This window comes from Neovison vison, chromosome 1 (genome assembly GCF_020171115.1).
Source record: "Neovison vison isolate M4711 chromosome 1, ASM_NN_V1, whole genome shotgun sequence".
Taxonomy (NCBI): Eukaryota; Metazoa; Chordata; class Mammalia; order Carnivora; family Mustelidae; genus Neogale; species Neogale vison.
The window spans coordinates 1-113,830 of NC_058091.1; the positions used below are offsets into that span (position 1 = coordinate 1).

At 50.1% G+C, this 113,830-nt stretch overlaps 4 protein-coding genes and 1 pseudogene across 4 annotated transcripts; 2 read left to right on the plus strand and 3 right to left on the minus strand.

The window, feature by feature from the left end:
• Window positions 1–12,324: 12,324 nt before the first annotated feature.
• On the minus strand, window positions 12,325–14,993 carry LOC122896627 (annotated as a pseudogene).
• On the plus strand, window positions 14,956–20,744 carry PDCD2 (programmed cell death 2). The gene is made up of 6 exons (XM_044241911.1): window positions 14,956–15,268; window positions 15,706–15,948; window positions 16,303–16,434; window positions 17,573–17,676; window positions 19,296–19,409; window positions 20,151–20,744. Exons 1-6 carry the CDS (start codon window positions 14,992–14,994, stop codon window positions 20,307–20,309), a joined length of 1,029 nt encoding a protein of 342 aa, XP_044097846.1. The 5' UTR covers window positions 14,956–14,991; the 3' UTR covers window positions 20,310–20,744.
• A 3,510-nt stretch (window positions 20,745–24,254) lies between these two features.
• LOC122902454 (TATA-box binding protein) lies at window positions 24,255–46,121 on the minus strand. The gene is made up of 8 exons (XM_044241925.1): window positions 46,023–46,121; window positions 43,271–43,473; window positions 39,463–39,848; window positions 34,348–34,435; window positions 28,389–28,480; window positions 26,754–26,921; window positions 25,714–25,808; window positions 24,255–25,015 (listed from the first exon to the last, which is right to left on the minus strand). The coding sequence occupies exons 2-8, from the start codon at window positions 43,322–43,324 to the stop codon at window positions 24,936–24,938; spliced, it is 963 nt and encodes a 320-aa protein (XP_044097860.1). The 5' UTR covers window positions 43,325–43,473; window positions 46,023–46,121; the 3' UTR covers window positions 24,255–24,935.
• Window positions 46,122–52,521: 6,400 nt separating this feature from the next.
• On the minus strand, window positions 52,522–54,775 carry LOC122896638 (translation initiation factor IF-2-like). The gene is made up of 4 exons (XM_044234731.1): window positions 54,588–54,775; window positions 53,966–54,367; window positions 53,024–53,709; window positions 52,522–52,836 (listed from the first exon to the last, which is right to left on the minus strand). Exons 1-4 carry the CDS (start codon window positions 54,773–54,775, stop codon window positions 52,796–52,798), a joined length of 1,317 nt encoding a protein of 438 aa, XP_044090666.1. The 3' UTR covers window positions 52,522–52,795.
• Window positions 54,755–71,486, plus strand: PSMB1 (proteasome 20S subunit beta 1). Its single transcript, XM_044241941.1, has 6 exons — window positions 54,755–54,970; window positions 57,427–57,534; window positions 61,096–61,177; window positions 63,829–63,958; window positions 69,221–69,327; window positions 71,200–71,486. Exons 1-6 carry the CDS (start codon window positions 54,858–54,860, stop codon window positions 71,383–71,385), a joined length of 726 nt encoding a protein of 241 aa, XP_044097876.1. The 5' UTR covers window positions 54,755–54,857; the 3' UTR covers window positions 71,386–71,486.
• Window positions 71,487–113,830: the final 42,344 nt, after the last annotated feature.

Below are 113,830 nucleotides of genomic sequence, written 5' to 3' on the forward strand. Positions count from 1 at the left end.
ACCTCTGGCACTTCCTTAGCACGTTGTCCGTGTTCATGTGTAGCTAGTGATTGACCCACTGGTGCACTTCCAGAGTCAGACTGGAAAACTTCCAGTGCCTGCTCATGGGTCAGAGGACCCCACGCCCAGAGAAGCAGAGGATGTCCCTCTTTCTCCAGACCTGGAGAAGGCAGCCACCACCCTGGGGCAGGACCTGGTCCAGGCATATGTTCTTCCTGAAACCCCCACTTTCAGGGGGCATTGCTGCACCTGAGAAAGGCCCCCTCAGCCCCAGAGTCAGGAGCAGTAAGGGGCTGTCTCCCATTCTGGCCCAGGATCATGACGAGAAACAATCCTGTCTTTGAGATGACGGGTCTCTTTCAGGAGCCAGAGAGAGGACTGGTCCCTCCCCCTTCCCAAGTCCAGGACGCCCAGGACCCTGCGAGAGCTCTTCATTCAAGGAGGAGTCATGGAGAGCGTCTGTGCCTTGTCAGCCCAGCAAGTGAAAGAACCAAACCCCAGTTCTCAGGTTCTAACAGAAGCAAATTTTCAATGTCCTGCTTGGGGGCAGCCACCTCCCCTCTTACATGTCCTTGGGGGACCCCAGGGGAAGTCTTCCTTGCTCTCCTGCCCTAAGAGTGAGGAGATGACCCCGTGTTCCAGGGTCCCACCCTGTCCCACTGCTGAAGAAGAGTCATGCATAGGGACCTGGTGTCAGGAGTGTGGTCTCCCAGGGGCCTGGCAGCTGCGTGGAAGGGCTGAATGGCTTGGGGAGGAGGGGTGCTCACTGGCAACACTGAGCACCATCCCCCACAGCACTCTGCAATCCAAACTCTGTGCCCACAATAGGTCAATCACCAGCATCCCATATGTTCCTGCCACAGGAGTGATCATCACTCAGGATCACTGCATTGCACAGAGGCAGAGAGTGACGCCCAGAGAGGGGAGGCAAATGACTCCAGTCACAGGGCTGCTCAGCAGAGGGGGTGGAAGGCCAGCCCTCCCGAGCCACCACTAGCCCAGCCAGGGATTCCCTGAGCCCAGGGTGAGCTCGCCCCTGCCTGCCCAGCCACACACTGGCCCCTGAGCTGGATGATGGGCTGTTCTTGGCTCTGAGGGTGTTGCTGACCAACTGGGAGAGGGAGTCCCGCTGGCAGGACAGGCTATAGTTAAAGGACAGAGTGACAGTCTGAGCTAGCACAAGCCACACTCTGGTTTCCCTCCCGGAGCCTGCCTGGGAGCTGGAGTATGGGTGCCCTAGGGGCCAGCACACAACAGGGTCTGTGCAGACCAGGGAGCCACGGCCCCCAGGGAGAGTCCATTCTGTCCTCTCCCTGCTCCTGTGCCACATAACCTCTCCTCACTGTGGGACTCCAGGACCTAAAATCAGGCCCCATAGGGCTGGCGCGGCTCCAACTTGTAATGAGTTTAAAGCCTCCTGGAGCAGCAGAATTTCCTGGGGCTGGAGGGAGGACTGGCTGCAGACAAGGACTGTGCTGGGGGAAATGCGGGACCTCATGGAGGGTGAAGGATGGGGCAGGGGCCGAGTCCTGGGACCACTGCTCATGGCTAAAAAGGGCTGAAATCCATGAGTGTCCACAGGGTCCCTCATTACGGTAACAACACCCTCACACTTGGGCATCCTGGTGGTGACCCCCTCCTTCCTGCCCTCCTTCCCACCCCTCTGACACTAGCCAGGGCTGAATCCAGGGACAGGCTAGAACTCTGTCCCAGGGCACAGCCAGGAAGACAAGCAGAAGGAGGGGAGGAGAACTGGAAGGGGTAGACTGATCTTCGCCCTGCCCTGACTAGGCCTCCACTGATGTCGCCAAGTCCTCTGGCTCAACCCCGCATTTAGCTGGGCCCTGTAATGGAGTCTGAATTCCAGACCAGCTAGGTGGGGGGAAATCAGTGACTTTTGCATCCCCAGATATCCAACCGACCTGGCCTTGCACCCTGAGCCTTGCTTCTCAGGGTAGGCACGGTTCTGATGCTCAGCAGACTTTGAAGTCACAGAGCACTTGGCAGTGATGAGGGCACATGAGGGACCACTCAGGTACAGAGCCATGGGTCGCGTACACGTCCACTGCAAGGCTGGGTCATGGTACAAGTGATGCGTGCAGGTCTCCTGGGCACACCTGGCCCTCTCAGAATGGAGGTCTGTGTACCTGGTGCACCTTTCCTCCACCTCCGCCTACCCCTGGAGCAACGGCCAAGTTCAAGCATTTCCATGACCAATCCTCAGAGACAGTCGGGAACCTGGGCTCAAGAGAGGCAGGGACTGCCCCAGGACAAAAGACGGGTACAGAGTCCAAGGAGCAGAGCTTCCCTCCAGTCCTAGGCAAGCCCTGACCCTCTCATGAGGTTTGCTTTGAGGGTGAGAGCTCCTCAGATCCTTGGGGAGAGCTACCCACCCCATCCCATGTGGGGACATGACCTCGGGCATCTCCAGACAGCTAGAGGCATATGTGTTTGAGCGCGCCCACGAGCGCACGCGCACGCACACACACACCACACTGCCCAGCTAAGGGTCAGAGGGGGAGACACCCTGGGAAAATGGTGGGTAACAAGGGGGAAAGAAGAAAGAGGTTGGAAACAGCTGGGCCATGGGGTCAGGGGCTTCAGGACTCCTGGCAAAAACCGAGATCCATAGCATGGAGAGGGGAGACAGGAAGGGTTGATGGTCAAGAGGCCCAAGGGGCCCAGGGGCTTTGCCAGTACACTGGGTGGGGACAGGGTCTGGGGCCTGGTGTCCATCACCACCCTGGACTACTGGAAGTAGGAAGAGGTACCCCCTCCCCGTGTGGACAGAGCTACAACACCGAAGGCCTCCCCTTACTCTTCTATCAATGGGGCCATAGAGACAGGGTGTCCCTAGTCTCCCACAGGCTTATAGAAGAGCCTGTTGTCCTTGAATCTCTATCCCTGACCCACTGTGCTCCCAGTCTTGGGAAAATGCTTTGGACTCCCTCGAGGTCCTTCTGAGCAGAAGACAGCCTGGAGGCTCGGGGGGCTGACCTTGTGGGCTTGCAGAATGTAGCAGAACACTAGCCCCCTGGTCTGGGGACCAAGGGCAGGACCCTCCTTGTTGCAGCCTCAGGGTCCCCACTGGGAAGAGGTTCCAGAGTCAGTGCCCTGCTCAGGGTGAGAAGGCCTTACTTAGCAAGGAACCAACACCAGCCCAGGAGAGGGAACAGGGACAAGGAAGACTTCGGAGGTTTCTCCCATCACCCCTGGAGCCCACAGATCCTGCTCCTGGGAGACACACACGAACAGAGACAGACGCAGGCACAGAGACAAAGACAAAGACAGAGACAGACACTGAACACAGGAGAGAGGGAACCAGAAGTCCCAGACTTTCCTCCATCGGCTGGGAAATGACAGCCAAACATTTTGTCCCCTTCTCAGTCCCACAGGCCATCCACCCTGGGAGGACAGATTCAGGAATGCCCGGGGTCCCCTGTGGGGGCTGGCCAGCACATGGGCGCAGTCGAGGCCCTTGGACCTCAACCTAATGGGAGCCCCGGGAAGTCTGTGTCACCAAGGTCAGAAGCCATGCTCTGCAACCTTGCCACGGGGGATGGGACACAGGCAAGAGGAGGGTGGCTTTGCCTGGATCCCAGAGCAGATCCAGGCCCCTCTGGGCTGTGTTCCATGCCCCCGCCCAGCCCCTGGCTCACCCGTGCCTAGCCAAGTGTGTGCACCAGCCTCCTGGGAGAGCGGGGATGGAACGAATGGAAAGGTCCTACCCCTGAAGGCATCCCTAGAAGGAGAAGCCAGAACAACCCCAGTGTGCAGACGTGGAGACTGGGGAGGCCCTGAGAGCCGCAGGGTGTGTGCGGGCTCACGGTCCTGGGCAGGAGCAGGAGCCCGGTCTGAACCCAGCTCTGTGCCCCCCCAGCGGGGACAACAGCTGCACCCAGGCCTCCCAGGGGCTGTGGGAAGGCTGTGTGGGGGGTCACTGGATGGACAGGGCATGGGGTGGACGGGGAGCCTTGAGCAGCTGGGGGAGGGGCGCCCTCAGGGAGCGCTGGTGGGAGCAGGAAGTCGGGTAAGGAGCCCCCAGGCAGTGGTGACCTCACTTCCTCGACAACAGAGCCCAACGGAATTGGAACCCACGTATCCAGGCACCCACATTCCAGAGCAAAGCCCCCTGCCCAGCTCATTTCTGGGCAGATCCTGAAGGAAGCGACATGTTCTGCTGCTGCCTACTGAAGCCCAGAGGATGCAGGCAGAGGAGAGCTCGCCCGCCCGACACATCCCCTCACTGGGCAGGTCGTGTCAGGCTTCCCCGACGCCTCTGGCCCTTTGGCAAAAAGAATCAAAAGGTGACCCCGGGAGGCTCAGAGTCAGACAGCCCCACACCTTCTGACCGACCCGTGTAGGCCTAGGTCTCCTCCCCGTGTGTGTGCGTGTGTGTGTGTGTGTGTGTCAAGAGAGCTCATCGGGGGTGGAGACGTCCCGAGCAGGAGCAGGCTGATGAGGGGTCAGATGCCTGGTGGGCAGGTCATGTTCACACCCCAGGTTACGGCTGGCGAGGTGGGACGGGGTGTGGGGGCTGCACCCTTCTGCCCAGGGTTGATCCTGAGACCCTGCAGGGACGGGTCACCGACCCAGGTGCGGGGCTGTGCACACACAGGTCTGCTGCGTGGGATCTGGGAGAAGCAGGGGCACTGGGCAGGGGGACGGTGGGTATGGCCGGGCAGGGCTCTGACGCCTCTTGCACACTCCCCGTCTCTGCCTTGGCAGGCCACGGATGAACGAGGAAGGAGGCGGGAAGACACGCCCTCCTCCCCGACCCCGGAGTCCCCGGTCCTGGGAAGGCCCCCGCTACCTCCCAGACCACTGCCCGCGGGACTCCACTGGACTGCGGTCCTGGACACGGAGCGCACGGAGGCCAAGTCCGAGGGTGAGAAGGCTGGGATGGGGTGCCTGTGGCTGTGTGGGGAGGGGTCGCCGCTGGGCCCCACAGGGAGAAGCCCCCACAGGCTGGTGTGGGGCCAGGAGCCCCGACTTGGCTCGGAGCACCCAGGGGGTGGACTGCAGTCGGGGAGACGTCCCCGGGAGGGTTCCTTCGTGGCTGCGGCTTCTCCGGGAGACCCCGGGCTGTGCTCGGTCTCTGCAAAGCCACAGGGAGAGGCAGGCCCGCGGGTGACCTTCTCTCCTCTCCCAGCTTCTCCAGCGGAGGAGCGAGACCCACTCCCAACTTCAGCCACTCCGGAGGGGCAGATGGTGTCTGGAGTCACTTCGGCGGGAGACCGGGAGCCCACAGGTGCCCGGGCGCCTGCCCACGGAGATGCTGATGCTGTCCAGGGAGAGCTGGCTCCTGCTCCTGCCCCCACCCCTGCTCCTGCCGCTCCCCCTTCCCCTGCCCCTGCCAGAGCGACTCCCACTTCCCCTGCCCCTGCCTGTGCTCCTGTTCTGGCCCTTGACCCAGATCCTCCCTTGGTCCCACCCCTACCCCGACCCCTCCCTGAGCCCCTGTTCCTGCCCCAGACCCAGCTCCTGCCCTTGACCTCGCACAGGCCATCACCCCTGCCCTTGCCCAAGCTCCTGCCCCTGCCCCTTCCCCTGCCCCTATCCCTTCTCCTTTCCCTGCCAGGGCCACTGCCCCGGCACCTGCTCCTGCCCCTGCCCCTGCACCTGCCCCAGACCCAAGTCCTAACCGTGTTCCTGCCCTTTCCCTTGCCCCTTCCCGTGCCCCTGCCAGGACGGCCTCCCTTTCCCCTGCCTGTGCCCCTGTTCCTGCCCCAGACCCAGCTCCTGCCCTTGACCCTGCACCGGCCATCACCCCTGCACTTGCCCCAGCTCCTGCCCGTGCCCGTTCCCCTGCTCCTATCCCTTCTCCTTTCCCTGACAGGGCCAAGGCCCCTGCACCTGCCCCGGCATGTGCCCCAGACCCAGGTCGTGCCCCTGCACCCGCCCCAGACACAGGTCCTTCACCTGTTCCTGCCCCTTGCCTTGCCCCTTCCCTCGTCCCTGCCAGGACAGCCTCCCCTTCCCCTGCCTCTGCCCCTGTTCCTGCCCCAGGCTGAAATCCTGCCCTTGACCCTGCACCGGCCATCACCTCTGCCCTTGCCCCAGCTCCTGTCCGTGCCCCTTCCCCTGTCCCTATCCCTTCACCTCTCCCTGCCAGGGCCACTGCCCCGGCACCTGCCCCTGCACCTGCCCCAGACCCAGGTCCTAACCCTGTTCCTGCCCTTTCCCTTGCCCCTTCCTGTGCCCCTGCCAGGACGGCCTCCCTTTCCCCTGCCTGTGCCCCTGTTCCTGCCCCAGACCCAGCTCCTGCCCTTGACCCTGCACCGACCATCACCCCTGCACTTGCCCCAGCTCCTGCCCCTGCCTCTTCCCCTGCTCCTATCCCTTCTCCTTTCCCTGACAGGGCCACGGCCCCTGCACCTGCCCCGGCTCATGCCCCAGACCCAGGTCCTGCCCCTGCACTTGCCCCTACACCTGACCCAGACCCGAGTCCTAACCCTGTTCTTACCCCTGACCCTGCCCCTGACCCTGCCTCTGCCCCTGCCAGGGAGGCCTCCACTATCCCTGCCGGTGCCCATGTTCCTGCCCCAGACCCAGCTCCTGCCCTTGACCCTGTACCAGTCATCACCAATGCACTTGCCTCAGTTCCTGCTCCTGCCCCTTCCCCTGCCCTTGCGTCTGCCCCTGCCCCTGTACTTTCTCTTTTCCCTGCCTGGGCCACTGCCCATGCACCTGCCCCAGACCCAGGTCCTACCCCTGTTCTTGCTCCTGGCCCTGTCCCTGCCCCTGCATCTGCCCCTGCCCCTGCCAGGAAGGCCTCCACTTTCCCTGCCTGTGCCCCTGTTCCTGCCCCAGACCCAGGCCCTTGCCCTGCGTCTTCCCCTTCAACTGCCACCATCCCTTCCCCTGGCTCTGCCAGGAACACTGCCCCTTCCCCTGGCCCTGCCTAGGCCCCTGTTCCCGCCCCAGACCCAGCTCCTGCCCTTGACCCTGAACCAGTCATCCCCAATGCACTTGCCCCAGTTCCTGCTCCTGCCCCTTCCACTGCCCCTGTGTCTGCCCCTGCCCCTGCCCCTGTCCTTTCTCCTTTCCCTGCCAGGGCCACTGCCCCTGCACCTGCCCCAGACCCAGGTCCTACCCCTGGTCTTGCCCCTGCCCCTGCCAGGAAGGCCCCCACTTTCCCTGCCTGCGCCCCTGTTCCTGCCCCAGACCCAGCCCCTGCCCCTGCGTCTTCCCCTTCAACTGCCGCCATCCCTTCCCCTGGCCCTGCCAGGACCACTGCCCCTTCCCCTACCCCTGCCTAGGCCCCTGTTCCTGCCCCAGACCCAGTCCCTCTCATTTGCTCCTGCTCCTTTCCCTGCCCTTGCCTGTGCTCCTGTTCCTGTCTCTGACCCAGCTCCTGCTCTGGATCCTGCACTGGCCTCTACTGCTGACCCTGTCCCCGCCCCTAGCCCAACCCCTGCCCCTACACCTTCTCCTGCGGGACTCCCAGACCCGCATCCAGAGCCCACAACTCTGCGGGGAGATCTCCCCATAAAAATGCCGGCAGTTCCATCCCCTGACCCCGACATCCCCCCAGAATCTCTCATGCCCTCCCCTTGTGTCCTTCCTCTCCTGTATGGAGTCACCGTTCTCGTCGCCGTCCATCTCCTGTATGCCGTGTATTATTTATTTTAAATAAAAGTTCTTGTTTTCCCTTGAACACGTCATGAGCATGAAGTGCATTCCCAACGCTGGGCCACCACGCCACGGAACATCGTTGCAGGCTATCTCCTTCCCCAAACGAGACCCTGAGCCCAAGCCCTCCTGCCCATTGTTCCCCCAGCCTGGCCCCTCGCAACCCTAAGCTGCTTTCTCTTTCTGTTCCTGCACGTGTTCTGGAGGTTTCCGGAAGTGGAATCCCTCAATAGGTGCCTTTGTGTCTGCACCTATTTTCAAAGGGCCCTTGTTTGGGGTTGGGTTGGGTTGGGCTGGGTTTGCTTTGCTTTTTGTTTCTTCTGTCTGTTTGACATAGAATTTCCCTTATTGGTTGTTGAGATGCCCAATGGGTTACAGAGGAGATGTCCTCCTAGGGACCCCTTTAGGAATTCTGGGCACAATCTCGGGGCCAAGGCCCCTGTTCCTGCTGGGACACCACAGTCGGTCCCCAGACAGGACAAGACTGTTTCCTCCTGTGGCCCACACAGAAACCAGGGAAATACAGAAAGCTGGAAGACACACCACAGAGGGCAAAAGCATCGCTCACAACCCTAGGCCAGAGAAAGGTCTCCCATGGGTCTGCTCCAATCTATGCTCCAAGTCACTGGGTCCCACAGGGACAGAGACAGGGACAGAGACCAAACACGTGCAAGTTCAAGGGGGAGGAGAGGCACACAGGCACCATGTGTCAGGAGATGCGGGAGCTCCCAGGGAAGGACTCAGGCCAAGGAAACCCTGGGGGAGGCAGTGCTGGTCACCCTCAGACTGGCAGGTGTCTGGTCTGGGGACCAGCAGCCCTGGGGAGAACGTGAGGAAGCAGAGGTCCGATGCAGGGACCCTGGAGAGAAGGCGGACAGGCACCCCTGTCTGGGACAACAGTGAGCGGCGCCCATCCCAGGCCACAGGTCCACCTATCACCTAGCAGGGCTCCGCCTGGGACTCACCCCCAGAAACTCTGGCTCGGTGGGTCACAGATGTGTTTTCAGTAGTATTGGGCACAGCAGTGGTGGAGACAGCAGGGAATGGAACAGTGTTCATGCCCAAGGAGGTGGAGGGGATCCTCATCCCAGTCCTCATGACACAATGTCCTGGGGCTACTTTCTCAGTGTTGTCTGGGGCACAGGATTGCGGCAGCCCCTCTGAGACCCCACTCCTGCCACCCTGCTCCTGGGGACATTCGTAATAGTTGAAGGAGGAGGTGGAGAGGATCCAGGATGACAGCGGGCCAAGGAGAAGGAAGGTCAGCACTGGGCGGACAGATGGACGTGCCCCAAGCTACCATCCAAGGCCTAGGCTGTGATTCCCTCAGATCTCACCCAAAATAATGGCTCCTGATGTTTGGACCAGCTTCTGGGATTTCACTCCCTCCCTCCCTACCTCATTTCTTCACTCCATCATTCATTCCCCCTTCCTTCCCCTCTACCCCTCCCTTCCCTCCCTGACTCCATCTCTCCCCTCATCCTCCCTCCCCCCCATCCTCCCCTTCCTCCTCCCTCTCTCCCCTCCCTCTATCCCTCCCTCTCTCTTTCCCTCCCTCCCATCCTCCCTCATGCCCTCCCTCATTTGGCGGAGGACCTGGGGTCCCTGCTCTGTACTGAGCACTGGGGCTTCATCAGTGAGGTCCCCTCACCCATGTGGTCACATCCACTGTGGGAGGTGACAGGGGACAGTCCTCAGGGCTCGCAGCGGTGATGAGCACCAGGAATCTGCTCCTGAAAACAGAGGCCCATTTCACTAAAAATTGTTGGAAAGACACATGCTTAGCATTTCCTTAAGAAAAATCTAGTCCTGAAAAATGATGAAAAGTAAATATATCCTACACTTCATGCACTGTGAGTTCTACTGGCCCATCCACACTGATTCCTAGAAGCAACAAAAGTAAACCATTCAATGTTGACTGGGGTTTGTGACACAACTTTTCTGACCAAATGACAGCATTTTAGCCAAAATCTGCAGGGCCTCTGAGTTTACCCAAAGGTTTCTGTGACCCTCTGACTCTTCCATCTACTTCCTGGGAAAGCTCAGTCCTGTTGCCTTCCTTGTCCTCTGCCCCTTCTAGGACACTTCCATGGACTCCCACCCCCTACCAGGGTCTCCCCGACCAGGACTCCCCATGCCCTGTGGCCTGGGGCCCAGATCCTATGCTGGGTCCCTTGAGCCTGGTGCTTTGTGCAAGGCCTGGGTGCTCCCTCTGGGGTCACTTGGCACCTCCCATGTAGTGGCCTGCACTGGGTCTCCTCTGACGAGTCTGTGAGGCCAGCCTGTGCCCATGTCGTGGGCATGGAAGCACAAGTCCAGAAGGTCCAGACGACCTGCTCCCAGTCCCAGCGTGTGGAGCCTGGGCCAAGAATGGTCCCTGAGCAGGGGATGGCTTGGGCCTAAGGAGCCTAAGGAAGGACGTAGTCCACTGAGCCCACGGGAGAGAGAGCACAGTGGGGGCCTGGTGCTCAAGCCAGCTGGAAGACCACACCCCACCCACACTGGCTCTGTCCCCAGGGCTGGAGGTCATCGGGGTATCTACCCTCCCATGCTGCAGGCTGGCAGTGACTGGCAGGGGAGGAGGCACCACTGGAGCAGGAGAGAGCCCTCTGCAGAGAGGAGGGGGCAGGGGCTCTCCCAGCAGCAGATGCACTGGGGTGGGCTGAGGGGGCATCAGGAGACAGCAGTTTCTGCAGCCGGGGTCTCCACACAGACCCCCTCCTCAGGCTCGGCACAAGCTTGTCGGGATGGCCTTTGTGCCCCAAACAAAGTCTGACTCAGGACTTCCCCTCAAGCTCCTACTCCCAATCCTTTGTATTCAGCTCAAGTGACAAGAAAGGGCCAATAATTTAGGTGGTGATGGGCGTGATTTTCTGGCCCACACTATAACACTGCTGGCATTTTAAAGATCTCAGGGCTTTAATACAAAAACAGTAGGATGCCTGGGACCATGGCAAGCTTTCTGAAACACGCCTCTGTGCCCCGCAGCCCTCCCACCCCACCAGCTCTGCTTAGATCCCTCCAGGCCACAGACCCACAGTCTTGGGTCCTCGGACAGCCCCGACAATGTGCCTTCAAAAAGGTGGGGCACCAGGACACACTGTGGACTCCAGCAAATCTACCTCCCAGAAAGTGCAGGTACCGCTGGGCGAACTGTCTGAGAACAGCCAGGTCAGGGTTCCAGGAAGACACCAGAGGCACAGGAGTAACTGAGGAGCATCTGAAGGCAGCCACCTCACTCCTGGGAGAGTTGGTGGCAAGCGAGAAGTCACAGAGGACTCCAAAGGTCTGGACTTGGTGTTTCCCTCTCCTGAGATGGGGACACCTATGGGAGGAGCAGGTGGCCAGCTGGTGGGGGGTGCAGGTGCCTCACATGGGCAGATGGGGTAGGTGAGGCCTGAGACCCCTGGGGGATGTTCCTGGCATCTGGACTGAACATGTCTTCAAAGCTGCAGATTGGTTGGGATCATTTTCAGGCTGAGAAGGAAGACGAGGGGGACAGAGGGGACTGAGGAGGCTCGGCGTAGACAGGAAGGGACTGAGCCACGCCTTTGGGGGAAAAGTGGGTCAGCTCCAGGCTCATGGAGACAGACCTTGAGGCCATTATGCTACAGGAGATAAGCCAGTCCCCAAAGGACTGATACTGAAGGACCCCACTTGTGAGGGACGGAGAGCACCGATTCATAGAGGTGCAGTGAGCTAGTGGGTGCCAGGGCAGGGGAGGGGAGATGGAGGGTTAGGGTGAGGGTGAGTAGAGATCAGTTTGGGGTGAGGACAAAGTTATGGCAGTGGATGGCGGTGGCCGGTCCAGAAGAGCGAACATACTTATTGCCACTGAACTGACCCTGAAACATGCTTAACAGAGTCGGTTACATGTCTGTTACACCACAGTAGGAAAGAAGTGAGTCAGGAGGACTGGGTCATCGGGAGTCCCAGGAGGGCCCTGGAGCAGGGATCCTGTATCTTAGTTCTCACTCTCACACTCTGCCCCTCCTTGGTGACTGAGCTCACAGTAGGCACTCAGTGAATGCTTTCGAAGACACAGTGCAGGCAGATGGGGGCACAAGTGCAAACCCACCAGTGGGCACTGAGGAGTCCCAACAGGATGCACATCCCGGCGGAGCCATTACAAATACCAGCACAGAAATAGCCGCTTAAAACCAAGGCAGGAACCACGTATAACCCAGAGGGTTCCATTCTCCTGGAGGCTGAGCTAGCGGCCACAGCCAAGGCCTCTGGCAGTCAGGGGACTGGGGGTCTAACAGGTGGCTGGGCACACCCTTGACCCTGAAGCCCCATGGGACTGGGAGGGAAGACCCAGCCAGGGCCCGTTCTGACTCCACGGTGGCTGCAGGGCCACTCCCAGCCCCACCAAGATGTGTCTGTTTAGAACCAGGGAGGAAACCTTTTCTCTCGACTGTTCTTTTTAAAGATGATTGCTCAGCATTGACACAGAAAAACATCTGATATAAAACTGGAGCTGTTCACAGTTGCCAATGACCCAGAAGCTATCAAAATGTAGTGACCACAAAGAGAGGAACTTGTGTCCCCAGGCAGGCCTTCCATATTCAGGTGTGGCTGGGGGCCCTGGACATCTGGGCCTCACAGTCTCCCTCAAAGGGACGGAAGAAGAAACCTGCTCTGATGGCTCCACTGGCAGCATCCCTGGATGGAAACGGGGGCAGCCCCTCACATGTTCCTGGTGTCCTGGTGATTCTTGGGCACAGCCATGTCTCTCAGCTTCTTCATGATGGGGGAGGGGGTGGTGGGTAGCCCAGCAGCTGCGGATCCCACAGATCCTCCAGGGACAGCCCAGCATCTGCAGGTCCCACAGGCCCTCCAGAGGACAGCACAGCAGCCACAGGTCCCACAGGTTCTCCAAGGGACAGTCCAGCAGCTGTGGGTCCCACAGGTCCTCCAGGGACAGCCCAGCCACTGCAGGTCCCACAGGTCTTCCGGGGATAGCATCTTGGTGAGTTTGTGATCCAGCAGGTACCTGCTCAGGTGGCTCCTGTCATGCCACATGGCCTCCATCCCACTGGCCAGGTCGCCCTGCATCTCATGGTGACGGGCCAAGGTCAGTCAGTGAACTTCCACCACCAATACCCTAAAAAAAGGCCCCCAGGTAGTAAATGTTTCCCTGATCCCTGGGGGTGTGGGCCTGGGACTACGGCTGGCACTCATAGCTGAAGTCCTTGCAGGCTACCCAGTAGGAACTAGGGTACAGGGTGCCAAAGAGGGGGGACAGGATCTCCACACCCATGTCATCACAGAACTTCAGGTCTACGCCTGCACACCAAGTCGTCCACCTCACGGAGGAAGTCCTGCTCGCAGAAGCAGCTGACCATCACCATGTGCTCCACGGACACAACCTGCCAGTGTGGGGAGGTGGACTACCACCCTCCAGCCCTCCTGGTGAGGACACAAGGGCCCGGCAGACAGCTGGTCAGTGAAGATGTAGCAGGTGACCCTGTGTCTCACCATGAAGACCACTATCTTTCAGCCCTCCCGGACAGGAACACGGGCCTGGCAGCCGGCTGGTCGATGAAGACATAGTAGGTAACCCTGTGGTTACCATGAGGACCACCAACATCTGCCTCTCCCAGAGGGGCACATGGGCCCAGCAGCCAGCTGGTCAGTGAAGATGTAGTAGGTGACCCTGTGTCCCACCATGGAGGGTTTCTCCACTGTCTGCAAGAACAGATCCAGGGAGCTATAGGGACAGGGGACAGGGCATGAGGAGGTTCACTGCCAGAAGCTGGAAGCAGGACCCCAGAGCTGGGGGCCTTAAACATGTATACCTTCTTCAAGGGGGCAGGCTCTGGGCTTCTTTAGCCAGAAAGGTCACATTGGAGAACATCCACTTGGAGACTTTGGGAGAGGAGTGGAGATGGTATCGATTTCTGAAATGAAAGCTGATGTTTTCAGATCCATTGTAATGAAGACAGAAACTAAAGCCGAGCCATAGGCTACAGCTGATCTGACAGTAAATTAGGGAAAAGAAGGGCAGACAGATCTGAACATTTGCCCACTAAACATATGCTACAATTCGTGACACACTGATTCCAAGTAACAAATGTTCAGTCATTAAAGATAAAAAGCAGAGGGATCTACAGTAGGAACTGAAACAGATCTCCCAAGTGGGGTTGTTTTGAAGGAGTGTCTCTGGTATTATCTCATCTTCATATGATTGAATTATGTGTATCAGAAGAGAGGAGAGTATGTCACAAACGGGAGGTGTGAAAAGTCACTGGATTTTCTAAGCAATCTGGGGCTGCACTGCTGGAAGGACAAGTTTGATGGGTAAAACTGGGTCGGAGCAGGCAGTCCTCCCTGGAGTGAAGCAGAACATTCTTCAACGATCTGCTTTTACGCACGGTTCCCGGACCTCGACCGACAGAGAAGAACCTGGTTTTTCTCCCTCAGAACGCAGTTCACATCTACAAATACCCTACTTGGAAGGGAGGGGGCTTCCTCCATTTCAAGAACCTAGTTGCTAAAAATAGACATTCTCAGGCTCCCGGGGGCCTCGGGTCAAGGTCCCAGGCTGCTGGGATCCCTGCTCAGCGTGTTCTCGCTCACTCCGCGCTCTCTCCCGCAAGTCAGTCAATAAAATCTTTTAAAAACTTGTAAAAGATAAACATTCTCGTGTTGTTTCTCCTTCAGCAAAACAGAACTGAATCTCGTTGCTCCAGACTCTACGAGGGACCCACACGCCCTCCGGGCAGCCAAGCCCGGCCCAGCGCGACCCCGAGACGGAAGACCGTCCCCGCGTCTTCACGCTCCAGTTTGGGGAGGATCAGACACGCGCTCTCGGAAGGGAGGAAACGCAGACGCAACTCTGCTACAAAGTGACCCCTGGAAACAGAAGCGGCGGGGCCGAGGCTCCACTCGCTCGCGGCGCGGCCGGCCCGGCCCTCCCCGCGGGTCACCGGCGCGGCGGGGGGGCCGCCCTCGAAGGAGCAGGGACGGGCTCCGCGGCAGGCTGCCAAGCGCCAGACTTGCTGCATTTGGAACTGGAATCTTATTGTCCATTTTTACTTAAAAAAATAAAAGCCCGTGTCCGACGTGGCAAAGGGCCCCACGTCCAAAGGCGGAGAAGGGGCACAAGCGACACTCGAGACACCGTCGAACTCCTCGGCGAACTCGCACACGCCTCTTCCGGGATCATTCAACTCCTCGCCCCGCCCCCAGATCACGGGGCCGGAAGTCAGTTCCTTAGTCCCGCCCCCTCTCCCGGGCAGCTTCCGCTCCCGCTCCCCCCCCCCCACCCCCGCTCCGGATATCCGGTTCTGCGATGACTTCCGCCTTCCGGCCGCGGAGGGCGTCCCTGCGCACGCCGGCCCCGCTCGCCGCATGGCGGCCGCCGGTGCGATTGAACTGGGCTTCGTGGAGGCGGCGCCGGCGTGGCGGCTGCGCAGCGAGCAGTTCCCAAGCAAGGTGGGCGGGCGGCCGGCGTGGCTGGGGGCGGCCGGGCTGCCGGGGCCGGAGGAGCTGGCCTGCGCGCTGTGCGGCCGCCCGCTGGTCTTCCTGCTGCAGCTGTACGCGCCGCTGCCCGGCCGCGCCGACGCCTTCCACCGCGGCCTCTTCCTCTTCTGCTGCCGGGCGCCGCCGTGCTGCGCGGGCCTGCGCGGTGAGCGGCGGCGGCGGCCGGGGCCGGGGGCGGGGGCGGGGGAGTCCCGCGCGGCGGCCGGGGGCGGGGAGTGTCGGGGTCCCGCGCGCCCCCCCGCCGCCTCCCCTGGGCGCGTCGGTGCGGGCCGGGGCAGGCGCCTCGCTTCCCCCGACAGCAAGGACCGTCGTCCGCACAGCTGGGCCCGCACGGCGCCCCCGCCCTTCTGCCGTCGCGTGACGGAACCCGGAGTCGGAACCCGGAGCCCGACGGAGACCGGCTCCGACTGCTGCGGTGCCGAACTGGCTTCGTGCCCCGACAGAAGATCCGATCCCTGAAGTCAAAAAGCTCCCGTTTCTCTGTTTCAGGAATTCGCGTCCGTTCAGTCCCGGGGGCCGGAGGCTCCGACATGCGGGGTTGTCCTATCGGTGACACTGACATTCCTCCTCCTCCTCTCTCAGTTTTTAGGAATCAGCTGCCCAGGAAAAACGACTTTTACTCGTACGAGCCGCCCTCCGAGGACCCTCCTGCAGAGACGGGAGACCGCGTGCGCCTCCAGCTCCCGTCCGGGGCTCATCTCTGCAGGGTTTGTGGCTGTTTAGGCCCCAAAACGTGCTCCAGATGCCACAAGGCACATTACTGCAGCAGGGAGCACCAGACTCTGGACTGGAGATCCGGCCACAAGCAGGCTTGCACACAGTCCGGTGAGCGGCTCATCGGAAGTCCTAGCTCAGTTTCGTGGCCTCGGTCAGCCCAAGGTTTTTGTTTTGAGATTAAAAGTTAAGATTAGAGAAGGCATTCTGCTTTTCAGAACCCTAGTAAGGGATACCGTGGACACCTTTGTGATGAGGAGCCCTGAGGTCCTGCCTGCTCAGTTACGTCCCAAACTTGCTTTAATACAGGCGTTTAATTCACGACCTAAATTGCAGGGACTGTGTGGGTTGATTTATTAGGGAAAACGGCTGCTGCATGCAATATACTTTAGAAACGGGAGACGACTGGATCCTCTTTAAAACTGTATGATTAATAATGATATTAGTTATGTTTTCTTGTTTCAGATTATTTGGACAGAACAATTCCAGACCACAACTTCCTTTTTCCAGAATTTGAAATTGTAATAGAAACAGAAGATGAGATTACCCCTGAAGTTGTTGAAAAAGAAAATGAATCAGAAATCTTGGGGAGCATGGGTGAGGAACCAGATTTAGAACTTGATTCACTAAGTGATTAAGTAAAAGGCTGGAAAGAAAAGGCTCAGTACGTCAGAAAGAGAGGTCGGTACTGACAGGAAGTGAACTCACTTTGGAGTCCTGTAGCCTGTGATTCTCAAACACTGTCACGTGACTGTACCCTTCCTATCCCTCTCCTCCTTGGCATATGTGTCAGGTGGATTCTGGTTCTGATGAAGTTATGTCAGGGTAAGTATCCAGGTGGTCATTTGGGTAGGGCTCCTCCACAAGATGCTGTAAACCTGGCAAGCTCCTCTGGATCCCAGATCTATTTCTCAAGTCAAGGTCAAACATGGGAGACACTTGGCGTAGTGTTTGGCGAGCAGGTGCCCTTTAAATGTTTCTCTCATCTACCCAATTTTCTAGGTTACCTAGAGGTGATGATGGTATGGTAAATGTAGTATCTAGGTCGACCAGATACCTAAGAGAAGGGTTAGTAGCCAGCATTTGTCCAGGTCTTACTCTGCATCAAGGGCTTTTTGTGCACGATCTCATTACAAATCCTGGGAGCAGTACAGGGAGTTAGAAACTGTACCTCATTTTGCAGTGAGAATTTGAGGTTTTCTGGGTAACATGGTCATGTAACCAAAGTTGCTAAAGATTCAGAACTGCAGTTTGAGCTCCCGTGTTGTTGACTCCAGAATGTGAGCTCTTAACTACCACAAAATTGGGTTTTAGAGTCTGAAGTCTTTAGAATATCACCTTACTGGTTTATAGTTCCTATTCTGATGATAACAAAAATAGACTTTGGTCCATGGAACACAGATTAAATCCTGTTGAGGACAACAGTGGTTCAGAGAGCTGGGATTCCAGGAGAGGAGTGGGCAGAGAGAACACAGAGTGCGCGATGGCGGACTGAGTAGACCCGCTGGGAGAAGACATGAGGGGACGGGCCAGGCAGCTTAAGGGCAGTAGTGAAAACAAAAGGTATTAAAATAGGAAATAGCCTGTGGGGAACATGGAGCATTTGCGATCTCATTTAACACTAATTCGGTTGTTCGGGATTTCCTGCCCTCAGCATGTGGGAAGTACCAGGTCATAGGCACTAGTTCTGTTGCCGTAACAGTTGTGCCCTAACAGTTGTGCCGGTATTTTTCAGGTGAAGCACTTGAGGAGGAATTGGATTCCATGGCAAAACACGAATCCAAGGAAGATAAAATTTTCCAGAAGTTTAAAACTAAAATAGCCCATGAGCCAGAACAGGTAAACTCTTTTTTGTGTTCTTCTCAGGCGGTGGTTTCAGGGTACAGTCCCTGAGAAGTAACTACGATAAAGGTAGTCTCTTATAGTGGGAATTCTTCACCCAGATGGTCTGCTGATCCTGTCAGTAATTACTGAAAAACTACAGATTATGCTCTTTGTCATGTGGGGTCCGTATTTTAAAGACGGCACTGGACACAGATGAGTAAGATGTTGCTTGTAATACAGGCAGTTTGCGCCAGTGGCAGCAAGAAAGGAACAGGTATTTTTGCCCATTTATCCAACAGGAACCTTTTGCTTGTAAAACCAACATGATACGTAAACACAGACACTGGTTTTGTGAGAAGAAAAATGGCTTTGGGGTTGGTTAGAATCCTCGATTCTAGAGTTACATGAAGAGCTCTGATGTAACTGCATCTACAGTGTGAAAAAATTAGAGGTTAGTTGTGAGGATGAAAGGGGAATTGGAGGCACATAGTAAGTGCTCAGCAAATGTCTCCCTTCTTCACCTCTGTTCTTCCATTAATACCATTCCCCTTAAAGACATTTGTCCTAAACCTAATCACTGAAGAAAGTTCAGCTAAATGCCTAAAAAGCAGTCGCCGAATTAAATAAATACCCAGGGGAAGAACATCATGAGAACAGACCTAGGTCCTAAACACTGCGAAGGTAGTTTTTAGTAATGCATATGCCTTTTTGTTTAAGACTTTTTTTTTTAATTTGACAGGCAGAGATCACAGGTAGGTAGAGGCAGGCAGGGAGCGGGGGAAGCAGGCTCCCCACTGAGCAAAGAGCCGGATGCAGGGCTCCATTCCAGGACCCTGAGATCATGACCTGACCTCCAGGCAGAGGCTTAACCCAATGAGCCACCCAGGTGCCCTGATAATGCACATGCTTTTAAAAAAACCTAGGAAAGCCACTCAGTTACAATGCAGTTTATCTCTAATATTTATCTAAACAACTGTGTTATTATTTAACATTTGTCCCTTTAAATTTCTTTAGAAACACATATGTATATATTTTGAGAGCAGTACAAGCAGGGACGGGGGGGGGGGCAGAGCAAGGGAGAATTTTTCATTTCAGCATTTTGTTTATCATTGGCGAGAGCATGCTGAAAGAGCACACACACAAGGGGAGGGGAGAGGGACGAGCAGACACTGCTGAGCCTGGAGGCTCCATCCCACAGCCCTGAGACCATGACGTGAGCTGAAACCAAGATTCAGGTGCATAACCAACTGAGCCACCCAGACACCCCTGGTCCCTTTTAAAATTTTTAACTGAGGTTCCTTTTACTGTGAAAATAAGCAGACTCTGGGCTACATTTTGGATTCAGAAGCTGGTAATGGAGAAACAGGATTATGGTGGGACCCTCACAGAACATTCCTAGGATTCAGATTCTAACCGTATTATCTACGAAATAGGATTTTAGTATCCTGAGTCAGATAAGCTAAAATGCCTGCTTTGATAACACTGAAAAAGCATTAGTGGTGCCAGGTCTGAGGTGGGGGAACAGTAAAACGGTTTCGGGGGAGTGTTCATCACAGTCCCCCAGGTTATTACCAGTCGTGCTGGCAGCTCAGAGGAGATGGTGGAGATCTGCTCACGATGCTGGCTGATTGCAGGTTCTCAGATACGGCAGAGGGATTGCACCCGTCTGGATCTCTGGTGAAAATATCCCTCAAGAAAAGGATATTCCAAATTGCCCCTGTGGTGCCAAGAGAATATTTGAATTCCAGGTATGACCTTAAATGACTACTTTAATATATAATCACCGTAAGTGATCTTACTAAATGCCTCAAAACTTCACTGAAGTAATACACGCACACGGGTCCTGTCGTTACCACGGAAGGTGCGTCCCACCCACGGGTTTATTCTCTGGAGGAAATTGTCTTACAGTTTCGTCCAGTAGTGCGCTAAATTAAATGCTTTTTCTGATGACTTGTCAGTCTGCTCGTCTCTGGACATCATCTGCTGACCGGCACGTAGTTCCTTCTTCCCTCTGGACTCCCAGTGTGGTGACATCGTGATTTTTAGTGTCTGCCTTTTGTTCCCTTGTAATTGTAAATATTCCTTCTTTTCTCGTTTCGGCAGTTAAGGTCTTTGTACTTGGTGACAGGAGCGTTTGAGAGGCCTTAGTAAGGTTTGGTCTTAGTTTGTGGATTTGTTAGGAAAACAGGTGGATATAGTCATTAAGACAAATGGTTTTTCAAAAGGAATTTTTAGGGTCACAATCCATTTGGGTTAGGTAGAAATGCTCTTGTCCTGTGGATCTGCTAACCGTACAGAGGGGTAGGTAACACTTGTTGCTTGAGGAAAAAAAGGAATTGTGAAGACTGTACCCAATAGTAATTGGTTCTCAGTGTCAAAGCCAGCGAGCAAAAAGACCAGGGGCCCTGCAGTCTCTGGCGAGGAAGGTCCATTGAAAGCAGTGTTCCTTGCCGCAGCGCAGGGCTCTCATCGTGTCATCCTCTTCTCAGGTCATGCCCCAGCTGCTCAACCACCTGAAGGCTGACAGACTGGGCAGGAGTGTCGACTGGGGTGTCCTGGCTGTCTTCACCTGTGCTGAAAACTGCAGACGGGGGACTGGCTACACAGAGGAATTTGTTTGGAAGCAAGATGTAACAAATACACCCTAAAGAGAATGCAAAGCCTTAAAAATGCTCATAGTCTCTTAAGCCTTGCAAGTCCATTTATCCTAAGAAATAACTGCAGCAGAGACAAAGGCACAAAGATGTTGCTTTAGATGAGTTTACGGTATGTAAATGCTCGTGCAACAAAAATGTCTGGTGACAGGTAATTAAGTTCTGGTGAATCCCTACAGAAGAAGGTAATGCAGTCTTAAGGATACGCACCTATACGCACAAGATAAAGGTTTCAGCGGACACCAAGATACTCACAGTATGTTTGTATTTTTAGGAAAGTATTTATACGTGTATGTCTCCAGAAATCTGGAAAGATACATACTTAGCGTGAGCAAGTTAACCAAGGATGGTGGGAATACGTGAAGTAATCGTTTGCCTATGTGTGTTTCTTTCTACAATAAAAATGGGTTAATTGCCTAATTAAGATCATCATCATGCAGAGCATTTTCCCCACTAAGATTTGCAGTGTTAAAAAACTATGTGGGTAAACCCTGAGGAGACCTGACTGGTAATCAGGTCGGCGTCACCAGCTCTAGCATTTGTGGAAGCCCAGCAGGCTAGTGAGTATGGGGCACACCTGACACCAGGAGAGCAGCCCTCCTTTAAAACTGACCTTGATCAGCCAGCAGCGCTGCGCACAGACAGGAGATGCGAGGCCAGAACGACTGCCTTTCTCCCCTCCTCCCGCCCCTCATGCCAATGTACACACGGGGAATAAACCTAAGGAAGGAGGCAGGAATTGGCCACTGGAATTCCCTAGGGAAATCTGGCCCGGAGGTCGGCTAAATCTGTTGACTGTGCTAAGGCTCCTTCCAGCCCTAGCGTTTCACGGTTATGCTGTGACCGTCCAGTTCTTTCAGCACCAATGATGCCTGCCCAGCACGAAAGCAAGCCTGAAGGGACACTGCTGCTGATCAGCACTGGAAAACCAATAGCTAATCTAGCCATAAGTGCGTCATTTTGTTAATGTCACCGTTAGCTGATGTCACTACACTTTAGTACGAGAAGTCCTGGTCGATTAGCCCCCGCTGTACGTGTACCTATGTACATACAGTTCATCAGCGTGTGTGTGAAATAGCGCCACATGAGAAACCAAAGTATCGCCTTACGACGGGGAGATCTGTTACTGGGCTGTAAAGAGGGAGGATGGCGTCACAGTTTTCAAGCTGGGAGAGCAAAGTCTAAGAATCCCATATACAGTGACAGAGCCGGTGGCTAGTGGAGGGACACATCACGAGTTGTCATCAACTGGTGGCAAGAATCAACACTTGGTGGGAAGCTCGGTGGCTTCTGGAAAACTGGGCTAGTGGTGGGGGGTCTTCCCACTGCGAACTATCCTACGTTTCCCAAAGCAGAATAGTGCCCTGACTGCTAACGACTTGAACAAAATCCATTAGGGCTGTCTGGAGACCTCACTAGAGGATAGAGGACATTCTCACAGGCATGTTGGCAACAACCAGCCAAGCTGTTCTTGAGGTGTGTACCCCTACCAAGTTCTGGCAATTAGGGTGAGGGTTCATAGGGTCTTTCTGCTTACGGACTAGTCCAAATCAACAGAAAGAAAGTCCCAGTGCCAGCTAGCATCCATGTTAAAAGATGGATCACACGCAAAATAACACAAAATAGAAATAACCTAAAACCAAAAATTTACACAAAACACTGAGCAATTCAGTTTAGAAATGTCAAGATGCATTGAAAGACACTCTAAAACGATCACATCTCACCCAGCAAGTTCCTGTGAAGGACGTCATTCACTATCGCTGATCCACAGAGTCCACTGTCCCCCAAAACTTCTGTTTGGCTCAGAAGCTGCCTGACCCAACTGCTTACCCCTGCCAAGAGAGCAACACACTGACCTGTCCTTTCAGGTCAGATACTGAATGCTGGCCTCGTCATCCCTGGACAATTCAGAGATCACCGCAACATAAGTGTGTGTAAGTGCCTTTGATCATCACCTTGCTGGTTGTATGATCGGAGACGGCTGCGTGTAAAATGTAAGGTGAAGTAAGTGACCGTGGGATTCCCTAACTCTCCAGTCCATGGTCTTTAGAACGTTAAGGATTCTCAGTGTAAAAAACATGTGATTAAATGAAACTTCTGTAGTCCGGAATTTGAATTGGACACATAAGAACTCGGGTATTTTACCTCAAAAACTTTCAAAGGGAAAGAAGCAATCTTTATCCTGCTATATGAAATGCATCACTTTATAAAAAGTATTCTATGAACAACTGGAAAATAAGTAGAATTTCATCATTTGCAACCCACTAACAAATTCACAGATTAACGAGAAGACAGACAACCGGGCACTGGATTCCTAACAACAGAGCACGCCACTTGCATAGTCTTTACAGAGGGACCAAGCCTCTGGAGGTAGCCGCTCATCTGCAGGAAATCGAACACAGGAACATGCTGAACTAACTACACCACGTGTTTGAAAATAGCACAACACATACTGTAAGAAACTACCAGCTGTAAATTTGGCTGTACATATTAAGGAAAAGATCGGGAAGGGCACCTGGGTGGCTCAGTGGGTTAATAGGCCTCTGCCTTCAGCTCAGGTCATTATCTCAGGGTCCTGGGATCGAACCCCGCATCAGGCTCTCTGCTCCGCGGGAGAGCTCTCTGCCTACTTGTCATCTCTCTCTGTCAAATAAATAAATAAAATCTTAAAAAAAAAAAACAAAATAAATGAAAAGATAGGGAACGGGACTGTAAGAACTAAAACAAACGCATTTTTTTTTAAATGGAAGACTACCCCATGTTAGTAATTTAGGTAATAACTATAAAATTCAAGATTAATGGTTATTGGTGGGCGGGGGGGGGTTTGTTGTGGCTGGACTGGAACAGGAGGGGCCCCTGGACACGGGCAAGGTTCTGAGTGGTGGCTGTAGGGATGTCTACTGAGTGATAGGCTATGCTAAATGCTTGTTCTGTTAGGTCTGTGTGTGCTGTTTCACAGGGAAAAGCTTCAGAATTCAGTAAAGTGATTGGGAATAAGAAATATGTCAACAAGAATCGAAATGTAATAAAAAATTAACATAACAGGGCCAGAGAATACTTAGGAATTAACTTATGAAATACAGAAGCCCTCTATGAAAAAATTACAAAACTTGACTAAAGACCCGAGAGAAGACCTATTATGTGGAAAAATACTTCTTTCTTGCATGGAAGGAGAGGATACTGGATTGAGAGGATATTGGATTGATAGACGGCAGCGGCTCCCCTCTAGGCATGTTCACTACAGAAATGTCTGCTCTGAACCACAAACAGGCATGCAAGGGTGCTTCCTACCGCACTGTTTATGATGCTCAAACACTGCCGATAACGAAGGAAACAGGTAAATACGTAAAGGTACGTAGGCGAGGGTGTTGTACATCTGTGATGTTATCAGACTCCACGACATACTGACTGAAAAACAGCAAAGCTATAAAACAACAAGTGCTTTAGTATGTTCTAAACACGGGACCGAAAGGAAAGAATCTGCACAGAAGGGGGCTTGGGAGATACCTGGGGAACTAAGCGAAAGGGAGAGAAGGAAAAAACTCTTCCTTTCTGACTGCCTGCCTCTGAACTTTGACAAATTAACCCAAACAATAAAACCCAAGAACTTACACATTTCCAGGTAATATTCATGAGAAAAACAAACCCCTCACCAAGCTGTACACACAGCCCAGCTTTCATACTGAAGGACTCTGGCCGAGGGGCAAATACCACAGCTGAGGCCAGCGTTTGCTCACCTGAGAAAGAGGACAAAACCAAATTACAGGTTTTGTGAGAATTACAGGCAATGAATGTCTCTGGGAAACAGGAGGGATCGATATATGGAACATAAGAAACCCATGTTTCGTGAGCAATCTTAAATTTTCAGGTAGCTCATCCCTGATCACTGGACAGACAATGAAATGTTGACTGAAACAAACAAGCAAGCACACACTGAAATGGTTTCAGGCAATTATATCTAAAATACAACTTTAACAGTATGATCACACGAATCTTACAAGGTATCATTTATGACATCGATCTAACACTTTTATAAACAGCGTTTATTGTACAGAGGACTCTGAAGGAAGAAAAACGCGCACAGCCGTCCGTGCTTGTTACCACGGCTCCTCTGGCCTGCAATACTGAGAAGGCGGAATGTGTCTGGCACAAAAATAACCCCTAGGAGTCACGAATTAGAAAAACAACACTTTTAAAAAAGATTTTTACTTTTCTGGTAGAAATATAAAAACTGTGGTTTATGGGGAGGAAATTAAACAAAAGAAAAAGTCCAATCAATTGTAGAAGTGGTGGCTTTAACACTTGAAGTTCTGTACCTCAAACCAACTTGCTGACAGCAGTATGTGTTTAAAATCTAAATATAAATAAACGGGCAGCGCTGCCCAAACAGCAGCACAGTACGAGCAACTTACATAACGCTGCGGCGTTCTCTCTGCAGAAGTGAGACTGCTTCTCGGCAACCCCGCCGGGAACGCGTGCTGGAGAGCTTCACGGGGTGCTGCAACCCACAGAACATCAACCTGCCAAGTCGGGGCCGTCCGCAACACCACCATTTACATGTACCCAAACTGATTTGTTTTAAAAACAAGTGGGTGCAGAGGCAGGAGTACAGAACAGCCATTATGTCGTCTTCCTGAAACCCTTTAAAATAGGGTAGATATTTTCAAATGCTTCATAAATTTCCGCTCTGACTTTAGCACCTATGAAGACAAGTTGGAGTCAGAAAAAGCTTTTCTTAACACGTTAACGAGGTAAACTGACTTTAAAACCGCAAGCACAATTCTCTCCATTAGCAGTTAAGACACCAACATTAAAACATTAATGAGGGAATCCCTTGTCACAAAGCTGTTTTTGTTTTTAAAGTATTGTTTTCCTAAAATGGATTTTTAAAACTGTTAAGAACTGTGCCCTGGATGGCTGCAGTTCCCTCAGCAGCTCACATGTGACCAGGGTCAGTCCCTGCATCGGCACGTGACCTGAGCAGCTCGTGACCCAAGCGCGCAGAAGGAGTAACCAAACCACCTTCTCCCACTCACTGCCTTCAAGCAAATTCTTCTGAACCTTCGCCCGTTGTCTCCAAATGGCACTGCTGATGAATCTCAAAGTTCTACTGGAGGGTTTCCAACTTAAAATGTCATCTCTTAACGGAGGTAATGGCCACCTTCCCTGCCCTCCCCACTACAGGTCTTGCTGTGGTCTCCTTTCCCTGCTCTCCCTTGCCTTGGTGGATACGTTTCTCATCAGACTGTCCGGGTGGAGGAGAACAAAGGGGCAAAGGCATCTGTCTATACCACTTGCTAGCCACCTGTCCCCAATCTGTGAAACTACTCAGCACTGAGAAAATGCTGTTCTTGAAATTCTTTCAAACCTTCAGACACTACTTTCTGTTGCAACTTACCTGTTAATACAACTTTTCCAGAAACAAAAATAAGAAGAACAATTCTGGGTTTGATCATTCTGTAGATTAAACCAGGAAATAATTCTGGCTCGTAACTAGGAGGAAAATGGCAAAAAACAGTTTAGAAATTAAAAGCTGTTCATGCTTTAGGGCAAAATGAGGACCAGCACAGGGAAAATACTGACTAAGCCACAGACTCACTGGGAGGTGAACTTAAGGGCAGTAAGGGCCATCTGTCGTCAGCACTTGAAGATCTATCTCTAATGAGTCTGGATCTTCTGATGTAAGTGAACATGAGACCTTCAGGTTTATGCTCTGCAGTGTCTTACCTTATCAAGGGTCATGAGTGGCATGTCTGATTCGAACCCAGCAGCCTCATTTTCCCAGTTCAGACAGACTGAACCAGTTATAATATGTGTGATTAACCTAGTGGGAAATGCAGAACAGGCTTCCCTGAGGAAGGTACACTTGGGCGGACATCTGAGAAGTTTCCTAGGTGAAAAGTGCAACAGGAGGGTGCCAGGTATAAAACTGAAAAACAAAAGCCTTTGTCCAAGAGGGGCAGGGCAAGTCCGAGGGGCGCAGGGAGCAAGAGGCTGGAAAGGTGGGCAGTGGCCTTGTAAGTGGCAGGGAAAATAAGAGCAAAGAATATTCATTTCAGTCAAGTTTATACTTTGCTGGTAGAGCTCATATACTGTTCAGCAGAAGAAATTAAAAAAAAAACTGGGGATAAAAATTGACAGAAGAGGTTATAGATTTAATTAATGCATTTAAAATGCACTGATTGAGCAATAAAATAACAGGGAATCAATTTCATCCCAGTCAAGGAGAATAATCGATGTTAATAAGTGAAACGGGAAGCAGGAGAATGGTAAGAATAATACGTTTTCCAAGACATAAGGAAGAAACCTCAACATTAAGTACATTTGTCACTACATCATCTGCGCTTACATACTGTCTGTTTTGCATGTTTTATCATGAACAGTGTTTACACAGATTACAAACCAACTGTTGCCACAGGCAGTCCATTTCAGACTCACCTGCTAAACTGCTGGTGGGTCAGCACAAGGCCTTCTAACCTTATAGGGAACTTCACATCACAGCTCCCCACCATGTTCTGAATCTTGAAGTCCAAGAACTTGGCTGGAAAACCTAACTTCTGTACGACTCTGGCATATTTCCTCGCTGCCAGTCTAGACTGTTCTTCACTAGGGAAAGGAAAAAGTGAGATAGTCATAGTCAAAGCCACAAACATGAATAACTTATGAAAAGGCCAAACTAGAAAAGCTTATTTTTTAAAAAACTGAAAAACGGCACCCTCCGTTAAGAGGAAGAGAAAATAACAGAAGACATTAACTATTTTATTATAAAGTACTCCTGTGTCCTTGACAGAAAATTGCAGACTTACTCCATATGACTGATACGCCCAAAAGTAGCGCATCATATCTCCACCACTATCATGAGTATTCCTGTATTATACCCCACAACCCTGAGATGAAAATTAACAACTTCATTTTGACAGGAAATCCTCATCTCTGATGCGATTTGTACGTGACGAATGCATACACTAATTCTATCCTCTTTTATGTCAAATCTCTCACTATCCATTCTTATTACTCATCAGTTGGATAAAACTATGGCTTAGCAGTGCAGAGCCTACGTAAGAAAAGCAAAATAAAAGCAGTAACACCATCGTGAGCAAAAGACCCTCAAGTGCAGGGTCACAGGAATGACAAAAATTCAGCACACATATATGCAATGCTTTTTTTTTTTTTCTGGAGTAAAATAAATTTATTTGCAGTTTCCTATTTCACTAAAAGAAACTAGACACACACTATTCAGCATGTAGCAAAGGGATAAAGAGGGCTGAACGGTGCACATGAAAAGCATGTCTGGGAAAGAAAAACTGCCTAGAATTGACTGATACACCAAAAGTTTTCAATTCTCCATCCAGGGGAAACAAGTCTCCTAACTGAAGACTTCTGTGAAAGCCAGGGATGGACCCGCATCTTGCCTTCTGAAAAAACTCAGAGACCAGGAACCACAACGTCCGCAACAACGGCTTCCCTTCATCAAATAAGCAAAGGCATCCACTGTCCCCTCTGTGTGTGGACAACTCCAAGGCATAGGAATTATCTTTTATTTCAGAAGTTTAGTTTCCTTCATTTGTTCAAGCTTTACGACGCTGATGTATCTACTCCTCCCTCAAACACCGCCTTCTACCAGTTACACGGCGTCTGCTCCGCAAGCCTTAGAGTCAAGGCCCGAAGCGTTAACCTTCACAGACAGGATCACTCTGAACAGGTGCAGAGCACAGGCAACACCCCTTGTCTGGAAAGGAGACACTCGTTAAGACCTGCACAACCCCACCCTCCTGGGTAGAGGCAGACGGCCTATAACAAGGGGCAGCAGGGCTCTGTGGCCAACGCACATGGGGCTGCCCTGCTGCCAGGACCCAGCCCATCTGGACCCCCTCACACCGTCAGCTCTGAGATTTTGTGGTTCCTGACCAATTTTTTTTTTCACTTGGGGATGAATCTGTGCTATATATAAAATTTTTCACATACAGGAATCCTTAGTCATAGCTTGGATGTTACATTTTATCAAATATACATAAAATGCAACTGGATAATCATGGTAACATATGATCAGGAGAATGAACTCCTTAACCCTACCTCTTGGCTCCTGTGCACACCATCTTCCCAGAACTGAATATCAGTGCAGTGGTTCGGGGCTCTCTTATTCTCATGATTACAGCAGCAAATCGCTAAAAGGGTCAGAGACAACCGTCAATAAGGCCAACTGCTGATTTCCTTTAGAAGAACAATGACAAACACACATACAGAGTCACATACGGAGTTCTCGTAAGGTGCGACACGTGTTCGCACACAGGCTTCCATCACAGCATCACGCAGGCTTTTTGCACAGGGAGCAGAATGAACGGTGGCTACTAAGTAAGCCGAGCCAAGGTCTGCACACTCTCTCACAGACATCGCAACAAGTAGCAGCATTTGTGGGGTGCCTGTGACACAGGCAGTAAGGCAACCAGCTCTTAGTTTCAGCTCAGGCAGTAATCTCAGGGGGGTTGTGGGATGGGGCCCCAAGTCGGGCTTCGGGCTGGGCGTGGAGCCTGCCTGGGAACTGTTCTCTCCCTCCCTCTGCACCCCCAATTAAAGGAAAGAAGTAATATTTGCAAAACGTTTTACTTATTACATCCTTAATAAATACCAGTACCTCTTCCTACCTTGTATTTGCCAGCTTGTAGAATTGTAACTTCTGTTTTATTAATGATTTTTTGGGCAGGTAGACTGATACACCTTCTCTACCTCCAGCGTGGGAGTAAATCAGATTACAAACATACCAAGATGTACTGAAATGACCTTGTGTTTCCAACTGGCTTTTAGAAACAGTATTAAAGAATCAACACTTACAAAATTCCAAATTAAGAAAAAAATCAAAGTTTTTATCTTTAATTTCTACTTTTTAAGCTTTAACAATGTTTTTATTGCTAACATTATAACTCAAGGGGAACACGTTTCATCCATGGATTGAATTAATTGCCTCCAATACTAGCTTAATTGATAAAAAGCAAAAAATAGCTTTCAAATAACTAAAAATTTTAATATCTGGTAAAGAAAAATTCATTTCTAATCAAGATGACTCTTCAACAAATTAGACGGCTTTAGCAATTTTAGTTTAAAACTGTGGTCCCCTGGGGTGTCTGGGTGGCTCAGTGGGTTAAGCCTCTGCCTTTGGCTCAGGTCATCTCAGGGTCCTGGGATGGAGTCCTGCTCTCTGCTCAGCAGGGAGCCTGCTTCCTCCCCCGCCCCCGCCTGCCTCTCTGCCAACTTGTGATCTCTCTCTGCCAAATAAATAAATAAAATCTTCAAACAACAACAACAACAACAAACTGTAGTCCCCCCTCAGATTTCACCATCATGCAAAAATACTAGCACTTATTCTAATTTATACAAGTCCCAGGAAAGGCCTCATCATTTAGCACTTCTTAAATTCCCTCTACTGGTTTTTTCGATCAAACAGTATCAATTCACTGGAGACTATAAAACTGTAAAATTACATATTCAAAGTAAATAAAATGATAAATGATTAATTGCCCTAATGCTACCCATGCTACAGGCTGGGCACGATGGATAAACAGTTACTTCCAGACGTTAGTTACCCTGGGCTCTCGGACAAATCCTTATAAAAATTTTAATATTTAGATAATCTCTTAAGATAAAGATAAAAACACTGGTCAACAAAGTTTTTATTTGGTATTTACTTTTTTTAATATTCGATATAATAACGATTCAATTTCTTGGTGGAAGGACAATGCTGATACACTTGTTTACCATTTTAAACAATTAGAGAACAAGTATTTATCGTGCTCTGATGGAGAGACAGCAAGACATTTCTTGGTCATCTACCTTCTAATTTTCCTTGCATCTGTTAGTAACAACACTTGATTACTTTGGCTAAAAGTAGTAACTAATATGAATGGTAAAGACTATACCAGACACAACAGGCAACAAATATATACTGTACCTTCTTATTAAGGAAACTGTTACAGTTTTTTAATACCACAAATTCAACATATGTATTTTACTTAATATGCTGATATTACATTTCAAAGTGAAAGGTAAAATGGTTTAAATGATGAAAAAAGTTAAACAGTTCTGACTTTCCCTTTTTCTCCTTAGATTCTTACTCTAAATATTAAAAAAAAGAAGAAGAACTTTTTCTTCTTCTTCTTAGATACAAGTATCTTTGTGGTTTCCTAAATGGCCATTAGGTAACCATAAAGGTTTACTCTCATACCATAAAAAGGGGCTCTGAAACAACTAGCCATATTTGATATTCTCCATATTTTAATTAGCTCAACCAAGCTGACCAAAAAGTCTCAACAGTTAAATGAGCCATTTCTGTTCTTAGCCAGTTATGACAGCGATTTTTATTTTGGACCTTTCTACCTAGGCTACCTCTTTCTCACTTGTATATAAAAGACAAGGTTATATTTTAGAGATTTAGACACTTGCTCCAAGATCATTACTTAACATTTTTCTCAACACACAGCTCATCCAACTTAGCTATCTGCTATCACTGACAAACATACCCCTACACTTCTGTACTGCTTCGTCTGCTTCCTATATAACTGCGAAACAATGTTTGAATCTAAACCCAGCTACTTTACTTCCCTTCCCTTAAAAAAGAAAAATAAACTATTTTAATAAACTACCAAAATATACCTAAACCTGCCTCATTCTGACCGTTTTGCTCTGGTGATACACCCTAGAATGAGCCATTCAATAATGATTCAGATATTTAACATAATCAAGGTATACTTTATACTGATATAGTTGAACTTCTAAATATTATTATAAAATACAGTTACAATAGCTCATTCTACTAAAATAATTGTCTTACCAGAGGTTCATGAGTAAATATTAATAGTTAATAAGATCTAGGTTTATGTCATGAGCAAAATATTGAGTTTTCTATCTTCTCTGGCTATCTCCAATTAAAACATTAAACATAAATTAGTGACTTATTAGAAAAATCAGACTTCAGAAGGAAATACTGATTATAAGATTACACGGTACTCTAGGGAAAGAGGCGTCGCTAACTTATCAAACAGCAGCTGTTACTAGGGTTAGCCACCACTGACAACACAATAATATATAGATTTTCAAGTTGAGGAGGGAGGCAGAAATTTAGTCATTTTATTTCTCTGTTTTATTTAAATATCTCAAAATGGCTTGGTTCCACTCAAAATCATCTTCAAATTTTGATACATGTAGCACAGACATGTATGCATACAAACAAAAAGCCACCAAGAAGACAGAGACAAATATGTACATTGATTCAAACTTTACAAAAATATTAGCGAGGATACTTAACTTGAGAAGTTCAAAAGGATACTTCAGAAGCCAAGAAAAACTGTTATAGAGGGCAAAAGTCTGAACTCTCACTTAGATGTGATCTAGTAGCCAAACCAAAAACTTTAGATACGCTTAATCATAGTGTGTACATAGTTCTCCCATTGACTGAAGCTTTCCTTCGTTAAAAGGCCAATGCTAAGAACAGTCCACATTTGCAAAAAGTTTTATTTTTTTTGGTCTAAAGTCTCAGCCCTAATGACCAGGTGAGTTACACCTCAAAATCCCCCCAAGTTCTCACCCTATGACGCTGTTCCTGAAAGACCTAGGAAAACTGGCCTGGCCCCCACTAACGGTCCACTAATTTTCTCTATGTTGGTCTTGTCGAGCACAGGTCTCCTCTGCTACTGGAAAGTGGAGTATTCCTGTGAAACCTTTTGTAAGCTGAAATGGAGTAAAGTGAGGAAACAATGACCATTCTGTAAAAACAAAAATTCTCCTCAGATGTCTTTCTGTTAGCAAAAACAGGTACTAAGGTCCATCTTTCATAAAAGCAAAGTGACTTAATGCAAACTTCTGGATAGCACGGGAAACTTCTACTGGTCAAACCAATGTCATATACAGAGTCACATACCCGCCTATGGGTTAGCCACACTTCCAGAGGAAACATCACCACACACATCTCTACATGACATACAGGGAGCAGACGGAGACACGAAAGAGACATCAGGGAAGTCGGCTCCAAGCTGCCTAGATGAAAGCGTTTCAGGCTCTCCTCCCTGAAACACTATTCACAAGCATCAGGATCAGAAGCATGGATTCCTGCCCCAGTTTGCGTGTACTGAGAATCCAAATGGCTGTGGGTTCTGCCTGAACACTAACCCACATCTACTAAAAGGCCTCCAGAAAGTGATGACTCCCGAAAATACAGCTTCCTCCCAAGACTTCTCTGAATCAAGGACAGCACAACAGACTTTGTATATTTACTGCCTTTCCTTTCTCTCACTTCTTCCCCTTGGTTTTCATCATTCTGTGCTGTGTCCAAAACGGTATGAGAACAGGATTTCACTTTGTGTATGAGATTTCTACCCTGACTGCGGAGTTCCCGGATTGTGGCTCAGACAACAAACGAAACCCCTCTGCCAACGATCACAAATTCATGGGCTAAAACAGAGCTGGCTCATGACACTGTCCTCAACTATTTACCGGCCAGCCAAGCGGTACTGGTACAATTGCTAGTAAGTGGATAAATACTGGGGGTGGGCAGGGGGGACGCAGAACAGAACAATCAATCACTTGAGATAAAAAGACTTCATTCCTAAAACTGACCCAACTGATTCCTGGGAGTTAATTCTTCAGTTAGGCATCAGAAAACTAAAACAAAACAAAACAAAACCTGGATATATGAAGTGAATTCCATTTATTTCTTAGGACACTTAAGATGCTTCTTACTCTTCGCTACTCTTCCACTGTCAAGTACCCAGATGCTAAAAGGCTGCCACTTGGCCCCTCTTTTCAAGGTGACATTCAAATAATGCCACATGAGACAAAGAGTAAAACCCTCCAAAGCGGGAACATGGGAGACATCAGGAAAGGAAACGGTGCCGACCTGGCAAAAATGAGAGGCACAAACCACACAATGACACATGTTACCCAGCCGGCCGGTCACAGATAATTCAGTTCAATTCTGAAGTTTTTCTTTCTGCCTACTTTTCTTTTTCTTATATAAAACCTTATTCTTTGTTTGACAAAATAAATTTAGTATCAGCTCCCCAGGTAAGAAAGTAAATAGCATGCTAATAATAAATGTTCTCAACTTTAGGGGAACGGTCTTCTGCTGGGCCCTGTCCCGGAAGCCCTCCATCGGATCATCTTCTACATTCAAACACCTCACCTGTCTGCTCTGGTCCTCAAAGAATGTCCACTCGTCTGTGAATGCAAAGATGCACTATTTTTTTTTTTAGATTTTATTTATTTATTTATTTGACAGGCAGAGATCACAAGTAGTCAGAGAGGCAGGCAGAGAGAGAGGAAGAAGCAGGCTCCCCACTGAGCAGAGAGCCTGATGCGGGGCTTGATCCCAGGACCCTGAGATCATGACCTGAGCCGAAGGCAGAGGCTTTAACCCACTGAGCCACCAGACGCCCCTGTACTATTAAAAAACAAAACAACAACAGCAAAAACACCAGCTTATCCACTAGTGCAGAGTCTTACCATGTACTCAGGCTGCTACCTTAACAACAAAAATCCTACAGGTATGTTATCCCACAATCTTTTTACTACAAAAAGTTTAAAAGTTATACTAATTTTAGAAAAATATAATAAACTCCCTTGTACTTACCATCCAATTCTGAAAATTATTAACTTCTGGCCAACCCTGTTTCATCCAAATGCCCTTCCCCAATTCTCCAACTCGCTTATTTTGAAGTAGATTCCAGAAAGCCTATCATTCCATTCTACACAGATTTCAAAACATAAATGCAATCACACTACATATTTTGTTCTTTAATGTCACAGGATCCCCATCATAACGCATAAGTAAATTTTAGTAGTTTAACATGTAGACTGCTATTACTCTAGGGTCTCTCACATGGGGACTCTTCAATAAAAAAATTTAAAAAATATATGCATTTTGCTGTAATTCCTCATTTTGTTGGTACCAACAAATGTAGGCATGACACAAACATTTTGGTTTAGGGACCTTTAACAGTAAATTCCGGTATTATTACAGTTTAAAATACATAAAAATCGCTCTGACCTTGGGATTATACTCAGCATTTCGGGCACGAAGTGCAATGGTCTTTAGGTCAAGCTTACAGCCAAGATTCACGGTGGATACAATATTTCTGCAAGAAATTTGAAAAGAAAACATGACCATTTATTTAACTTTTATAGGTTGAGATGTTAGATAATTATCTAGAAATTTGATTCTTTTACTAGAACAAATTTAATTATATTAAATGTATTTCTTTAAACTGTTGACATTTATTGAGTGTTTGCCACACACCGTGGCCAGCATCTTACACAGTTAGCCACTTAATACTTACACTGCACTATGAAGTAGTAACTGTTAATATTCACATTTTCAGGGGAAGATGCAGAGGCTTAAATGGGGCTACCTTGTGCCAGGTAAGTCAGGATTTGCGCTCACCCATCCCTAGAGCCATGCCTTAGCCTTCTGAACGAGGACCTGATGAGCCCTTGGAATGAAACTAATTGCCCTTAAACCGTCTTGCGCTGAGGAGGAACATCACCATCCTGTGAAGACTGATTCCAGACGGCAAATACACCTCCAGTTGTTTCTAGCTCATTGCTGCTTTTGATTCTTTTCCTGACCTGTCAAAATGCAATACTCTGAAAACCTGATGGCTCACCATTTGGTTGGATAAGAGGATAGCTGGGTACCTTAATACACAATTGTTAAGAGCCATTAGAATGATCAATCCAATGAATGTTTTCATTTCTACATCACCTGCTTCCTTCCAATCAACTTTATATACACACCTACCTTTGGCATTTCTCTCCTTACAAACGGAATCAGGTAGTCATACGATTGCTACATGTATTTTTTTTTAACCAACAGCAGTGCATAAGGGTCAAACTTCTCCGTATGCCCAACACTTGCTATACTGTTCTTGACAGCAGCCATCCTAATGGGTATGAGGTGGTAACTCACTGCAGTTTTGATCTGCATTTACATAAACAATGTTTAGCGACCTCGAGCGCCCTTTTATGTGCTTATTGGCCATTCACGAATTTTCTTTGTAGAAATGTCTATTCCAGCCCTTTGCCCATTTTGCAGTCAGACTCTTTGTTTTTTTGTTGTTCAGTTTTTAGTTCTCTAAATATCTGGATAATCATCATTTATCAGATACACAATTTGCAAGCATTTTCTCCCACTTTGTGGTTTGCATTTTTACTCTGTGAACAGTATCTTTTGATACACAAGTGTTCAAAATTTTCATGCAGTCCCATTTATCTATTTTTTTCTGTTGTTATCTGTGCCTTTGGAGTCACATCAAAGAAAATACTGCCAAATCCAAAGTCATGAAGCCTTTGTCCTACGTTTTGTGCAGAGTTTTATTGTTCTGAGTCTTACACTGAAGTCTTTGATCTACTTTTAATTTTTTTGTTTTTTATATCCAAAATCCTGTCATCTTGATTCATGGTGCTTTTAGAGCTGCCTCTGCCTAAAAGGAAGGCTTTTCCTCCTGTGGACTGACAGAGGACAGTGGAGCAGTTGACACAAAGCTACCATTTATGGGTGACTAAAGACAGTGGTGATTTTGTAGCATCCCAGGTACTTCATAGCCATGAAGTAGGAGCTGGGGCTCTGCACCAGGAGCTTCTTCTTGTACTTCCTCTTCTCTTCTGGGGTTGGGTAAAGGAGGTCCTTCATGACAGGCATGTTCTTATGGGGAGGCTGCCGCCATAGTTTCTGAATGTGGTGTTAGTTAAGGGCCCAACTTCATTCTTGTGCATGTGGATATCCAGTTGTCCCAGCACCATTTGTTGCAAAGACTATCTCCTCTATTGAACAGTCTTGGTACTCTTGACAAAAATCATTTGACCATATATGCAAGGGTTACTTCTGGGTTCTCTGTTCTACCGCATTGGTCTAAATGTCTGTGTCTATGCCAATACCATGCTGTTTTGATCACTGTAACTTTGTAGTAAGTTCTGAAATTAGGAAGTATCAGTGTCCCAGGCTGTTCGTTTTCAGCATTGTTTTGGTTATTCAGGGTCCCTTGGGATTCCATATGAATTTCAGCCTGAGTTTTTCTATTTTGCAAAAAATATCACTGGGATTTTGATAGGGATAGCACTGAATACATAGATTCTTTTGGGTAATATTAAGCGTTTGACAATATAAAATCTTCCAATCTATGAACATGAGATGTCTTCCCACTTATGCAGGTCTTCTTAATTCAGCAATGTTTTATAGTTCTCATCATAGGTCTTCACATCCTTGGTTAATCTAATCCTTGAGTATTTCCTTCTTTTTGATCATGTTGTTCATGGAATTGCTTAATTTCCTTTTTATATTGTTCACTGTGTACAGAAATGCAACTGACTCTTGAGTGTTAACTTTGTAGCTTGCCACTTTTCTCAATAAATTCACTTTTTGTTTTTTAAAGATTTTATTTATTTATTTGAGAGAGAGACAGTGAGAGAGAACATGAGCGAGGAGAAGGTCAGAGAGAAGCAGACTCCCCGTGGAGCTGGGAGCCCGATGCGGGACTCGATCCCAGGACTCCAGGATCATGACCTGAGCCGAAGGCAGTCGTCCAACCAACTGAGCCACCCAGGCGTCCCAATAAATTCACTTATTAAATCGAATACTTTTTTGTGGAATCTTTACGATTTTCTATGTGTAAGATCATAACATCTGCAAAGAGATAACTTTACTCCTTCCTTTCTACTCAGGATGCCTTGCATTTCTTAGGACTCCTCCAACTAGAACTTCCAGTAATCTGCTAAATGTAAGTGCCTTATTCCTGATCTTATAAGAAAAGCATTTCTCCAAAAACAATTAAATCTGAATATAGGCTTGACTCTAAAAAAAAAAAAAAAAAAAGAAAAGAAAAGAAAAAAAAAAGAAAAGAAAAGCATTAAGTCTTTCAACATTGAGTATTAGGCTTGCTGTGACGTTTTACATATGGATTTTATTAAGTTAAGATATTTTCCATCTTTTCCTATTTTGTTGACTGTTCTTATCATGAAAGGTGTTGAATTTTGTCCGTTCTTTTTCTGCATCAACTGAGACGATCACTTTTCTTCATTTCATTGTTCTGGCGTATTACACTGGTTGATTTTTGTATGCTGACCCACCCTTGCATTCTAAAAATAAAAATCCCACTTGCTCACGGTGTATAATACATTGCTTAATGATGTTTCCTAGCGGGACACCTGGGTGGCTCAGTTGGTTAAGCAGCTGCCTTCGGCTCAGGTCATGATCCCAGCGTCCTGGGATCGAGTCCCACATCGGGCTCCTTGCTCGGCAGGGAGTCTGCTTCTCCCTCTGCCTCTGCCTGCCTCTCTGTCTGCCTGTGCTCGCTCTCTCTCCCTCTCGCTCTCTGACAAATAAATAAATAAATAAATCTTTAAAAAAAAAAAAAAAAGATGTTTCCTAGCATTTTGTTGAGGACTTCTCCATCAATGATCACGGAGATACAGGTCTGTAGATTTTTTTTTTTTTTTTACAGTGTCTTTGGCTTTGGTGTCAGCACAGTGCTGGATTCACTGAATGTGTTAGGAAGCATTCCCTCGTCAGTTTTTTTGGAAAAGTTTGAGAAGGATTGGTGTTAGTTCTTCTTTAAGTGTCTGCAAGAATCCTCCAAAGCGGGCGCCTGGGTGGCTCAGTGGGTTGAGCCGCTGCCTTCGGCTCAGGTCATGATCTCAGGGTCCTGGGATCGGGTCCCGCATTGGGCTCTCTGCTCTGCAGGGAGCCTGCTTCCTCCTCTCTCTCTCTCTGCCTGCCTCTCTGCCTACTTGTGATCTCTCTCTGTCAAATAAATAAATAAAATCTTTAAAAAAAAAAAGAATCCTCCAAAGCCATGTGGTCCGAGGCTTTTCTCCTGCTTTACCATCCCCCCAGAATCCTTTCTTTCCTTTTCTAAGTTTATTTATTTCAATCATCTCTATACCCAACACGGGCTCAAACTCACAACCCTGAGATCAAGAGTCATATGTTCTTTCAACTGAGCCAGCCAGGCTCCCCTTAAAAACATATTCTTATATATTAATTATTTATCCCAATTCTTCATAAGCCTCTAAGATTTAGAGGCCATTGGATTCCCACCCAGAAGAGCTCTTAGTTGATATGGAAACTCAGGAATGTGGCTGACTAGATGCTCTGTAGAGTATCAGAAAGTTTAAGGTGCCGGCAAGAAACAAATACCCCATCACAACTAGTCATAATTTGATTTAAACAAGAGGTGCAAAGTTAAATGCCCACAAGACCCAAACAAGTATGCAAGACAACAGGAAGTGGTGTTGACAAAGGTGAATTCACAAGTGATTATCTCTCTAAATCAGTAAAATGCAAAGTGTCTGAATTTTAAAACTATGTCAGGTCAAACACCCGAGGCAAGATCTGGATAACAGGATCCATAAGTAAATATTACTTAGCTCTAAAAATGACCAGAGATGGCTTACAAGAAAACTAGACGATGTAGTTATTGCAAATGACCCTTCATTTCGGCAGTAAGTTTTCCAAAACCAAAAGCTATGTACTTCTCATTGACAGACACATGAAAATATCTGCATGTTTTTCCTAATTTTTTTTCCTACTCCCACCTACCCCACACCCAATTCGGTTACATAGAGAACCCATTTCATTTATGTAGCAAAGTCCATTCAGGAAAAGAAAAGACATCCTCAGCTCATGGAAAGGACACAGCTCTCCAAAGAGTTATATGCAGCCCTCAAAATAACTGATGGCGACAAACACGGATCACCACGAACTAACAAAAACTAAGTCACTCATCTTCCCTTCCCAGAAACTGAAAACTTGACAAGGGAAGGACACTACACAAGGCTTGATTCACCCGATCAGCCACAGGGCAATGCCTGTAACAACTGGGTAGCTTGTGTATTTGGCCCAAAATCATAAACACAAGCTACCAAATGTCTGAAGATGTCGTGCGAGTCTTTTACTGAAGGGACTGACTCACTAAGGCAGCTTAGCATCCCTTTCTCAGGAGAGAGAGCGCATGTATTCTTAATCGTTAGCATACGATTAATTAGTCGTCAGCATACGATTACCACCGGCGCTACATCCCTCCACAAGCTCATCCACCCGAGAACAAGGAAGAGCAGCGCCCAGCCGAGGCGGCCTTCGAGGGCGGGAGGAGACACACGGAGTACTCACTGCAACTGCGGCACGATCCCCGAGCTCTCAGAGGCGGGTGTGGCAGGGGTAATGGGGGTCATGGGGGTCACAGGGGAGGGATACAGCGGAGTGGTGCCCGGCAAGGGTGCAGTGGTAAGAGTCTGGGAGTGGAAGAGCTGTGGTGTCTGGCCCGAGGCCCCCGGGGCGGCCTGCTGGGAGGTGGACTGCTGAACCGCCGCCACTGCCTGCTGCTGCTGCTGCTGCTGGGCCTGCTGCTGGGCCTGCTGCTGGGCCTGCTGCTGCTGCTGCCTTTGCTGCTCCTCCAAGAGGGAAAGGCTGTTGGTGTTCTGGATAGGCTGCGGAGTCAGTCCTGTGCCATAAGGCATCATCGGACTGAAGATAGGGATTCCAGGAGTCATGGCACCCTGTGGAAAACCAGGAGAACAGTACAGTCAGGCCAGCTGGGACTGGGTGTTTCCGGCACGTGTGCAGTAGAGGAGGAGGGGAAACGTATGAGGACAGATGCCTTCGAGTATCAATGGGATTATGATGCCTTAGTAAGAAGGCATTTGCTCTTCTCATACGTATCACTTTCCTCTTCACCATAACGCAGTAGGTAAAAGCTTAGTATCTGGGATCAAACCCAGGTGTGAAATCCAACCCTGCAACTTACTACATGTGAAAACTTGAGGAAGTTGCTTAGCCCTTCAGGCATATCCACAGGATAATGTTCTGATACCGATAGAGAGAATAAAGGAAACAACTAGAGTGACTCCCCATCTGTGTTTAAACCGTTACCCTAGTATACTGCCTGGCTAGTTCCCTGTTCACTTTCAAGGGATCTGTCCAAGTTTGGATGATTATTATAGGCTCACCCTAGAGATGCCTCTTAACTAATTCAACACAATGACAGGCACAAAGAAAACACTGAAGTGTTAACAACAATAATGACAATTATCCGAATACTCTACAAAAACGTGGGTCATTTGCTCTCCAAGAAGTTTAAATCAAGAAAACCCAATACTGTATTGTTCTGTTAGAACAAATGCTTAACTTTTGCAGACACTGTTACATTTATTAACTCTGGGAAAGGGGAAAAACAGATGCTGTTCTTCCCACATTAAGGAAAAGAGAACTGACACCAGGAGACAAAGCTAAATGACTTTCCTGAGACCACAGATCTCCCTAGTGGAGAAGCCACACTCACAGCTACGTTCTCCTGAGATCCAGTCCAAAGCACTAACCAGACACCGAAATCCATGGAGCCCACGGGGCCTGCAGAGCTTGTGACTTCATGGACCTCTTAAAACTATACCCAATATTTTGGCAACAAGGGATCCATAGTCTTCATTAGATTCTCACATGGGGGCAAGATCCGAAAGACAGCCTAACCCTTTCCCACTTCTACCACTTTATCTGGCAGAACACACAAACCAAAACTGTCTAAGATATTTACATTGAACTGTTTAACCAGCATACTGGAAGGAAGAATGAACGTATACCGCAGCCCTAATAGTACAGACATTATTCTGCTGCGTCTAACACTTAGGTCTAGAAAATACTGGCAAGAAAATATTCAGGTTCCGTTACTTTGAAAAGATTAAGGTTTTTTAAAGATCTGCCTCTTTACATCACATATACAAATGAACACAGAATGGACCACAGACATACACGTAAATGGACTTCAGAAAAAAAAGAATAGCTTCTACTCTCTGAAAGACATCACTAAGAAAATTAACAAGTAAGCCACACCACAGACTGAGGGAAAATATCTACAATACCTACCCCTGAGAAAGAACCCATACCTACAACACATGAAGAGCAAATACACGTCAATAAAAGATAGACAAGCAATCCAATAAACAAACAGGCAAAAGATGAGGAGGACATTCTACAAATGAAGGCATGTGATGGGCCAATAAGCACTTGAGAAGATGCTCAAGACTGTTAGCCACCAGGAAAATGCAAACTGAAATCACGAAGAAATACTACCAAGCAACCACCAGAATGGTGAAAAGTTAAGGCCTCGGGTGTCAGTGAGGATGTGGAACAACCAGAACTCTCACACGCTGCTGGTGGAACTAGGACATGGTCTGACACCTTCTTGTAAAGTGAAACATACACTTACCATATGACCTAGCAATCCCGCTCCTAAGTGTTTACCCACGAGACACAGAAACAGTATACACAAAGCCTGTTCACAAATGTTTACAGCAACTTTACTGATAAAAGCCTGACCTAGAAGCCCCCCGAATGTCAGCAACTGGAGAACGGATACACAAAAGGTGGTACATCCACACAACCGAGTACTATTTGACAATGAAAAGGAATCTGCAGACATACGGACATTATATTGGGCAAAGAAAACAGACACACACAAAAGTACATCCTGATATGATTCCATTTGTATGAAACTCTAGGCAAAACTCTCTTTAGCTGTGAATCAGCAGATCAGATGTATATTTTGCATACACAATTATCAAAACACTTAAAAATGGATGTTTCTAAATATGAAAATCATATTTAAGGTTAATTTTTTATTTAAAAATCTTTTATTTAAATTCAATGAATGAACACACAGTGTGTTATTAGTTCTGGAGGCAGAGTTCAGTGACTCATCGTTGCATACAACACACAGAGCTCATTACATCACGTGCCCTCCTTAATGCCCCCACCCACCTCCCCTCTAGCAACCCTGTGTTTCCTAGAGTTAAGAATCTCTTGGCTTGTCTCCCTCTCTGATTTCATCTATTTTATTTTTCCCTCCCTTCCCCTATGACCCTCTGTTTTGTTTCTTAAATTCCACATATGAGTGAGATCATATGGTAACTGTCTTTCTCTGACTTATAGACTGTATTTTTCTTTAGTTTTTTTTAACTTATTAGAAAGCACAAGTAGGAGGGGTAGAGGAAGAGGGAGCGCAGATCCCAAGCAGACTCCACACCAAGCCCAGAGTCCAATATAGGGCTCCATCCCACAACCCATGAGATCACGACCTGAGCTGAAACCAAGAGTCAGACCCACCACCAACTGAGCCACCCAGCACCCACAAATAACCTATCTACTTTTAAAAAAAATGTAACAGGGACGCCTGGGTGGCTCAGTGGGTTAGGCCGCTGCCTTTGGCTCAGGTCATGATCTCAGGGTCCTGGGATCGAGTCCCGCGTCGGGCTCTCTGCTCGGCAGGGTGTCTGCTTCCTCCTCTCTCTCTCCCTGCCTGCCTCTCTGCCTACTTGTGATCTCTCTCTGTCAAATAAGTAAATAAATAAATCTTTAAAAAAAAAAGGTAACATTTTGGGGGCACCTGGGTGTGAGCTCAGTCAGTTAAGCAGCCACCTCTTGGTTTTGACTCGGGTCATGATCTCAGGGTCATGGGATCGAGCCCAGCACAGGGCTCTGCGCTCAGTGCAGAGTCTGCTGGAGATTCTCCTCCTCTCCCTCCCCATACCTCTCTCTCTCAAATAAATAAAATCTTAAAACAAAACAAAACAAAAAGGTAGATGTTATTTGGAAACTTAAGCATAAAAGAGAACGATAAAACCAGAATATAACCTGGTGAGAGTTACTTTCAAAATCAAAGACCCAATAATCAACATTTCATAAATGTTTATGGAAAAATTAAGATTTATAGACAGATATATATTTTAACTCCCAAAATTAAATACTGCCATGCCTACTCAAAGCCTAATAGAACTTCTCAAGAAAGTAAGAGAAACATAAAACCATATAAATCCATTTTCAACAATAAATGGTTAAATTCCTTCCTTCCTTTTTACAAGGGCTCTAATAATGCGGATTCTACCCCATCTACTCCCGCCCCCCCCCCCCCCCCCCCCGGCTGTATTACCTGAGGGGAGGCCAGGCCCTGAGCATAAGGCGGCAGACTGTTGTTCTGATCCATGATGTTCACCTTCTTCTGGGAAAATCAAGTACCTCTGCACTGGAACTCGCCTCGGCATTCAGTCTTTTCCTAGAGCATCCTCAGTCCACGCTTCTTAGCAACTTCCTCAACTGCTTACATTATCTTCATGTACATCAACAAACAGTAATCTGCTCGGAAAAAAGTTCAAAGTTTAATGTAAGAATACAGGCAAGCTGTACAGTCTTATAAACCAGTTTCACAATTACACAAAAACTAGAAAAAAACAATGAACCTAGTTTGCAATATTTTTTCTAACTTTATAATGCTGAAATGTTATTTTTTTCTATGTTTACTGTGATGGTATGTAGAACGACCAATAGAACAAAAATTGTTTTATTACATGTTTAAATACTTAAGACTGTTCAAGATTAAGGTGTCATAATCGATGTTAAAAACCTTTAGGGAAAAGATATCCAGGGAAAACAAATTCCTAAGCAAACTGTCATATCTGAGTAGAAATATTTACTGAGCACTGTATCAGTGCTATTAGACATTTTATATTCTCCACAATGTCTTAGGTGTTAAGTTCAATAAATACTGAATTGGATCCAATACATTTTGACCGTTCATTGATCTACTAATTTAATAGAACACTGTAATAGAAGCTGTACAGACCCCAAAATAAATAAAACATGTTTTTACACACGTAGTAACTTGAGCTCTTCAAAACCTGTAAATACAAACTGTGTTCTGTCTAGTTTTCCTTAACTCGTTGTCTCTTTACTAGCTGCACATTTTTTCTTTTAGACAAAAAAAAAACAAAACAAAACCAAGCGACTACCTTTTGTTGAGTTTAGTTCAGATGGATCGTTAACTTGCTATGAGAACTGATAGCATCAAACAGGACTGGCTGATGAACACATCACCAGCACCACCCAGGGGCGCCTGGGGGGCTCAGAGGGTTAAGCCTCTGCCTTCAGCTCAGGTCTTGATCTCAGGGTTCTGGGATCCAGCCCCGCATGGGGCTCTCTGCTCAGCGGGCAGCCTGCTTCCCCCCACCCTCTGCCTATATGTGATCTCTGTCAATAAATGAAATTTTTTTTTTTTTTTAAAAAGCAGCATCTAGTTATCACATAGTAAGCACAGGATAAATGTTAGCTATTATTATTTCAGTTTAAACATTATTATCTAATAAGATATTGTCACATGTAAAAACTTGCTGGTCTCAAAGTTACATGTTACAAATCAAAGACACATCAAGCATGTGTTGGTACAAACCGAGCACTCAGACATTTCTTGAACAAATGAAAGAATCAGACAATCACTTTGAGAGGACAAAGGACCCAAAGACTATATATCCTACATACCCATCACTGAAAAAAAAACAAACAAAAAAAAAAGAGAGAGAAAGAGAGAGAGAGAGAGAAAAGAAAAAAGGGAACACCCTCTTCCGAAAATGTCAGATACAAGAGAATTATACTTTTAAAACTGTTGTCCTACAACCGAAGTGCTTCAAGTAAGGGCACGGTAAGGGCACGGCCGTCAGCATCAAGCTCAGTCCCGAGGCAGGCAAATACCCGCGGCCGGACGGACATTCCGGCAGCAGAGCGGCCTACGGAGCGCAGCCGGCCGCCGCGGACACCCTGCCCGGCGCTCTGAAGCCGGGCGTCTTCGCACAGCTCGGACCGCGTCACCGCGTCCGGCGGGCCGCTGAGCAGAAACTCGCGCATCAGACTTTCGGGCCAAAGATCACCGCAGGACGACAGGACTCCAGAGCGCGCGGCCCGCGAGACCCAAGCTCAGGACCCGCACGTGCGCGTGAAAAGGTGCCCTTCGCCGCGGGCCGGGCCCGTCTGGGCGGACCAAACTGACCGCAGGCGACGCTCCGTGAAGGCGGTCCCCGCTACGGCCCAGACCCGACAGCAGACGCGCGAGAGACGTCCCCAGACGCCGAGGCCCCGGCCCCGCCCGGCATCGCGACCCTCCGCGCGGGGAACGCGCGGCGCTGGGCCGGGGCGGCGCTGGGCCGGGGCGCGGCGTGCGGGCTGCCGGGAGCCGGGCGCTCGCCGCGCCGACCGCACGCCTTTCCCGCCGGAGCACGTCCTCCGCTCCCGCTCACGGCGGCCCCCGCAGCGCCCACTTATCCCTCAAACACTCAGCGGCGTGCGGGACGCGCTCCTTTCCCGCAGGCTGACGCCGCGAGCAATCGCCGACCGGGAAGCCTCGAGCCTCCCGGCTCCCGGCGTGGGCGCACCTCGGTCGGGCGCGCTCTTCCGCGCCGGGCGCCCGGCGACCCGTCCGGATTCGGGAGCCGCGCCGCCGGGGTCCGCACCGCTAGGCCTGCGAAGGCCCGGGCTGCTGCCTCCCCTCGGCTCTCCCGCGCCCGAGGGCCGCGGCACTGCTGCGGGCGGCCGGGCAGGCGGGCACCGGCCGGGCTCCACCTGCCCTCCGGCCGCAGGCTGTGCGGCGCTGCTCGGCCCGGGCCTCCCGGAGCCCGGCGCTCCGACGACGGACGCCGCCTCCGAGGCACAGCCGCTGAGGGCACCGGGGCAGCAGGCCGGGCCGGGCGGGCGGCCGGTAGAGGCCGGAGCGGCGGCGGCTCGAGCCCGAGGAACGTCCCCCTCCCCCCGCGGCCTGCGCGCCCGCTCAGCGTCCCCCCGCCCCCGCCCCGGGCGCTCGCTGCACGGTCGCCTCTGCGCGAATTCCCCGGCAGAGGAGACGCTAAAGCGGCCGTTACCTGAGCCCCGCACAGACCACCGCAGGCCCGCGGAAACGAAGCTGAGCCGCGGGCGGCCCAGGCGCCCGCCACGGCGACCCTTTCCGACCCGGCCGAACTTCTGGCGCGCGCTGATGATGTCACTTCCGCCAGTTCCAGCCTCGGCCTCCGCAGGCGGCGCACACTGGGGCGGCGGCCATGGGCAGTGCGGGCGCAGGGGCACTTCCGCCGCGGCCCCGGCCCTCGGCGGAAAGGGAAGGAGCGGCGGGCGGCGCCCCCCGCAGTTCCGGGCCGGGGCCGTCCGCGGTTTGGGGCTGGCTGCGCGGGGGCAGGATCGCGGTTCCCAAACGCGGCCTTCAGACACGGCGCAGCGGCGTCGCCCGCCGAGTGCGCCACGCGGGCCGGACTGCGCGAGCCGGCCGGCCGGGGAGGCTCGAGCCGGGGCCCGGGGCGGGGCCGGAAGCCGCCGGGTGTGCGGACGCGTCCTGGCCGGTTCTGCGGCACCGTCCCGCGCGCTCTTTCCACACTTGCCGCGGAGGGAGAGGCGCTCCGACCCGAGCGCGACCCCGGCTTTCTGGGAAGAAGGCCCGCTGCGGCGTCGGGCCTGGCTCGGCGTGTTTGTAGGAGTTCAGGGCCGTTGACCACGGGAGGGCAGCGGCCCCTCGCTTTTCTTGACCAGGCGCAGAACGACGGTACCGGCCAGCCACGTTATCGCGGCGCTCCGAAGCTGTGCCGGGGGAATGGCTCCGCGGTGTCTGCTCTGTGCAGGTGGGGCGCCTGGGTGGCTCGGTCGGTTAAGCGTCTGCCTTCCCCCGGGGTGGCGATCCCAGGGTCCTGGGACGAGGTGGGCATCAGGCTCCCTGCTTAGTGGGGAGTCTGCTTCCCCCTCTGTCCTGATCCCTGCTGGTGCTCTCTTGCTCTCTCTCTCTCAAATAAATAAAATCTTTGCATGGTGTACAGATAAGGATTACTCACAGGGACTATGGGTGCTTGCTAGAGCTCAAAGGGTACTAGTGTGGCTGGACTGGTAGGGGAGCCTTCAATTCCCCACTTTCAGTTTCTTCTATGCATATCTGGGATTAAAGGAGAAGGTCCTCCTCTGGAGCTACTTCCTCCTAATTGGGGACCACATAAGGATCTTGGAGAAAAGACTTTTACTGAGTGGGGGGTGGGGTCTTGTTTCTGGCATTTCTAAGGGAGACTGAGGGCATCTCCAAGCTAGTATTGAATACAGAGAGCTCCTGCTTGACAGTTGCATAAATTGAAACAACCAAAGACAAGGAGAACAAGAAATACAGCAATGCGTTACAGGATATATTTCCATTTAGGAGGAGTTAAATTTAGCCAATTGCTAAAAGGATCTAGAGCTGGAGCATCTATGGTGATGATGTGTTTAACTCTTTCGTGACATCAGCTACATTTTTTAGTAATTCGGGACATACGCACAGATACTTTTTTTTTTAAGATTTTATTTATTTGACAGGTAGAGATCACAAGTAGTCAGAGAGGCAGGCAGAGAGAGAGAGAGAGAGAGGGAAGCAGGCTCCCCACTGAGCAGAGAGCCCGATGGGGGGCTCGATCCCAGGACTCCGAGATCATGACCTGAGCCGAAGGCAGCGGCTTAACCCACTGAGCCACCCAGGTGCCCCCTGCACAAATACTCTTAATGCAAACACAGGTCCTCCTTGAGCTGCAGTCAGTATCTGTAAGAACCATTTGGTTTTAGAGAGCCGCCTTCTGAATTTGTGAGTGACAGGTTCGCCAAACGGCGGCACTGTATGCTTGGCTAAAGCCTCTACTTGGAATTTTAATTCACTAGAGACAGCTCCTGGGACAGATAGAGCTAAGGGGATAAGGGAATTAAGAAGCTTTCTTTGCTGGAAGCCTAGCCTTAACAATGCCTTAATTAAGAGGAATCATGGCAAGTGGGAGGGGACCTGTTCCAGGAAATAAGGGTATCCCTAAGTGCATCATCTAATCCTATCATAAGGAAAGTTAGGCCATGCACTGTCTCCACAAGTCCATAGTTAACACCATGGAATGGGGTATGCTCCAGCTTTGAAGGAACAGTTTTGCCATCCCAACCACAGAGAACTGGTCAAGGTGATAGTTGAGTTTCATAATTGTTGGGGAATCCATCCCATTCTCCTGCTGTTCAAGTAATCATATGCCCATGTGGTCTTGTTATTATCCCAACAGAGAAGCATGAGGCCTGTCTATACGTCAGCTACTGTGACAATTTCTCTGACGTTTAACTCAAACTGTCTAGCGCAAACACTCAAAGATAATCAGGACTAGAACTTCACATCGACGAAGGTGTGTTATTGAAACGTAATTTTTCTTCCTAAAGTCGCCCTCATTTCTAAAAATAGCCAAATTGAGACTAAATCATTTGAAAAACAAGTCCAATTTTAACAACCTTGGCCTAATTATTTACATAAGCTCAGCAAGAATAGTGATTGACTGTATAAATTCTTTAAAACTTGCTTTGCTAGAACTTTTCATAAGGATTCTCTAGATTGAAATTTAATTTTTATTTTTTTAAGATTTTTATTTGACAGAGCACAGAGGGAGAGTGAGGGAGAAGCAGACTCCCTGGTGAGCAGGGAGCCGTCTGTAGGGCTTGATCCCAGGATCCTGAGATCATGTCCTGAGCCAAAGGCAGAAGCTTAGCTGAGTGAGTCACCCAAGCCCCCCAGATTGAACTTCTAATAGTGTCTTGAGGCCAGAAGCCAAGCCAAATACTTGTGTCAGATTTGCCTATAATACCAGTAGATTTGGGTGAATTCCTCTTCTTGAGGTCCCCCAAATATCTTAAAGTTTCCAGTACCTGCCAGGAAGTGACATTCTTGACTCACTTAGCAAGGCTGCTGGGGACTTCCTATGCAAGATATCCCACTGACGGGGCGCCTGGGTGGCTCAGTTGGTTGGACGACTGCCTTCGGCTCAGGTCATGATCCTGGAGTCCCGGGATCGAGTCCCGCATCGGGCTCCCAGCTCCATGGGGAGTCTGCTTCTCTCTCTGACCTTCTCCTTGCTCATGCTCTCTCTCACTGTCTGTCTCTCAAATCAATAAATAAAATCTTTAAAAAAAAAAAAAAGATATCCCACTGACATCCACAAGGAGCTTTAATGACTCTGCAAAGTCCACCTTAATTCCTTAAAGCTGCCTAGTCAAATCTGATTCTATGTATGTCTCTCTCCAATATGGCATTCCAGTCAAAGCCTTGGTAGTATAATGAATATTTCCAATGGTGTCCTGTTACAAGAAGAACAGAATTTTGCCAAATTTATGCAAATAATTTTAATTGTCATGAAAGAAAGAATACTTAGAGTTTCTGAATTCATGAGGGTTTGAGTCGGGAGAAAAGTTAAATGATTAAATTTATTCACAAAGGAATATGTTATCATATTTCCATAAGTCACAGATATCCTAAGAGAAAATTTCCTTAAATTTGGAAGAGCAAACATTAGAGAACTAGCAATGTTTCAAACCAGGCTCATCAGTAACTTAACATACCAAATAAAAGAGCTTAATGAGTCAAAAAGACTTCATTTAGAAATTGAATCTAGGGAAGTTTGTTTTAAAAAACCTGAAAAAACCTGTTGTTCTAAAACACATGCCTAAACAGGACCATTATTATAACACTTAATTTTTTTTAAGTTTTTATTTTAAAGATTTTATTTATTTATTTGACAGAGATCACAAGTAGGCAGAGAGGCAGGCAGGCAGAGAGAGAAGAGAAACAGGCCTCCTGCTGAGCAGAGAGCCCGATGCGGGGCTCGATCCCAGGACCCTGGGATCATGACCTGAGCTGAAAGCAGAGGCTTTAACCCTCTGAGCCACCCTGGCGCCCCTATAACACTTAATATTTGATTAACTATTTAACGAAGGTGGTAATAAGAGAGTCTCCAGAAGGTTATATAGTTAGCAAAACTTAGCTCCTTTAATATTTGAGAAGTTTTAGTTCTCTTAAGTAATCAAAGACCCGATACAGGCAAAACATAGAAACTTTGGTTTTCTGCACAAAGAAAAAAAACTGTTTATACTTTCTTATCAAGTAACTATCATATCAAGTATAAGAAAGTATTTTATCAAGAACTGACCAACAAGGGTGCCCGGGTGGCTCAGTGGGTTAAAGCCTCTGCTTTCGGCTCAGGTCATGATCCTGGGATCCTGGAATCAAGTCCTGCATCAGGCTCCCTGCTCAGCGGGGAGCCTGCTTCCCCCTCTCTCTCTGCCTACTTGTGATGTCTGTCAAATAAATCAATAAAAATCTTAACAACAAAAAAAAAATTGACCAACAATTCCAGAAAACTTTCTTTTTAATAGAAAAACAGAATTTCAGTCTTATACAAGTATACTTTTAAAATCCATTCATTTCCATCTTAGTTTTGAGAACACATAAAATTATGTTTTTCCCATTTGAAAAATTTTCCTCCACAAACCTTCTACAACTTTTTCATTCAGATTTTGTCCTAAGCCTTTTTTTCTAAATAACCAGTCTCCTTTTAGGACAAAATTACTTTCTTTTACCTGAAGAAAAGTGTATTCTCTTCTCTCTTTTTTAAGATTTATTTATTTATTTGAGAGCGAGCGAGCACCAGCAGGATGAGGGAGAAGCAGGCTCCCGGAGCAGGGTGAGAGACGCTCAGGACACTGGGATCATGACCCGAGCTGAAGGCTTCATGACAGCCACCCAGGCGCCCCATTCTCATTTCTTTTTCTTTTTCTTTTTTTTTTAAGAGAAATCAGGGAGATTGCCACTTTACCTTTTTTTTTTTCTTAAAGATTTTATTCATTTGACAGCAAGAGAGAGAGCACAAGTAGAGGGAGCAGCAGGGAGAGGGAGAAGCAGGCTCCCTGCTGAGCAGGGAGCCTGATGTGGGACTTGGTTCCAGGACCCTGAGATCATGACCTAATTTGTTTAACTGACTGAGCCACCCAGGCGCCCCTCCCCCATTCTCATTTGTTATACCATTCCTACACATCTCTTTCTTTCCTACATACAGAGTTGCTTTCCTTATTTCCATCAGTCTTCACTACACTTAGCAAAATTTTAACTCTTAGAAACCTTAGTCTCCAGTGAAAATTAAGTAGTAACCAATTGTGAACTGTTACACCAGGATTTTGCAGGGGGCAAATTTATTAATACATTTCATAACTTCTAAAAACATATGTATTATAGCACAATCTTTCAATTAAGTATAAACTGTATTTATTAGCAGACCCAAGTATCTTTAGTTTCTCTGCATTAAGAAGCCAGAAGCAGATAAGCCTGTTTATCTAATAATGTTTTAGTATATGATCTTATTTAGAAAAGAATTACATATCCAATAAGTTCAGCCCAATTTATCATTTAACTTAGCAAAAGTTCAAGGTTGCCAAAGATTTTGAAAGCTATATGCCTTTTTATTTATTCAACCTACTTGTTTATAACAATTACTTAAGAAAACTTTATGAGACAGACAAAATCAACCATCATTTTAAGTCATTTTTGTTGACAATGCAACAGATACAAAATGATTTTAATTAATAAACTCAGGTAGAATAAAAGCTAATGTATTGTATTCCATGCAGATAACTCTAAAAACATGTTTATTTTAATTAAACCAACAGCACTGAATTAGCTTTAATACTGGACACGTCACACTTGCATCCACTAAAAGACCACTGATTTGTTCCCCACTGTCACTTTTTACCTGTGGGGTCTGAGGTTAGCTCAGTTCAAGCCCAGGGAGCCCCTGGGGTCTCTTCATGTTAATTTGGGAGGTGCTTTATCCTGAACACGTTAAGGAGGGGCCCAGCCTCGGGGTGCTTTGCACTCCTTGATAATGAGGGGAGGAGGAGGAGCAGCAGAAGCCTGTGGCTCAGGCAAGCACCCAGCACGGTGGAGAAGCTGTGTGAGCAGAGCCCCTCCCTGGTGGTGCAGAAACAGAAGGAGCAGGAGGTGGAAGCAGAGGTGCAAGGGCACCACCACAAAGGCCTGGAGCAGATTCAAAGCTTCCAGTAACATTCCCCACCCACCCCTGTCTGTCTCTGGGTCTCTCTGCAAAACAGGTTTTTTCCCTCTGGTTGATTTTCAGCTTGCTGCATCATTTATTTAAAACATCCTCGTGGATGTTTTAAACGTCCTCGTGGGACGCCTGGGTTGGTTAGTTAAAGGTTAAATGGCTGCCTTGGGGGCACCTGGGTGGTTCAGTGGGTTAAGCCTCTGCATTTGGCTCAGGCCTTTGGCTCAGGTCATGATCTCAGGGTCCGAGGATCGAGCCCCACATCAGGCTCTTTGCTCAGCAGGGGCCTGCTTTCCCGTCTCTCTCTGCCTCCCTCTGCCCATTTCTGATCTCTGTCATATAAATACATAAAATCTTAGAAAAATAGTTTAAAATTTTAAAAAAATGGCTGCCTGGGGCTCAGGTCAGGATGTTAGGGTCCCGGAGTCTAGCGTCCTGCTCAGCAGGGAGTCTATTTCACCCTCTCCCTCTGCCCCTCCCCCTGCGTGTGTGTATGTGTGTGTGTGTGTGTGTCCGCATGCGTGCACACACACTCTCTCATATAAATGCATCAAATCTTTAAGAAATAATAAAAAAAGTTAGAATATACCCTCGTGGACCTTCTTGGGGAACAGAAGTAATATCCCTCATCTTCCTGGGCAAAAGTTCAGAAAGAACACAGAACAGAACTGTGACTAAATGAGCCGGAGTACCTGTCCGCATTGGCCCCGCTCTAGAAGTTGGCTTCGCCAATTAACTGAATGCTTCTTCGTTTCTGTTTCCTCCCCAAAGCTGGAGTTTCACCGACGGAACCAAACCAAGATCCCTAATTGGGAGGCACCTGAATGGGAGGAAGGAATCCAAAGGAGCCACTTAGGGTCACCTGTACATGAGCCAAACTGCGTTACAGTAAAAGGTCATCTTTTCCACGGTCCCAGCTCCCCGGCTACACTCAGAATTCGGCCCAGGGGGCTGTTTAGTGGGCTGGGATGGAATTTCCCATTCGGCCCGCCTTCCGACGGACTTACCTGGCCCCCAAGTCTGTCCGCCTCCCCACGGGCTCCTTCCCTCTCCACCCAGGACAAAAACCGAAGTCGGCAGCCAGCGTCCCCGGGGCATCAGCAAGGAGTCTGGCTGAGGCAGAAACGGGGTCCTCGGTTGCGGGGGCGGCTCCCTCAGACACCCTGCCCGACCCCAGCGAGCCGCGAGCCGCCTCCCGCGGTCCTCCAGGTTCCCACCCGGGACACCTCCAAGGAAGCCACGGCGCACGCCAGGCCAAGCTGCTCTGCCCCGGGACTCCCCAGGGCAATCTGGACGCCACCGGGGCATGGGCTCAGCAAGTCGGTCCCGAAGCCCAGGTCCGGCTGCCCCTGGCTCGGAGAGCCGGTACCCAGGAGCCCTCGGCGGGCCCCACGTCGGGCGCGGAGGAAACAAAGGGATGAGCGCTGACTGGAAAGTCCGCTTTACCCCCGAGCCCCCTGGGCCGAAGGCGGGCTCCCGTCCCAGCGCCGACTGCACGGCTTCCGCCCGGCCCGCGGCTCGGGGAGCTCGGGGCCGCTCGTCCGCGAGGACAGGGCCGCGGTCCCGGCAGGTTCCGGTTCGCGCAGACTCGACGCCGCCGCCCCCGCCGCACCGCGGTGCAGGGCTCCGGCCCCGGCTTCCGGACCGAGGCGCCCCGCTCGCTCGAACACCGGACTGCGGCGCCCGGAGGGTCCTCGCGCGGAATGCGGCGCCGGTCGCCCGCGGGCCAGGCCGTGTCCAGCGCAGCCGCCGTCCTCCTCCTCGCGTTCACCGCGCCGCCGCCCGCACCCGCGTCCGTCTGCCCCCGCGGGACGCCAACACACGCAGACCCCGCGGGAGCCCCGCACGCGAGCGGGCCGGGAACCCCCCCGGGGAAGAGCGCGCGCTGCGTCCCGCACAGAACCCGCTGAATCTCCCGTCCGGAACCGACCGCGGAGGCCCGGCCTCACCCTCCGCTCGCCGTGAAACCTGCGGGAACTTCCCCGGAAGCTCCCCCAAACGCTTCCGCGGCCCCGGGCTGCGCGCGTGTCCGCGGGGCCGTCCCGCACGAGCCAACCGCCTGCTCGCGCGCGTCTTCAAGGCCCGGTCCACGGTCGCGCAGGGCGGCACCGCAGAGACCCGACTCGCAGGGGGTCCGGGATCCGAGCCCCGCCCCCACAGCCCGGCCTCGCGGCGCGCCGAGACCGGACGCGCGTTCCGCTGCGCAAGCGCGGAAATCTCCCTCCCGCCAGGCTGTCAGCCGGCTTTCGGGGCGGGGACACACCCGGCCGCTCCGAACCGGGGAAGCCGGGCCGCCCCCACTCTCCCGCGCCCGTGCTGTGCCGAGGCTCCAGCCCGCGCCGGGACCGCTTCTGCAGCGGGGCCGGGCAACGCCCACAGAGTAGTCGAGCTTCCACAGTCCAGCCAATTTTCTTGTATGGTCAGACTTTGAAACTTTTGTCCATCAGGCGTGAATTCCAATGTTTTCTTGGGAAAGGAAAACCTTGCTTAGGGAGAAAAAAGAAATCTGGCGGCCTCCTCGGGAGACGGGGCGCCTGGCTCTCCACGGGAGCAACGACAGCCGCGAGATACAGCGGCCGGTAGGAGCGCCGTCGGAGCCGGAAGTGAGGGGACTTCCGGCCGGGCGCCCTCTCGCCGTGAGACCGCGGGAGCCGCCGCCGGAGCCGGAAGTGAGGGGACTTCCGGCCGGGCGCCCTCTCGCCGTGAGACCGCGGGAGCCGCCGGAGCCGGAAGTGACGGGACTTCCGGCCAGGCGCCATCTCGCCGTGAGACAGCAGCCGTTGTCGCGGGAGCCGCCGCGGGAGCCACCGCCGGAGCCGTGGGAGCCGCCCCCGCCGTGCGATGCTGTCGACCGCCGTAGGGTGCTGGGGACCCGGCCGAGACCCGGCGATGGAGCCCCCCAGCGCCGCGGGCCCCGTGCAGCTGCGCTTCTCGCCCTACGCTTTCAACGGAGGGTAACGGCCCGAGAGCCTCGCTTAACCCCGTCCCTGCTACGGGCTGTCGGCGGCCTTGGCGGCACCCGCGCTGCCCCGCCGGCCCCCCTCTCCCTGCGCCGCGGGCGCGGCTGCGGCCTTGCGTGCTTCGCCTTACCGGCCGGTCGCTCGTGTCGCCGCGAGGCCGTAGACAGAAGTGGAGGCCCGGCTGGGACCCCGAGGCTCTCCTCGCGGTCTGAGCGGGGCTCCGGCCGGACGGCGAGGCCGCGGGGGGGCCGCCGGTGCTCCTGGGGGCCGATGGGTCAGCGTCGGGACGCGCTGGTCGTGGGCGCGTCGCCAGCGGAACCTCGCTCGGCGTTTTACGTGAAGGCTCGGTGCCTGCGTCCGAGAGTCCGCTCGCTTCGGGGGAGGAGGGAGCGGAGCGACCCCCTCGGATGCGCGCCGCCCTCCAGTTGTCCGTCTGCACCGGCGGCTTCACGCTGGTGCTTCCTTCGCGGCGCACGGGGGCGCGGGGCGACCGGCGGGAGGCGGCGCTCGAGGCACCGTCCGTCGCTTCCCCCCCGGTTCGGGCGGACCCGGTTCTTGGCGACGGCCAGGGGTCAGTCGTGTCCGGACGGGTCGGACTTGAACGCGGACCGCCGCTGTGCTGCAGAGACCCGGGGCGGCTCTCGTTTAGCCTTGTTGCTGCCCCTGGAGCGCGGTGCCGTGCAGCTTCCCGCAGCCGGACCGCATTGCCCGCGCGGGCGGATCCGGCAGAGACGCTGCGGGGACGGGGTGCGCAGTCCCCGTTGCCGCTCTCCGGTAGCTGCGCCCGGTCCCTGCAGAGCAGCTGGTTCAGCCGCGGAACCGGCTCCTCTCGCCGTGGGAGGAGGACTCCCGAACGCGTCTCTCCGGTTCAGCCTCTCACGAGTCCCTCCTCTTGGGCTTCTTGTTTGTTTACTTATTTTTTCCTTTGGGGCTTCTTAGCTGGAACCTTTCTCCCTCGATTTTCGCTGTCGCCGTGATCCAGGTCGCCAGAACCAAAATCAGGCTCATTATTCCTCAGCCCCCTTCCGTGCACTCACACGAATGCCATCGTCCTGCTTAGCCAGGCCATCACAGTTGGCTTTTCCACTTCTGGCACATTTGGTAGTTCCAAAAACTTGCACAGTTTGTGTTTTTCCCGTGTCCCCGCTCCTTCCAGTTCGCACTGCTCCCGTGCGACTCCATCAGTCCTCCTGGGACGGCGCTTTCAGCCCGTTGCACGCAGTGCTCCTGTCACAGCAGCCTTCGCAAAACTCCACTCAGCTCTGCGTGTGGAACTGTTCTCTTTCCAGAACCTGAGGGTTTTCTGAAGTCACACGCGTGCCCTTCCCATAAGCCTAAGGTGCTTCCACTAGCTCACGGAGAAAGGAGCATCTTAATAAGTTGTGTGTAGTTTTTGGGTTACTCCCTGGCTCCCTTTGTTCTTTGTCCCTGTGATCTGGAATGCCACCCTTTTGTACTTGGAGCTTCAGTGCGGGTCCCACCTCAGTGGAAGGAAGGGACAGTTTTCTGAACGCTCGGCTTCTGTGAAGCATTGTGCTGGGTGCTGTGAACTTGGACAACTCGTCGGCTGTCACAGAGCCAGTAAGTGGCAAGGCGGGGTCTCCAGTAACTCCGGAGCTAAGGATCTCAGGGATCACACTCGCCTTCCTCCTGCCTATGCCACAACAATCACAGCTAACCCTGGAGGACCAGTTATGTTTCAGGCCCGAGTAAAAGGGCTTTACAGTTATTAACTCCTTTAATTCATGCAAGATCCTGATAGGTAGTTACTGTAATAATCTCTGATGTGTGCATGAGGACACGGAGGCCTTGGGATGTTAAGCAGCTTACCCACAGTCTGGAGAGATCCGGAATTAGAACTGGATAAACTTCTTTGGGAATTCGTCCTTCAGGCCTTTTCCGTAAACTGTTAGCATAAATCATACAGCAGTAAGAGGAAAGGTTTGTTTTTTGCTCATTCATTTCCAACAGATGCTGTTTACTAAGAGCTTGGATGTAAAGAAATGAAAAACACTGAGCCCTTCTTTCAGCTCAGAGGGCTTTTGTTGTGGTACCACTGTCTGTCCCTCATCCCTTGGGCAGGATTAGGGTCCAGTTTTGTGATATCAGTATCTTGCACAAGGTCAGTACTTAATGTCTTTGATGTTGTTATGTATTGATGAGGTTATGATAAGCCAGTGGTTTTTCTGTTACCTTCTGTTAAGTGACTTCTGCTCTGATTTAGGCGTGTGTTTTTCAGGGAATACTTAAATTTTTCTTTCCCAGATGACTCATAGGAAGGGGTCTTTTCCCTCTGCTGTTTCATCTTTCATCTGAGTCCTGCTCTTGCTCAAATCTCATGGGTTTTATTCCAATATATGCTACAGGTAACTGTCCTCTAGAGAGAGGTGCTATTAATCATCCACAAATATTCATTAATTTTTGTGTCTCTCCACCCCCACCCCCCGCAGTACTGTATTGGCAATCGCTGGAGAAGATTTTTCGATTGTTGCTTCTGACACTCGATTGAGTGAAGGGTATTCGATTCACACCCGGGATAGCCCCAAGTGTTACAAATTGTAAGTAAATATTCTAGGGATGCATTTCCCAATGCCTTGTGGTGGTGTACTGCTGTAAGAGATTCCACTTCTAAACAGTTTATTTCATGAGATTTTAGATTGCGTATTTAGAGCTTAGTTTGCATTTTTGTTAGAAAATTGCTTTCTAAACTAGTATTTCTTAATAATTCAGTGTGTGGTCTTCATGGTATTTGTTGTACCTGCAGGATATACTCTTTCTTTCTTTCTTTCTTTTTTTTGCAGGAAATATTCTTATCTTAACATTTTAACATAAAGTTTTTCAAATATACAACAAAGGTGAAAGAGTTTTATAGCGAACACCTGTGTGCTGTCACGTGGTCCTTATTGCTAACATTTCGTAGAGTTACGTTAACACATAGCTTTGCATTCTTTTATGTGTCAACCCATTGCATGTTTTTTTAATCTCCCACTTTTTTTTTGTTTAACCAGAACATTTAGCCAGAATCTAAGCAGCTATATCTGTGAGCCACAGTCTTAATGGGCTAGCTATATTTTTTCTAAACCATGAAAATGAAATATGCACTGATGGGCGTTGGTTTGTAGTTCACATTTTTGGAAACAGTTACAAATGGTGGTTAATTCCTAAGTTAGTCCACAAGAGCCTATTAACCCTGAATTGTAATAGGAATGGATTGATGGGGTTCAAGTCCTTTGGATCGGGCCCTGTGTTATGAGTAGGTAAAGAAGAGGGTTCTGTCTTCTTTCCTGGTCCAGGCCCAGCCTACACCCTATCCTAAAGAACAATGTTGTCCTCATCTTCCCAGTCCTCTTCATGTGCTCTTTTTTTTTTCCTCTATGAGACTTTGAGATAGTGCGCATGCATGCACGAGAAAGAACATGCACAGGGGGCAGAGGGAGAAGCGGGCTCCCTGCCGAGCAGGGAGCCCAACACAGCACTCTATCCCAGGACCCTGAGATCGTGACCTGAGCTGGAGGCAGACGGTTAACCGACTGAGCCGCCCAGACGCCCCCTTCCTCCACTCTCCTTCCGTCTTTCGATAACCCTTTCTCCTCTCTGTAATTCGTAGTGCATGGGCGCTACCTTATTTCTTCTAAGATGTTTCATAATTTGAAAGTAGTAAATGTCACAGATAAAATTTAAGAACCTAACTTTACAAATACCATTGTCATGCTAGGTTCTGCTTACCTTTGTCATGTTCTGCTTTAGCGTGTATGTTTATGAAGAGAATACCTGTCCTTTTTTCTTTTTATGAAATACTACGGGTGTAGATGGATAGCACGTTAATAACGTCCTCTCTCCTTGTCATCCATCTTTGTTCGGCACTGAGCCGTACATAGAGCTGACGCTGCCTGTGTACCCCTAACCCCAGGTCCTTTGGGGCCGACTTAGAGCCAAACTTGCTTCTTCCCCACCTGCTGGCGAGTCTGCATTTAGTCTTCATTCTTTGCATGCATACTCGCCTCCCTTTAATGTGCACCTGAATATTTGGGAGAAGCATCTTAAAGCTCCAAGATTTTGTCCTACTCTATTGGTATTATTCACCCATCTTGATACTAAAGATACTGCAGCCTTACGGGGGATTGGGACTCTTTAACTCGGTGCAGGGAGACTGGTTGTAGCGATAGGTCAGGAAATGCTGGTGATGCCCCCAGAGCTGTCAGTTCCCCTGGCTGGACAGGTATGATTTGTATGAATCCCTCATAAATCTCTGGAAGAAAGAGTTTATCATGTGACTTCTGCAATTATCTTAATGATACTGATACAGGTTTCCGTATAGATTGATACTGAAATTCAGAAGTCTTTGAGACCTGGTTGAATTTCTTTGGCTCTACCAGAATTTAATCAGTTCCACAGTGGTGGGCATTTAAGTTGCTTTTTGTTTGTTTTGTTTACAGAGCTCTGTTATACAGAGCACGTATACTTTCCCAAATAAACTTACATCAGTATATTCACAGGATGAATTTCTAGCACTGGAATTACTGGACAAAAGTGGTGTTCACCTTGGGGACGCCTGGGTGGCTCAGTTGGTTGGACGACTGCCTTCGGCTCAGGGCGTGATCCTGGAGTCCCGGGATCGAGTCCCACATCGGGCTCCCAGCTCCATGCGGAGTCTGCTTCGCTCTCTGACCTTCTCCTCGCTCATGCTCTCTCTCACTGTCTCTCTCTCTCAAATAAATAAATAAAATCTTTAAAAAAAAAAAAAAAAAAGTGGTGTTCACCTAAATTTTTACTGGATATGCCAAATGACCCTTTTAAAATATTAAATTAATATATACTCTTAGCCAGTTAGTTATTAGGAGTACCATTTTCCACAGCCTCCCCAGCATTAGGCATTATTAACCAGCCTAATAGATTGAAGTCATCTCCTGTGTAGCTTTGGATTTGTGAACAACATGAAGGGTCTTCATATGTTCATGGTGACTTGTGTTTCCTTTTATGTGACTCATGTAACTGTACCAGTTTTCCCATTTTTTTTAATTGAGATGTAATGGACATATACAGTGGTTTCTGGTGTACAACATAATGATTCCGTATTGGTGCGTACTGCAAAGTGACCACCACAACAAGTCAGTGAACACCGGTCACCGTATGTTATTACAGAATTTTTTCTTTTGTTGGGGACTTTTTAAGATCTGTTCCCAGCAACTTTAAAACATTTGTACGGTGCTATTAATTCTAGTCATCATGCTGCACATTACATCCCGTGATACAGTGTGTTAATACTTTTGATACTGATAGGAGCCCTTTTAGACTAAGGTTAAAATTAGACTTTGGTCATATCTACTGTAGGTTTTCTTGTTTCTTTATCATTTTTCTCTATATAAGTTTTAATCTGAGGGGTACCTGGGTGGCTCAGTGGGTTGTGTGTCCACCTCTTGGTTTTTGCTCAGGTCATGATCTCGCAGTCAAGAGATGGAGCCCTCAGGTTTACGGCGCAGTGGGGAGTCTTCCAGGGCATCTTTCTCCCTCTCTCTGTCCCTCCCTCTCCTTGCTCACTCGCTCCCTCACTCTCTCAAATAAGTAAGGAAATCTTTTTAAAAATTTTAATTTGCGGGGCACCTGGGTGGCTCAGTTGGTTGAACAACTGCCTTCAGCTCAGTTCATGATCCTGGAGTTGTGGGATCGAGTCCCCCATGGGGCTCCCTGCTCATCAGGGAGCCTGCTTCCTCTTCTCTCCCTCTCTCTCTCTCTGCCTACTTGTGATCTGTCAAATAAATAAATAAAAATCTTTAAAAAAATTTTTTTTTAATTTGCTGTGTAGTCACATTTATGAAACTTCTCTGTGTGGACATTGGGTTGTATCATATTTAAGTAGGTGGTTCCCGACCCAAGATTTATCACCTGTGTTTTCTATAGGCTACTCATTCTTTAGTTCTTCTGTAAGTCTTTGATCTGCATGTAATTAGTATAGCGTCGGGAATATAGCGATGACCCCCTCCCCACAACAACAAAGGGCTAACTAGTTCCATTACCATTTGGTAAGTAGTGGGAATAGGAGTTTTAAATTTAAAATTGCCCAAGGCATGTTTTACTTTGTTATCTGACCAGCTCAGTTTCTTGAAATGTGCTTTTTACAGAACAGACAAAACAGTCATTGGATGCAGCGGTTTTCATGGAGACTGTCTTACCTTGACAAAGATTATTGAAGCAAGACTAAAGGTAGATGCCTTCCTTTCATGTCTATGCTATGGAAAGTTAATGGCAATTCTTCCACTGTTGGAAGTGTACAGGAGAACTGTCGTTGAGAATAGCTGGAGAAGCTCCAGGTTAGCTGATGAAACTACATGTCGCCCATTCTGAAAACGAAATGATGCTGTTCATACAGCCACATGAAAGTACCATAATGTGAAACTGCAGAATATTCCCTTTGTTAAAATCTCTGCAACATAAAGGTTCTCTACCCTTTTCAAGGTAGCCTGGGAAGGGTTTCTGCAGAAGATAATCTTCAAAAACAAATATTCTCTGGGGGAGGCAAGCTTCTACATAGGTGCTTGGTTTGGAATGCCATTAGCTGACGTGCTTTCTCTCTGCAGCATTGCATTCTTAGTCAACAGGATGCGTGAGCAGGAACAGGAATAGACGAGGCAGGAGTGTTTGGATGAGGAGGTACAACCCAGGCTCTCCTCACCTGCCACCTTGGTAGGCTTCAGTTGACTGCCCGCTAGGAAAGTTTTAATACCTGAGGGGTAGGAGTAGAACAGCAGGAAAGGGTGGTATGAGAAGGAAGTGAGAGAATGAGCCTTTCTAACCTGTTCTGCAGATTCTGAAGGGGCTGACAGTGTCACTGCCTGCATGTTTTTTGTGCGAGATGGGTAGGCATGAGGAACAAAGGAATACTGACTTTCAATAAAAGCAGAGGCCCGTCGATTTTTTTCTTAAAGATTTTATTTATTTCTTTGAAAGAGGGAGAGAGGTCACAAGCAGGCAGAGAAGCAGGCGGGGGTGGGGGGGAAGCAGGTTCCCGGCTGAGCAGAGAGCGGGATGTGGGGCTCGATCCCAGGACCCTGAGACCATGACCTGAGATGAAGGCAGAGGCCTAACCCTCTGAGCCACCCCAGGCGCCCACGTCTGGGTTTTTATTAAGCCCTTTGTATGTTAAGCCGTATGTAACTTCCAATCATTTCAAGGAGAGTAGCTAGGAGTAATGTAGCCTGTATTAAAATGGGATTTTAGGGGCGCCTGGGTAGTGCAGTTGGTTAAGTGTCTGACTCGGTTTCGGCTCAGGTCACGATCTAGGAGTAGTGAGGTGGAGCGCCACGTCAGGCTTTGCCCTCAGAACAGCATCTGCTTAAGTTTCTCCCTCTCCCTGCGCTGCTCCCCTCCCCTCCACCCCGTGTGCATGGACATGCTCTCTTTCTCTGAAGATAAGTAAAATGGGTTTTATCAGTGAGAGTAACTAGTAAATACATACTCTTCACTGGCAAAAATACAAGGGTGGAGTAGGGTTCACTTCTGTCGGGTGTGCGTCCCAACTGTTAGGTCATGGTAAGGACACTTGATACATGAAGAAGTTAGCAGAGGCGGTCACGTTCAGTCTTTGCCTGGTTTTGAGTAACACAAGATTGTATGCACTTACGAATGATGTCATAGGTACTGGAGTTTGTAATAAAACAGGTTTGTAACCTGTTTCTGAATCATTTTGAAATCGCTCGTTGGAGTGTAGACATGATTTCATTCAATAGTTAACCATTTATTAGTAGTATTTGAAATCTTTACATTGAACGCTTCCCTGATGTACATTTATGGACATGTTTATATGTGTCCTGGTACATATTTTGTAAATGAAACTTAAAGTACAAAAGTACATGACTAGCAGAGTAGTGTTGTGTTAATAAAATAAACAAGGAACAGTGAATTCAACGTAATCACACAATCCTTGAAATTTTTCTTTCATGTATTATCACATAAATGGTGTGGTGATTAAAGTGTTGATGCTTGGTTTTGAAACAAAGATTATTTTTCCCAATTTTTTTTTTTGGTATTTTGACTGATTATTTTGGGCTGTGTTCTTAAGTGAATCTTTAGAGATGCTTGTTCTGTGGCTCATAAATTTGTGAACTTAAATTTATTTTATGTTTGTAATTTTTGTAGAATTTCTCTATTGGATAATTTAGAGTTCCCTAAGACCAGTAAGTCTGGGATTCAAAATCACAATAAGGTTTGCTTTGGATACTTGTATTCTCCACTGTAGATGCTTTAAGGAGCAAGAGCACTTCCCAGAGTAAGGGTCCCGCCCTCACACCTTCTGTTCTCATAGGTATCTGCTCTGCAAAGAGAAGGGCTTGTATCTGGGTCTGATCAAGGGTCAGCAGACTTGACCTGTAAAGGGTCAGAGAGTAATTATTTTCAGCTCTATGGGCCATTTACTCTGCTGTTGCGGTGCACAGGCAGAGGTAGATAAATGTAATGAATGAATGAGACTGTTCTAATAAAGCTGTTTTTGCAGAAGCAGGTGGTGGGCTGCATTTGGTCCAAGGGTCTAGTTTGCTGACGCTGGCAGAGGTAGAGGAGAGCTGGACTTAAGTCTTCCTCCCAGGTCCACGTAAGCCTCATGTGTGTGCATTTGCTCTTGAGTGAGCAGTTCCTGAGATAAACGTGGCATGGAAAATAGCTAAGGGCTGATTTAAAGTTCTTTCCCTTAAAAATTTTTATAGCCCTTCCAGATGGTATGCTAGTATTGCTGTGCGATCCCGGAAGAAATGGGCATCCTCACACCAGGTCGGCGTTCACCCTTTACCTTGGTAGTTCCTCGTTCTAGTCTGTGATATAACCTGCCTCTCCATGCCTGTTACTTTCGTTAATACTTGCAGATGTACAAGCATTCTAATAACAAAACCATGACGACCGGGGCGATTGCCGCCATGCTGTCCACAATCCTCTATTCAAGACGTTTCTTTCCCTACTACGTGTACAACATCATCGGGGGACTGGATGAAGAAGGTAGAATTCTTTCATTCTGGAAAATGGAGTGGGGTGGCATTTTTTAGATAACGTGTGTTTCCATGTAGAGTTGAAAAGAACCACAAACACCATCTTGCCCAACAGTTTTATTTTTCTTAATTAAAGCAATAAGAAACTGAAGGTAAAAGGAAAGTAAAGAGGTGATCAGCAAATTGTATCCGGAAGCCCTGATAATGACTAGTATTTTCTGAAGCTCTCACATGAGTTCAGTAGTAGATAATTAGCATTTGAATCTTACGGAGAGAAAACAGGTTTGAAGAAGCTTGACCTAATTATCATTCTACATTCCAAAACTATTTGACTTTTAAGTTTTTAAAAAGCAGTGCCTTAAAAGAAATGTATGCATTTCCAACATTGTATCCTCAATGTATTCAGGACATTCTGGAGGGCCTAAGAAAATCAGTCTTTGTTATTTGACATGCCCATCCTGTTTTTGATACAAAGCTGTATTACAGAGCAGGGACCCTGATGGTTTTCACTGGGTCTCATTGGGATTGACTTTCGTTTGCTTCCAGAAACCATTCACTCTCTCTCAGGACAGATCTGTAGTGCATTGAAAAAAAGTTTTAGAAATGCCTGGCTGATAACAATATATTAAAGTATATCTCCTGAGAGGGAAAATTTCTAGATGGCAAGGAGTTGGGTTCTTCTCCTCTCCTGTATCCACTTTTTACTCCTGCCCCTTCTGGTCCTTGGGCTTTTCCTTTGTTTTCTTTCTGTCTTAATAGCTGCCCCCAGATGTGGCCTCCGGGAGCATTCTAGTCATGTTATCTACTGTGGGTTAGATGTAGACAAAATAGGTTGACACAGTGTGTTTTGAGGCTTTCAGCCTTACTGCAAACTGAGAGGAAATGTAAAGCATGGATGTAGTCTGGCCACAGATCATCGTGCCAAACCCAACATGCTGAACACTTTTTTTCGCTTAAATTATGTCTGACTTGAATGTCAAATGAAGTCAGGTTTTAGCAACATTAATAATAGCTGCCATTGAATTTTAGAACGCCAGACAATATCCTTTGAGTTTTCCTGAGAGACACACACCAGTTTAGGAATGCTCACATCTACTGAAGGGCAAAGGCAAAGCTAAGGTTTGGGTTTGAATCTGTTTTGAGTTCAAAGCTCTGTTCTTTGATGTTTTGGTGGTATTCTCAGGCATTTCCAACTGTCTTTTTTTTTTTTAAGATTTTATTTATTTATTTGACAGAGAGACAGCAAGAGAGAGAGAAACAGGCCTTTGGCTGAGTAGGGAGCCTGATACGGGGCTTGATCCCAGGACTCTGGGATCATGACCTGAGCCAAAGACAGATGCTTAATGACTGAGCCACCCAGGCTCCCCTCCAACTCTTTTTAAATCTTCTCTGGTCTGCCCTGATTATCCTTTATGTTTGTTCTTATTTTTTAGAGGAATTTATGTGACTAGGAGACTAGGAGAGCAGTGCTCGTAATTGAGACTTTTAGGGTAGGTGGGTCAATGTCTGCCCTTCAGGACACTGGGGTCAACGGCTGAACTTAGGACAGTGAGATCAGTGGTTGTCCTTAGGGCACTAGATCCAGCAACTGCCTTTCGGGATAGCCAGTTCAGTAGCCGTCCGCTCTGACCTCTGTGCTGTTACGGCTCTACTTACAGTCATGCTTTAAAAATCACCCCCCCGCCCGTGGCCCAGTTAAAAACGGCTTTAGTTTTTCTGTAACAAAAACAGTAGTACTGTAGAAGTTTCGAATAGTGGGAGAAGATACAGGAACGAGAGCAGGAATCACGCCAGGCTTCTACTTTGAGAGGAGTTCTGTTAGCTTCTGGTGAGCATGCTTCCAGGTGTCTTGGCGCTCACATGTGCTCGTGCGCTGTGTAAGTAGAGTGCGTAGTGCGTGCGTCTGTACATGGGATGTCACGGAGACAGTCTCATGCCAGTGAGTAAAGATCGTAATGAATCAGTGACTGACACCTAGCAGCCCTCTGAAGGTCATTTAAGTTGTTTGCAGTTTCCTTAATAGAAACAATGTGATGAACATTCTTGTACTTACGTTTTGTAAACTTCTTACCTACTTACACCTCCCTGGAAAAATTCCCAGAAGTTCAGTTGCTGGGTCAGAGAATACATATTTTTGTCATGTTGATGCCATCCCTGGCTTGCTCTTCAGAAAGGCCTTTGTAGCTGGGGCATGAATACCTAGGAGGTTTTTTTTTGCGTCCTTTACCACTATCAGAATTAACACCTTTTAAAGTTTTTTTTTTTTTTTTAAATTAAGATTTTGTTTACTTATTTGACAGAGACATAGCAAGAGAGGGAACACAAGCAGGGGGAGTGGGAAGGGAGAAGCAGGCTTCCCGCCAAGCAGGGAACCTGATTCAGGGCTCAATCCTGGGACCTTGGAATCATGACCTGAGCCAAAGGCAGATGCTCAACGACTGAGCCACCCAGGCTCCCCATTTTAAAGATCTTTATGCAGTTAAGTAATAGTTTATTTATATATAGCTTGAATATATATTCAAGTTAGGCATTTTTTGTGTTGATCGACCTTTTTAATTTTTTTGGAGACTGACCTAGATGCTGAAACCTTTGCTCATTTCTTTATCTGCAAATTAGTCTTTTTAAAAATTCATAAGAATACTTTCTAACTGTGTCAGCTCTGTAATGTATGCAGTGGATGCCTCCCAGGAGTTTTTGGTTTTTGTTTTTTGTTTTTTTGGGATTCTGTTTATTTATTTGACAGGGAGAGATCACAAGTAGGCAGAGAGGCAGGCAGAGAGAGAGAGGGAAGCAGACGCCCTGCTGAGCAGAGAGCCCGATGCGGGGCTTGATCCCAGGACCCTGAGATCATGACTTGGGTTGAAGGCAGAGGCTTAACCCACTGAGCCACCCAGGCGCCCCTCCCAGGAGTGTTTTGTCTCTTTCATTTTGGGGGGTGTCTAGCTATGGCAGAATTTTCTGAATTGCATATGGTCCAGGCTAATGGTGTTTTTTTTTTTTTTTTTTTTTTTTTTTAATGACATTGAGTGTCCTACCTTGTTAGGACTCTCCCTTTTAGGGTTTATGTTTATTTCTTTCTAGGTTTTGTTTTGACTTTATTTTTTACATTGAAGCTGTTGTGCTTTTTTAAGATTGGGCATTATGGTGAGGAAAAAGCACCCTATCTATAGTCAAGATTCATGCCATTCTGCTCTGATGTGACAAATGTCTCTCTTGCCTTTGTTAAGTGGGGGGAAGGTCTTCAAAGCTCTGGTCTTCAACTTACCCCACCCTTCTTTTCCTTCAGTGTTTTGTGTGTAGCTCTTGCTGAGATTGGTTCTGCCTTTGGTTAAAACCTGGGCCTCGTTTCACTTGTGGCCTGTTGGCCTGCTGAGAGATAGAGTGACTCTTTGGCTTTGTACTTGCTGTCCCTTTTTCGTGTGTTGAAGTTAATGAACTGGCCACTGGGATGTCCGTCTTGTCCCACACTTGATCCCAGCAAAAACACTCCCCAGGTTCTTCTAGGCGACCTCAGCACCTCAGACGCTGCCTTCTCAGCCGAGAGGTGTAAGTAATTCTGCCTCCGAAAAAGCACACACCGCCAAGCCCATGGGTAGGAAGACAGCTGTCCTCCTCTCACATTTCTAAGGTGTTTTAAGTTCTGGTGTAATGTGTTTTCTAGATCAGATATGTCATTTTTAAGTCCTACCTCGTAAATGACCCATGATTTCTCACACCTCAAACACAGTTGTTTTAAAAAAATGGCAGTGGCACGTGTGCTTGGTAACAGATTCAGTACCGAAGCCTACAAGATGATTCCCTTCCTTTCTTGCCTCCAGTCCCACAGAGATAACCACCGTACTTTTATCTCCCCGTACTTTTTGTGTGCTTGTACAAACGTGTATATGTTTTTCCTATGCTTTTAAACAACAGGACTGTGTTAGAGGTATTACAGAGCTCTTCATTCCACATCGTCTGTGGTTGTGGGCTGTGGGGCAGTCCCATCTCCCTCTTCGTTCCAGTTTGTGCTGGTGAAAATACACCTTCCTGTAGGTAGATCTGATCTACAGGTGGGATTGTTGCTGGGTCATAGGGTGTGTACCTTTCCATTTAAATGGGTACTACTGCCAGATTGCTGTTTCAAAAGTCATAGCAATTTATGCACCCTTCAGGAGAGTCCGAGAGGCCCATTTTTCTGCCCCTTGTAGTGCTCTATAATTGCTGTTAAGAGTGGGTGCGTTCAGGGGAGCCTGGGTGGCTCAGTCAGTGAAGTTGCCGCCTTTAGTCTGGGTCATGATCCGCAGCGGCTCCCTGCGCCGCAGGGAGTCTGCTTCTCCCTCTGCCCCTCGCCCCTGCTCCTGTGCGTGCGCTCTCTTCTCTTTCTCCACTGAATAAAATATCCAAAAAAAAGAAAAATGTGTACATCCAGATTCTTGTTTGGTAGTTTTGTTTTGTTTTGTTCTGCTTTGTTTTTTGTTTTTGCAATACTGATCAACTCCAGTAGTACAGAGCAGAGTGATGACGTTTTAGGCAGAAACTTTTGCCTGTGGTGTTTGTGTTTTTCTGAAATTTTTCCTTTATTAGAATCAGTTTTTTTAATAGTGTTGATGCTAAAGAGTGTGCTACTGCTTAGTTTAAAAACACAGTGAGGGGTGCCTGGGTGGCTCAGTCGATTAAGCGGATTCCTTCATCTCAGGTCATGATCCCAGAGTCCTGGGATCAAGCCTGGGATCAGCGGGAACGTGCTTCTCCCTCTCCCTCTGCCTGCCACTCCCCCTGCTTGTGCTCTCTCACTCTCTCTGTGTCAAATAAATACTTTAAAAGTAAATAAAAAGTAAAAACACACAGTGAATCTTCTTTGTGATTGTTCACATTCAGCAGAAGAATTTTAACTCCAGTCTGTGCTAGAAGTACACTAGTTCATTTCTTAGGACTGTTGAGGAGCTTGGTGCAGAACTCAGAGCAGGAGCTGTGACTAACCAGTGTGCCTGCGAGACCACAAATGTACTGGGAGCCACTGGGCTATCCACGATGTCCCCCTGATGACAGCAGGGAGCTTTAGGGGCAAAAACACCACCAGGAAGCAGGAATGGGCAGGTGTGCCTCTGACCACCTTCTGGGAAGAGGGGAGCAGACCCCTGGCTATCACAGCGGATGTACTTCTTACTGAATTTGGCTGGAATTTTAGTTACATGCATAGCCCATGGTGTCCCACTTCGACTAGGGTTATTCTTGCTGTGATCTGGGATTGTGGTCAGGATGGACCCCTATAGAGATTGTTTTATTCTTTCAGGGAAGGGAGCCGTGTATAGCTTTGACCCCGTAGGGTCCTACCAGAGAGACTCGTTCAAGGCTGGAGGCTCAGCCAGTGCCATGCTCCAGCCCCTGCTTGACAACCAGGTAAGAGACTGCATCCATGCTGCATGTGACGTTGACACAAAGTGCTTTCCTCTGCGTTCTCCTGTTTGCCAGCGGAGGAGAATGGAGACATCAGGGCTTTCTTGTGTGTCCCTGCTGAATATGTTTGGCTGATTTTCCCTACCCCAGTCTTCCTGTCTCTGTTTGGCTGGCTATCTTGTGGCCTCTTTCTGCCCCACGGCGGTAGCATCTTCTGTGTTCTCATGAAGTCCAGGCTCTGGTGTCTACAGTGGTTAGTGGTCACTCCATGTTTTCAATTCTCTGGCACCTTTCCCTGAAGATCTTGAAAATAACCTTTCTCCCGGGAGCCCTCCTACACCGTTGGTGGGAATGCAGGCTCGGGCAGCCACTCTGGAAAACAGCATGGAGGTTCCTCAAAAAGTTGAAAATAGAGCTACCCTTCCAACACAGGAATCGCGCTACTCGGTATTTACCCTAAAGATACAAACGTAGTGATCCGAAGGGGCACGTGCACCCGAATGTTTATAGCAGCAATGTCCACAATAGCCAAACTACGGAAGGAGCCCAGATGTCCATCAGCAGATGAATGGATCAAGAAGATGTGGTATAGGGACACCTGGGTGGCTCAGTTGGTTAAGCAGCTGCCTTCGGCTCAGGTCATGATCCCAGCGTCCTGGGATCGAGTCCCACATCGGGCTCCTTGCTCTGCAGGGAGTCTGCTTCTCCCTCTGCCTCTGCCTGCCACTCTGTCTGCCTGTGCTCGCTCTCGCTCCCTCTCTCTCTGACAAATAAATAAATAAAATCTTTTTAAAAAAATAAAAAAAAAAGAAGATGTATATATACACAATGGAATACTATGCAGCCATCAAAAGAAATGAAATCTTGCCATTTGGGACAACGTGGATGGAACTAGAGAGTATTATGCTGAGTGAAATAAGTCAATCAGAGAAAGACAACTATCCTATGATTTCTCTGATCTGAGGAATTTGAGAGGCAGGTGGGGGGTTGTGGGGGGTAGGGAAGGAAGAAATGAAACAAGGTGGGATCGGGAGGGAGACAAACCGTAAGACTCTTAATCTCAGGAAACTGAGGGTTGCCGGAGGGGCTTTGGGGGTAGGGATGGGGAGGCTGGGTGAGGGATATTGGGGACGGTACGTGGTATGGTGAGTGCTGTGAATTGTGTTTGCCTGATGATTCACAGACCTGTACCCCTGGGACAAATAATAAATTATATGTTAATTTTTTTTTAAAGATTAAAAAAATATATTTCTCCCCATATTCACCATTTTTCTGTCACCTAATGTTGTATTCTAACTTCAAAGTACATTTTTTAATTTACCCCTTTTCTGTTACTGTTGCCTAAATTGAGGCCTGCATTTCCCAGCATCCTTTTGCCTCCAAGCTTCCTTCCTTGTGTTTCTGAAGTAGATTACAGATGTGCAGACACTTGTGTATATTGCTTCTCTGCCTCATCTGCCACTCTTCTTTACACCCGGACCTCCAGTGTGGTGTGCCTGCCCCATCACCAGGCCTTGGGTCTGCAGTGTCCCTCCCCTCTGACTGTGGCTCACCCTTCACGCGCCTACACCCAAGTGTCTTCTGCCAAAGCCTTTCCCTTCAGGCGACGCAGTTACGGCAGCTCCGGCTCTCCTGGCTCTTTTTCCTTCTTGCTGGGAGCCCACTGTGGTCGGCAGCTCTGCTTTCGTATGTCCTCTCTAGGCTGTGTGTGCTCCTCAGGAGCAGGAGCTCTGTCTTAGTGAATGTGTCAGGTGTCGTGGCTTTTCAGCTCGCAGACATACCAGGTTTGTGTGATCTGTTCGTTGCGAATCCTCAGATACTTGAAGGCATTCATATTGTCATGTGAGGACTCAGCCACCTTTCCTGTCCCACCAGGTTGGTTTCAAGAACATGCAGAACGTGGAGCATGTCCCACTGTCTTTGGACAGAGCCATGCGGCTCGTGAAAGACGTCTTCGTGTCTGCGGCTGAGAGGGACGTGTACACCGGGGACGCGCTCAGAATCTGCATTGTGACCAAGGAGGGCATCAGGGAGGAGACCGTTCCCCTGAGGAAGGATTGATTTCTGTGCTGTTATCCTTATCACTGCAGAACTGGCGAATTTTGTATCTTGGAACTGTTGGACTAATGTGCTTTATTAAAAAATAAAGGCTGAAGTAAGCAGTTTGTTGTAACTTGTGGTCTCTAAGCAGGATAGATCTAGAAAGTAGAACTTCTTTTTTCCTTACGTTTCCTTTTTCAAAGATTTTATTTGTTTGAAAGAGAGCGAGTGAGTGACAGCATGAGCTAGGGGAAGGAGAGAAGCAGACCCCCGCTGAGCAGGGAGCCTGATATGGGCTCGATCCCAGGACCCTGGGACCATGACCTGCGCCAAAGGCAGTCATCTGTCAACTGAGCCACTCAGGCGCCCCTTCCTTTCTTTCTCTGCTTTTCCTGTTTCTCTGTCTTCAGAGCTATTTTTGTATTTTAATCCTTTTTTAATTTTTAGATTTTTTTTTTTTTAACAAGCTCTACGTCCAATGTGGGGCTCAAACTCATGACCCCAAGATCAGGAGTTACATACTCCACTGACTGATCCAGCCAGGCACCCCGGTTTTTGTGTTTAAAAGATGAAAAAACAAACAGGTCCTGTCAGTTTTTCCCTCCTATTTATTTTTCCAAAGGTTTTATTTGAGAGAGAGACGAATAGAGGACAAGCACGGGGAGAGAGAGAGAAGCAGGCTCCCCGCTGAGCAGGGAGCCCGATGCGGGGCTCGATCCCAGGACCCTGAGACCATGACCTGAGTTGAAGGCAGACGCTTGACTGACTGAGCCACGCAGGAGCCCCTTTTGGTTCCATTTATGAGCAAGAAATTTTTCTGGAAAAGAGGACTCTCCCGGTCAGCTGCTCACTGCATGATGACAAGCCCTTGTGACAAAGAGGGTTTTTGGAATTTAGTCCACCCAGCTTACCTTAAAGCGTGGAGTATTACCACTTTCGACTTCAAAGCCATCTCAGTTTTATTAATGAATGCGAATGGAATGTCTTAAAATTTCCGATCCGTGGAGTTGCTAAGCAGTCTGAAATGTGGGAGGAAAATTCAAATCAACCAGAACAGAAGAAAATTACAAAAGCAAAGAGCCCTTCAAATCAGCTTTAGCCAGACAGCAGCAGGAAGAGTTTTTGTTAACACCGTAAGAATGTCAAATCCGAGGGCACCTGGGTGACCTAGTTGGTTAAGTGTCGGACTCTTGATCTCAGCTCAGGTCTCGATCTCAGGATCGTGAGATCAAGCCCTGCTTTGGGCCCCATGCTGGATATGGAGCTTGCTTTAAAAAAAAAAAAAAAAAAAATTCGAGACCTAAACTTCGGTAGAGCTAAAGTAGTTTCCGTTTAGGACAATTAAACAATTTTCATCTCCACTACATAAAATGGGAGCCATTTTCTTGGTGTTGAGCAAGTCATGGTACGGTCTGACCTAGGGGTTGTGATTGGTTTTGTGGTGTATTAACGACAGTGGGGTTTTCTTGTTGGCCTCCTGTTAATTAAAATGAACAAAACTCTAAGAAATATTTTAAAATTTGGTGAGAAGTCCATTGATGCGTCACCTGAAAGCTGATGACCCAGGAGAGGTGATGTGTGAGGAAGGCCCTGTCCCAGCTCAGCAGTTGGGCCAAGAGCCCATTTTCCCTTGTACCTTTTCTTTTCATGCCCCGGGCAGATCAGATGATGCCCACACTGGGCGGGGGACCTGCTTTACTCAGTGCACCAATTCTAATGATGATCTCACTCAGAAGTACCCACAGACACCTGAAAGTAATACTTGGCTAGATATCCGCGCGTCCTGTGATCTGGGCAGGTTCACCTAAGACTAGTCCTTAAATTTTACAAACTAGGTATGCTTTTTGTTTCAAAGGAGTTTCCATTGATTTTGGGATTCAATTCTCCACTATTTGAAAAATACAAATTTGTGTGTCTAGAATTTTCTATAAGGTCCCCACCTCCAAAGATTGCTAGGGAAGTTTTACAAATTTCATGTCTTTTTCTCAGCTTCAGGTACGAATTCTTGGGACCTAGTGTTTCTCTAGACCTTGGGTGCAGTCTCATTTGAAGGCCTGTGTTTGCAGTAGGCTGGAGTCAGTACAGCCTTGGGTTGAGGACATGGTGGCATGTGGGCCCTTTCAGAGCTAACTCGAATTATTTGGGCTTTTATAAACCATTTAACCCCAGTTCCTCTCCTGAAAACGGCAGCCCCTTAGCACTTCGGTAGATGAGAGTTTAAATCTCTAGTTAGCCTTTGGTTTTTGGTGAAAAGCTGCTATTATGTTGACTTCCCTTCATAGGTCAGATTTGCGTTTCTGCCTACTACACAGAATGAAAGGGATGGAGAATCTGATACTATTAGAAACTGTAGGAAAATAGTGCTTCCTCAGTGTTGACTGTGACTTGATTTACACACATGGAATTGAAATGTGTGCGTATGTTTGTTCTCTAATGATCAGAAAGGGTAGAAACACTTCTTTGAAGCCTGCTCAGTGGAACTCCCCAGTGGGGTTGTGCCAGCCCAGCTGGACCTGGGACTGGCAGGTGCTGCTCGGGCCTCCAGGGTTCATAACACATTTACTGCTGCCATTGCAGAGAGAAAAAACAGGCTATGGGACCAACTCAAGCCTACTTAAGAGGAATATGGACCAGTTAGTATGACAGTGTCCTTATTCCCAAAATGTCTTGGCTATTACCCTGACAGTTTCTTCCCCTGCCTTTCTGTACCTAACACCTAGAAGTGCCCTTCATGGCCAACAGCATTTACTAGCTTGCTTTCTGACTTGAGGTCTGCATTCCTTCATGTCTGACTTCCAGATGAGGACTGGTGGAGTCTCTTGTATTGGAAGAAAACTGGTTAAAAACTAATTCCTGGATGCACCCCAGATAGATTATCCTAGTCTCTGAGCTGGGCCCTAAAAATATTTTAAATCCTAATCCCAGATGAAGTATACACAATTTTAAAAACTCCCTTAACTCTTCAGATGTTCAATCAGAGAAACGCTTGTAGGAGACCCCAGCAAGGGATTTATGACAGGCTTTGACCTGGTCTGTGTGTGGTGCTGGAGCCTGAAACCCACAGTGCGGGCTGTTGGAGAGGGAGGGCAGGTGTGACGTGGAGGGTGCAGGAACTCGGGAACCGGTGAATCAGGCCATGAGCACACTTGTGTCACACTCACTACCTGCAGATAGCCCACCTCAGGGACGGGACGGGGACAAGGGAAAGCTAGAGTGAGTCAGGCAGGAGCTGAAGGCACTGCGAGCTGAGGCACTGCCCATGCCTTCTCCAGGTGGGCACCAGACCAGGACGGCTGCTGCTTCCCCTCCCTCACCTGCCAGGCCCCCTCCAGGGTTCCCAGCATCTGGCCACACCTGGACTTGGGAAGGAGATTCCGTTTCCTTCTCACGTTGTCACTTCTACCAAGGAGGTGGCAGCTTGTTCCACGCATGATCTGGGCTGCTGCAGGAGCCTGAGGGCTGGGTGAGTCGGAGGTGCCCGAACCTCATGCCTGCATTCTGCGAGACAGCTCATTTTCCTCCAGGACAGAGGATAGGGGAAGTCCCACCTGCAGGATCACGGGGGTTTGTCTATTAACATCCTGGGTCTTGTTTTCTGTCGGGGACATGGAAGGGCTCACAGCATGTGTGTGCATTTCAGAGGTGGTGCGTCTGGGTATGTCCAACGAAGGGAGGCCCTGCCTGCCTGGGCTGTGATCACCCGTCTCTGTCCTGAAGGTGATTCACAAGCAGGTGCTGGGCTCCACCATGTAGCACAAGATTAGTGTCCAGGTGGCTCTTGGGTCCGAGTGACTTCTTGGAGCCTGGAGTCATCCTTGAAAAGTAATTTTTCTATAATGGGAAAATCTCCATTCAAAAACACAATGTGGGGCCTGGTGTGGCGCAGCTTGCTAAGCATCTGACTCCTGGTTTCGGCTCAAGTCTGATCTCTCTGACCCCTGAGGGGTCCTGGGATGGAGCCCCACATCAGGCTCTGCACTGAGTGGGGAGTCTGCTTGAGTCTCTCTCTCTCCCTCTCTCTCTCTCTCTCTTCGCCCTTACCTCCTGCCTGCTTGCTCTCTCTCTCTTTCACTGAAATAAATGTTCAAAACACAATGTGGGGTGTGGATTGACGTTCACGGGGCTGACTAAGGAAGCACAGGTGATCTACAGTGTGCTCCCATACCACTTTGTCGTCCAGCAGACCTGAACTCGTGCCTCTTCTGCAGTGAGCTGCTTCTGGAGAGCAGCGGTCTGCTGGACGCTTGTGGAGTTGGAAGAACAGTTAGCTGTGGTCCAGGAAGAAGTGCCACTCACGGTCGGCAGCGGCGACCACTCTCCCAGGGGCCACCAGATGGCAGTGTCGGCTTGCCCAGGCTAGCCATCCCCGGCAGACGCTCCGGTGGGTCGCCTAGCGGGTCCGAGGCCCACCCTCTGCCAGGACACAGACTGCCGAGGTTTTGAAGGGGCCCTGAGCCCAGCTGGCAATCCTCTTTCATACCTGGAAGGAGGGATGCCTTGTTGGTGCTCTCAGTCTCAGGTCAGCCTCATACCGAAGCGGAGAGGACTGGTGATAAACCCAGCAAACGTAGTAATCTACAGAAGAGGGGCTAACCCAAGAAGTTGGAAGGAGGTAACCTACGCGGGAGATCCTGAGTGTGTGTATGGGATGCGGGTACTGAGGTGGGGGCAGAAAGAAAGGGGGGAGGAGGGCTGTGGTCTGGAGAGACAAACATCAAAACACAGACTTTGTTCAGAAGCAGAGAAATGTATGGGGTTTCCCAGGCAACGGACGGGCAGCAGAGATGACATTAAGACTCATTTGATTCTACTGGTCTCGCTTTCTCCGGGTTTTCTGTGTTTTCTACCAGCAAGTCCTCTGACTTCTTGTGCTTTGGTAAATTCCTTTCAAATGAACCTTGGTGTTGTGAGGGGCTCGGGTCTCTAAATGCCGCTGAGATTCTCGCTGAGGATCTTGTATAGATGCCGACGCCGAATTTACCACAAATCCTGAGGCTTCATCTCGGTTACGGACGTTCTGAGTCCAAAGAGCAGACGGCCTGCTTCCTGCGGAGTTCTGCTCCACCCCAAGAAAGTGCGAGAGAAGGCTTGCTTCTTTCTTTTTAATTTAAATTCTAGTCCGCTAACATATTCATCACCCACACACAGCTGGCAGGCCTCATCCCTGCAAGTGCCTCGGTAATGCCCACCCCTCGCCCACCCCCAGCAACACAGTGCTCTCTGTAACCCGGAGTCTCTCAGGGTTTGTCTCCCAAGCGAAGACTTGCTTTTCTCAGAGCCTTTGACTCAACAGGGTATGGCCAGTGCGGCTCTCACTTACCACTGGCAAGGGGTCAACGTGTTCTTCCTGTGCCTTCTAGGTGATTACACCTTTTTCCTCTTTTTCTCAGAGCAGAAATCAGATAAGTCCAAGACAGACCTACACGTCCTGGCGATGAAAGGAAGGCCCATAATTAGAATGACTCTATTTCCTATACCAAATTTTGAAACATGCTATAATACAAGGTCTGACCAAATATTTGAATGGAAGGCTGCCTTTGAAATATTAACAGTTGTAAGAGACTTGTTAAGAATCCCTATTTAACTTTATTTTCCTCTCTTAGTATTCATTTTTAATTATTTCAAAAGCTACAACTGGATTCTGATTTTGTTTATGTTCTTGACTCTCTCATATTAGCAGTTTTCATTAACGATTAGAATTGATTCTTGAGAACCACAGGAGGGGCCTCGAAGGTGGGGACACTGCTGGCCCATCTGTGCTGCTTTTCCTGTCACTTACAATTTTCAGAATAGTCCTGCACGAGCACCAAGATGTCGGTGAGCTTCTCGGAGGCGAGCCTGTCGGACTGCAGCAGCTGTGTCCTTCCCGCTTCCCGGGAGCGCGGCTATTTACAACTCCTCTGGAGCCTCGTCAGGCTTAGGGAAGCCTTGTCCCTGGGCTCTGAGGCTCTGAAACTCAGGCATCGTAAAAGGATCCCCTGCCCTTTGTGGTTTCCCTGCGAAGCTATTTGCAGCAACGCCAGCCAGGCCGGCGTTTCTCAGGGGAAGACGTGAGCCTGGAAAGACACAGGGACCGAACGCAGGGCCAGGGACACCTGCAGGGTGCGGAGCGGCCCGTGGGCTTCGCCACAGTCCCGCCCGCGGGCTCTCAAGAGGAGAGAAGTCCGCACCAGGGCCGGCACTGATCCTTATGAGAGCGTACACACGAGAGGATGATTTTCCCGAGAAATCAGAATTCGCTTATTTCTGTTGTTTATTAAGAGGTGGGTTGGGGTGTTTGTTCAGACTGTCCCTGCTCCCTCTCTCCACTACCCTGACCACAGCCGTCCAGCTCCTGTCGTGTCGCGGCGCTTTGTAAGTCCCGGGGAGAAAGCTGGGAACAGAGACATGACCCCCGCCCTCTTGAGCCTGAGCACATCAGGTGTCTATGGGGAAAACCAAACGTGTGAGGTAACTGAGTGGGCAGCTGTCCGCTTTAGAGGGTCAGGGAGGAGGTGCCATTCGCGCTGAGACTCGATAAGGAGGACAAGCGGGGATCTGCGGGTCCTGGGGACGAGCTTGCAGCACACACCGGTTCCCTGCACACCCGCTGAGCACCATCTCCACGCCCAGCCCTGGGGCCCAGCCCGGGGCGGAAGGGACTCCGGCCTCCGTCGGGAGCTCGTGCCCTCCTGGGGAAGGCGGGACGACCTAGCTGAGAGCGCCCGTCGCGGAGTCCCGGCCGCCCAGGGCCCGGTGCGGGGAGAGGGGCGAAGCTGCCCGGGCTGCGGGGCCGTGGGGGAGGCTAGTGCAGGTGCAGGGAAGGAGCCTCCTCCCGCTGGACACAAGTGAGACGACGCCTCGGATCTTTCCGAGACAGAAGGACCGCGTCCCCTCCCCGAAGCCCGCCCTCGCCACCGGCCCCTCGCTGTGCGGAGGGCAGGGACACGGCCAGGGCCGGGCTCCTGCGTTGGGTGTCGCTCCCGGCGACAGGAGACGTGCAGCGCATCCCGTAAGTGGAAACCCTGTCCCGAGAGGGGGTGTTGTAGTTCCAAATCCTTAAACAACCAACCATCGGGAGGTTGGCAGTTGGCGAAATACTCCGCGTGGGACACTGTCCTGCCCCTGCGAGGGCCGACTACGAAATCCGTGAGGGCAGCGCTGACCGGACACCAGGCAGCGCCGGTTGCCGCCACACTGCGGCGTGTGCCCAAATGAATCCAAAAACAGCCCCGTTCACCCAGCAGGGCAACCTGACATGTGCGGTTTGCTTTACTTTACAGACCTCCATAATGGACTTTTATTGTTTGTTTACTTTTAATTTTAGGACAAAGGTTTGTAAATTAGAATTCTAGTGTAGCAACTCCTCTCCCTCCCCTGCCTTTTTTTTTTTTTTAAAGGAATTTCTACCCTGAACCTGGGACTCGATCCCACAACCCCGAGGTTGACAGGCACAGCCAGACAGGCACCCCACTCCTCCTCCTTTTTGGCCAGACTTCTCAAAATATTTTATTTTGATTATAGATGCAATACAGTAGTCAACTTAATAGGGAAAAATGTAAGGCGTAACTTGGTTTGCGCCAGTAACAAATCACTTTGTTCGACAGAGCGTCTCACTGGTAACCAGCCAGGGAGGATGTCCGTGGGCCTACCCGATGGCCTGCTAATGAGTGACAAAGACACTGTCGTCTCCACAAACCCAGAAATGATCAGGCCGTGTGCGGGGCGAGGCTGGGAGGTGTGTTGACTCACTCCCGCACAGGGCGTGAGCCCGCGGCTGCTGCCCTACTGTGCACAGGCTGTTGCTCGGACTGTCCGCTGGACAGTGAAACTAAAACCCCAAGCTTTTTACTTTATTATTATTTTTTAAAGATTTTATATATTTATTTAGAGAGCACATGTGTGCTTGTGAGGAAGGGCAGAGGCCGACGGAGAGAGACTCAGGCAGACTCCATGGGGCTCCATCTCGTGGCCCCGAGATTGTGACCTGAGCCAAAACCAAGAACTGGACGGTCCACTGACTGAGCCACGGGTGCCCCCAGAAACACCAGACGCTGTATAAAGATGTACACAAAGACTTTGGGTTGTCTGGAGAAACCCACAGAAAATTATGACTTCCCTTGGGATTCATGAAAGTGAGAGGACTTTTAACCCTTTATGCACATTACAGAGTTCTAACAATGTGGATTTCCCTCGGAAAAGGCTGCTCGTAGGGAAAAATGACCAGTGCTTTTCTTACTCCTTTGGAAGTTGGAGCAAGGTCACATTCCTTCTTATAGTTTTCACAAATTGGTCAGAAACATTTACCTATCAAAACTCATCAGGAAGTTTGGTTAGGTTTGGAGGGATTTTTACTTTCTCTAATCCCTTTGATAAATTTGTGTCATTCCATGTCCCTTGTAATGCTATAAGAAAAATAATTTTGGAATTTTAAATACAGAAAACCTAAGTAGCTGTTCAGTGGCTCCAAATTTTTTTTTTTTTTTTTAAAGATTTTATTTATTTATTTGACAGAGAGAAATCACAAGTAGGCAGAGAGGCAGGCAGAGAGAGAGGAGGAAGCAGGCTCCCTGCTGAGCAGAGAGCCCGATGCGGGACTTGATCGCAGGACCCTGAGATCATGACCTGAGCCGAAGGCAGTGGCTTAACCCACTGAGCCACCCAGGCGCCCTCAGTGGCTCCAAATTTACAGCCAGTGTGGGGCCGGGTCCCCCTGACGCCTCAGCCCTTCTCACTCTGACACTTGCCATCCCTGTGGGGACGGAGGCTTGTGCGTCTGTCCTAAATGAAGGAATTTCCTAGAGGGCAAGGTCTTATCTTTGTTTATCATCTGAAGTGACTGTAGGCTTCGGTTTATTACAAAGCACAAGCTCTGTTTTCCTTGAATCCCTCCACTGCCACATCCATTCGTCCAGGACTTTGACGATGGGACATCTCACGTGCAGAAGGAGCCGAGAGAGCAGCGGGGCAAAACGCTGTGTCCCTCACCACTTCAATACCTCCTCGTGCTCAGGCTTATGTCATCCTTCCCAGCCCCTAGATTATTTCGAAGCAAATCTCAGAAATTCTATAAAACTTCATCGTAACTATTTCAGCCCTGGAGAAGATAATGACCATATATTAAAATATAACACAGTACCACAATCATATCTTTTTTTTTTTAAAAGATTTTATTTATTTATTTGTCAGGGAGAGAGGGAGAGAGAGAGAGCACAGGCAGAAAGAGAGGCAGGCAGAGGCAGAGGGAGAAGCAGGCTCCCTGCCGAGCAAGGAGCCCGATGTGGGACTCGATCCCAGGACGCTGAGATCATGACCTGAGCCGAAGGCAGCTGCTTAACCAACTGAGCCACCCTGGCGTCCCACAATCATATCTTTTTAACATTAACTGTGATTCTTCAATCAAACATCCAGTCCAATGTTCAAGTTTCCTCAATTGTCTGTTTTTTTTTTAAAGATTTTATTTATTTATTTGACAGACAGAGATCACAAGCAGGCAGAGAGGCAGGCAGAGAGAGAGGGGGAAGCAGGCTCCCCACTGAGCAGAGAGCCCGATGCGGGACTCGATCCCAGGACCCTGGGATCATGACCTGAGCCGAAGGCAGGGGCTTAACCCACTGAGCCACCAGACGCCCCTCATAAATGTCTATTTACAGCTCATTCAAGCCAGGAGCGAAATCCCTCTCTCTCTCTCTCTCTCTCATTCACCTGACGTGAAATTGTCCAAGAGGGCAGGGGGTTTGTGCTGCAGACTTCCCTGCTTTGTGGACATTACTGACTGCATTTCTGTAGTTCCTTGTAAATCTGTAGATTTAGAAGCTTGATCAGATTCAGTTCCATTTCCACTAAGAGCAAAAGAGGTTTGTATGAGTCTTAATATTGCTGAATTGAGCAAATTAGATCTGCTTCTATTAGTTCAACGAAGGCACCAGCGCACCTGGGCCACTCGTCGCTTTTCCAGGCAATTTTGCCAGAAACGGATCGACAAGGTTCCGGCACTGCTCAGGAGACCCTGACCTCTTCGTAGGGTCTGGGCTCTGATATCGTCTGACCTGCTCAGCCGGACAAGGAGGACGCTAAAGCCGGGAGCAAAGGGACATCACAGAAAGAAGAGGCGCACGTGTGCTTGTTCTCCGGACGGGACCCCAAGGCCCGTTCTCTCCAGCTGCTGACTGTCCCAGGCTTTCCGAAGGAGCCAGCGGCGAGCACACATTCTGGAAAACAGCCTCTTCCTGCCGTGTGACTTACGGAGGTAGTCACCGTCTCATTTCCTTTACGGTGACAGGTGTTTTTGTGAACCCGTAGATGTCTTCTGGTGATACGAGACCCACCGCGGAGCACCGCCGGCTCTTCCCGGGGCCACTGTAAGACCACCCCACCCTCGCCCGTCTTCCGTCATAGGCTCCACATCAGCCGGCTTCCCCGCAGGCAGGGCGGATGCCCCTTCCCACGGTGGGGGCCGGGGGGGGCGGACCTGGGGGGCCCCGGCCTCTGCAGGAGCCGCTCCTGGCCGCCGGTGTGCTGGGCGACGTGGGAAGCCTTCACAAGGTCTCGGCAGCTGCTTCCCGGCCGTGCCTTTCCTCCCAAGGTCCTTTGCTTTTTGTTCTTAAACATGGTGTCTACTCGATCCCGTTACCCTGCTCTGTGTCCGTAACACACACGCCGCTTGCTTTCTCAGAGAGCAGACTTCCCAGCCCATCTGGTGCACTCGCCTGCTCTGGCAAGTCCCCTTGCAATTCAGCCCTCTGGTCCACGCTTTCCTGGGCTTCTTGGTTAACACCTTTATTGCATCTTCTATTCCTAAGGGTCGTGCTCAGAACACCCTGTTGGTCTCATCTCCTCGCTGCCATTATGTGTCTCGTCCGTGTGCTGGGACTATTTCTGGGCGAGCGCCGCCGCAGTGACAGCTGTGGGGCACATTGAACCTGCCGCTGGAATGTCTCCCAAAGTGCCCTCCGCGTTCCAGCTTCCGTACGTGGCTCTGCCTGGGCAGAAACGGCAACAGGGTCGCTGTGACTGGTACCTCCTCTGGGAGGCTCAGGTGGTCCAGACTCCCGTTTAGAAACTTCAGGGTCAAGCTATTTGTAGCGAGGACCCCTCACCCTCCGGCAGCCACACCTGCTTCCTGCCAGCAGGCGGGGACTGGGGTCCCTGATGGCCTTAAAAGGAAAGGACTTGGGAGAGGCCGCCTGGGGTCAGACCGTGGGCTGCACAGGCCGGGACTTCTCTCTGAGGGCAGTGCCAAGGGAGCGATTCGCGGGCACGAGAGCGTGTCCTCCCAGAGCCTGGCCTCAGAATAGCCTGGCTGCCCTGAGCTTCTCTAGGAGCGCGCCGGGAGTCCCTCCGCACAGTCCACGGAAGCCGCTGAAAACCTGTTTATATTTACGTCTGTGCCGTCACGAATCGCAGCTGAATTCAAACTGTCATTCTGAGGCGTTTTCTGTCTCCTCTGTTTCCTACGACGAGCGCTGTCTTTACGTCTCAGGGCTGTCCTCCTGCCTCTATGGCTGGGGACTACATGGAATGCCGTGGGTCCCCTCAACTTGTGAATGTACCTCGCGGGGTGACACTGAGGGTGACCGTCCGCTGTCACGACACCTTCAGCCTAAGGAGGGCACCACGGTGGCCCACGGCGCCTCAGTGTACGGCAGAAACTAAGTAGCTCACCTTTGGGAGCAGATTCCACCCCGAAGAATGTTGCCCCAGTTTCCTTCCTGGCTACAGTCGAAGCTTTTCCAGGGAGAAGAGGCCACGCACAGGTGGCTATGTGACGTCCAGCGGCCTCGGCCGGGCCACGGCCTCCCTCCCTTTCTCCACGGCCCTCGAGCTGCGACAAATGCAAAGGCAGGAGGTCCGACTCGGGCGGACGCCGAGGAAAGCCGCAGACGGAAGCCGACTCGCGCCAGTGTCCGTCCGGAGAGTCCGGGCTGGGCTCACTCGGCCGCCTGGGCGCGCCAGAACGGCAAGAGGAGCTCACGGTGTCCCCAGAGCTCCGGGTGTTCGTAAGCGATCAGGGCAACACTGTGTAAGATCGAACAGGAAGGGGGCACGTACCCGAAATAGGGCCCAAGGGCCGGGGGACCCTTCCCGCACACAGAGAGCCGCGGGAGCCAAGCCCCCGGGCCCCTGTCCTCAGGTTGGCCTGTGGCCTGCCCCTCGCACACTGGCCGGGGGGGCCCAGCCGAGCGCACACACTCTTCTCGGGGAGCCCCGCACTGACTGTTGGTCAGACCCCGCAGCTCTGCTCGTTGTAGGCTCTGGAGCCCAGCGGCTTCCCAACGCGAAGGCCTCGCGCGCCAGCTCGAGGCCTTGGGCAGGGCGCTGGCCGTGGGGAAGCGGCGGCTGCGGGCGAACTGGCTGATCCCCCCCATCTCCAGGACGTCCTCACAGTGAGCACTAAAGGAGCGACCGCGTGGGCCCGGAGCCGGACGCGTAGTAGGGCGTCCTCGGGGCATGGCCTGACTAGGGCCTCGGTGGTGTTCCTGCGCTCCACAGGGGACTGCGGCCCCCAACACCCCCCCGCAGGGAACCTCTCCCTTACCCTTCCAGTCCTTCAAGGGGCGGCTCGGGGCAGCCTCCTCTGCCCCCCCACCCCCACCTCCTAACCCTTTCCTCTCTCGTCCTGTGCAGGTGCTCTGAGCCGGTGACTGTGCACGGGTCGTCCGCCATTAGCCCGGGGACAAGGACGTCACAGCTGTGCACTCTGGCTCTGGATCCGAGTCCACCATTGCTGCTTACTAAATAGTGTTAAACTAGTTAATCACTCCACTTGCCGGTTTCTTGCATAAAGCTTTGGCTGGCAACTATAAGTGTCGTTGATTCCTGAAGAATTCATTGTTACTAAATCTGTAGGAAAACCTGACCCAACACACTGTGCCTCGGCTGGGGTGGGGTGGGAGAGATAAAAAGAATTCTTGGTGGTGGAAAGTTGGAGGAGCCCCGAGCCAGCACCTCCTCCCGTCCCAGCGGAAGCTTGATCTCCAAACTAAGCGTCTGTTTCTGAGCTCGGGGGGGCAGCAGCTGCCGCAGAGGGCAAGGGACAGTGCTCTGATCAGAACTCTTCCAAAACAGCGTCCCCCTCCAGCCCACGGCCGCCCCTGCTGGCTTTCCCTGAGCCGGCCTCCAGCCCCTGGCCACTCCCTAAGGTCCCTTGGGGTCACTTTGCCGCCTACAGCCTTGAGATCTGGGGACAGCTCCCTGCCTCTGGTGAGCAGTTCAAATTCCGTACGTGCAAATGGAGTAAATGACCCAGTATGGTACAGTCACTGCTTTTAGACCCCAAAACTTTATCTTTTTATTTATTTTTACAACTTTATTTTTAATTGGTGCTTACTAACCTTGTCCTTGACCTAAATGTTAAAAATCCTGGTCAGGTCCTTATCCTTCAGTACCTCACGAAATCAGTTGTCCCAAGCATATGGCTTTTCTGTTTGTTTGTTTTTAAGATTTCATTTATTTATTTATTTATTTGAGAAAAAGAGAGGGGAGAGGAGAGCCTAAGCCGGGGAAGGGAGGAGGCAGGAAGAGCCCGCACACAGCACAGTGCCTCCAGGTCTCCGTCTGACGACCTGAATCGTGAACGGGCCGGAACCAAGTCGGCCCCAGGCGCCCCGTGGCTGCGGCCGTTATGCCACACGTGTGAGTTACCATTGTGCATGCTGGTGCTCAGACGCACACGCACATGCGCACACACCCCCATTTAAAAAAAATTTGCTTTCTTGGACTCCGTCTTTGTATTCCCAGGCCTAAAGGAGTCCGAGGAGTTAGAAACCATGTTCTCTTCCCTGACTCCTTCGCTACTTCAGTCTCAGTGAAGGCCCTGCTGGTCTGGAACCCGGAGGACGCAGGCCGGGTATCTCCTGGCCAAGCTGCGGGCCTTCCCGTCTTTGCCTCACCCCTTCTGCTCCCCACAGGGCAACAGGTGTGAACTTCCTTTCGCGCAAATCTGGCCAAGCCGTTTCCCTCCTTGAAATTCTTCATGCCTATTGTTTTTACTCACCTTAAAATATTTACATACAAGAGAATTAACTCTTTTGGATGCACCTGTGCCAGTTTTGACAAATGCACACAGTTGGTAACCACCAGCAGCACGATGGAGACACAGAGGGTTGCTTCTCCTCACAGAAATCCCCTGTGATCGCTCCCCCAACCCCCAGCCCTTGGCAACCACGGATCTATTTTCTATTCCTTTAATTTCATAAAAATAGAATCATACACCTAATGTTTAATTTTTCTAAGTGATTGCAAGTGGTGCTGTATTTTTACTCTTGGTGTCTGTGTAGTCGTGTCTGGCGTGTGGAACATTCTGGCTTCTGTATATCCGTCTTCCGTCCTGCAATCTCACTGAACTCCCGTATAGCTCTAGGTGTTTCTTTGTACCGGTTCCTTAGAACGTTCTAAATAAACAGTCATGTTGTCTGTAAGTACAGAGTTTTTGCTCTTCCTTTTCCACCTGTATACTTTTTATTTCCTTTTCTGGCTTCATTGTACTGGCTAGAACTTAGAGCACTATGTAGAGTCAGAGTTCTGAGAACAAACATTCTTGCCTTATTTCCAGTCTCAGAGGGAAAGCATTTAGTCTTCACCCTGCAGCATAATGTTAGCTGGAGGTTTTTTGTAGATGTTCTTTGACGTGGAGGAAGGTCCCCTCTATTCTTATTTTTCTGAGAATTTTTAATCACGAATGGATGTTACATTTTTGTCAAATGCTCTTCCCACATCGATCATATGACTTTTTTCTGAACCTGTTATTTTGAATAATTTGAATTATTTAAAATTTAAAATGATACGGTTTGATATAATTCATGTAATTTAAATTATATTTAAAAATTATTAATTTGGGGGGCGCCTGGGTGGCTCAGTGGGTTGAAGCCTCTGCCTTCAGCTTGGGTCATGATCTCAGGGTCCTGGGATCGAGCCCCACATCAGGCTCTCTGCTCAGCAGGGAGACTGCTTCCCCCTCTCTCTCTGCCTACTTGTGATCTCTGTCTGTCAAATAAATAAACAAAATCTTTTTTTAAAAAAAGATTATTAATTTTTGAATATTGAATCACTTTTACATTTCTAGAATAAACATCACATGGTCAGGGTGTATAATTCTTTTCATGTGTTTCTGAACTCTATTTGGTACTATTTTATTAACGTTTTTGCACCTGTATTTATGAGGGATATATGTCTATGAAATTCATTTCTTTGGTACTGTCTTTATCTGCTTTTGAATAAGAAAAATACTAGAATCACAAAATTAATTGAGAAGTGTTCCCTCCTCTTCTATTTTCTGCAAGATATTGTACAGAATTGGTGTTAACTCTTCTTTAAACATTTGGTAGAATTATCCAGTGAAACCATCCGGGTCTGGGGATTTCTTTGGGGAGTTTTTAAATTATGAACTCAATTTTAAGAGTTATAGGGCTAATCATTACACAACTAACAAATTCTTAAACACCACATCAAAAATTAATGATGTACTATATGTTGGCTAATAATAAAAACATATAGTAAATAATATAACATAATAATAAAAAATGTAAAATAAAGAGTTATAGGGCTATTCAGATGATTGATTTCATATTGAATGAGAGTTGTGGGAGGTTGTTTTTTTTTCAAACACATTCTTCTCTTGTTTCTTTTTTTTAAAGATTTTATTTATCTGACAGAGATCACAAGTAGGCAGAGAGGCAGGCAGAGAGAGAGGACGGGAAGCAGGCTCCCCACTGAGCAGAGAGCCCAATGTGGGGCTTGATCCCCAGGACCCTAAGATCATGACCTGAGCTGAAGGCAGAGGCTTTAATCCACTGAACCACCCAGGTGCCCCGAGGTTGTATTTTTTTAAGATTTGGTCTATTTCATCTAAATGACCAAATTTATGTGTAGAGTTGTCTGTAGTGTTCCCTTTTTCATCCATGTGATGTCTGATGTCTAGTGACATTTCCTGTTTCATTCCTGATATTGGTAATTTGTGTCTTCTCTCTCTCCCTCTGTCTCTGTCTCTGTTTTGCTAAAGGTTTGGCAATGTTATTGATCTTTTCAAAGAATAAGTTTCTGTCTTGTTTTTTCTAGTATTTTAAATTTCATTGATTTTTGCTCTTTATTTTTTCTTTGATTTGTGTTTTTCTAGGTTCTCAAAATGAGAGCTTAGATTATTGATTTGAGAAATCATATGTGTTCTCCAACCATAGTAGACTCAAACTAGAAATCAAGAACAGAAAAAAGAAAAATAACAGGAAAATCTCAAAGATGAAGTCTCAAGGAAAATGAAACAAATACATTGCTCTAAATAAAAATGATGTACAACATATCATACTTACGTGTATGTTTCCAAATCTGGTCTGCCCGTCTGTCTGTCTGTCTGTCTTCCTTCCTTTCTCCCTCTCTCCCTCCTTCCCTCTTTCTCTTTCTCTCTTTTTTTCTCCTTCCTTCCTTCCTTCCTTCTTTCTCTTTCTCTCTCTCCCTCTCTCTTTCTTTCTTCCTTTTTCTTTTTTTTTCTCCAAGACATCTTGGTATATCTTCCATGGGCACTTGAAAAGGACATGTATTCTCTTGTTGTTGTAGGACTATTGTATAAATATTGACTAAAGCTTATGGACTGGTTTGTAGTTGTTGAGAGAGAGATGTTCTCATCTCCAACTGTAATAGTGGATTTGTCTGTTTCTCCTTTCAGTTCTGGAAGTTTTTGTTTTGTTTCATATATTTTAAAGCTCTGCTGTTTGGCGCATACCCATTTAGGGTTACTATGTCTTCCTGGTGGACTGGTCCTTTTATCATTATATAATGACATATTTGGGCTCTGGTAATTTTCTTCGCTCTGAAGTCTACTTTACCTGAGAGTAATATAACCACTTCTGCTTTCCTTTGATTACTATTTCCATGATGTATGTATTTCAACTTTTCTACTTTCTGCCTATTTCATCATATTTGAAGTAGTTGTAAATAGCATAACGTGAGGTCATGCTTTTTAATCCTCTCTACCAATCTTCCTTCTAATTGGAGTGTTTAGACCATTTATAAGTAATTAAATTGATGCTGTTAGGGTTTAAGTTGCCAGCTAATTTTTTATTTTCTATTTGTTCTCTCTGTGTTTTTTCCTCCTTGTTTTCATTTTCTTTTTTTTTTATAAGATTTTTAATTTATTTATTTGACAGAGAGATGGAGAGAACACCAGTAGGCAGAGAGGCAAGGAGAGGGAGAGAAAGAGAAGCAGGCTCTACACTGAGAAGGGGCCCGATGTGGGGCTTGATCCCAGGACCCTAGGATCATGACCTGAGTCGAAGGCAGAGGATTAACCAACTGAGCCACCCAGACATCCCTGTTCTCTTTTTCTTAATCTTTTTGTAGATTACCATCTTTTTACAATTCCATTTTGATTAATCTATATATTTTTAAAAGATTTTATTTACTTATTTGACAGAGGCATAGCGAGAGAGGAAACACAAGTAGGAGGAGTGGGAGAGGGAGAAGCAGGCTCTATGCTGAACAGGGAGCCCGATGCAGGGCTCAATCCCATGACCCTGGGACCATGATCCAAGCTGAAGACAGACATGTAAGGACCGAGCCACCCAGGTGCCCCTATATATTTTTTTTAATTGTGTCTCTTAGTAAGGTTTTTCTAATTATTACATTATTTATATAAGGATCCAAGATTCCTTCTTTTCTTTATTCCTGTCTGCTTAGAGGACTTACTTTAACCATTAATTTAGGGTAGGTCAGCTGGCAACAAGTCTTCTCACTGGTTCTTCATCTGAGCATGTCTTTGTTTCCCCTTCATCTTTTTTCTGGGTATGTGATTCTTGGTTGACAGTTCTTTTCTTTCAGAACTTGAAAGAAGTGTTGCTTTCTTGGTTTCTGATGAGAAATCTACTGTCATATGAACTGTTTTCCCCTATAGGTAAGGTGTCATTTCTCTTACTCCTTTCAACATTTTTTCCTTGTCTTTAATTTTCAGAAGTTGAGTTTTGATGTGTCTTGATGTGGATTTCTTTGGGGTCAACCTGTCTGGGGTTCACTTAACTTTTTGAATCTATAGATTTATATATCTCTTGCTAAATTTGGGAAACAGCCATCATCATCATCATCATTTAGCACTTTTACGTCCTGCCCTCTTTCTTCTCTCTCTTTGACACTTTAGTGATATGAATGTTAGATCTTTAGTTATGGTCCTACAAGTCCCTGAGGCTCTCTTCTGTTTTTTTGTTTTGTTTTGTTTTTAAGCCTAATTTTCTTTCTGTTGTTCAGACTGGATAATTTCTACTTTTCTATCTTCTTGTTCAGTGATTCTTTCCTCTATCCCCTCCATTCTGCTCTTGGGTCCATCCCTTAAATTTTTTATATCATTAATGTATTTTTCATTTCTAAATTTCCCATTTGATTCTTCTTATATTTTTTTTTGCTGAGATTTTGAATTTTTTTCCATTTATTTTTAGTGCATTTATATTCCTTGCTGAAACATTCTTATGATGACTTAAAAACCCTTGTCAGATGATTCTAACATCTCTGTCAGTGTTAGAAACAAATCCTTGGTATTTCAGTATCTCACAAACATATAATATTGTCACACTTGTTTTTAAAAGCCATTTAATGGTATCACATTGTGGTTTTAATTTGCATTTTACTAATGACTAATAATGTAGAAAATTTTTTGCTTATTTTTTATAATACATTATTTATTTATCATTACATTTTCTTATCATTACATCTTCGTTAGTATTTAAAAGGCTCCCTAGCATCTAGAATAATCCTTGGCATGGCATATGGGATCCCGTATAATGTGACCTCTGCCTGTATTTTCAACTTCATCTTCCAGTTGAGTATTGCCCTGATGACCTCACTCGTGATTGAAAAACTATTACAATACCACAGTAGACGTCCTTCGTATTCCTACTCCCAAATCTATAACCCACCTACACCTGTCACTCTTTATTCCCTCCTAATGTAACTGGAGAAGTGTCTCTCCTCCTAACAAATGTCAACTCTTCTACAGAAAGAGTTTCCCTCCCACATTGTCTAGGACTTCATTCCTTCCATTATTCCCTTTTCTGTCATGTACAATTGATTTTCATTGGCACCTGACTATTCTTACCAGCAAACTAAAGTGCTCTTGTATATCCCATCACAAGGAAACAAGAGAACCTCTCTTGCCCCCTAATTCCCTTCCAGGTGTTTCCTTACTCTTACTCTCTTTATACTCGAATTTCTCAAACACATTTTCTGTAAATTTCCTGTTCCTGCTTTACTGTCCTCTGACCCACTCAAGTGCTCTTGTCAAGGCACCACTGATCTACTTGGGCAAAATCTAACGAAGAATTCTCTTGCTTGGCCACTGCCTTCTATTTTGAAACAACCTCTTGTCTTAGGTTTGGTGATGCTTTATTGCCTGGTGTTTTCTCCTATTTCTCTAGCTGCTCCTGTGTACCTTCTCCTCTTCTCTCCATCTTCTAGTTGTGCTTCTAAGGAGTCATAAGGCTACTCTTAGAGAAAATTGGCTTTTGTGATACAGTTTTTTAAAATTATATTAAAGTGCACGAAGATATCTTTTCATTGAAAAGGAGTCCATGAGGCCTCCTTCAGCTCGGGTCATGATCCCAGGGTCTTGGGATCGAGTCCCACATCGGGCTCCTTGCTCGGCGGGGAGCCTGCTTCTCCCTCTGCCTCTGCCTGCCTCTCTGTCTGCCTGTGCTCGCTCGCTCTCCCTCTCTCTCTCTGACAAATAAATAAATAAAATCTTTAAAAAAAAAGAAAAGGAGTCCATGATTATAGGATGATTATATGAGTTAAAAATCTATTAACCACTCACATGCAGCCCTATTCTCCCCAGAACTAACTGAATGCGGGGCCTATAGCTCTCCAGCCCTGTATCTCCAGGCCCCCGGCTGCCCAGCCTCACGTCCCTTCCCAGATGACATGTATTCATGTCTTCATGCCTTTAGAAGAGCTTCCCTCAGCTCCGCAAGCAGCAGCTTCTCTCTCTGAGAGAGAGCGACCCTGTCTGAGTGTTCTTTTTCAGAGCAAACTGATTATTGTGTCCCTGGAATTAACACCACCTGCACTAGTCTGTTCACACCACCTGAGGATGATCAGTCTCTGCCATTAGATTAAGCCCTTTGGAGGCAGCAACTCTGTCCCGGTGTTTGGAACAAACAGGGCACGTGCGAGCAGCGTGACAACTCCCGTGAAGCCAGCATTTGTGTACAAATTCGTATTTACAAGCTCAGCCAGCATTTGTGTACAAATTCGTATTTACACGCTCAGCCAGCATTTGTGTACAAATTCGTATTTACACGCTCAGCCAGCATTTGTGTACAAATTCGTATTTACACACACAGAGGCTACGCGTGCACCTACTCATGAACGCAGGCAATCCTCATTACTCTCTGGTGCTGCATTCAGGCAGCGGCTGCTTGCTAAGATTCCTTTGTAACCCCATGGTCGCAAGGGACACAAGAAGAGCTGGAGAAGAGGGGAGTCACCCGTGTGCGTGCTCCCAGCTGAGATGGAGGCAGGCGACACTCTGCCTTTCTGTTTCAGCTCTCACTGTAAAGAGGGATCCCTTTGCCTCCGAGTTAGTGCCATGTTTTCATATGTTTTTGCTTTTTATTGGTGATTTTGCCATTTAAAGTGGCCCTCAAACCTAGTGCTGACGTGCTGTCTAGGGACCCTGAGTACAAAAAGGCTGTGACAAGCCTCATGGAGAAAATCTGTGTGTAGATAGCTCGTGCAGGCCTGGGGTAGAGGTCTGCTGGCAGCAAGCTCAGTGTTTGGAAGTCAACGGTGGATATTAGATAAAGTGTCTTGAATAGAAATGCACCTAAAACAGGTTGACATAGTCATTGGTTGGTGAAAATATTGTGACCGGAGGGTCATAGGAACCTGACCCTGGTATTTTCCTCTGGGAAAAACGATTTAATCTTCACTAATTCAGGGTTTGTGGTGACTTTATAGACCATAATTACTGCAAACAGCAAGACTCAATAGTAAAAATACATATACCTTTCTCCAGTTTGCTTCCTTTAATCATCAGTTGTGGGGGAAGCTGGAAAAAATGTATACACGCACACACAGGTGTGTGTGTGTGTTTGTATTTTGTCTGTCTTCTATGAATGTCTGTTTATCCTCTTTTTTTAAAATATTTTATTTATTTGACAGACAGAGATCACAAGCAGGCAGAGAGGCAGGCAGAGAGAGGGGGAAGCAGGCTCCCTGCTGAGCAGAGAGCCCGATGTGGGGCTCGATCCCAGGACCCTGAGATCATGACCTGAGCTGAAGGCAGAGGCTTAACCCACTGAGCCACCCAGGCACCCCTGTTTATCGTCTTTATTCATTTTTCTATTAGTTGTCTTTTTCCTAACGAGATAAACACTTTATTGATCTATTATGCATATCAACTCTTTATCTCTTACTTTACAAACATTTCATTCCAGTTGCCACTCTTTAAACTTCACTTCTCTGGACTTTTCACACAAGGAAGTTGCAAATGTTTAAATGGTCAAATCGGCCAGTCTTTTCTTTTGTGACTTCTGGGTTTGTGTTTTTCATAGGATGGCCTTCTTCAACCTACATTAATAAACAGACTTCTCTATTTCCTACCATGTTTTTGAAGGAAGGGCGCCTTCTACTTCATCTGGGATATTTTCAGCATTTTAAGGTGGGAAACTGCTGAATTAGCAGCTGCTCGAAATTTCTTCTTCCTTCTTCTCCCAGACTTATTTTCCATTAACGCCTTAGGATTGGAATCAACTGATTGCCTCTGCCTGCGCGTCTGACTCCACACACCTTGTCTCCCAGCTTTGCCCCTCCAGCTGCTTGTCAGTCCGGGTGCGCGCTGGCTCGCCGTCTGGGTGCCCTCGGACCCTGGTGAGCCCTGGCACAGCAGGTCCACTTCCCTCAAGGACCTGCACTCCATCCCCCTCGTGCAACAGTCCTGATGTCTCCAGCTATCCTTGATGCTTTAAGGAAGTCTTTAAAAAATGTTTGTATATAAGGTACAGACTAAAGCCCATTCTTGAAAGAAGACCTTAATAACCAGAGACCTATTTATTTATGTCTTAACTTTATTTTATTTAGTAATCTCAGCACACAACGTAGGGCTCAAACTCATGACCCTGACGTCAAGAGTCACACTCTTCTGGCTGAGCCGGCCAGGTGTCCCAGGCCAGAGACCTTTTTAAAACCTCTGAAGAAAGGGGTCTGGGGGGCTCCATCGGTGAAGCGTCTGCCTTCGGCTCAGGTCGTGGTCCTGGGGTCCTGGGATCAAGCCCCATGTTGGGCTCTCTGCTCAGTGGGAAACTGCTTCTTCCTCTGTGGCTCCCCCTGCTTGTGCATGCTCTTTTCTCTGTCAAATAAATAAATAAAGTCTTAAAAACTAAACAACGCCTCTGAAGAGAGCAGAAGTGCAGAGAGTCCTGACTTCACCAAGATGGGTGTCTGCTCGCCTCCTACAGGTCCCATTGTCCCCGCATGTCCCCACTGGCTATGTGACAGCTCCTCGTGTGGGTGTCGGGCAGAAACCAACTGGGCGGCAGGAGCTTGGAGCCTGGCCTTGAATCATTTCCTGTAAGTGAGGCCCTTGCCAGCGGCTGCCAGGCTGGACAGCTATGGCGGGATCATCTACTGGAGTGAGACAGAGCCCTTTCTGCCCTCTCTGCTGGCCTGGGAGCCTCGAGGCTGAAATGAGGTCCCCCATGTTGCTGCTGGACTGAACCACTGCCTTTGGGCCTTTGTTGGGTAAGGAGTCACTGTGTTTAGACTGCCGCCATCCCCTTATCCTTTTTGTTCCCTAACTCACTACAGCTGAGGAACGGGTAGAAAAGAACTTGAGAACTCTTAGAAGGCTCTTTCCTTCATCAGTCTCTGTTCCAAAGGATGAGCAGATCGGAGACGTACAACTTTGCAGAAATGAAACCAAGTGAGCAAAACCCAACTCAACCTAACAGTTGTCCACATTCGAAATAATGAAGTTGAGAGTCTTCTTGCCAGATATTAGTTATGCTCTATTTTCTGTTGTAAAGACCCCTGAATCGTTCTCCAGTGAAATAAACCTTCATTTCTTTCAGCCTCATCAGACCCTGTGTCAGAACCGTTTGCTGTTTTTCAGATTCTTTAATAAGCTTAATTTGTTTATAGGGAGGATGTTTTCCCAGAGAATCTGGCTACTAGAGATTTAATCCAGTGCCATGCTCTTCTGGCAATCCAGAGGGTCACAAACATGGTGATGTGATGATGAAGGCAAAGAAAAGGCCCTTGACGGTAACAGGAGAGACACTTGCTGCTTCTGTTTCTGGGGATCTCCGAGCCCCTCACACATCACCCTTCTAGTTGGCTGTGGGGTGGTGCTCTGGTCCAGGCGGGTTCAGCCCCCTGGATGCCTCTGGAAGTGACCGTTCCCCTTCTGTGGTGCGTGGGTCTGCCCGCTATTTCCAAATTCAGATGACCCTTGAACAAAGTGGGGGTGAGGGCTCCCCATCCCTCGTACAATCAAAATCTGTGCATAACTTTTGATTTCCCACACACGTAACTACTTAATAGCCTACTTGCTGATAACATAAAGAGTCGATTTTCACATACTGTGGATGTCCTATGTATTATGTACTGTATTCTTACAATAAAACAAACTAGAGAAAAGAAAGTGTTATGAAAGAAAAATTACATTTGTAGTACCGTACCGTACTTACAAACAAAAATACCCATGTAAGTGGACCTGTGCCGTTCTAACCCGTGCTGCTCAGTGGTGAGCTGTAGTCAGGTCTGTGTGCAGCTTCTGTCCAGAGCCCAAGCTGGGCTCCCAGGCTGCTAGCCTCACACGGAGGGGGGACCCACACTCGTCCCCTTTGCTACTGTCCGTTGTGAGGGTTTGGGGGGCCTGGGTCAGAAAGGCACTGTGGCTCTCTCTCGCCCAGCAAGAAGCTGCGTCCAGGACCACCCAGGGAAGCAAGGCTCAGGGAGAGCAGGCTGGAAACTGGGCATTCCTTCCCAGCAGGGACCCCATGCGCCTGTGGGTCCCTGTGCACGTGCGGCTTGCTTAGAAGACAGGGAGGGAGAGGTGCTGGCTTTGGTGTCCCGAGGACTCACTCCTTTCTTAAGGTGCTGCGTGGTTTGCTCTTCATTTCTTCTGGCCTCTGAAACGCCACTTCCTCGCCATCCTCCTAGCCTGCTTGGCCAGCGCCTGGCCCCTTATTCACATGTCTACTGGTTACGATCTTGTCCCCTTGCCAACCTCAGCCACGAGGGCAGGACTTCCTCCGTCTTGTTCGCGTAGACCGGTGCCTGGCCTGCAAACTGTTCAGCAAACACTTCTTGGTTTTTGACCGCCACCCAGTCAGAATCTGTTCATAGTTTTCCATCATCCCGAATGCCTGTGTGCCTGGCACAGAGCGCGTCCTCAGTGCACGTGCACCGGATGAGTGAAATGCCTCATAAAACTTCTTATGAAAGTTTTATGAAAAACCTCTTATGAAAGGCCTCATAAAACTTCTCCTGATATTGCCAATAAAACATATTTTCTGCCTTCTCCCAACTCCCACGGACCTTGTTCAGAGTTTGCATATGACACCAGGTTTCTGCCTCCTTTCTAGGCTTGTTTCTATGCTTGTCTTGATCTCTTCATGAGACGATACAATGCTCGACATGGAGCTGTTCTTTCTCCCTTTTCTCTCCTGGGATGAAGGGACCAGATAAATGTTTGGTGATAGACTGAATACATGAATGAAGGAGTGAACAAAAAATTAATAGACTGAAAATAACCGTGTAGACCCTGCCTGGATTGAAAGCGTGGGAAAGAGTTAAGACAGGGAGGGGCGCCTGGGTGGCTCAGTGGCCTCTGCCTTCGGCTCAGGTCATGATCTCAGGGTCCTGGGATCGAGCCCCGCATCGGGGTCTCTGCTCAGCGGGAAGCCTGCCCACCGCCCACACCCCGGCCTGCCTCTCTGCCTACTTGTGATTTCTGTCCGTCAAAGAAATTAATAAAATCTTTAAAAAGAAAAGAAAAAGAGAAAGAGATAGGGAGCACCTGGGGTCTTGGCGGTGTGGCGGCAGCGTCTGGAGGCATGGTGATGAAACGGGCCAGGAGCGTGTGGCCGCCTGGCCAAGGCTGCTGGCGGCATGCCAAGCACCACCCAGAGAGAGTGGCCAGAGGGCCCAGGGGTCCCTTTTCAGGAAGCCTGACCTTGTCCTGAAGGCTCTGTGAAGCTGACCACCCATTCTCAGTAGGAGGATGAGGCGTGGGATTTGTGATTTTGACGCATCACCCCTGCAGCTGTTAGGGATTCAGAGTACGGGATGGGCTCCAGGGGAGATGGTGGTAGTGGAGAGGGGTGGGCAGACGGGGAGGTGTTCGGATAGCAGAGCAGAAACTGTGGCCATGGGCAGGGTGTGGAGGAGGATGGGCAGGGAGCCCCGTCTTCCTGGAAGTCCCAGATGCCTGGACCCAATGCACTCGCACTCTGCACTGGCCTTCTCATCTGTCCTCCCCCTGCCCACCCTCTTGTCCACGTTGGAAATATGCCGAGAGCCCAGGACAAGCATCAGAATGGGAACGGGATGGGTGGGCCCCCACAAGTCCCTGTAGCCTGTCTCATTTATTGGGACTCAGTGGTCTCCAAGAAATGCAGTTCTGAGAGGTCTTGTCCCTTCAGGCACGCTTTGTGGGTGGAGCAGTGACCAGGGGGAGGGCCGCTGGCCTTTCATAGGCCAGAGGTCAGAGGTGGCCTCCACAGCTGGCAGCCGACAGGAGCGCTGGAAGAAAGCCCCAGGCAGCTGTGCCCACCGCTCAGGCTGAAGGGCTGCATGGTGAAGAGGGGGGAGGGGTTCAAACGGGAAATGGGAAGGGAACTCCCCAAGTCCCTTTGTCCCTTGGTGGGTACAGTAGCACTCGCCACCCCCCATCATACGGACGACACCAGCCGTGACTGTCTACCGACTGTTAAGGGTTGGGCTCTGTGCCACGTGCTCTGCACGGATCCACGACCCCATCCTCACAGGGCCCTGCGAGGTGGGCGCCGTTACTGCCCCCGGCTTCGACGTGAGGACACTGAGGGACAGTGCTCAAGGAGTCACTCATCCCCAGTGACGTTCTGGCCTGCAGGACAGAGACTGGGGCTTTGTAACTGCAGCAACCCCACATGCAGACGTGGCAGGCTTCTGGGGGAGCAGCTGGCCGCCCCAGGGACCGGGGGAAGAGAGACTCTGAGGGAGTGCTCTCATGTGTGCTGGTCAAGACGGGGCAGAGATGGGAGCCTTTCAGGAAGGGAGAGAGAGCACAGAGAGGGCTTAGCTAGTCAGTGTTACAGAAGCGTCCGTTCAGAGAATGAAGATCTTCTCAAGTTGTCATCGAAAGAGCCAGGAGCCGCCTGAGGGCTTCCGTCTACTTGAACAGATGCTCCCCAAGTCACCGCGAGGGTTTGTAAGAGGCGCTGGAATGCCTGATCCCGAAAGAGAAGCCAGCCCTCACCCAAGGTAATCGTCCGTTATTATTTCCGAGTGTGCGAGCGTTAGAACCACGGCTGAGGCACGGGTTTCCTGCTCTGAGCCCACGCGGGAAGGGACCTGCTCGAACACTCCCGTGAAAGGCGGCGCCAGCTGCTGCAAAAACACATTCTGACACCCGAGGGACTCGGCAGGACAGGAGCACCCTTCTTGTCCTCGTGAGGTCCGCGACGGGAGCACCCCACGGGGGCTCTGGTGATGGGGAAGGGTCCCTGGCCCCTGGTCCCTTCAGGCCCCCAAGCTGATGGAGGTCCCGCCGTCTTCAGCATCTGGCGTCCGAGGTCGTCCCAGCTGGAGGGTCCAGCTGGCAGACTGGAGAAGTCGGAGCATGGAAGACCCCAGCGTGGGGGGTGCTCCACCTGCCGTGACAAGATGCCCCCGTCCAGGCAGCTCAGACCAAGGCTCTCAGGGCTGCGGTCTGACATCAGGGTGTCAGGCGGCTTGGTTTCTAGAGAGGACCCCCTTCCTGGCCGGCAGAGGGGGGTGTGGTGGGGGGCTCTCTCCCTCCTCGGCCAGCTTGGGGCCCTGCTGCATGACCTCATCGAACCCTAATTTCCTGCCAAAGAAGGGGTCCCTCTCCAGACACCACCGTATTGGCGTTGTGAATCCTGGGGGGACACAGCAAGTGCACGGCACTGAGACCACACGGCCACGTCTCACGAGCCGGGCGTGGCATGGCTCTTGCTCCTCACTTCCCCGGCCAGAGCTGCCACGGCCCCGGACCTGCAGGAGAGGAAACTGGGTCCCGGCCGAGCCGGCTCTTTCCCGTCACAACCAGAGGGCGGTGGCTTCGAAGTTTACCTCGAACCGTCATTGACCCAGTTCTGTTATGGAGGGATCATCTGTTACCCAAACTCTTCGCGGTTGGAAGGGACGGTTTACTTGCGCAGTCTCCCCGTGTGGCTTCACTGAGGGTTCTGGCTCCAGGCTCCAGGCTCCTCCTGGGGTGGCGGCCACGCTGTCAGCCGGCTGACATCCTCGCGGGTGGGAAGCCCGAGGCCGGAGGGGCGACCCCTCTGCACCCCTGCGGCTGGCAGGGCCTGGCTGCTGGAGGCCTGCGGCTCAGGGCTGGCTGGGTGCCCTCGGGGCACAGCGGTGGGCTGCCCCCCCCGCCCACCCACCAGCCCCCCCACTCCCCCACCCCCACCGAGGGTGGCGAGGAGGACGACCCGCCTGGAGGAGCCGGGCTTCGCTTCTCCACCTTCCGGGCACGGGAAATGAGCTGCTAAGTCTGGCCGCACGCCGGCGGGGAGGAAGGAGGCTCGACCTCTCACAGAAGGGATAGCAAGCAATTTGTGGGCATGTTTTACATCACTGTGATGGTGTGTTTCACTGGACCCGTAGAGACTTGACCCCAAAGCCACCTACTAACGTCATTGGGTCTAATCTCGTCGGTGGATTTGTCATGCAGTGTAACTCGGCGGCACGGCCATGGTGGGACCTCGCTGAGCCGCTTGTGACTCGGGCTTGTCATCTCTCAGGTCAGGAGGCTGCCACCCTCCTGACCCCAGGGGACAGAGCGCGCCTGTGGAGCACACAGCCGCCCTGGCCCCAGCAGAATGTCTCTCGCCGTGCTGGCGATGACAGGCGGCCAGCGGCGCAGAGGTGGCGTTCCCGCCCCGAGCCCTTGGGCCCCGAGCCAGCTCGGAGGTCGGCTCCTCCGCTGTCTGTGTTTGCCCCACTTGTGGCCTTCGGGGAGAAGAGAGGTGGGGAAGATTACAAGGTCCTTGGGGATCGATGGTTCTCACATGCAAAGCAAATGGTTCCGTGGAAATTCTGACTCCCAGTCGGCGAGCATGTGGGAAGCTGTGACATCGCCACAGTGTGGCTCGGCCTGAGTTTTCTGTCTGTACTTTGTTTCCCCCTCCTTGCTCTGTGCCCCCTGGGGTTAGGTTTGGCCCGGCAGCACGCCCTCCACGGACTCCAGTATCTGAAGGAAGGAGGGCCAAGCAGCTTGGGTGTCGCCTGCTGGGCCTCAGGAAGAACTTGAGTGAATATAACCCTTCCTTTGTTCTTCTCGATGGCTTTTTGTTTGCCTGACAGATGTTCAGCCTGGTCTCGGGCACCGCCCAGCTCCTCTTACGGAGAGACCGTGAGCTTATTGATCTCTGCACATCGGTGTTGCTTACGAGGCCTGTGACCCCCAGCCCCCAGGCCTTCCCTTGGAACCCCTCACTCTCTCCCAGGGCCCCCCCCAGACACAGGGAGCCACGGGGAGCTTGGTAAAAACAATCGCAAAGGGTTTGGGGCCGCCCTGATGTGGACACTTTCCCCAGGATTTTTGCAATGAAACCGTGAGAAAACGTGTCCCTGTTTCTTGTTGTTGTTGTTAAAGGTGTTGTTGTTGCTTTCTTAAGTGTGCTCTCCACCAGTGTGGGGCTCAAACTTACAACCCCGAGATCAAGAGCTGCATGTTCCATCCACTGACCCAACCAGGCACCCCCGCAGGTGTCCCTATTCTGATTCGGACGACACGTCACCCTTTCAAGAAGAGAAGTTTCTTTCTCAGGTTGTTCACAATAGTAAAATTTAGGCATAAATTCTGAGGCTAAAATGGCAGATAAAACCTGGAAACAGTCTAGGCTCTCGTCTGTTGGCTCAGTCAGTAACAGTGACCAGGATTCAGCTGCTGTACGTTTGTATCCTCAGCAAACAACTGGAAACTGGAAATACTCCACCAACCTCTTGGGGTTAAAGCACGGCCATTGTGCACCTTTTTAAACTTCTGATACATCGATATCAACGTTGGTGTCTATCCAGTGACACTTCTGAACAGAGACCCAGAAAAATGACCTGGAAACTACAGGTTTATCAAGAAAAGTTAGAAAATACATGTAGTAAGAAGAAAAGGCATGCAATACACCAACCAAAGAGAACCACTTTTAACCTTTCCTTCTGTTTCTCTCAACATTTCTGCACGCACGTGCACACACACACACACACACACACACACTCGTCTTCTGGGAACAAACGTCTTGCTCCAGGCCTCCTCTTTTTCCCCAGTGCAGAGCGCCTTTCCAGCTGCGTCCGAAGGAACCTCACCGCTCACTCTAGCCAGAACTGTTTCCTAGAGGGATGAAACCAGATGCTGTTTGAGGACACGGAGGAGTGGGTTGGAAGGGAAGACAGCACCTGTAGGTGACTGAATACTTTAATATATACTTAGAAAACCAAAATGGGAACGAACCCTAGATATTATTTGAGATTCCTTTGATTCCAAGTAACAGAAAACCCAATTAACCCGGACCCAGGCAGGAATGGAGTTTATTAGCTTATGAAACTGTGTCCAGAGGTGGAGTTCACTCGGCCAAGTGGCTGGAGTGCGTTCCCCACAGCGCCATCCGAGTGCAGGACCCCAGGGCCTGGCGTCCCCCGCCTCTGTCCCCCAAGTGTGCCAGCTGTGAGGACCTATTTTATATTTTTATATTTTAACCAGAGGCTTCCATTCTTCTAGACAATAACCTGTTGTTTAACCCTTAAACTGTCCCTGCTCCCCTTCGCCCAGGGGACTTACTTAAAAAGAAGTCCTGAAACCAGCCCAGGTAACAGAGCCGTGCCAGCAAACGCCCGTAGCACCGTGCACACCAGCTGGGGCAGTAGAGAGGGTCCGAATGAAGGGTTCCTTCTGAAGAAAAAAGAAGTCCCTTTCACAGTAGCCTTGGGACGCTCTTCTTTCCTGTCACCGGTCTGGTGCCCACCCTTGTGGCCGGTGGGAAGGGACACGCCAGGTGGGTAAAGCGAAAGGGCCACTGCAGGTGACGCGTCCGTCTGTCCGTCCATACACGCAGCTCGAAAGGAAAAGAGACGGTTCTCAAAAGCGTCTTTGGGTGCTGTTCCCAGGGAATAAAAGAATAAACCATGGACAGGAAACAATTTCTTTTGAACTTCCTTTTAAATTTTTAAATTTTACTTAATGGTGCATCGTGAACCACTCACTCTGTACGAACAAGCAAACTTCCAGAGTATTTTTTAAATATTTTATTTGTTTATTTTAGAGAGAGAGAGAGTGTGTGTGAGTGGGAGGGAAGGGCAGAGGCTGAGGGAGAACGTCCGGCTGATGCCCCGGTGAGCAGGGAGCCAGACTCCGGGCCGGATGTCGTGACCCCGAGAGGGTGACCTGAGACAATATCCAGAGTCGGCCGCTTACTCAGCTGAGCCACGCAGGCTCCGCGTGTTATTCCTGCGGGGGGCCTGGCATCTCAGTCGACTCCCCAAAGCTTATTCAGTGTATCTCGTCTCGTTGTTTACGTCGTTCACGTTACTTACCTTGTTGCCGTAACACAGATGTTGCAGTGAGCCTCTCTGCTCTCCTGTTTGGAAATTCCATTCACCCATTTTACAAAGTTGTATTCAGTGTCTGCTATGTGCCGGTCACTCCTCTAGGCACTGGGAGTTCTTCAGCGAGTGACACAGATGGAATGTGTCCCTTCACCTACGTTATATTTTAATGGGCGGTGACGGTGAATGAAGTGTTGTGTCTCGGGGTGCTAGGGGCCCTCCCCCAAATGGAGCAGGGGAGGGGGAGGGAGCGCTCATGCAGGCTCTTGCTGTTCCCCAGGAAATGACCAGCACACACCTCGGAGTGTCCTTGCCCTGCCTGTGGTGCACTCACAGGACTCACCTGCTGTGTCTGGAGGCACGAGGGGAAGCGCCTCTTCCGCAGCCACATTCTCCAGTGACAGGAGGCCCCGTGGCGCTGGGGCCGCCACGCGCAGCCCGTGCTGGGCTAGGGAGGCCCTGTGAACTCCCTTTCCTCTTCCGCAGGCTGCACGTCTGGGCTCTCAGACTGAGGCCGACTATGCGGTAAGCCGGGGCTGCTCAGACTCCGCGTCTTCTGCTGTTCCTGGAAGTGGGACCGGTGTCCGTCAGGGGCCAGGCAGGAAGCGCTGCGACTCCCCGGCTGATTCAAACAGGGAGTTCAGATGAGCTGAACTAACCCGGAGATCACGAACTGAAAGAAGCACCTACTGCTGTTCCAGAAGGGTGAGGGGGACCCTGAGGCAGCAGACACAACAGACCGGGAGTAGGGCCCCGGGGCTGGAGAACACCGACAAAATAGGGAAACTAGGGGACGCCCTCTTCCCCTCCTCCATCTGTCAGACCCCTTAGGGTCTCCTATTCCCAGAGCGGGGCCCTATAAGAGGCTGACTGTCAAAGGGAAGTGCAGCGGAGAGAGTTTTAGCCACACGATTTCGGAACAGAATGCCAAAGAATGAGTTTGAAGACACAGGTCAGCAACGGGCACGTGCCTGTCTGCTTGGTTTCCCGGTACTCCCTTTACCCACACTTGAACGTCTACACAAGAACCGTAACGTTTACCAAAGCTCACCTCCCGGAAAGACAAGACGAACAGTTCCATTGGTTAGCGGCCCACCGAAGGGTTCTGCGATCGGAAAAATAACTTTTAAAGTTAACCACTATAAATAATTCTTATAGAAAATAATAGGGGAAGAGAAGGGGAAAGTAGTTGCTGTACCCAAGTACATGTATAAACAACAGGAAAGAGAATGCAAAGTTTTGATATTTCCTTTTCTTCTGTGATTTATCTCTAGGCCACAGTTAACTTCAGTAATTTCCTTTTTTAGGAGGAATAATTGATGGACAGCATCTGTCACGGAGTGACGTGATCCCTGGAAAAGGGTGACAGTGGAGGACGTCCCGCGGGTATCACACTGAGAAGGGCAGGTTGGGACGAAGTGGTGGCACGACTGCTCATGAAGGACCCCCCCCCACCAAGAGGCCGATTACAGATCTGTGCCTGTGCCTGTGTGAGGCTGTGCGAGCCTGGAGACCGGCAGAGGAACCCGGCGTAGCAGGTTTATATATGCAGGTCCCTGCTGATGAACTCTTTCATCTTCTGTGTGTCTAAAAGTTTACTTATTTTGCCTTTGCTTTTGAAAAATGTTATCGTGAGATGAGGGATGCTAGTGGCCAATGTCATTGCAAAAGTTTAAAGACATTGACCAGCTGTCTTCTGGCTCCCGCCGTTGCGGATGAGAAGCTGCCTGCTGTGCTTTTTTCTGCTGTACAGATGCTGAACATCTTCTCATACACTTATCTGACATCTATATATCTACTTCGGTAAAGTGTGCTTTCAGAACTTTTGTTTTTTTTAATCAGGTTCTTTGTGTATTTCAGATACAAGTCCTTTATTAGATGTGTGTTTTGTAAATACTTTTTTCTAGTCCATGACCTGATTTTTTATTCTTTGAACAGTGTCTTTCATAGAGCAGGAGTTTTTAATTTGAATAAAGTCCGCCTCATTCATTTTTTTCTTTCACAGTCACTCTTTAAATGAGTTATCCAGGGGCTCATTACCGAACTCAAGGCCGCTTGGATTTCCTCGTGTCATCTTCTAGAAGCTGCCTAGTTAAATGGTTTACGTTTATTCCTACAATGCGTTTTGAGTTAATTTTGTGATGGTGTAAGGTCTGTCTCCAGATTTACTTTTTCAGAATAATTTTCTTTTTCTACTTTTCTCCCATGTTCCATTTGCCCTCAACTCTTGATAGGGTTCTTTCCATGATGTGGGGACCCAGACATTCATTTCTGAAGAGTCCAGATCCTCAGTGAGTCTGCTTCCTGGCATTGCAAGGTTTTCCACTGACCTTCACCGTCCGGCACAGCAAGTTCCCGGGTCCAGACATCAGTTCCTCTGTCCCCCAGCAGCAGCCAAGTTCCCCCTGGTGGTCAGTCACCCAGCTCACGCAGCACCTACTTTCTTTGCCTGTTGATGAAGGGTCAGGTGGCAGCTCCAACTTCCAGTTCATTAGAACAATTATTGTGTCTTCTTCTGAGAACGAAACCCTGTAAACCAGCACAGTGGGAAGTTGAGGGGACGGAGGGCAGAAGCGCGCACAGGGGTTAGTAAGTCCAAACGCTAGTTCCCTTCCGTTCTTGATTCCTGGACTCTGGCTATGGCGGGGAGAGCGCTGTGTACTGCTTACTGGAGCCTGCGGGAGGCTCCTCCGTGGGACTGGTGACTGCGTGTTTCAGCTGAACGGAGTTCCGCCACCCTGCACCCTGCGACAGGGCAGACGCTTCTCAGTGTTGGACGCGACGGAGACGGCAAGCTGGGTACCTCAGTACCTGGGCACAGGTGTGTGCGTGTGTGAGTGTGTGTGTCCACGCTTCAGGGGTGTGAGTGTGAGAATCAGGCGTGTGTGAGTGTGAGTGCGCGTCCGCGCTTCGGAAGGCGCCGGCCCCCACCCGTCGGTCGCCTCGCTGGGCCGGGCCGGGCCGGGCGGGGCGGGTCCTCTTCCCAGAACTGCGCTTGCCTGGGAGACCGTGACTGCGTACAGAAACGAGCGGCGAGTGGAGGGGCCTCGGCGCTGTGGTTCACGGAGGGAGCGGGGGAGGGCAGGGCAAGGCCACCCGTCATGGGGCCTCTCCCTGGGTGGGCTGCCCTGCGGATCAGAGAGGTCAAGCACTCTGTCTGGGGTCACACAGTCTGCTCACGCCAAGGCCCTGGCCTTCCCCCTCCTTGAAGGGCCAGCGTGTGCGTCGCGTTGTGGGCCCAGCGGTGGTTGAGACGGTGTTGATCTTTGGAACCAAAGGCCTTCAGGACCGGCCGACGCTTATCCCAGGGTTTTGTTTTGTTTTTCCTGGTGATGGGTTGGAAAACAGACCCCTGAACTGCCGAAGGGTACTGGTGTTTGGTCGGCTGTGGTCGGTTGTCTCTGCTGGCCGGAGCGGGTCCCTCTCGTCAGCTTCACCGCAGCAGCCCACAGGTGACGTCTCTTCTGGGTCGGCCCTGGCTCTTCTTGCCGGCTGGGGCGCACGGGGAGAAAGCCAAGAGGAAGCCATTCAGGGCTTCTGCTCACAGCCAGGTTCTCCCAGCAGGAAAGGGAGTGGATGGCACCGGGAGCCGGGAGCAGGAGAGGGAACTTTCCGGCCGGCAGACGGCCTGTCTGAGTCTGGCTGCGCACAGGGACCAAGGGCCGCTGCTGCCCAACAGCCGTGGGGTCTTGGGCTGACGCATGGGGACAGCTGTGACCCAACCACAGTCTGCTCTCGGCCCCTCCCTCTGCTGACGGAACTGGTCAAGGGGCCAGGCAGTCATCTTCACACTCGTGAATTCTTCCGTTCACTTTGCGAATGAAGAGCCACTGAGCACGGGCTCTGCGTCGGGGACGGACGAGAGGACAAGTGTCTGCCGGGAGAGTTCGCTCCGTCCGCAACGGGACTAGGGCTTCGGGGCACACCCGGAGTCCTCCATGCACTGGCACTGTGGAGTGGGGTCCAGCCCCAGGCATGGGAGCGCGCGGCCAGGGTCCAGGGTCCCGCGTGCCAGCGTTTGCTGCCACTCGGAGATGCGCGTCGGCTCCGCCCACGATGGCGGTTGTTTGAAAGCCTCTCAGACCCCTGAGACCATCCGCGATGGGCTAGAAAGTCAACGGCTTTCGAGTCCGGGTGCAGAAAACAGCAGAAACAAGCGTTCTGCACCTGTACTTTTCCAGTAGCACATTCTGAACAGAAAAGTGTTTCTCCGGGAGCGATGCCACTCGTTCAAGGCACATGGCGGCTGTTACTGGGGCACTCTGCGTGGACAAAACTCAAGCTGCCCCTGAAACGGTACGTCCTGGGGAAACGGCTTGAAGAGCGGGGCTGACGTGTCCACACACGACGGAGCTGGGGGGCAAAGATCCCAGCTGCTCGGATGTTACTGCAAAGCAGTAACTGAAATGAGCAGAAACACCAATAAAACATCGTTTCAAGAGTTTCCAGTAAATTATCATTCTGTGACAGAGGCCAAGCCACAAGAATCATGACATCACGTATCGAACCTTCATGCAACAAACATTTATTGAGCACCAAGTGTGTACAAGCTACTCTAAGAGATCAACCCACTCTCACCAGCCACAGGCTCCTTCCCGGAGACCGTCTGGAGTGGACGCTCTCCTTTCAAACACGGCAGCCCCGGCCACAACGCAAGTAGCCAGTTCACTTGCTTTAGTGAGCCAGCGCCGAGCCCGCTGAGTGGGACAAGCTCAGGAGGATGTGTGCTCTGCAGAAGTCCCCGCGGCTTCAGTGTCCGTCGGCTGAGCCCCCCCCACCCAGTGTGCCCTTGCCTCCTCCCGACCAGGCTGCAGCCATCTGCCCGGCTGGGGGACAGACCCCAGGTCATAGCTGGTGGGGAGCAGGACCAAGGCTCTGCGAACGGGGCCAGCCAGCATGCAAATCCTACACTGGGGCTTCCTTCCGCAGTGTGGGGAGCCCCCCTAGCGCTTCCCCCTCGAGGTGGCTGCCCTTTCAAAGACCACCTTTGCAGGTGATGCCTTCCCGGTCCTCCTGGGCTCCAGCCCCAGGCAGGTGTGAATTCCTGTCCTCTGGGGATGGTAGTGGGACTGAGCAGGAGCCAGGGAGGGGGGCTGGTTCCTTTGATCTCAGACACCCTTCAGGGTCATTTGTGGCTGGGAGAGGGCAGCAGGGAGGGAAGCTGCACTTCTCAGCCAAGTGTCGATGGCTCCTTTCCATTGAACTCTCCAGTTCGCAGGGGTGCAAACGTCCTCTGAAGCCCAGAGCAGGCTGCGGGGGTGTGAGCGGGGCGCAGGGGGTGAGGGCCAAATCTTCCCTTTGACACTTTTATATTCACATTTGTTTCATGTGGAAACCCGACTCCGTGCAGGTTTGGTCTGTGACCTTTCTGGGCCGCACTGGAGAGCCTTTAGGGCTCTGGGAGGGAAGGACCTCAAAAGCTCATTTGATGGAGCTCCAGCCTCCAGGCAGGGCCCCACCCAGAAGTTTCCAGGACAGATGCCGGCCTGCCCGCTCAGGGGGCAGGGGGAGGCAGGACGGGGAGCAGCAGCCCTGCCTCTCCCAGCATAGTAGGGGCTGGAGACCCACGGGGTAGCCAGCGGCGGCGTGGGAGGGGCCGTCGGGGTGCAGGGTGTCTGTGCCTGGTGCTGGTGACACGCGCATGCAGAGGCTGACTGGGGCCTGGGGGCCCTCTCCGCAGGGCTGGCCCTGTGTCCTGGGGACGCCAGTGTCTCCACCTCCCCTCACCCCACCCCTGCACACGCAGCCCCAGAACCTGGCCACTAGCAGGTGCTTAATCAGTGTGTGTTGATGCTGCGAAGCCCACGAGCATTTCCTTGCTCGCGTGACTGACACACGCGACCCACGTCAGGAAGACCAGTCCCTGTGCTGGGCCGTGGCGGGCACAGACAGGAGCAGCCGAGGGGGCTCTGAGGCCTCAGCCCCTGGCTTTGTGCACAGACGCCGCCCGCACTGACCCGAGCCTGACGCGGTCCGCGTCCCGCAGGGAAGGGGTGCGGGTCCGTCCGTGCGCGTCCGTCCCGCCGGGAGCAGAGCTGGGACGGAGCGTCCCGTCCGCGGCGGCGGCTGCTGTGCTCCCCACCGGCTCGCGGTGCGCGGGTGACACCGCACGTGTGCGTCACTTCAAACTCCTGCTTTTTGCTCGTGTGACTCCCTGTTTCGGTGGAACCAACGGAGGCAGCGTTCTGCAGCGCCGAGAACCGCCTCTGTGCGGCTGAGGGGCGGACGCGGGCCCAGACCCAGGCAGGCACCGCCCGTGTGGGTCGCCACCATCGGCTGGACTTCCACGAGGGGCCCCCAAGTCACCCAAACAAAGCCAAGGGTCTGTTTCCTTCTGCACGTGGCGTCCGTCTGTGTCTCCCCGTTCAGTGCACTGCCCCTCAGCAGCAGAGCACGGGAAGGCCCGTGACTGCGCGTTTTAAGACCTTTCATCAGATTCTCTTTGTCAATGGGCCTTCTTTTTTGGACTTCTTCTTCTTTTAGGATTTCCGAGACCCTTTTCTATGCCTTTCTTGGTGTCTTCACTGACCGTCCCCTGTCTTGAGGGCCTGGCCTTCCTTGGTGGGGCGGGGGTGGGGGAGCGTCAAGCAGTGCTGGTCCCCCGAGCTGCGGGGACTGTGGGGCTGCTCCATGGCCTGTGCTGACCTGGGCCGGTCCCTGGGCCAGACCAAACATCCAGTCCCTGAGGCTACACCCAGGGAGGGCTCTTCCGGTCCGTGGGGCCAGCTGCCTCTGTCTCTGTGTCTGGGGAGACGGGGCAGGAGCCGACAGGTGACGTCCTGAGGGACGCTGGCCACAGGCAGGCCACGCAGGCCCGTGTGCAGCAAGTCCTCCCGCCAGGTCCCCGCGGTCCGCTTGGCCCACACGTGTGTCTACGGCGTGAGCAGCCCCCAGCGCGCCCCTCAAGGCAACTTCAGAGCTTCTCTCTCGGTTTCTAAGCTGCTTCCACCCTCCCTGGGACAACTTCCCATCACCCTGTCCTCTGGAGAGAAGACCTCCTTCCTGTCACCCGCTGCAGCCGACGGCCTTCCCGCGCCCCCAGGGCCCCCGCTGCTTGCTTGCTGCCTCTGCCCGCGTGAGGGCCCTGGTGTTGCCAGTCCAGGTCTCGGGAGGAAGACCCCAAGGCTTATTCAGGGCATTCCTGCCGGTCCAAATATGGACAAGTTCCCAGCTCACTCACTAGAGGTCCTGGCGCCCCGCGCAACGGCCCACCCCTCACAGCTCCCGGAGATCCGGGAGCAATGGGCCTCCTGCCGCACCAGGCGGCCCCAAGAACCGTGGCTTCCCTCCCGTGCTCAAAGCCCTCGGCGAGCCTCCACCGCAAGGAATCCGGCCCTTGGTGCCGGGTGTCCGCGCCTGGGTCCTAGCCCTCGGGTCCGTCTCAGCTTCCTGTGGCCCAGACAGGCCTCCTCACTGTCCGCGGGACCGGGAGCCGACCAGAGCCCAGCACTGGCAGCCCGAGGTCTTCTTTCAAGGGCTCCTGAGCACGGTCAGAGCTCACCGCTTGCCAGGCTCTCCCTGACGGCCTCTCTGCCCCACGACCGGGAACGGCAGGGTCGGACGGCATCATCTCTGAGGCCGGCTTCGAGGGTCCTGGAGTCGCCGGTGGAGATGGGGCTGCACCGTAACCGGCCTTCCAAAGCACACCTGCCTAGCAGGTCTCAGGAGACACTCTGTTTCCCACCCAAGCCTGGGCACCCTCAGCCACCGGCTCTGTGTCGAGAGGAGGGTGAGGGTATGAGCTCTGCAGGTGACCTGGAGTGGCCCTAACCCGAGACACCTGGTCCCCAGCCGCGACCCTGCAGGGCCACCGGCACCCCAACCCCTGCACTCCCAGTCCAGCCAGGGCACAACATGCAGCCCTCCTTTGAATTCTCGGATGTGGTATGTCTCTGCTTCTTTTAGGGTGCTGAGTCTCACGGCCCCTTCCATGGGGGTCTCCCTTTGCTCCCACCTGGCCTTGCCCCTGACAGCGATTCCCAAGTCTCACCCCCTCTGTGGTTCTTCCTTCCACCGTCTGTGTCTTCCAGTCCACTCCCGATGCCCCCATACATCCTGGCCACATCTGCTTATTGGGTTCTTCAGTTTCCAGATGCGTCGATGGCCCCAAATTTCTGCTTTCTCTCGAGCGAGGACAGTCCTCCAGTTTCTTGCAAACACTGTGGTGACGGAGCACGGAGGTCGGGGGCGTGAAATGGGCCCAGGATGCTTCCACCCACGCGGAGTCCCACCTCCGAGAGGACACTCTGCCTCCTCAGCCTTGTGGGTACGAGGCGGGCGCTGACTGGCGGGGCCCAGTGGGAGGAGGAGGAGGGAGACGTGCACTTTGACTGATCGGAGGTGGACGGGGGCCCTGGGGCTCTTCTAGGCCCTCCCCGCGGCTCCCCCATCTTCTGGTTACCCCAGGGGAGAAGGTGTCGGCTGCCGGTGGTCACTTTGGGAACATCAAGGGAGCAGGCACCGGACAGGCATGAAGGAGGGCAAGAAAGGGCTTCGAGGAGGCCGTGTGCCCAACAGCCTGGTGAGTGTTCTGTGGATTTGGGATTTGATTACACAATGATAAATATGCAAATGCTCCATCATTACTGAGTGCCTACTATGCCTTAGGTATCACGCATGTTACGTCATGCACCGTTCTTGTTCGAAAATACTTCAGCATTTCTTAGGCTGTCCCCGAGCGTCCCCACTTCTGAACTCCCGGGCATGCTGGGGTTTTGGCCTTAGGTCTTAGCATTTGGCCGTGGCCCAGTGCCCTCCTCTGTGGGGTCAGCGCAGTGGGCGAGTCCCTACTGGCTAAGGAGAGGCTGACTTCATAAACCCGGCTGTGCAGGAGCGCCGGCGGCGTCTTCCTGGTCGCTTGCTACGCGGGACTCGACGTCTGCAGCTGCTGGTGTATTTATAGCTGTCTGTCAGGGCAGCGCAGCCTAACGGACACTGGCAGCCACGGGGCCGCTGCGAGCTCAGGGGGACGTCGAGGGTTCCGTTCTCCTCGGGTTTGCAGCCTCCACAACAACGCACAGTCGAGGTCCTCCTGGGTCTCCGGGCTGCGAGGCCTGGGGAGGCTTTCAGCCCGGGAGGTGTTTAGGATCCCAGTGTTTCTTTGCCAACTCATTCTTTCCCCCAAAGCAGGTGGGGGCAGGGACTTCAAGGGCAGACTGCTACCAGTTTGCTTCATGGCCAAGTGAATGTTTCTCTGGGGCTCTGCAAAGCACACACAGTCGGGACATTGATTGGCGACCTTCCCAGGCCCAGGGGCCTGCCACATCCTCAGCACTCAGTTTGGGAAGAGCAGGGTAATGGGAGGCCTTCTCTGTCCCTGGCTGCCCCTTTCCTTTTTTCTTGTATGGAAGCAGAACCTTCGTTCTCCACCTCCATCCGGAGGCTGACATTTCTGAGAAAATCAGCCTCCAGGCCCTCTCTGTTTCTTCCCCGGCACCTTGCTGTGGACCAGCAAGCAATTCCAAGTGGCCCTGGGAAGCGCCACCACTGGGGACACCGTGTCTCCAAACAGGTCAGTAATCGGGAGGGTTTGGGGTCAAGGGTCATGTGGAGAAAGCAGGCCACGCTTCCCTCCGTGACGGGGGGTGGGTGGGTGCAGGACTAGGTTCCGGCAAGTTCTGTGGCTCCGGGCCCACGCCCATGCATGATAGGAGCGAGAGGCAGCGGCACAGGTGAGCCGGGCAGGCAGGATCCCTCTGGGGATGGCTCTCCTTCTGGGAAATGCCCAGTGCTGTTTCCACGCCACGGCCTCCAGGAAGGGGATCTTGGCGGCTGCTCAGACTGTGCCTGCTGCCCCCACGGCCCCTGCGGCACAACAGGCGTGTCCGGTCTTTCCAGCACGTTCACCTGCTTGCAGGAAAGGGCGCCTGTGCACCTCGTCTCGCCTGGTCTTCTGCAGGCCTGACTCCCGTCCGCTTTGGACCCCGTCCACACCTCCTGCTCTATCCAGCCATGGTCTGTTGAAGCCTGAGGCCCAGAGGCAAGAACTCAGAGACAGCCTCCTCTTGTCTGTCCTCACAGCTCTGTGTATTGTCCAGGGGCTGCCAGCAGCTCTCCACACAGAGGGGCCGGCACGGTGAGAACCACTTCCAGTCCGGCTCAGGAAGCTTTTCACCCAGGGGCCACCTCCGACCTTGATAAAAACTTCCTGCCGGGGGTGCCTGGGTGGCTCAGTGGGTTAAAGCCTCTGCCTTTGGCTCAGGTCATGATCCCAGGGTCCTGGGATCGAGCCCCACATCGGGCTCTCTGCTCAGCGAGGAGCCTACTTCCCTTCCTCTCTCTCTGCCTGCCTCTCTGTCTGCTTGTGATCTCTGTCTGTCAAATGAATAAATAAAATCTTTAAAAAAAAAAACAAAAACAAAACTTCCTGCCTCCGAACACGGGAGCATGGCACAGTGTTTCCCCTCCACGTACTCCCTGGACTTCTGCCTTCTTCGGAGGGTCCCTGGAGCTGCATGCACCTGCTGTGTGTGGCCCAGAAGGGGAGGGAGCAGCCTGGGAGGGAGGGGAGGGGAGAGAGCAAACCAGGGTGGGGTGGGGAGGGAGATGGGGAGGGGCGGGGAGGGAGAAGGATCGCTCTGGGCAGGGGAGAGGGGGGGGGGCTGGGGCCACTCCATCCCGCCGTCAGTCAGGCGGAGCCTCCAGCCTGGCCAGTGAGCTCACCTCTTCCGTCTGATTCTGAAGCTCAGCCGTCCACATGGGCTCAGCACCCAGGCCCCACATTGCTTGCTTTCTCCAAACAGTGAAGACGACCCTTGAACTGCTTCTTCTCAGCTTGGCTACCCAAGGACCTGCTTGGCGCTTCCGCCCTCTCCGCTCCCTTCTCCTCGGACGGGTCCACACACACCCTGCAACTCTGTTGGCGATGACCAGAGACTTTCGGGGTCTCTGGTGGCTGGAAGAAGCACTTACTCCCCTGCCAAGATTCTCGTTTGCTAACCCCTATGAGCTGGACGTTTTCATGCCCACTCCTTCTTTTGTCTGGCTTTGGGCGCTTTGTGTGAGCCTGTGATACGTGGAGCTGATGCAGTCATGTTGTGACCATGAGGAGAGGCCAAGAGAACCCCAGAGATGCTCACCCAGTGCCCTGGTATCCTGGCTCGGAGCTCCCACCTCAAGACTTCTTATCCCATGAGACAGTCTATTTGCTGAAGTCATCAGGATTCCAGACTCAGTTACTTACAGCTTAAAGCTTCCCTTTCAGCACACGCAGGATTTGGGTTAACCAAGGAGTGGATGGAGATCATTCCAGGAGAAAGAAAGCAACCAAAGGCTAGATGACATTTTATGTTCATGGGATGGCAAAAAGACGGGTAGGTCTGTGTTGGTCATGGAGCAAGGGACAAAATTAACGTAATCACTCAACCTGTCCCGAGTACTTACTAACTGCCAGGGAGCATTCTGGGCGCTGGGGTATAATAATGAGCAAAGCCTTGTCCTGGCACAGATGTGGCTCAGCCAGAGGGACAGGCAATTATTTAATTACTGATGAGATAACCCACATTCAGGGGTACAGTCACTGTCTGAGACCAGCACCCCGAGGAGAGGGAGCGTCTCCACCCTGGCGGCGGGCCATGGGCTTGGGAAAGGTACCACTGGAGCAGAGCCCCCCCCCCCCCCCCGCGCAGGGAGTGCCCCACCTGAGTCCGCGGTGCCTGTGGAGACCTGGCCAGGCGGGAAGGTGGGCTCCGTGTGGGGGTGTGGAGCGGCCCAGAGGCAGGAACAGCTCCCGACCTCTGCC

What these genes read in the sequence shown, in the direction of transcription:
- LOC122902454 (XM_044241925.1), bottom strand. Translation starts at nt 43,324, where the DNA reads ATGGATCAGAACAACAGTCTGCCGCCTTATGCTCAGGGCCTGGCCTCC. An exon ending in AGGGCCTGGCCTCCCCTCAG is followed by an intron (nt 39,849 to 43,270) that starts GTAATACAGCCG and finishes GGTTTTCCACAG; the next exon opens with GGTGCCATGACTCCTGGAAT. An exon ending in GTGTGCACAGGAGCCAAGAG is followed by an intron (nt 26,922 to 28,388) that starts GTAGGGTTAAGG and finishes TCCTTTCCCTAG; the next exon opens with TGAAGAACAGTCTAGACTGG.
- PSMB1 (XM_044241941.1), top strand. Translation starts at nt 54,858, where the DNA reads ATGCTGTCGACCGCCGTAGGGTGCTGGGGACCCGGCCGAGACCCGGCG. An exon ending in CCCTACGCTTTCAACGGAGG is followed by an intron (nt 54,971 to 57,426) that starts GTAACGGCCCGA and finishes CACCCCCCGCAG; the next exon opens with TACTGTATTGGCAATCGCTG. An exon ending in AGCCCCTGCTTGACAACCAG is followed by an intron (nt 69,328 to 71,199) that starts GTAAGAGACTGC and finishes CTGTCCCACCAG; the next exon opens with GTTGGTTTCAAGAACATGCA.
- PDCD2 (XM_044241911.1), top strand. Translation starts at nt 14,992, where the DNA reads ATGGCGGCCGCCGGTGCGATTGAACTGGGCTTCGTGGAGGCGGCGCCG. An exon ending in GTGCTGCGCGGGCCTGCGCG is followed by an intron (nt 15,269 to 15,705) that starts GTGAGCGGCGGC and finishes CTCCTCTCTCAG; the next exon opens with TTTTTAGGAATCAGCTGCCC. An exon ending in TAGCCCATGAGCCAGAACAG is followed by an intron (nt 17,677 to 19,295) that starts GTAAACTCTTTT and finishes GGCTGATTGCAG; the next exon opens with GTTCTCAGATACGGCAGAGG.
- LOC122896638 (XM_044234731.1), bottom strand. Translation starts at nt 54,775, where the DNA reads ATGGCGCCTGGCCGGAAGTCCCGTCACTTCCGGCTCCGGCGGCTCCCG. An exon ending in CGGCGCTCCTACCGGCCGCT is followed by an intron (nt 54,368 to 54,587) that starts GTATCTCGCGGC and finishes GCCCCGCTGCAG; the next exon opens with AAGCGGTCCCGGCGCGGGCT. An exon ending in GGTTTCACGGCGAGCGGAGG is followed by an intron (nt 53,710 to 53,965) that starts GTGAGGCCGGGC and finishes ATTCCGCGCGAG; the next exon opens with GACCCTCCGGGCGCCGCAGT.